Below are 127,572 nucleotides of genomic sequence, written 5' to 3'. Positions count from 1 at the left end.
TATAGCAGCTTTATTCATGATTGCCAAAACTTGGAAGCAACCAAGATGTCTGTCAGTAAGTGATTAGATTAATAAACTGTGGTACATCCAGATGAATATTATTCAGTGCTATCAAGAAATGAACTATTAAGCCATGAAAAGACATGGAGGAATTTTAAATGCATGTTACTAAGCAAAAGAAGCCAATCTGAAAAGCCTACATGCAATTATGATACCAACTACATGATATGTGAAAAAGGCAAAACTACAGAGACAGTAAAAAGATCAGTGGTTGCCAGGGGATTCGGAGGAGGGAGGAATGAATAGGCAGAGCACAGAGGATTTTTAGGGCAGAGAAACAATTCTGTATGATACTATAATGCTGGATACATCTCATTATACATTTGTCAAAACCCACAGAAAGTACACCACCAAAAGTGAACTCTAATGTAAACTATGGACTTCAGCAATTAATGATGTATTTATATAGGTTAATCAATTTTAACAAATATATCACTCTGGTGGGGTATGTTGAGGCTGGGGGAGGTTGTGCATGTGTGGGGGAAGGGAGCAAAAAATCTCTGTACCTTCCACTCAATTTTGCTGTGAACCTAAAACTGCTCTAAAAAATAAAGTCTATGTGTAAAAAAATTAAGGCCAGCACTTAGCCTTTAATTTAGGAAAATTTCTTCCAGTTAAATATCTAGACTTTCTAGACATAAAGCACAGATTTTTAAAAAATATATGTGCATGCATATCAGGTTGTGTGTGTATGTGTGAAAGTAGACAGGCATTATATCCTTGACTTCTCGAAATACAAAAATGAAATGTTTCAGAAATCTTCAAAAGATGCTTTAAGAAAAAAATTTTTTCTATTAAATATTTCTTAGAAGACCTCATGAATGTGGCACTAATAGCAATGAAAGCAAATTCCGTGTGAGAAGCTTTGGCAGGACAGTCATTACAAACCGTGGGACAAGTATGACTGATACTCCCCTGTGGGATAAACTGCTAAAGAATTAATTTCCAGAGAGTCAAAGTTTAGGCTTGATTCATTTGGAATTCTTTACAAAGTGAAAAATCTGAAACTGGGAAAACCCAGAAAACTATTATTCTTATTAGTTGACTGAAATTACTAAGCAAACAAGCATAAGGATCAAGGGGATTGACCGTGGTTACTAAATAGGACACTTGTCAAGCAGAAATAGGTGCTGTAATTTTTCCAGCAGGTGGTAGCAGAGAGCTATATAACATTAAATATGTTTTGTGTCTTGGGGTGTGGAAACCCTTAACGGTAGAGAGAACTGGAAAGCACTTTAGCTGTCACAGAACACCCTCAGTTTACAGATGAAGATACTGTAAATCCAAAGAGATTACCTGAACTTCCTAAGGCAAAACTCTTCACTGAAATAAATTCTTTGAAACATGTCTGGTTATGCAAATTTCACCTACAATCACACTCAAGGCAAACAAATTTAATTACATATGAAAATATAATATTTCATATAAAATACTGTTATGATAGAAAGCCTTTGAAATATTTCCAGAACTCCCCCCTCTTTTTTTTTTTTTCACTAAAAGCTTTATTTTAAAAAGGCCATCTGAAAGCTTTCTGATGGGGATGTGCACTGCTGCGGAAAAAGTACAAATTTGAGAAGCAAGCCTGAATTTGGTTCTGCATCTCTGCCGTCTCACCTTGAATAAATTACTCAAGCTTTGTGTTCACTGTCAAGTGCAGTGATAATATATACCCCATAGGTTTGTTGCAAGGTTTAGATGATATCACACTTGTCATGCTCCTTGTCTCAAACATAGCAGACACTCCATAAGTGTTATTTCCTTTTTCCACTCACTCTGGGGGAACACAGAGGTGGACAAGCTGGGTATTTCCATTAATAGGACTACCAAATAAAATAGAGGACACCCATTTCAATTTTAATTTCAGGTAAACAACCAACACTTTTTCTTGTCCAAAATTTTTAAGTGCTAGCATGTCCAAATTTTTTCAGGGACATACACTAAAAAAATTACTTGTTTATTTGAAATTAAAATTTAAATGGATGCCCAGCATTTTTTTTCTTTGCTAAATCTGGCAACTCTAATTTTTAAAAGTTCCTGATTCATTACAGAAAGAAGAAATATCAAAGCAGTGTTACAAAATTAGTGATAAAATTTTAAATATTTGCACTTAATATGTTAGAATGCCAAACTAAGAATTACATTGCAATGTAACTGCTGGTCACAAATAATGACAGGACTTATAACAACTATTAATTCACAGTGCAAAATAGAAAGAGTGGTGTGGTATTGGGGCATATGCTTAAAGCTGCATAACAAATGTCTTCATTGAGTAATTTATGTGCCTTTGTTACGGTTACTTCATTTGGAGTTGAGGCCAAGAATCTAAATTTGAGGTCCTTTGATACTGAGAGCTCAGCCAAATGACCCTCTGATCCCCCATGATAAGCTCTATTCACTTTTCTGCTGCAACAGTGGAGATACTCAGCACTTCATCCTAGAAAAATGTTCCCTTTGTCAAATGTGACAGGATCATTTATTTGGCTGTATTTTGTGTATTATTCCTTTATCGATGTTGGGAAAAGGCAACGGAAGCTAATGGGCTGAATGCAACCAAGGGACATAGTGGCCCAATTTCTACCCTGTAAGGAACTGGAGGAACTGCAGCAAAACTTTAATATACCCCAAAGGAGGGCACGTTCTCCTTTTATTCACTTGCATAAAGTTGTCTGTTCATCACACCACTTGTGCTTTTTCAGACCACTATGGCACCACAAATATTAGGAAAGGAGCAGCCTAAGCAACTCTAATTTAAAGTAGCTGTCCTCAGTGTTTGACACTATGCCAGATTTACAAATAAAGGCAAAACCTTAAAAGTATATTGTTAGAGTTTTCTTTTAACTTACATTTACTAAATATTGAATAAATAAAAAGAATATTTGCAAAATATATATTAGAAATAAAGAATCGTGATGTAATGGACTCCTGTGTATATCCAGCACTCAACTGTAGAAGGAAAAAACCCATCGTCACAACCTCTGAAGTCCCCTGGGGTCCTCTCCCAGATCCTCGTCCTTCTCTCTTCCTTCAGGGGTATAATTATCCAGAATTTGTGTTCATAAATTCCCTTTCCCTTGTTTTTCATTATAGTTTTACCATGTATGTTTATAGTCCTAATAGTTATATGTATATATGTGCTTAAAATTTGAAGACAAATATAGCATGCACACAGCATCATCCATGAAAATAATTTGTATATGTGTTTAGTTTTTTAAAATAACAGTAAAATGAACACTTATGAATCTATTACCAGGCCAAGAAAGAACATTTTCAAGACCCATTTGGGCACCTCTTCAATTCCATTTCCTTTCTTCAGCCCAGAGATGAATATTATCTGAAATTTTGTATTAACTTTTTTTTGTCATTGCCAACTGTATGTAAAACACCATTTTGACCATTTTTAAAAAGATTTTATTTATTTATTTTAAGAGAGAGGGGAAGTAATAGGGAAAGAGAGAGAGAGAGATCAATTGTCTCTTGCATGCCCCCAACTGGGGATCTAACCTACAACCCAGGCATGTGCCCTGACCAGGACTCAAACCAGTGACCTTTTGGTTAGCAGGCCAGTGCTCAATCCACTGAGCCACACCAGCCAGGGAAACCATTTTAACTACTTAAAAAAATTTTTTTTTAAATTTATTGATTTTAGAGAGAGTGGAAGGGAGAGAGAGAAACATTGATTTGCTGTTCTACTTATTCATGAATTCATTGGTTAATTCTTGTATGTTCCCTGACCAGAGATAGAACCCATAACCTTTGTGTATTGGGAAAATGCTTTAACCAGCTGAGCTACCCAATCAGGTTCTAACCACTTTTAAGTGTACAGTTCAGTGACATTGAGTACATTTACAGTGTTGTGCAAATAACATCACCATCCATCTCAAGAGCTTTTTCATCCTCCCAAATGAAACTCTGTACTTGGTAATGCTAATTAATTTCCCCCCAGATCCTGGCAACCACAACTCTACTTTCTTTCTCTATGAATTTAGTTGCTCTAGATACCCCATGTAAGTGGAATCATACATTTGTCTTTTTGTGATTGGCTTATTTAATTTAACATGAAGTCTTCGAGGTTCGTTTATGTTGCAACATGTGTCAAATTTCTTTCCTTTTAAAGTCTTCATAATCTGTTGAATGGGATTGTATTGAACTTCTAGATCAATCTGAGGACATGACATTTTTATGAATGCAAGTCTTGCAGTCTATGAATGAAGTATAGTCCTCTATTAATTTTAGTGTTCTTTAATATCAGTTAATAAAGTTTTATAATTTTTCTCCATAGAGGTCTGACATATCTTTTGTTAGATTTATTCCTAGGTACTTTGTAATTTTGACTTTATTATAACTGAGGTCTCTTTTAAAAGTACAATTTCTATTAGTAGATGTGTATAGAAATACACTTGATTTTCATTTATTGCTTGTTTCTAATACACTTGCTTGCTAAATTCTCTTATTAAATCAATGTACACAGTTATATCAGCTATGAACAATGACAGTTTTGCTTCTTTCAATCTAATTTTCATGCTTGATTTTATTCTGATGGACTCCAGTACAATATTGAAAATCATCCATCCTTGTCTATTTTCCAGTCTTAAAGGAAATGATTTTTATATACCACCATTATGTTTGCTAGTAGTTTTTCTTTTTTGAGATCATGAATGTAATATGTTCAACTTTTTTCAACTTTTTCCCTTACTCAGTTAAGGTGATAAATTTAACTACTCAGTTTTCTTTGTTCATAACTTTTCATTATGAATAATTTCCAATGTACATAACAGTTGAAATAATAGTATAATGAAAACACATATACCTATGACTTAAGTAAAAAATTATTAACATTTTACTATTTTTGCTTTACTATGTATCATATATATGTTATATATATATATTTTCTTAACCATTTGCAGATATGACACACCACCCATAAAGTACTTCTGCATGCAACTTCTAAATATAAAGACATTTCCCTACAAAGACACATATATTATCATGGTTAAGAAAATGAGTAATTGATTTCTTAATATTAAATCTAGAAGGCATTCCTGGAGTAAATCCAACTTGGTAATAATGTATTATCCTTTTAAACATTGATGAAATCAGTTTGCTAGTAGTTGTCTTATGACATTTGCATTGATGTGCATGAGTGAACTTGGTATAGGGTTTTCCTTCTCATGCTGTCCTTGTAAAGCTTTGAAACGTTGACTTTGGCATTGTCCTATATGTGTCCATTAAATTAAGCTTAGCAACTGTGCTATTCACATTTCATAAATCATTTTTTTGTGCCCGACTGGTTTATCAATCACTTGAGGGTATTGTTATCTACCATTATGATGATGGATTTTAAGTTCCTCTTTCAGTCCGTCAGTTTTTGCAGTACATTTTTTTTTTTACCATATATGGTGGTGTCTTCATATCTAATAATATATTTTTGCTTTCAAGTACATTTTTTCTGATACTTACATAATTATACTTGCTTTCTTTTACTTAGTATTTGCTTAATGTGCCTTTTCCATTCTTCTGAGTTCACCTTTCTGCATCCTTAGGTTGTAACTGGGTTTTTTGTAAACTGCATAGAACTGAATTTTTTTCTATTCTGACAATCTTTTAATGGTAGCATTTATTTCATTACACTTAATGCAGTTACTTATATATTATTATTATTTTTTTAGTTGTCTATTTGGTTTTCCCTTTTTATGCTTATTTTTCCTCTTCTCTCTCAACTTCTTTTAGATTGATTACTTTTATCACGTCATTGTTTCCCCTCTATTAGTTTGGAAGCTAAATATTTCTATTTCTAGGCTTTTAGTGTTCCATCTAAAAATTTATCATGCACACTTAATTTGTCAAAGTCACAAGTAAATCATTATCCTTTTGCCTTCTCCCAAACACGGTAAGGACCTTAAAACGCTTTTGTTCCAAACAGCCACCTTCTGAATTATATGTTCCTGGGTTGCTCAGTTCTCTTGCTTCCTCTTGGCGCAGATATGTGTCCTCACCACTTTCTGGAACTTGAGGGCCTCCTGTCCTTGGAGACCTGGAGCAGCTCCATGGCATGCCGCTCATTTCAGACAGGGCTCCACACCTCTTAGATCATGTCCTGCAGGAACTTGAAGTGCTCCAGGAGGCTTCTGGAGCTGCAGCTTGCCTTGGCTTTCTCATGTTTTTGGTTACCTTGTGGCCCTTGTTGAAGTTTGTGGCCACAGGGTAGCACAGAGCGTGGACCTGCACTGCGGAGCAGGGGGCCAGATGGCAGCAGATACCCTCTTGTTAATTTTAATGCCTTGGAGCGTTATTGTAGCTTAATGTTGTCAACAGCAGAGAGATAAAATAGTCCATATTCAGTGAATTATTTTACCACTTTTATCACTCTTCACTTCTCCCTTATTTCATTCCTTCTGTCTGGGATTGCTTTCCTTCTGCCTACAGTACATACTTTGGAATCCCATTTGGAAAGAGTCTTTGGTAGCAAATGCTTTTAGTTTCTATTTGTTTGAAGTTCCTTCTTTTTTACCTTTGTTCTTTACAGATATTTTGAGGGGATATAAATTTCTACATTGATGGCAATTTTCTCTTAGCATATTGAAGGTATTATTCCATCATCTTCCTACTTCGGCTGTTGCTCTTGAGAAATCAACTATCTGTTTAATTGTTGCAGCTTTGAAGTTATCTGACTTTTCTCTTTGCTTTCATAACCTGGTCTCTGTCTTTGGTGTTCTGCAGTTTTATTATATGTTGGAATGTGATTTTCTATTAAGAGTTCATTGAGCCCTTGCTGGTGTGGCTTGGTTGGTTGGAGCGTAGTCCTATATGCCAAAATGTCAGGGGTTCAATTCCTGGTCAGGGCACATACCTAGGTTGTGGGTTCGATCCCTGGCCCAGGCACACATGCGAGGCAACCAATCTTTCACATTGGTCTTTCTCTCTTTCTCAAATCAATAAACATATTTTTTAAAATAAAAAAAATTCATTGGGATTCTTGAATGTCCTTTCATTTTCCATTTCTTTGTCTCATTGTGCTGTAAACTGAATAATTTCTTCAGGTGTCTTCTTGTTCACTAATTCTTCAGTGTTTCTCATCTACTATTAAATTAGACCACTGAGTTTTAAATTTTAATTATTATATTTTCATTTTCAGATTGTATTGCTTTTTAAAAAACTGCTTGATCATTTTTGTAGTCTTATTATTTACTCATATTACTTACTCCTTTGTATTTATTTCTAAAAGCCCTAAAATAGTAATTTTATATCATTCTTCTGATAATTCCTATATCTGAAGTCTTTGTAAACCTGATTCTGCTCTTCGTGTTTCTGCTTCTCTTGCTTTTGGTGTCTCATTTCATTAAGTTTTGTGATTCTTTGACTGTGAACTTGTATTTCTTAAAACTTTATCTGTAGGAATTTTCGAAGTCCTGACATAAAAGTAGGTTCATCTAGAGAAAATTGTATTTGTTTCTTCCAGCACTTTAGGCACTTAGGATCATTTTAAATTAAGTTCTCTGCAAGCCCTGACTGGCATGGCTCAGTTGGTTGGGCGTTGTCCCACAAAGTGAAAGGTGCTGGTTCAATTGCTAGTCAGGGCACATGGCTGGGTTGCTGGTTCGGTCCCAGTTGGGGTGAGTACACAAGGCAACCCACTGATGTTTCTCTCCCTCTCTTTCTCCTTCCCTTCCCCTCTCTCTAAAAATAAAAGAATAAAATAAATTCTCTGCTGGAGGCTTTTCAGATGGTGCAACTAATATGAACTGGGCTGCAAACTTGTGATAGGGCTGGTTTCTGGTTACACATTTTCAGGAGTTTGTTTTACTTTCATGTGGTACTAAGAATCAAAAAGCCAGTTTTGGTCACAGACCCTCCAGGTGGATGTATTAAATTATTTCTAGATAGCCTACCCAAAAAGATATAGCCCTTTGGGCCTTACCTGTCTGGGAGGGTATCCAACAGAAACTCCACCTCTGTCTCCTGTCCTTGGAGCTCTTTAAATTTTTTTTAAAGATTTTATTTATTTAGTTATTTTTAAAGATTGGGGGGAGAAAGAGAGGAAGAGAAACATTGATGTGGGAGAGAAACATCATTAGATTGTCTCTCACATGTGCCTCAACTGGGGACCCGCAACCCAGGCATATGTCCTGGCCAAGATTTGAACCAGTGACCTTTCACTTTGCAGGATGATGCCCAACCAGCTGAGCTGCACTGGTCAGGACTAGTTCTTGAAAAGAGTGCTAACTTGTTTGGCCATTGCTCCATTTATCTCTCTGTGTTCCTACTGTCATTTGGTTTGGGCTGAATATTTGCTACTTTCATTCACATACTTAGAAGAAAACATTTGTAGTGTTTTACCCAGAATTTTTAGTTGTTTTCAGCAGGGAGTCACGTTGCCTGGGTTTGTTATATCATCTAAAAAGCAAGTCTGTGTCACTTACTTTTCAATAATATTCTTACAGTTTCTCTAACAAATACTCAGGCCTTTATGCTCATTGCTTCACAATTTATGTGCATTGCTTCTCTGTATGTTATTCTTTCCTCTCAATACCCTATCCTTTAAGAATGACACATACTTGCTGAATTTTAATATGTGAAATTGATATCTTTGGCTGCTGAAGAGTTATGTCATGTTAGGCAGAGAAAAAGATTTTAAAGGGCAGCTGAGGTCTGCAATGTTCATGCAGTTTTGGATTAGTTTTGCTTCTTGTTTTCTCTTCTGGTTTCAACTTCAATTCTGAAATACTCCTAAATAACCCTATTGTTTATTTTCATCGTTAACATTTCTGGTAAACAGAACAGTTTAGTGTTTATCAAAGGAACATTTTTAAGGACAGCACGATCACCTTGGATGGCCTCCGTGTCCAGTGTGTCTGGTTCTGAAGCACATAATGGACACACTCTGAACATCTGAGTCTCCACATTTCGTCAAATAACATGCTTTATTTTCTATGAATGCACTGATTATTGCAGCAAGAGTCAAGAAAACACAGCAAAGAGGAGATGGACTCAACTTTCTCTCCATTTCTCATCTTGTAATGTCCTTTCTTTTTCTCACTTTCCTTCTATTTGCTAAAGCCTCCCCTGACCAGCCTGAAGGAAACCATCGGTCCTCCCCCGAAAGCAAATGGAAATAGTACCCTTCTTACCTGCACTAGCATCCTCCCAGGTGACCCTCTTCATTTCAGCTTCCTGCGACATCACTTCTCCTTTCTTCCTCCCTTTCTGGTCTCTCCTCGCCTCCTTCGCAGGCCTGTTTGATGGGGGAGCTCAAGGGTTAGAAATTTTTTTTAGCTTTACATTATAGTTAATAAGCTTAGTGACGAATGCATATAGAAAGCTGTTGTTCCAGGAACTGGAATGTATGACTGGACTTACCCTGGCTCCAGGAGGCCCTCAAGCAATTCAACCTTTGTGCCCCAGGAGGACAGCGAGCGATCAGGATGGCATACGAGCCATTGTGCTCCAGGGAGGAAACGTCTGGATGAAGATAAAGAATAGCTGGGATGCTAGGAAAATCTCTGCCGCTGTGGCTTTTATCTGATTAACCTTTTCCCCTGAATTCCAAACCCCTATCTACCCTTTTCTTCTTACAAAAAGGGCTGGCTTGAGATGAGATGTCAAGGCAGTTTTTTAGGGTACACAGCCTGCCACCTTTTCAAACTGCCAGCCATCAGAATAAAGTGCTCATAAAGATTCAATCCTTGTCTCTACTTATTGGTTCTGGTAGTAACAGGCAGCACGAACGCCGACTTTTCCGGTTTCATATTCTCCTGACTGACTTCTTAAATGCCAATGCTCCTTAAGGCTGTGTGAGAGACCATTTTCTTCTCCAAATATTCGCCTCCACCTCTGGCTCCAAGCACTACTGTATATATATCAGTCACAAAAATGTACCTGCAGGTCAGCTTCTGATCTCATATCTGGATGTCCTGTGGGCTTCTCAGCCCAATAATAGGTCCCGAACTTATTTCTGTCTACTCAATTTCTCACCTCCGCCAATATCTACTTCTCTCCCTGCCTCTGTTCAACCCAGAACGTGGGAATCATTCTAAACCCTTCTGTTTCCCTATTTCCTTATCTCCTTCTTCCTCTAAGGCTGTCCAGTTTTTATTCATACAGACAGACACACACATGGATATACATATTTACATACACATATAATATAAATGTAATATTACCTTGTTAAATGTTCATTCTCTATTCCATTATAAATGCTACTGCCCAGTCCAGGCTGGCCCTCATCTTTTCTTGTCTGAACCACAATATATGCTTCTTAACTGGTCTCCCTGCTTCCCACAAGAACTTCCTCTAACCCATCCCCTACATGGCCTCCAGGGATCCTCCAGAGTAATTGTTTTAGAATGCAAATCTGATGCTTTCTTTCCCTCAGTTAAAACTCTTCACTGGTGCGCTCACTTAAGGACACAATTAGAATTCCTCAGATTGGCTGGCGTTGCTCACCCCACCCCCATCTTGGCACACGCCTCCCCTGTACCTCGTCCCGCCTACCCTGTGTTAGGGGAGCCAGTGGCTCACAGTTCCCCAAGGCCCCTGGCTCTTGCACAGCAATCTCCTTTGCTGGGAAGGCCTTTTCTCTTGCTGTCCACTTCTCATCCAGCTCTTTCCTGTTTATCCTTCCAGACTCAACCCCACACCACTTCCTCTTGGAAGCTTCCCTTGGATCCAACTCATCTTCCTTCCTCAGTCTGGAATTAGAGCCACTTGCTGAGCACATTTATGTCCTGGAGTGTATCTGCTGGTACCATGGAGCTCATTCTACTGGGTTGTAAGCTTCTTGAGGGCAGGAGCTACTTCCTGCTTTTTGGGATCTTGGCACCTAACACTATGTAGACATAGCAGGCATTTAATCAATGAATATTTGTTGATTGACTTCTTGGTCCCTAGTTCTTCCATTTATTAGATGTGTGATATTGAGTGAGTCATTTAACCCCCTGTGTTTTCATAAAAATAATAATATATGCCCATCACAAAGATTAAATGAGGTAAAGCATATAAAAATGCTTTGTGGATTGCATTTCATTGTTTTTCAAGGGAAGGGCTCACTACTATCTCCACTTGTATACTGCTTTGATCTGTAAATTTTTAAAAAATGTACTTTCTTGGTTTTCCTCTCCTTCTTTGGGACCTTGCTCTGCTCTCCCCGTGTCCCCTGTCTCCTTCCTTTTCCACCTCACTGCTTCCTTCTCTTCTGCCTACAAATCTGCTCTCATCTCACTCATTCTGAAAGCCCATATGCATTCAGCCCTTCCTCCCCCACAAGCCATGGTCCTTCTTTTCTTCTTTCCATGGCTGCTGAAACCCTTCAAAGCACGTTTCAGCAGGCTGCCTGCTGCCTCACATCACCCACTCCTTTCTTACCCAGCACAGCCTGGATCCGGCTCTCAGTGCCTCCCAGTCCTTGCGCCCTGGGAGGGCGCTTGTGGCTACCTGTTGCTGATTCCGGCTGGGCTGTGTTTCAGACCTCCTCCCGCTGGGACTCTGAAGCATCTGGCCCTGCTGCTGCTCACCTCCCCCTGCTTGAAACCTCCTCCTCGCTATCCTGATCCTGCACTTTCTCAATTTTCCTTTTCTCTTGTTCCATTCCCATAAATGCTGGCGTTTCTCAAGGCTCTGCCCTCCAACCTCTTGTTTTCTCTCTTCTCTGCTGGCTTATCTCACAAACTCCCATGATTGCCACTAAGACCTCTTTGCAGGTGCGTGCCTTCTTCAGAATGTACCTCTAGCGCAAGTGCCACCCTGAGCTTCCTGAGCGCCCACGTCCTGCTGCTGGCTGGACAGCTACTATTGGTGGGCCTGCCAGGACTGGAACCTCAAAATGTCCAAAGTGAAAACTATCTGTTTCCCACTGACCTGCTTCTCCTCCTATTTTATTTCTATTAATGGCCCCATCCTTCCACCAACCATCCTAGGTTCTAGTCCAGAGCACACTAGAAAAGCCAGTCTGTTCTTGCTTTCCTCCCACGTCCAGTCAACTGCCAAGTCCCGTAGATGCCCTGATTAGCACATCTGTGGCTCCCGCACCTCACCATTTCTACCACCTCCACCGCTACAGAAATGTCTTCATTCCATCTCCCCAAACCATCTCCATGGCCCATCGTATTTGGCTTTTTTCCTTCCCTCCCTTCCTCCCTTCCTCCTTACCTCTCTTTTTTCTTTTTTCAACACATTTATTGAGCACCTACTGTATGTCAGGAACTAGGAAAACAAAAAATTAATGCAGGGCAGGCCCATTCCTCAGGATGTTGAGAGCCAGTCAAATGCTTATTTCAAGAAGCCCACAGTGAGGATGATGGATAGGTAGACAGCCAATTATTAAGGTGGATACCCTGGGCCCTCTGGCGGCCTCCTGGCTTCCATCTCCCCGCTCCACTCCGCTCCATATTACTTGCTGTGCCAGGTTAACACATTCCTAAACTATAGTGACAATTCTGCCAGGTCTTCCATTAGCCCATGGCCTGTGTTGGTCCTCAGTATGTTTTTATAGGTTTTTCACAAAATGCCTCAGCCTGCTTCTCCAGATGCGTCTCCGGGATTCTTCCTACCCCCTTGCCCTCCACTACCACCCAGCCTCCAGCTGGAGTTCTCTCCAAATGCTCTGTCCCCACTTCTCCTTTTTCCTTATAGTTCCCTCCCCCATCACCTCTGCCTATAAAAATCCTAACTACAAGTCTATTTTCAGTCCTGACCCCAGAAGGTAGAACTATTGCCTCCAACTGTGCTTCAAATCCACTGTCATCCTCACAGTGCACAGGTAACTGATGATCAGATGAGCAAGCCATCTGCTGGAGATGCAGAGAGCTGCAGCGTCGCCCGCCAGGGCGGGGTTCGCAGGCAAGCTCTGAGTGCTGTCCCGCCAGCAGGAAGGCTTCCGCAGGCAGGTACGGAGAGCACAGAGCACTTAGGGGGCGCCTTGGACTGATGAAAGAAGAAGGTAGACAGGACCAAAGCCAGCTACTCTTGGTAAGGGCCATCACCAGTGTCACGGTGAGATGGGACAGGAGAGTAGAATCCAGTGTATGGCCTCTATTGCCTATTGTGCATGACATGTAGAGCAAACTGCACAGAGTCCTGAGAAACAGGCTACGTTCCCAGCGCCACCTTCCCCACCAACACTTTCCTGGTTTCCCTCTTCACGCGTTAACTGTTATCTCTTTCAACTCCCATGACATGTTATTTTTACATCTGCTGTAGCAGTTGGCCTGTTTCGCCTTGTAAGTTTACTTATTTGTGTGCTTTGTTTTAACCACCCAACCAGAATTCGAGGCTCCTTAGGAAAAGACTGCAGACTCTGAGGCATGAGAGAAGGAGACTGCTATTTGCAGACTTGAATACAGAGAAATTTCTTCCACTGGAGTATAAGGCAGGAATTATATTCTATTCTTGGTACCCTCCAGGGTGACTTGCAGGGTGGCTTACTCTCTCTCTCTCTCTCAAGAAATGCTGCTCATTGATGGATTCAGGCCCTGCAGAGAATCTATGGAGTCCCTCCAATGACATTCCAGTTTAGGATGGAATTTCAAACCAGATGGAAATTCAAATCACAAAAATCAATCAAATTTTTAAACTTTTAAAAAAATCCTCACCCAGGGATATGTTTATTGATTTTAGAGAGAAAAGAAGGGGGTGCGCGGATGGGGAAAGAGAGAGAGAGACATCGATCAGTTGCCTCCCAGAGATCGAACCCATGACCTAGGTATGTGCACTGAATGGGAATCGAACCTGCACCCTTTTGGTATGTGGGACAATGCTCCAATCAACTGAGTCACCAGGCCAGGGCACAATAAAATTTTTTTAAAAATCAAGTGCTAGTTTTCTAGTACATACAGAAACCCTTAGCTCAGTGTCTGGCACATGGTAGGCATGTTAAGTAAATGTTAACATTATTCCATCCACACACAACAGCCAACAAGGAAATGAGTTCTAAGACAGCACAGTTGGAAAGGACTGGTTAGGTCACACTTCCTGTAGGTAGACATTACTCAGAGGTAACAGGCATGAAAGGAGTGTCCGTGCAGCCAGGTGGGCAGGTCCCCTTGAGGTTGGGCTGCCAGATGGCCATTCCTGGACTTAGCAGGTAATGACTATACTGTCCCCACTTTATGATGTAATGCCACAGGCAGTCAGGTCATACTTTCTTCTCCTCGGGGGTTGATGTAAACTTTTGCAGTTTTTCTGGACATTCTCTTGGTAATCTCTCACCAAAGGTCATTATTTTGAAGGATCTAAGAGCAGAGATTTTGAGCATCCTTATTTTTTAGGAATACAGGCTGAAGTATTTACAGATGAAATGACATGATGTGTAATGTTTGCTTCCAAATAATCTGATAAAGGAGAGAGGCGAGCTTACAGCTACAGAAAAACAGCCTTGTTGATGGTTATTATACCTTGCTGGTATATTGCAGTTCATGGTACTAGTTCATGGTGCTTTGTGTATGTTAGAAATTTCCCATACAAAATTTTTGTTTTGTTATTTTAAGGACAGATTTTAGAGCAGGACAGACCTGGGTTCAGATACCTTTTCTACTATTTTTTCTTTTTTCTTTTTTCTTTTTCTTTTCTTTCTTTCTTTCTTTCTTTCTTTCTTTCTTTCTTTCTTTCTTTTTTTTTTTTTTTGCTGGATGATCTTGTCATTTCATTCTTCTGAGACTAGTTTCCACATTTCTAAAATATTCACAAGTTTGTGACACATGATATAAAGCCCTTAGGGCAAAGCTGGGACATGGCTGGCAATCGAGACTGCTACCATGGGTTTACCTGAGCCTCGCCACGCTGGCTGGACTCACTCTTAGAAACAACCTGCGATCAGGGTTGCTAGCGGATGGCTGGCCTGCAGCCTGGACCTCACAGGACCCGCCACAGCTTCAGGAGATGAAATAGAAACTGGAGATCAAATTATGGACTCAGATCCATTACTAAAATTCCTAAAAAACATTTCTTTCATTATTTTTTTGATGGTGAAACTGGAGATGCCCCTTCTCTTGGCTGTAAATATTCCTGGGTTTACAGCTCTCTTGTCTCGGTGAGGGGCTGAAGATGTCAGTGGGCAGAGGGGAGGTTAGACCAGGAAGGCAGAACCCCAAAGTACAATATCAAAAGGTGTCCCGTTTGCAGATCCCCTCTCTTGTTTTTCTGTCTTGGACTTCCACCCGTCAGCAGGCAGCCGGCATCTCCCAGCCGTCCTCTGGGCTCTGTCTACCTGGGCGTATTCTCAGGCTCTGGCTGGCAGGGCAGCCCTGTGAACTTTTGCAAAGGAGCATGTGCTAGAAAAAGGGGAGTAAGATTCCAAGGAATTCAGTAGCATCCCAGATTGTTCCTCTTCTTCTCCACTCTGTGCCTCTCCTCCCTACCCCCCAACTCCTACCCCAGCAATTTCTCTTTTTCTCCTTAGAGTAGCTGAGGGAATCTGTCAGAGCCAGGCCAGAAGCTTGCTTTTTCTCAAGAGACAGTGTTCAGCCCTCACCAGATGGGAACCTGTCGGTGCAGCAGGCAGATAATTATCCTTTCGGCGGTGGGAGGCCTACCCATGAATGGAAATTCAGGCTTTTGCTGCGGCTGTGGCCTCGCAGCCACATCTGGAGGCAGTGCGCGCCAAGCAAGCAAGATTGAGCTGGGTCAGTCTGCAGGAAGTGCTGGGTGGTAGAGATGGGAGGAGCGGGGTGGCAGAACATTGGGGCTCCCTACCCCATGAAACAGTGAGGAACTTGCTCCTGAGGTTACTCCTTAGAGACCAGTGCAAGCCAGCCCAGCCTTTCTGCCCAGCTCAAGTGGGCCACCTCTTGTAGAAGGATCCAGAACTCCAGGACAAACTTATGATCGGCAGATCTCTCCTTATTTAATGGAGGAAAATCCTAATAACCAGATGGCCAAAAATGGAACTTGCTGCCTAGTAAGGCAATGAGCTTCTCATTACTAAAGGTATTCAAGCAGTTGCTAGCTGACTAGCTCCCACGGATGTTACAGGGTTAACATGGGTGGGAGTTAGTGCCTAGGCCCTGCAAAGCCTTTTTGTTTCTATGGGTTCTTATGGGGATAAAAGCATGAACTTGGAGTTGTCATAGGTCCAAGGTTTCGGTCTGTTCTGGCTCCACAGTTAGTTGGATGGCCACAGGCAAGTCACTTAATGTCTTTATTTAAAATGAATTATATTAACATTTTATTTTTCTGATAATCAATGATCACTATTGAAAAAAACCCAATTTATTACGGACACTTTCCATCACACTGCATATAGTTTTAACATACCCTTGTTAAAAGCTATATGCTCTAATCCTTTAAGTCATCGCTTCTTCATCGTAAAGTGGAATAATAATGAAATCATGAATATGATGTGAAGATTAAATAAGAAAATGCACATAAAGTGCTTAGCATTTAGGTAGGCATATAAAACAAGTTGACGACTAATCATTATTCCAAACCAACATTGTGCAATGTGAGTCACATATGTAATTTTAAATTTTCTAGTAGCTACGTTTAAAAAGTAACAATAAACAAATGAAATTAATTTTAATAATATATGTAATCCAACAGAGCCAAAACATGACAATTTCAACATGTAATCGATATAACAATTATTAATAAGATACATTTGTGATCTTATTTTTTACTGAGTTTTTGAAATCTGGAGTGTATGTTATGCTTACAGCATATCTCAGTTGGACCAGCTGCATTTTAAGTGCTCTGTAGTTACATGCAGCTAGTGGCTACCAAACTGAACAGTGCAACTATAAGTCTTCCACCTTAGTTCTTCTTTGAGCGACCACGGCTCTGAGAGTTTCATCTGTTTACCAGTTTAAGCCATAAATATTGTTCTCTGTTCTGCGTGATTTCATCTTGTCTTACTGCTTTGCTGGGCCCGGGGTAAATGCCCAAGAAGTGCATTTTGATTGACATCCTTGGGTATCCAACAGTGAGCCAAGGTCATCGGCTTCCTTTCTACCTTCTGGCTGAAACGCCTATGAGATGCTTTGCACTGCCTGGACCATAAACATGAGCTGTCTTTGTTATATTATTGTGGTGGGAGGCATTGAGGTTCTGATGCCATCTTCTGACCAGGGGAGGGGGGCCTGGAAAAATCACTCAGTGCTCTGAGCTTCACTTTCCTTATTCTTAAAATGGGATGCTAGTGTCCACCCTGCCAACCTCAAAGGAGAACTATAGTGCCCAGGTGAGATGTTGTATTGAGAAATTGTTTTGAAAATGAAGATCTAGCAATATCAAATATGGCCCTACTGGTACCGAACGCCGCAGCATGCTTGAGCTGGGCTTGGGGAGGGATGGCAGCAGGGTGTTTCCCTGGCCCCATGGTATGAGCTCGGCTTGCCCCACCGTTGAGACTTGAACTTATGAAAGTGTTTTGAAAGCTATAAAGCCCTATATAAGGATCCTTTTATTATAAATGAGAGCGGAGGTGGCAGAGGGAGCCCCGTGTATGCCAAACTGATGGGGAGCTTCGGTTTACTCGGCTGGAGGAAATACAAGTGGTGCGACAGACCTGCACTCACGCAGGCTTCTGTAATTGCTACTTGTCAAACCTGCACAGTTGCCTGAAAAGAAGGACCTCAAACGGAAATAACAGAGACCACAGCGATGGCTATTTCTTTAACCGTCTGATGCAAGCGAAATAACCAGGAGAAACCTTGGAGAAGGTCCTGTGGGAGTTCTTCTACTTCTCAAAGGGCCTTCTTGGTAAGTCTTCATGATGAGGGAAAGGCGTTCCTTTGCAGCCTTTAGGGGCTTGTTTCTAATCGTCCCCCACCACGCTTCCCCGCCTCCCACTCACCGCCCCCCGCCCGTGTTTCTGTCGCAGGAAGTGACTCTTCCTCCAGAAACGGAGAGTCTGGATTCTGAAGACTGGACCAGGAAGGAATTCATTCCAGAAATGCTCCTGGTGCCTCCAGCACTTTGCTTTTTATTTCTTCATTTTCTGTCCTTTGTGCAGAGGGCTGCCTATGAGTCATACATTTGGGTGTTGAGGATTGCGAGTTAATTTGCACATTTTTGCCTAATAACCAGAAACTGGCAGACCCAGCCCTGGGGCCTGGGTGACTGGGAAATGCTTCAAGGGTGAATGATCCATTGTCCCTCATCTGAGGGCTCTTGGGACATGGGCCTTTTCTCCTGAAGGAGAGGAAGCAGGCAAAGGGAGAAATGAGGAGCCTAAATTTGGGTTTTCTGGTTATTCCATGGGCCTGAGGCACAGAAGCTTAGCCTGCCCTCCTAGGGGCTTGTTAGCTCAATGCCCATCTGAACACAGAGCCACGCCCAGACTTGCATGGGCCTTACCTGCCTTTGAAAGAACAGAGAGGCTGCTTTTTTCCTTTCCATCAAAATGTCCATGAGAGGCCCTGGCCGAGTAGCTCAGCTGATTAGAGCATCGTCCTGATACACCAAGATTTCATGTTCAATCTCCGGTCAGGGTATATACAAGAATCAACTAATGAATGCATAAATAAATGGAATGACAAATTGATGTTTCTTTCTTTCTCTCTCTCTCAAATAAATAAATATAAAAATTTAAAAATATATATCTGGGATTTCTCAGTTGAGGAAAGGAAGTGTTTCTGTTTAGGTTAAGAGGCATACATCTTGTTCTAAATTCATCCTTTCTGCAAATATGCCAAGTGCCTATTACATACCAGATTGCATTGTAGGTGCTTTATTAGCTTAATCTGTTTTTTTTTTTAAAGGAATTGCAACAACTACTCTAATTTAGGCTTAAAGGAACTAGAAAAATAAAACCAGTGCTTCGTCTCATGTACTTACAGAACAGCCAGTGTTGGGTATTCAAAATTAATCACTGAGGAAGTTCCCAGGGTTTGATTTCTGCAATATTTTTTTCTCATGTTCCTTTCCTTTCCTTAAAGAACATGAAGAGGAGTTAGTGTTTTGAAGGTAAATATAGAAACCCGAGAATGAAGAGTGATGAGAGTGACGGTGCCTGTTTCCTTCAGTGTAATGACAGTCGTCTCCACTCCCCGCCCCTCATAGTCACACACAGGTATGTCGGTTGGTGACCGTCCCTGTTCTGGGGTGAGCAGGAGGCATTTTTATTTATTTATTTATTTATTTATTTATTTATTTATTTATTTATTTATTTATTATTTGAGTGGGCGGCTCTCTGAGAGGGAGACTCCAACTGCCTGCTGAGCAGAGCCGGACACCAAGCAGAGCACCTTCTGGTGGAAACAATGTCTAAACATAAAGGCAGCAGAAAGCGCCAGAAAATCCATTCAGTGTCCTGAATAGTAATGGGTCATGTTGCATTCAGTAATTAACAAGTAAAAAAGAAGCCAAGACTTCTGGAGCACTTACTGAGTGCATTGCTTGGCTCCACACACTAGAATGTTTAGTCTTCACAAAGACTGATGGGGGAGGTGGTATTATTTTCATCACTTCCATTTAACCAGTGCTGAAGGGGAGCAGGGACACCGAGTAACTTGTGTTAAGGTCACGGAGGTGGTGGGTGGCCACACCAGCATTCAATGCAGGCCTGGTGGCATCAGAGCCCACGTGATCACCTGCCACCCACACATGCTGGCTCTGAGAACCGGCCGCCTGGGCTCTCCCGCTCTCTGTGTGGTCATGGGCAAGTTGATCTTGGCTTTCACGGCCCTCGGTTTTCCCTTTGTAAAATTAAGGGGTTGTGAAATTGGACAAGAGAACCGTTCTTGTAGCCTGAGATCAATAGACAAGAAAGCATCAGGTAACAGCTTCTAAGGTGTGTGGCCCAAAGGACTTGGAGCTTAGTAAATGTGAACTGCCACCCCCCACCCCCCACCCCATCATCTTCACATCATGGGACAAAGGTAAATAGACCAGGGCCTTTGTCAGTAAGCTTTGCTAAGGCCCAGTTTTGTTAGTTTTGGTTCCACCTTCCCAGTGATGAGGCCTGAGTGCTGTCTCTGGAGGCAGAAGGAAGAGCAAAGGTAGTTGGGAAGGTTTTGCTCAGTCCATGGAGGGCTTGGGGGAGAAGAAGCCCAAGGAACAGCAGTCTGGAGAAAGAAGAGGGTGGGCCCTGGGGCAGGCTGCCCTTTGGCATTGAGGAGAGGCTCTTGGAAGTACTGTTCTTTGAGAGAGGGGAGTAAAGGCAGAGGGCACTTGACCCACTGCATCTGAGTTTACTGAGAGCAGCGTATCTGTAAATTCAAAATGGGATCTAAACTGTGGGCTGTAGGGTGTATCGATGGAGGAGAAACTGTATCTGTACTTTTTTTTTTTGAGGATTTTCAGACTTTTCTCAGCTGGACGTGGTGACATAGGGAGTCTCATATTACACATTTTAGACATTCCATCTGATCTCATAGTGGTAACAGTCAGTTTCTGGGGCGGGGGGACTCAAAAAACAAAACAACAACAACAACAACAAAAAAGCTTTGAAGAGGAAAGACTGACGTTGGAAAGGAAAATTCTAACCCAAGCAAGACTGGGACTGTATGATGAAATGTTATTGGCCTATATTCAGTTATTTCTTTTTTAGTGCTTTTAGCTTTGTGGGAAGCTGTGGGCATGATTGAGCTATCTCCAGGGACCAAATGTAAAAATGCTTTATGAACATCAGAAAAATCGTCCCCCAAAGAACTTCTCTTTGGTTTTTGCAATTCATGTAAGAATTCTCTCTTTCCTCCCCCACCTCCCTTCTCTCCAGCCTCCTCATGGCCAATGAAGTAATCAATTGTCCTCCATTCAAGAAGATAAACAGCACAGAGGCCTGGCCTTGGGGTTCTGTCAAGCTTTATGGAGAGGGCTCCCAAATCTTCACTGGAGTGGGGGAGTGGGGATGTGAAGGAGACAGCAACAATGAGGACATTTTCAATCTCCTAGGGTGTGTAAATAAATAGAAGATAAGCTCACAGTTTCAAGAGCCAAGAGTGTGTCTCTGAAGTCATCACTGTGCATATTTTTGAGGCTCTCAAGCCTGAGCCGCCTCTGTTTAAGCTACAGTCTCTGCCCATATTAAACTGTGGCCATGCGGTTCTGGCGCCACCCCATGGCACACAGAGAATAACAGCAGATGGGAATTCAAAGACCTGAGTCTGGGGGCTGTCTGGACTACTGTACTTCCTACTGTGTGACATTGGTTCATTTACCCAATGCTGCCTGGCACACACTAGGTGCTTAATGAGTATGGACCAAATGAATAAATGAACAAGCAAGCCACCTGCCTGTGCCTTGGTTTCCTCATCTGGGAAATGGGGACATAATACTTCCCCAACAGGCTGTGATCATGTAGATCAAACTGTTTCCTTGAAGAGCTTCTCACACTTGCTTTGATTTCACATGCATAACCCGGGGAGCCGCTCAAATACAGATTCCAATCCAGAGGCCTGGAGTGGGTGGGCCTGAGTTCTGCGTTTCCAAAGGGCCCCCAGGGATACCTATGTGGACCACATTTTGAATAGCTAGGTCCAAGACTCTAAAATGCTTGGAATTATTAACACTATCTCCAGCCAGTGGGGTCAGGATGAACTGCAAGGTCTAATTGTCCTAGTGTTCCATGGTTCAGGGGTTCAGTGTTAGAGCCAGGAAAGTGCTGGGCAAACCAGAACAAGTTGATCACCCCACGAGAATAGGGGAAAAGAAAGGAATACTTTGCTTTGGTCTGAGCTGCTGTGTGAACCAAAAATAAAATAACGCAAAAACAAACAGGTGAGGCTATTTGGTAAGGAGAAGAATATATTCCCACCTTAGATCAATTGGTTTTCTCACCCCCTTATGTCACAGAGGCCCAGAGATGGTGGGTGACTTGGCTCACAACACATAGCTCCTCAGGGGCAGGGCTGGGGCTATGGGTCCTGCTTCTGACTCCCTGCGTAGCCGGGCGCCTTCCCCACCAGTCCAGGTTGCCTTCTCCAACACATTCCTCTTTATTTGGCAAACATAGTGTGTTTATTTATAATTGGCTTGTTTGGAGACTGAAATTTGGCACAGCTGATTTTGGTTGTGAGAGTTCATATTTTTCCTCTGTTTTGGTTTGCTTAACTTTGTTTGAGAGGGAAAAAAAAAAAACCCCCGAAGTAATAAAAACACAATGAGGCTGCTAAAGTGGTTCAAATGCAAAGCTTCCAGACTTGTGGAAGGATCAACTTATATAGATTTATTTTGTAACTCAAGATAGTAGGTTAGAAGCCTGTGAGGTTTACTTCCAGGGATTTACAAACCTCAAATAAATAGCTGGGGCCTACCTCTTTCCCGGTTGCTTCTTCTGGAGGTGGGACTGAGAGGCACCCCGCTGAGTAGATTGCTGGAGGCTGTTCCTATGCTCCTTAGTGAAGGTCGTTAGAGAAGATATCTCTTCTCAGGACTAAGGTATGTATGGCAAGTGCAGAGTGTCACTCCAAAACCTTTGTAGTTTACCTTGCACAAAACAGGTATTAAAAGAATGTTGCCTTTTATTATTAACACTTGAGAACCCATGCATAGAATTCACACTAAGTAAGTGAGCACATTGCATTTAGGAGAGCCAGGGTGCCCTGAATCGCCAGATCCTTCTAATTGTACTGTAAATTCAGGTAGGTTTTTGTTGGGAGGAGGGGAACAGGGATGAACAGAGAGAAAGAGAGAGAGATTGGGTGCATTTTATTTGCGACTCTACCTGGTGTCGCTTCCCAAGGCCAGGGAGTCTGCAAGCAGTCCCAGTCAGTGCTCTGAGAAAATCTGTTACCTGTTCCAGGACCCGGGGAAGAGCAGAGTGTCAGCCCTGCACACAACCAGATGAGTGATTAGCTCAAGTGGCGGACACTCTGCTTTTCAGGTAGTGTGGTTGGCTGGCAGCTTTTGCCACCGTCTTAATTTAACTAACCAAGCTACAGGCTGAGCACACTACAGGTTCATCCAATGTTTTTAGCCATAATGTGCACATGTGTGTATACATATAGATGCCTAAATATATATATATATATACACACACACTGGGATACATTACACAGGGAAGCTATGGTAAAACACAACCATTTCAAAAATTGTTTCCATGGGCCCATCAGTAATCTCTCAGACAAAAGGACATTTAAACTTCAGGCTTCAGGTTGGGACCTGGAGAAGGGGCTTCCAGAGTCAGGGGTCTGCTGGGCTGAGTGGGAGATACCTGATTATGGAGGGAGGGGGTGGGCAGTCAAACAAGGAAACCCTGTCTGCTCCCTGGGGCATTCCTGGGCGCTAAGGCTGATGGCTGAGGTCGTAGGCACTCTTGTCCTAGAAGCAGAAACCCCTGGGACCTTACTAGACAAATCCACAAATCCAAGAGCAGCCGATTAAGCGAATGTGGCTGTGCTTACAGACTGATCCAGGGTCCCCTCTCACACTTAGCCGCTTCATTCCTCTTCTTATTCCTATGTCCTTGTTGGCTCTCTTAAGAGTAGGTAACACAGAGCCTTCCTGAGGCCTTCTGATTTGTGGGTATGACAGACAGCTCCTCAAAGCCCTGTCTCACAGGGTTAAAACTTCCGGTCACAGTGATGAATGTTCGTGGACCTTAACCTCCTACCTTCCAGGGGGATCTCTGTGAGTATGCCCAGAGATGCCACGTGGGGAAGGTACCTGCCAACCACCTGCTCTCCTGGAGGCTGTATATGCCTGTGGGGCAGAGGGACCTGGAGATCCACAAGCTCTCTGTGGTTGGTCATGCACAGTATGTGAAGTGCTACTTTGCCTTCCTGGACTGCCAGCCAAACTCGGAGAGTTGACCATGAGACCTTGATGTCCTCTCCCGGTCACTCTCCACAGCTACCCAGCTAACCTGCTCTAAGCCCAGGAATCAAACTCCAGGGTCTAAGAAACGCTGATCTCCTGAGAGAGACCCTGAGGATAGCCGGGACCCAGCCTTAACTCTGTGAGTGCCTAGCTCTCTTTCTTGGGAGCACTGGACTACACATTCTGGCTTGAGACATCCAGAGACTCTTAATGTCCGGAGGCCTCTCTTAATGACACATCTTTAGTTCTTTTTGTTGTAAACAAACCAGGCAACCTGCTGCCAGACACCTCCACTGCCCTCCCCGCTGTCGTCCCAGGGGTTAGCCAGGCTCCTCTACCCCAGCCACCATGGCACCTGGCACTTTTTCTTCACCTGTGGCCTCAGCGCGGCACCGCCCCTTTCTCTGATCTCCCTGTTCCTTCCGTTCAGGAATCCAGAACAGCTGGCAGAGCTCCCACTGGGAAGAGGTGTGCTGGGTTTGGGAGTGGGGCAAATGGTGCTGTGCATGGCATTTGGCCACAACAGAAACCGTCCCACTGGCCAATTAGACACGTAAAGTTCATAGATGCTTTGCTGGCCAGGCAAGAGCAAAAGTCACCCTCCTGCCGGCCAGGAGCGCTGGGAGCCCAGGTCACTTCGGGGCCTGGCTGTGCTTCTCTCAGTAAGACAGCCCTGTTACAGACCCTCTGTCCCTCAGAAATTTGAAAAGAACCCTATTCACTCTGTGGCACTATCTTTTTTCTTTCTCAAATTCCGACCCTCCCCTTAGCTCTCCCCATAGCTCTCTGGTTTTGAGGTCCAGCAAGTTTCCTACTTTGATTGTCATTAGCGTCCTTACCATGGATACACCATGGAGTGTCAAGAAGACCACCGTCAAGTGTGTGGCTGTGTCTGGTTATTTGTGGGCTCCTGAACCCTGCCCCCCTCAGGAGGCCAGGTATTTAACTTGTTCCTTTGCAGCATCTCCAGTGACATGCATGAAAGGCTGTGACTAAGTGAAGACTATGATTTACCATTTATTTACTGCTGATATTTTTTACTTTGGATGAGGGTGAGCTATAGATTTTCATTTTAATGGCTCTGCAGAAGCAGCTCCAACTCATCTCTGGGACAGAATTCCCTTAAAACCAGCTTACGTTTGGGAGCCTAAAAGCTCTGCTCCCAAAACTTCCAGCCGAGCTGGGAAGATGGAAGCAATTTTCCAGATCAAGATTTTACACAGAAGGTCCCTCCTTCCTGTGTAAGTGTCCTCTGTCCCAGCTGTTCTAGTGGCTTTGATTCTCAACACATGCCTACTGAAGTTCCCTGCTGGATATGTCTCCATAAACCACCCTGTTTCTCTCTAATGGTGATGAAAATACAGCTTGGAGGAGGAAAAATAGTAATCAGGAAAGCTCTGCCTTGGGTGGTCCTTACTGGCACTGACAGAGGAAAAAGGCCAGTGAACACAATGGACACCAAACGTGCCACTGGAATAAACAGCCCCTGATGGCTTGGCCAGCCGAGGCTGGACCACAGCTGAGGTAAACGGGCTGCACCCACGTCCGATGCAGAAGTGCTGGTTCTCAGCAGAAAGGGCAAGTTGAGAGAGCGAAGCCTAAAATTGCCATTTTCCCCACAAGTTCTTTCCTCTCCTTTGGTTTTCCTCCATTTGGCAGCTTGACAAAGGCTGTAGAGCAGCTGTACCTGTCTTTAGCAGATGGCCAGAACTCCTTCCCCAGATATCCAGAGTCACAGAAGCAGGGGCTGAATGCGCCGAATCCATAGCCGCGAGGACCAGCTCTTGAGTCTATGGACCCTGGAATGCGGCGGCCCCAACTGAGAGCTCAGTTCTCTTGTGTCATGCGCAGGGGTATTAGGTGACCAGAAGCAGAGCATCTGGTCATCTCTAGGTGGGAGGGGACCTCTGGGGCAGCTACTGAGTAGACCATTGAGAACCCCAGAAAAGGAGACCCCATGTATCAACAGAAGATGAAATTAGGTTATTGTTCATTAAAAAACTCAATGTGGTTGCTTTTTTGCCCTTGCTTCAATATTGGGGTGTGATGGCCACATTGTAGCTCTGGCACATCAAACCACCGTCCCATCTTCCCAGCCAGGGTGTGTTCAGAGGAGACCAGGACAAATCACTTCTCTGCTTTGTTTCGATTCGTCTTTTTTGGGGTCCCCGGGTCTTCCGTCTCAGCCTTCCAAGGGGCGACTTGGTGCTCTCAGAACTGTTCCGCCTCCACAAAGCCCTCCTTCTCGTGGCCTGAGGGTTCGACCTCCGTGTAGGTGGAGTGGTTGGGGTGGTTGCGGAATCTCATGGCCGGCCAGTGGTGAGATCTCCGCTGCGGGGGCACAGAGCACAGTCAACAGGCATGATCTCATCCACTGGGGACCATCCCCCAGGGACAGCACTGAGTACTGAGACTCTCTTTATAAGGGCACTGGGGGCCTACGGAGCGCTGGGTGAAGCTCAGGGCCCCTCTCTCCAGAGGACTCCCCGCTGTGACCCTGCCACCACTGGGGAACCTGTGGGGACATGAGGGCTGCAGGACCCAAGGCGAGAGCTTTAGCAACATATGGAGTAGAGCCCTGAGACAGTGGAAAGCGAGAGGCTGAATGACCTGGGAGGCTCAGGGAAGGCCAAGAAAACAACAGGTTTTCTACACCAAAGTCAGCTGGGGAGCTTATGAAAATGCAGACTCTCTGGCCTGCCTCAGGCTATCAGGTTGGGGATAGATAGGAGGGAGGCTAAGGTTTAACAATGACTGGTTAGCATTCACAAGAAACAGGGGCGTCTTAACAAAAAGGACGAACCACCTGGGCCTCTGGGTAATGAGGTCACTGGGCTCATGCACCCTGTGAAGGAGACTGTGGTCACAGAGGTGCCACCACTGTGCCATGAGGAGAGCCAGTGAGCAGCCGAGAGTGGGGCTGGGACAGGAGCTGCTGAGCTGTGTGGCCCACAGTGAAGGGGGCTGGGCCTTCCTGTCACGCTGCACCTTGGGCTGGCTCTTCCAACTTCCGAGATGTGCAAAACTGTGGCATCCTCAGTGAAAGCTCCCAGGGAAAGAAACTCATTACTATTATGGTTTGTTGATTCTAATCTAAAAAACCCACAGAGCAAAGAGGCAGAGACCTTTCAGTTCCATTATGGCTTTGAATAAATGCCAGGGCTGGAGTTGGGCCATGAGAGACCATAGATCCTTAGAGATTGGCCGCACAGCCACCAAATGGACATGCGTGGCATTTTTGGCCTTCTTGCTTTGCCCTGGGGCCTGATTTCACAATCGAGGGAGCAAGAGCAGATAGGACAGTAGGGCTGGAGGAGTTCTGAGGTGCAGAGCTCTGGGGGTTGGGGACTGAAAGAGCACTAGCCAGCGTGAGAGTGTCGGGGTGCAATTGACGAAGCTTCCTGGGTGGGAACAAGAGCCAGGCCTGTGGCGGCTGAGGGATGAGATGGGGAGAAGCAGGGACCGAACGGCCAGGGAAACACTAACGCAGGGCAGAGGTGGAGCTGACCTCGATGAAGAAGAGCGCAGCATTGGAAGTGGGGTGGCCGCTGATGTAGATCCCCACCAGGACGATGGCCGCAACGAGGAGGACTGCCAGCACGATGCCCACAATGGTGCCCAGGTGCACCGGGGGGCCTTTGGTCTTGGGGGACAGGTTGTTCTGAAGGCCTGTGGAGAGAGTGTTAGGGCAGGGCAGCTGCAGGGGAGCCAGGAAGGTGAGGCCATGGAGTCCTGGGTTCTGATAAAGTCCCAGAGATGAAAGCTGACAGAGCCTTTGGTCTACTTACAAATACACAACAAGAAGGGGCTGGAGTGGGTGGAATCATGAGCACGGCATTAACATTCTTGGTATGGCTCAGGTGGTCTCTCAAAATCATTTAAAGTTGCCCTGGCTGGGTGGCTCAGTGGCTTGGAGCATCATCCCATACTCCAGGGTTGTGGGTTCAGTCCTGGCTCAAGGTGCATACTGACCAGTGAATGCAGGGATGGAACAGCAAATCAGTGTTTCTCTCTCTCTCTCTCTCTCTCAAATCAATTTTTAAAAAATTACTTAAAGTTGCCCAAATGTCGATCAACTAAGGATTATAAAAGTTCTCCCCCTCACCCATGCCACGCAAGTGTTTTTAAGGAATTCGCAAAGGTTATGTGATGGTGAAGAGTTTGGGAGCTGGAATCTGGCCACCTGGATTCAAATCTAGACCCTTCCACTTACTAGTCGTGTGATCTGGGGCAAATTATTTAACCACTCTGCGTCTCAGTTACCACTTACGTAGAACACGGATAGTAGTAACTACCTGCAGGCATTATTGTGAAGGTTAAAACGAGATAATTCTTGTCAAGTACTGAGGATCATGGCTGGCATCTTGGACGATCTCAATAAGTGTCAGGCATTATGAGAGCAAAATGACTATTTTTACCTGTCACTGTCTATAACATCAGATTGTGACCTCCTGAAGGGCAGACAGTGTTTTATTCATCTCTATGTCCTCAGTGCTTAGAGACAAAAAGGCCAACCCATCGTAGGAGCTCAATAAAAGAAATGAGCTAGGTCCTCTGCAGGCTAATAAACCAGCAGGCACTCTCTGAGAACATCCCCAGCACTTGAAATATATCCCAAGGAGAAAACTGAGTATTTCCATAGACTGTTAAGCTGGAAGCTCGTGTAGTCCCACCCTTCCTGTGCAGCTGAGGTAATGGAAATACAGAGAGGTGAAGGGATCGGCCCAAGGACAGAGTCAGTGCCAGCCACTAAGAAGCCTCACTTCCTGATACCACCTGGGCTGGCTATTTGCTCCTTCTCCCAAGAAGAAGCAAATCAAATAGAGACAGATGAGCACATGAACAACAGGAATATCTAATCTTATTTACATGGCTAGTGGGTGGGATGGGAGTCAACAGGGGATGGGGATTTTTTTTTTTAAAGATTTTATTTTTAGAGAGAAGGGAAGGGAGGGAGAGAGAGAGGGAGAGAAACATCAATGTGTGGTTGCCTCTCAAGTGCCCCCTACTGGGGACCTGGCCCACAACCCAGGCATGTGCCTTGACTGGGAATTGAATCAGTGACCCTTTGGTTCACAGGCCGACGCTCAATCCACTGAGCCACACCAGCCAGGGTCTGGGTGGGGATTTTTAAAAGGGTGTTGCATATGCATCCAAAATCATTGCCCTCCCCAACCCCTGTCCTCTGCAAGTAGAAGACACCCAGGAGAGAAATTACCCTGGGGCACTCCAGCGCACAGTCTGTACCTCTACCTGCCAACAGGTGGGAAAATTGAAGTGACACGCCCCCAAGCTGGTTTCCCCTGCCGCCTGCAGTGACCCAATCTGATGGTCAGGGCTTGGGTTGGTGAACACATGGTACAGAGAAGTGAACGCGGCCCAGCTGCACCACCCCGCTTGTGCCCACGCTTCCCAGCACACATGCACAATCACACCTGCTGCCCACAGGGGACCGAGAGCTCTGCCTCTGGGCTGCATTCATAGCCTCTTCTGCCCTGCTGGCACCCCAGACCTCCCAGGCCCTGGATTTGGAAGCACTTCTACTGGCCCTTTGCAGTGTTTGCAGCAAGCGCCTGAGCTAACTCTGGGCAAAAAGCAGGAAGGGTGGGGCCCCCTCACCTTATCAGAGAGATTGGCCTCCTGGGGAATCCTGGGGCAGGGGATCCCACCTTCTGGCACCCAATAAAAATTGTGGTGAACAACTTTTGCATACTCTCTGCCAGCCCAGGTAGGGACTCAAAGGAAAGTGGATGTGAGAGAGGCTGCCTCCACCCATCACAGTAAGGCCCGAGGGGGCAAGAGGCCGAGGGCCCCAGGCCTCACACCGCACCTCCATGCCTGCCCTCCTTTCCCTCTTGCTTTAGGGTGGTGGATATTCCAGAGCAGAGAGGCCAGGAGAACCACAGGAGGTTCCTGACTGAGATGGGAAATGTCTAGATATAGACACATGTTCCTTCAGTCCCAGGGGCCTGTGCCCAGAAGGCCCTGCCTTTCCACCCAGCAGGAGGTCTAGGATGCTCAGGCTGCTGTTGTCGCCCCTCCTCCCACTCAGAACAAAGCAGAGAGGCCAGGTGACTGACTGCTGCACCCTCTTCTGGGAGGGGGACCAAGAGGCAGTGGATCTGAAAGGAGGGGCAGGCAGCTGTGTACTCACCGTCTCCTCCTGCATAGGGATTCAGCTTGGTGTCATCTTTGGAAAGAAAGGAAAGAAGGCGGAAAATTAGTGGAATCGTATGGCCTTTGTCACTTTCAGTCTGGATGAGACTATAGGGAGGTTCAGTCCAAACCTTCATGTCAGAGGCAAGGAAACTGAAGCACAGAGAAGGAAGGTGACTTGCTCGAAGGTCACACAGCAGTGTAATGGTAGAAGGCTGAGAACAAGCCAACTTTTCCTAGTCTCATGTTCATTCGTTCAACAGATACTTATTGAGTGTCAACTGAATTGAGCACTGGGAGTAGGCACTGGGACAGACATGGCCTTTGCCAGCAGGGAGTAAACAGGTGGGATGGATGGAGGGATAATTAAAATCCAGCCTCATGAAGCTCTGATTGGGGGCCTCACAGACAAAGGGAGACAAGAAGGAGGGGTGAGTTATGGGGCTGAGGAAAGGGGTCTAGATGGAGGGAAGAGCATGGGCAAAGGTCCAGAGTCAGAAAGGACTTGGCTGGTTGAGAAATAAAAAGCAGTTGAGCGAAGCTGGGGGCGGAGAGGATGGGAGCCGGGGATGTCAAGAGCGAGGCTGCGGGCCGGGGCACGGCTGTCTGGAAACCAAGGTGAGGACCTGCCACGTTCTCCTAAGGGGCAATGAGAAGCCGAGGAAGGCTATGAGGAAGGGGTGAGTAGGTCATGAGATCAGTTTTGCCTGGAAAGCGCCCCTAGGGCACAATGCAGAGGACAGGTTTCCACACCAACACACTCTCTCCACTTCAAGGTGCATGTCCTGTGGCTTCGTAAATAGGTTCCAATGGTTGACCTTCCTGTGGTTCTTCCCCACTGTCATATGGGGAAAGGAAGGCAAGAGACTCATGCCGGCAGAATGCTCTAGATGGCTGCAGGTGACTGCTTTCCACACTGAAACTCTGAACAAATGGAACCAGCGCACAGCGTAGGGCTGCTAACAGGCACCTTGTTCCTCTTCCCCCTGCAGCACTTCCACCGTCTAGGTTATTTTCAAGGCTTCGCTGGCTCTGCTCTGTTCACAGGTGTTCAGGGCCCTTGCAATCTGCCCCCAGTCTTCTTTCCTTATGTCACTCGCCCAAGCCTGCTGCGGTGGCTGTAACAAGCTGCCCAAGGCTCTCCGACACCCTCGGCTTGCCTGTCTCTGAGCCGCTGCATGTTCCATTCCTCCCGCAGGACATGCCCTTCCTCGCCTTCACTCTCCCTCGTTCGGCAGCCCCAGCCCCGAGCTGCGCTCTGCACGAGGGGTTAGGGCTGGGATGAGCGCGAGGAAAGTGAAGCAGCGTCTGATCCTGTCTTTACTTACAATTTTGATATGTTGTTCCTTACGGAATCTTTGGCACCAATTTTGGTTTTTACAACTATTTCATTAAAGTATTATTTATCTTGATTATTGCTTTTTTGGCGGGGGGCGGGGGGTGCCTCCTGAAGCTCTTTACCTGCGTTGAGTGCCTCACTGGACTCATCCTAGTCCTGGCCCTGTCACTTCCCAGAAGACACATGGGTGTGCCCTCCTCGGTGTCCCGTTGCATTTGGTACCTATTTCTGCTGCATCTCACGTCCCACAGTTCCCTAGACGGTGAGCTCCTCAACACCCCTCCAGAATGGACACTGCAACCTGCTCTGCTCTTCATTTCCAGTAAGTCTTGAAAGGTCAAAACATCACATTAGGTGATGGAAGGATAAACCGTAAGAACATTTAAAAACTGTTCCCTATAGGGGAAAGAGGAGAGAAAACGAAAAACTGAACTTTTAAAAATATATCTGCCTTTGTAGATTTGACTTTGGATCTATGTAAATTATCATTTAACTATTATATAATTATAAAGCAATAAAAAATTTAAAAGCACCCCTAAAAACTGAAAGCAAAGCAAAACAGCAAGTTATAGATATAACAGAAAGCTGTGTTTTCTTCAGGAATTTCAATAAACAAGGTATTTAAACACACTTCTGAGTCTATTTTGTTATTGCAAGTGGAAAATAATGAATTAGTAAATCAAAACTGACCAGAGTAATCCTAAACATCACTGGGAAAATGAACTTAATTTGGATCCACTTGTTTCAAATCTAGAGCATTGAAAATCCATTGTGGCCCTGTCCACATCTACCCCTGGCGGATGGAAGGACAAGGCACCACCTCCAGCCAGTCCCTCTTACAAAGTGACTACAGGTGGCCACGCTGAGCCCACGAGAGCCTTTCTCCCACTCACCCAGGGCTGGTTCCCAGCTTCCATCTTGTTGGGGTCCATGGGATACAAATTCGTTCCCTAATTAATGAGCTGTGGTAGAGTCCCATGAAAACTCACATAATGAAGAAATGTGTGTGTTTATTGAACAAGTGGTTGTTTTTCTGTAGTTAGTTGTCACCTCTTACTGCTCTCGACATGCCCTGTTCAGCTGCTCATCAGGTGAGCCCTTCTATGGCAGCTTTGCCGCGTGAGGGCCCGTCTCGCCTTGTAGTAAAATGCACGGGCTTTGCGGCAGCTGGTTGCCACTCAGAGGTCATTCTGGTTCACTTAAGTGGGTGACATTCCACCGCAAGTGAACAACTCCTAAAATCCAGCCACTCACCTTCCAGCAGCCTGCGCCCACTAACTTCCTTGCTGCCTGACTCAGTCCTACACAGGCAGTCCCTCCGGCGGGAATGCTGCGACCCCTGCATTCACAACATCTTCTTGTACCCTGAGACAGACAGTCCCTCACCTGCCTCCACAGGCCTCCGTGTGCAGGTTGTGATCACACCGACAGGAGGGTGACTGAAACCTGTCCTGCCGCGATGTCCTAAGAACTGGGTGTGCAGAAAGTGATCACCAAAATGTTTTCTCTTACAGATGTAATGTGATCACCTTTGCCACCTCCTCCAGGACTAGAATGACAGAAAGCCACAACTGTCCTCACTCCAATTAATGTCTTCTTTGGGGGACTGCGACACAGCACACAGAGGCGAGACACATTCCTGGCTGGCAGGAGATGCACACACAATCAAACTGGCCAACAGAACGCACTGCCCTGTGTGGGGAGAGCCCACCATGGCAGGAGCTGAATAACTCAAGTCGGATTAGAAGCCGGTCCCCAGATGCTGTGTGTGGGGCTCTCCACACCCACCACAGCCACTTTCTGGCCTCTAACACGCTGTGGCTCACCCGAAGGTCACCGCTAAGTGCTGAGCTCTGAGGAGGTTCTCAATAAACACAGAGTTAACTCAGGGGTGACTGGCCAGGGTGTTCTTCCTTTTAACTGGAATTTCCTTTAATTGGAAGGTCACCTGGACTTGATTATTAACTCCCTGAGGGCAAGGTCTCCTCCTGCTCCTTTTTCATTTAATTTATTTAGTCCCTCACAGCCCCAGCGGGAAACCTGCTCTCACTCCCCGGGGCCTTGACCCGCTCCTTGCTATTCTGGGCAACTTTGGACTAATGGGAACCATGTGAATCTGCCTTGCTTGTTTGGCCTTCGCAGTTTTTCCCTCTTCCCTGAGTCCATGAAGACCTTCTATTTCTTTCAGCACTCAGGAAAGCGGTGGGATCGAGGGGCAAAATGGCTGCTTGTGGAGCCGGATGAGACCTGAGACCACATCTTCTGGGCTGTGTGACCTTGGGCAAGTCATCAACCTCTCTGAGCCTTAGTGGCTTCTCTACAAAATGGGGATAAACTAGCATCAACACACAGGACCATGAGGAAGACTGAGTATTAATGCGCGCACAACATTAGCATCTTACCTGGCACGTGGTTAGTCCCCTCCAAGTGACAGCTCTTTCACTGGTTCGCTTTCCCCTGACTACCCTCTGGGTCGCTGCTCTAGTTCTAGAATTAGTTCCCCAGTTCTCTAGGCTGCATCAGAAAGGCAAGGGCTCCACCACTTACATCCCTCATGTAACCTTTGCTGCCCTCTGAGCCCATTTTTTTATCTACAAGATGGGACTGCAGTTAAATAACGTTTTACAACAGTAACTCCTTTCTTTGCTTGTTCCCTCCTTTCCATTTGCTCCTTTCAAGCAGGTGTCCAGTTCCGGGGAGGTGGTAAGAGCCCGCAAGTCTCTCCGTTGTAGCCTAAAGGCAAGGAGCTAACACCTGGATTCCATGTATGGCAAATGGATGAGAGGAAGTTCTTATTCATAGCCAGAGTCCCAGAGGGGCCTGCGCAGGCCTCTGGAGACAGTGCACATGCCTCCGGGTGCACGGACCTCCGGGAGACCCACCCCTCCAACCGGCTGGCCTCAGGATGGCAGAGAAGCCTCTGGGGACAGCCAGGCCTGAAGAGGCAGGGACGGATCAGCAGCAACCACGAAGCACACAGCTGTCCTACTCGGACCTCTGCCGCACGGGGTCGCAGGGGCAGGGCGCCTCGCCTCAGAAGCTCTGAGGTGGGATTCTCTGCACTCCAGCCAAATGAGGGTTGGGAGAAGAGAAGCTTTAGAAAAAAGAAGCAGCCTTTCTGCCACTTCTGAGTGTTTAGACCGAGCCTGTTCCTTCTACAGGGATGATACGAGCTCACAGGTTCTGTGGGGATTGCTAGTAAGATTAACTGAGATATTATATAAAACGCCTGGCCCTGGGCTGGACCTTCATTTTCCCCTCACCACAGTGAACCTCACCCCACAGCCCTGATGGGGGTTAGAGCCTGGGCGTGGAGTCCGCTCATTCTAAACTTGGTTCTGCGTCTCACTGGCAAGTGAGCCATGTTCTCTGAGCCTCAGGTCCCTCATCTGTGAAAGGACAGAGCCGATTCTTATCCCCTGAGGTGACCCCTGTCAGAGGTGGCCCCTGTCAGAGGTGGCGGTGCTCCAGGGCAACAGCCCTTCCCCGAGGCTTCTCTCCCCTCCTCCCTGACCGCTACCTTCTGTGGTGAGGCCGTCCAAGAAGAGGGGGGAGGAGGTGGTGCTGACGCCTCCCTCGGAGGGGCTGAAGCTGTCAGGGGAAGCTGAGTAGTGGTCCTCGTCCTGGAAGTCCTCGCACGTCCTGCCCTCTGCCTGTAAGAGAGACGCGGGGATGCCCTGGACAGAGGCCTCGCCGATGGCGTGCCACACAGATGAGGAAGCGGGGGCACTTTCATCCCTCAGCGGCCAGAAAATTTAAGATGCTGGTGCACGGTCCAAGCATGGTGATCTAACCAAAGCAGTGCCTTGAATACCTTCAAGCCTTCCACTTTATCCTGAAAGCATCTTATCTTCCAGGGCAATTTGTCTGTCTACTGCTTCGAATCCTTCCTCAAGGAAGGAGATGAGATGCCAATTTTAAATAAATCGAGCAAATCTGTATGTTCACCAGCAGCCAACATCAGAAGTGGGCGGCTGGACAAGATTCTTTTAAGGCCAGAAAAAGACAGCTCACCCAGCCTTACTAATAAAGCAGACAGGGATGAGAGTCTGGGAGTGCGGTCTGGGGGTTCACGTTTAAATGCTGGGGCCCGGCATCTTCACCACCGCACCAACTGTGAGATGCAGGCCAAGTCATTAAACCTCTCTGAGCCTCAGTTTCCCACTCTGATCAGTGGGGGCACCGGCCCCCAGCTCCTGAGCTATGTTAGGGTTCAATCGGAGCAAGTGGAGGGCAGCATGCAATGAAGTGTGCGGGAACTGCAGGAAGAGACGGAGAGAGGGAAGGAGAGCAAAAGGACACGCGGGTCACACAGGTGTTAACATAAGGCGCGATGATAGGATGCTGCCCACCCAGGATCACAGTGCGGGGCCTTCTGGAAAATGTCCGTAGTGAGAAGGAACCCCTTAGGGGTTCTAAATGGGAGGAGCCTGGAACCCCACTTCTTACTTCCAGAACGACTGCCACCCTCAAAAGCCCGAAGGCTGGACTTGCAATCGCTTCACAAATGTCACCAGGGACGCAACTTGCCAGGGGATCCAAGTCCCAGGGCAATTTCACCAAGAGCCAAAGACACCTTGCGAAGAGCTGCCAGGCAAGGGGCCTGCTGTTAGCCTTCCTGTTTCCCACAGCCTGGCTCACAGCCCTCTCACCTCCTTGGCACAGTTGTAGGAGAGCCACTCCTGGCGGTAGCGGTCAAAGCCGCTGGAGCACCTGCGGGGGGAACCGAGGTCAGAGGTGTTGGGGGGAAGAGAGATAGGGAAGCCCTCCCCTTCATTTTCCCCGTGCAGCAAGGGCTCCCCCAACCCCGCCCGCCGTGGTAGTGAGGGCGGGGCTAGCCTCCCAGGGCTCGGGTGGTCAAGCTTCCTAAGGCCACTGGGCAGGTGCCCTCAGCACCAGGAAGCTGTGGAATGAAGAGTCACACCCTCCTGCCCCGTCTAGTCCTTTTGCAGGAGGAAGGGGTGCTGTTCATGAAATCCCCACCTTCCTTCTGGCCCAGCTCCCAAGGATCAAGGTGACAGCTGCCAGGGTGTGTGTGTAGGGGGCCAGATAAACCGTATGACCTCTATGACCTCTCAGGCCCCCTTGATTTGGGGCTGCCCCGAAATTGCTAAAAATACAGGGAATTCACACATGCGTTCTCATCTGGGGAAGACCTGTTCATTCACCAAGACCCCTTTTTTATGGGAGGGCCTGGACTTGGCAAGGAGAGGCTGGGTGAGGGTGGGCACCAGCGGGTTCAGCCAATGCCCCTGCGTGATCATTAAAGGGCAGAAACGAGGGTCCTGCCATGGGCTGGGGGACACTAAAAACAGGCTGGCCAGAGCTCCCCGGGACCCTGTGCAGCTTGGCTGGGCTGGAAAACGCCAAGTACTTCCCCAGGGAAGGGGTGGGGGCACAAGGAGGAACCAGCCAGGGTTCAGCCTGGCATCATGCTCAAATTTCCAATCTTCAGCCTTTGGTGCCAGGGGAATCCATCAAGCCCTACTCAAGTGCAAGGACACCTGCATGGGAAAAACAATATCACGCGCCACCACTATGGAGAAAGAATTCGTGGCTAGTTAACTTTAGCTAGCTCTGTACCAGCCCCCCTGCCTGAGACCTGGAGGGCGAGGCTTTCCAGGCACCGGCAGCCTTTTGCTCCAAAGAGATCTCTGAGCTGCTCCTCCCAGCAGAGCCATCCACCCTGCTCTCTCTCGGGTCCTCTGTGCCCATCACTGTGGGGGATGCAGGATTAGGGGCACTGTCGGGGGAGGGGAATTAAAGTTGCTTTTAGCCCACGATGATTCTTTCAAGGACTGAAGCTTCAATAGAGGTCTAAGAGCATCACATTCCAAGCCCTGAGCCAACCCCCCCAGATTCAAAGAAGAGAGGCATGAGAAGTGTCCATTTGTTTGAGTGCCTCCTGAATGCCAGGTGCTGCCCCAGGCACAAGCTGCTCCTGAACCATTTTACGGGACACTCCCAATGGCGTGGAAAGGCAAGGATTGGGCCCCTCGTTTCCTGAGCCAAATCCTGGAGTTAAGATCACCCTTAGACTCGGGAGTGGGGGCGGGCAATGTGAGATGACAGGAAAACACAAGGTGAATGAAATTGCCTAAATCCGATCTGGCCCCAGGGCAGGGAGGGGAAGCCCTGGGATGCTGCAGAGGGCCCAGCGGGTGGAGGAGAAAGGGTTTGCCAAGAGCGCATGTGGTGACCGCAGCAGCCGTGGGTGGGAGAGGGCATGGCGGCTGGCCCCAACGCACCAGCCCTGCCCTCTGACATTTTAGAGACCTGGATTCAGCTCTGAGTTGGAGCTGCGGCTCCAGAGAGCTGCCAAGGAGGGGCCCCCACTGGGGTGAGCCCAGGCCCACAGGCATCTGAGGACCAGAGGTTTCCAGAACCACGTCAGCGTTGAGCACTCTGATGAAGCTTCTCTGTCCTGCAGCTGACATTACCGCAGCAAAGGCAGTGTCCATGCCTGAGGCCCTGCCCTCCCCTAAGCTGACCAACCCTCAGTAACTGGTGCGGTCTCCTGCGTTGGGTATATGCATTAAACGAGCCTGCGTCAGTGCGAGGGTTTGCTTTCATCTGTCCCATTTTGCAGTTTTCATGGCCCAGCTGTCATTAGATGCTGAGTCATGCAGTGACAGGCAGCCCCAGGATTCCAGGGCTTATCTGAGGTCATCTGGATTATCTCCCCACGCTGAGCTGGTGGCTCTCAAACCTGAAGGTGCACAAGATGGACCACCACGCAAACCTCCACTCCCAAAACAACCAACCTGGGGTCTAGCCTACGTATACCCTCCCTGAGGCTCTGTGCCTTTCCTGTGAAGGGCTCTGAACACTTTGCAAAAAAGGCCATTTGGTATTTGAGGAGTTAAAATAACAGCGTGTTCCTCACCCATGTTTCTCTGAACCACACAACCCCAGCCCATTTTACAGGGAAAGCAAACTGAGTGAGTAAGAGCTGTGGGAGGAACAACTGGGAGGCCTGATGAGGCTCCCTCTCCCCTCCCGGCCTGGAGCTGTGTCCTGTGTGCTAGGCAGGCCGCCTGTAAAGGCGAAAGCTTCTATTTCAACACCGGGATATTGGAAAGGAGTAAAGGAAACACTGACAGATGCGTGACAGCTGCAGGGAACTCAGGGACTCCATAATTTCCAATTCTTAAGATCGCCTGAAGGGCTCCTAGAGGTCACAGAGCATCCCACTCTCATGAGAGACCTAGCCCCCAAAGAAATTATTATTTTCTTCTTTCTGCCATTTACTGATCTTGGATAGGAGAACAGAGCTCAGCTTCTTAGTCTAATCTGTGAGGAAATGATTTCAGAACAAGGAGTGGGAAGATGAGCTGGGTTTAAGAACTTTATCCCTGAACCTGCATCTCATCCAGAATTTTCTCTGCTTCTAAAACCAAGTAAACATAGCTTCGTTGGCCCCAACTTTCCACAGATGCCTGACATTTCCACGCCCCTGGATTTCAGGAAACCGTGCTGCAGCCTGGGAAAGATCTTGAAGTGCAGTTTTGGGGTCACGAGGCTCTTACCCAACAGCAATGGGTCTTTGGGTCATCCCCAGTCTCTGAGCTGGCAGATGTCACGCTTGTGCACAGATGAGGCACAGTGTTGAAATGCAGGATTCTGGGCTTCTCTCCCAGAGATCCTGATGCAGGGGCCTGGGCACGTCCCAGGAATCTGTGAGCCTTAGCTGATTCTGGAAGCTTGCAAACGATGGACCTCTCTGAGAAGCCCTGCCCTAGGATGGACTAACGCTTTCCAGGTGTGAGGAGGGAGCTGCAGTGGCTGGAATCTCTAGGAGCCTTATGTCATAGGGATCCTGCCACGCAGTCACCTTGATTGGCCACAAGCCTCGGGGAGTAGCTCACTGTTGTGACCTTCTTGTCTTAGGGGTCAGAGCAGACTGGCCAGAGATATCTTCCTCTTGGCAATGAGGCCCGACGCAAGGCGTGGGGCCGCGTGCCACCCTCTGCCCCTCCTCCACGGTCTGCCTGCGGGAACCAGGGGGTCCGTCTGGGCACAAACCTCTGAAGGACATGGCACCAGCTGCAGTTGAAGGTCAGGTCCGAGGACACGCAGGCGTCGCAGCTCCGATGCTGCAGGCAGGCTGCAAGAGAGATGGCAGTGGCCCCTGAACACCAGGCCCCCACAGGACCCCAAAATGTGCAACTTCCTGAATGCTGAGTCCTTACTGAACTATGTAGCCTCTGACTAGCAGGGACCCTTGAAGTCACCACTACCACCTTCACTTGAGCCTGGCCCCGATTCCTCCGTCTCTCTCTTCCTCCCCCCACCCCACCTTCCTTCCTTCTTTCTGTCTCCTGAGGGGTCAGACCCTGAGCTGGTGCTGGGGATTCAGCAGTAAGGCCCCGTCCCTGCCTTCTCAGGCCTTGTGGTCATATGGGGAGACAGACACTAAACAGATAATCAAACAAAGACAAGCACATGATTATTATTTTTGATGAGGTCTGTGAAGGAGAATTATAGGTGCTGTAAGCATGTACAAAGGGATCTCACCTAGTCTGGGAAGTTATACTCCAGGCTGTTGCTTATAATTACAGGGTTGAAAGAGATTTTTTTTTTTTAATTGAACTACATTTAACACATACTGAGTAAGTTTAAGGTGTACAACATATTGATTCGATACATTTATATTGTGATATGATTGCCATTGCAGCTAACACCTCTAGTATGTCACAGAATTTCATTTTTTCATGTGGTGGGAACAATGAAAATCTAGTCTCTTAGCAAGTTTACTGTTTATAATACAGTTTTGTGTCTATAGCCACCGAAACGATTTTTTAAAGATGTCCTGGTTTGACCCCCACGCAGAGCTGGCCAGGAGCACTCGGTCCCGGTGAAGGGACTGTCTCAGGGTCCTGTTCCTGGCCTCTTTCCACCTCCTCACTGGCCTCCTCCCAGGGAAGTCTGAGTGTCCCGTTGTGAGGATAAACCAGACACATCATTCCATTCAGGCTTCGTCTGCTCCCCTTGGAAGTGGGCTACCCCAGAGGCCGTTCTGGCAACTCTGCGCACCCAGGCTTAAATCTTACTTGGGAAGTTACTTAACCTCTCGGTGCCTCGGTACCTCACTTACACAGGCGGGACCACGATGCTATCTGCCTGGCAGGTCGGCTGAGAGGGTGATATGAGATAATACCTAGAGAGGGTTTAGAATAATGCTGGCCATGTGGTGAGCCCAGTGAATGCTATTTGTTGTCACTGACTGTGGTTTTATTCATTCCTCTCAATATTCCTATCGGGTATTCATTCACTCATCCATCATCCATTCATTCTTTAAATGAATATTTACTGAGCACCTGACATGGGCCAGACACTGCCTCAGGTGCTGGTGATTCAGTGGTGAACAGGAAAAGACAGCAGCGCTGCCCGCACCGAGCCCGCAGTCTAATGGAGGAGACCACTAATGCACATGCAGGCAGACAAGTCTACGCTGGGCTGCTCGTGGTGAGAAGGGCTGTGGAAAAAATACAGCGGAACAGGGAGGCCCTAAGGCCATGGGGATGTGTTCTATTCAGGGAGGCTGGGGAAGGCCTCCAAGGAGAGGAGGCTGGGGCAGAGATGGAGGGAAGGGAGGGAGCAAGCCGGCAGAGCTCCCAGGGGAGAGGTGCGAGCAGAAGCGCAGAGGCCTGGCAGGAACATGCCCCAGGCGTGTTCTCAGCAGCAGCCAGAGCACACCAGCCGGGCAGAGTGGAGAGGCAGGCGCCCCCGGGCAGGGTAGAGTGGAGAGCAGAGAAGTTGGTGGCAGAGGCTGCTGGAGGCTGTGTGGACCCCGCTGGCCCCAGCCGGGCGGAGGCGCAGAGAGGGCCGGCGGAGCAGGAGGTGCAGAGGCTGGATTTTAGGAGTTGTTCACTTGCGGTGGAATGCCGCCCTCTTAAGTGAACCAGAATGTCCTCTGAGTGGCAACCAGCTGCCGCAAAGCCCGTGCATTTTACTACAAGGCGAGACGGGCCCTCACGCGGCAAAGCTGCCATAGAAGGGCTCACCTGATGAGCAGCTGAACAGGGCATGTCGAGAGCAGTAAGAGGTGACAACTAACTACAGAAAAACAACCACTTGTTCAATAAACACACACATTTCTTCATTATGTGAGTTTTCATGGGACTCTACCACAGCTCATTAATTAGGGAACGAATTTGTATCCCATGGACCCCAACAAGATGGAAGCTGGGAACCAGCCCTGGGTGAGTGGGAGAACAGCACAGAGTAGTCACCTTTGGACGCTTTGTTGGGGGGGGGGTGCTGGCTGCAGGTGGCACCATGCCCTTTTGTCTGCCAGGTCTCTGCAGGCCTGGAAGGGTGGATGGAGGGCCATGGGCAGAAATGGCCTGGCCGAGGATGAGAGCTCTGGCTGTTTCGTTCCCTTATGTATCCAGGGGGCCTAGAACAGTGCCCAGCATGTGGGAAGCGTTCACATGTTCACTGAATTGCTATAGAGATGTTTTTGTTATCCTCATGGTACAGAAGAGGGAACTCAGACAGTCACTGAGCTGGTCTGAGTGTGAACCAAGGTCTGAGCAGAGGGCCTGAGCCCTCAGCCTGCGTGGGGTCCCTCTACCCCAGCACCCACTCTCACCCCGCACTACGTTTTCATGAGTCTCTTCTAGAAGAGGGACCAGCCACGGAGTGCAATGGCTTGGGGATGGCCCACCCACACCTTCGGAAGAATCTTGGATAAAACCTCCCCCACCCAAAGGCAAGGGAGAGAGCCTGGGCTGGGCGATGCAGAGTTTTCAGAGGACAGAGCTGATTGGCCTCCCAGAGGCTCCAATCACAGCCTTGGTAGCACTGTCCCCTCCTGTATCAGCTGCACCCCCCTCCCCCCGGGAGCCCATGGCCTGGTCACTCCCAGTGACTCTGGAGGCCCCTAAATGGCTCTAGTTAAACCGAAATCAGACCCTGGGAGCCTCATGGGGTGTTCATAAAACCCACTGACCTTTATTTCTCATCTGCATTTCAGATGTTCTGCATGCTTTTAAATGCTCACAAAATTCACTGGAGGGGTGGGAAGTGGCTTGGATGTGCAAACGGTGTCCCAGAAACTCATTCCCAGGACAGTTCGCGTCTTCCGCCCGGGGAAGTGAGCCCTGTCCTTGGATGTCCTTGCTCCTACATGAAGTTTTACTCAAGCCCTAAGGATCTGAGGTTCGCTCTCACCAGTTCTTGAGAAACCACTGTTTCTCAGGCCCCAGGCCTCTCTTGCCCAGGGGGAGGGTGGTCGGGGAGGGGGCAGGGCTGAGACCTGCAAGTTGTCCTAACCCCCATGGCCCCCGTGGTGGCTGGGGCTCTCCTCTTTTCCAGAGGAGGACACCTGCTGAGGCCAGACTAAGACAGTGGCTTAACATCCGAGAAACCTCCTCTGCTTCTTTTCCCACCCCTGGCTCCCAGAACCTCCAGGGAAGAGGAAAAGGTGGGGGTGGGGGGGAGCAGGCGGGAACCATCCCAGAGGGCAGGGAAAAGGTCATGGTTTCAGAAGCTGGGAGCCACCGTGAGACAGAAGATGAAATCAAAACCCTCTTTAGAAAATAAAAGAATTGGAGTGTGGTCCTCCTTTCCGTCAGTCTCCCCAGCTGCCCTGGCCAGATTCTGAAGAGCATCCGACCCTGATCCGGTGGGGTCCACAGCAACAGCAAGGCCTTGGCCACCGTGTGCCTTCAACTGCAGGCACCGGGAAGGGAGAGCGCTCGGCCCGCGGTTCTTGGAGAGCTGCTGGCTCAGTCCTTCTACGGCCCTCTGCCTGTGGGCTCTAGCCTCCCCTCCCCCTAAGGCAAGTACAAGGGTAAACTATGGATCAATGAGTTCCATTCCTGGTTATTTTTCCTGGGGCTCGGTCTTCGTTCTCAGAGGTACCTCTTTCCGGAGTTTCAATTATGTGTTAGTAACAATAGCTGTCGTCTGTCAAGCACAACCATACCGCAGCTCTGAGAAGTGCCAGTTAGTGTCAGAGCTGACATTTATGTCCTCAGTGCTCCCACTGCAGTTCTAACCCTGATCAAAGCTCTGGGAGGGAGGTGGCGGAAGGCCCATGTGACAAATGAGACAGGGAGGCCCAGAGGCGTTAGGTGGCCACACCCACACAGGGGCCAGTGGTGGGCCTGGGAGTGGCACTCAGTCTTTTTGACTCCAAAGCTCTTTCTAGGACACGACTGTCCTAAGGCTCCTTCCCCTGTCGGTGGGAACCACCCCCACTTACTTGGCAATGGGGTGAACTCCACAGCCGACCTGCTGGTGACCTTGCTGGGGTCCAGCTCCACGCGGTGGTATTCAAAGATGGCCCTCCGCCGGGATTCTGAAACAGAGGCAGAGCCTGTGGTCAGGAAGCTCTCGTGGGCACAGGGCTCTGGGGCCTGTACCCAGAGCCTGGTGGTGGGCAAGAGATTGGAGTGACTGGAACTGAGGGCGAGAAACCCACTAACTGGGATAACGGTGCTGATGCCGCGGGGAGACGGGAGGACAGGAGTTGACCTTGGGAGAGCTTTGTGCTATGAGCAGGTTTAAGGACTCAATGCAGCGGCCTGGCTGCTCCCGGGGTCAGGACATAGGCGATCCCACGCTCCTGCACGTCTCTGTGTCTACACAGCTGCTGCTCCTTTGACCCATAATGCATTTCCATCCTTCTCTCCCTGTCAAGCTCACTCTTCTACCCCAGCTCAAGGGCCACTTCCCCTGACAACCCCCCTTGACGACGCCCCCCCGCCACTCAGGCCAGATGCCTTCCTCCCACTGCACCCACCATGCTGAGTGGCCACTAGACTTTACTTGGAGGGTGGGGGGCATTAGACTGTGAGCATCTGGTTCTGAACCTGACCCAGAGTGAGCGCTCTGCACACATCTGTGGATGGACAGGCTGACTCTGAAGAACCTCTTCCCTCCGGGATGGAGGCCAGAGTGAGGTTCGGGGCCTGGAGCCAGGCTCATGTCCTGCCTTAGCCCCTGCAGAAGCTTCCTCCAGGACCTCAGGGCCAGGAAAGCCAAGTTCTGATTTGAGTTCTATTCCCGACTCACTGGACAAACTTAGGGCCTCAGTTTATTGTCTGTAAAGTGGAAAGACAAAAACATCTGCTACAATACTCTTTGGAGAAGATAACTGGAATTGCAGATGAAAAGACTTTTTCTAAAATGGCAATCTGAGATGCTCTAATATTCCTTCCCACAGCCCCATTCTCACGCAAGAACCATGACTTTGGGGTTGGTTTTGCTTGCCTCTGAAAAGCAGGCAGCCAGCCACTGGGCTCTGTAAATGAGTTCCCTATGAGGGGAAAGGGCCACTTAGTGTTTGGTCGGCTGAGCACCCCTTCTTCTGGACTGCTTCCTCATTTCCCTTTGGGGAAACGGCCCCTGGCCCCTTCCTACATGTGGTCTGCAGGAGCTGCCATCTTCCTCATGACCCTGCCTCCCTGGCCACACAGTGATTGGTCCAGGGCTGAGAATCTGAGGGAAGCTGAACCAATCAGAGTCCTTCGCCGGGACTTTTCAACTGTAACCAAGAGGCCCTTTGCTCTCTAGTAGTGAAGCTAAGATGCAAGCTTGGAATCCCTGAATGGCCACTGTTCTGAGCTCCAAGCTCATGGGGAAGGCCTGAGAATGAGGAAGTACTGATGGCACCCCAGGCTCTGGAGACACAGGTCCTGCCCTGGCCCTTGCCTTACCAGTTGTCAGCTCTCTTTTGTCTCTAGGGTCTATTTCAGTATCCTCAGTTTAGTCCTTTTTTCACATAAGCTAGTTTGAGTTGGGTTTTTGTCACTAGAAGCTCAGAGTAGGCGAGGATATAATTTTCTCATTCAGCTGAAGGTGCTTTGGAAAAAAGTTCCCCAACGCAGCACTCAGTTGAGGAACCCACGAAAGAGAGGGTGTCCTGTGCAACTGCTGGGTGCCCCATCCCCTGCTCCCCTCTTTTATGAAGAATTTGGGTGGGGGGGCATCTGCTGCTTAAAAGAATATCTCATCTATGTTTCTTTCATTTATTTATTCCCCAGTCTTGGAATTGTTCCCACCTACTCAACTCAGGATTGGACCCTGGGTGGGGTGGGGCCAAAGCGAGCTCCCCCACCCCCACTACACTGCCCCGCTGCAGAGTAACGGCGGACACTTCAGCCCCTGAAACACTCGAGACCGCAGAACGTCCTTGAAGCACATTCCATGCAATGGAAAGGGAACTGCTCTGGCATTGAGGCCTGCAGAGCTCCCCTGGAACTAAACAGGAATCCGCAGCCCCCGCTCAGAGGCCTGTGCCTGACATGCCGGCACGACCCACTCACGTGTCACTAGGACAGTCTGTCTGTCAGCCATGGTCAGGGTCTGCTCTGGGCCAGGGCAAAGAAGGTGTAGAGACGGACAAGACCATGGAGGAGGAGAAGCCCTGCAGCAGGAGAGGGACCACACGGGCAGGGGAGGTGTAGGCTCTGCCCTTACCATCTGTGCAACCTTGGACAAGGGGCGAAGCTGAGTGAACCGCATCCAGAGATGGAACTAGTTATTCTATGCTTACAGGGTTGTTCTGAGAATTAGAGTAGGCACAGTACCTGGACCAGAGGAGCCACTTGGAGTATGAGAGTCCCTCTTTCTTCTCACCACTCACTCCCTTTGTGTGTTTGGTCTTCTTGTGACTAAAATTCTGGGGCATTTTCAGTCTCTCCCAATCCCTCAAACTCTACTCTGGCCAAAGAACATGAGGAAAAAGGATGGCACATTTCTTTCGCTCCCTCCCTCCCACAACGACCCCATAGCAGATTTCTTATCCGTGATTTTTGAGCGGGTCCCTCAGTACCTCAGCAGCTCCTGAGGATGCTGTGGATGGAGTGACCCCCTGAGAGGCAGCCTGACCACGGGGCTGTGCCGGCAACCGGGACATCCCGGTTGCCCCATCTTCTCCCTGCCTCCCTCCCTCCCTCAAGGGCCGTCCCTCCACTGCCCACCGCGGGCCTCTCCCTTCCCCGCTGTTGGTTCCCAAGGTCCAGCCTGCTTGCTTCTCCTCCTGTGGGGACCATCCCTCCACCCATGTCTTCCTGGTCCAGATTGGCTACTGTTTGCTTTCAGAGATCGAGGGGACAGGAGAAGTGGGGGAAGATCAATGCTCAGTGGCGACTAAGCCTTGGCCATCTCCCAGGCCACCTCCGAGAGGACTTACCTCAGAGTCGCTCTCCCCTCCCCCGCCTACTGGCTCCCGTGAGAGGGGCAGTGAGAGGACTTCGGCCTTAGCCTTCATTTCCTGCCAGGGATGATGACCCCAAGGAACCCTTCCACCTGGACCCCTGGATCGGAGCTGGACAGTTTATAATGAGATCCAGGCCTCCTCCTGCTTTTTTCTCTCCCTTCCTTTTCAGGCAGATCAGAGGGACTTGCTGCTTCTAAGGAACCCAGCTGGAAAGGGTGGGTGGGAGGAGGGGTCCGGGCACTCCTGGAGGGTGTCCAGAGGGCGCCCAGTGTGGGCTACCTGAGTGATGGGATGGGCCACTGCTTCAGAGACTCAGACATATCAAGTTGAGAGCTGCAGTGACAAGCTGTCTTGCCATTCATTTCACAGTAGGGAAACTGAGGCCCAGGGAGATTAACCCATGGACTGATAAAAGTTGGAATGACACATTACAATTTACCAAACCTACCCGCAGCCTTAAATGGAAAAAGAACTACTTAAACAGGAGAACGCACACAGAGGCGAAGCACCACCACGTCCCACGTTCATTCACTCGTTCTATACTCAGAGCGGACCTGCTCTGCCCCAGGGGGCGGTGCTAAGTCCTGAGCACTCCGCGATGTGCAGGAAAGACCTGGCCCTGCCCCCATGGGGCTCACATGGTCGGAGGGCACCTGGGTCTGACTCCTCGCACTTGCTCTCACAACTTTCTGAGATACACACACAGACATCACTGTTCTCCCCTTTTCACAAAGGAAGAAAGTGAGACCAAACAGGGGACTCATTTGCCCAAAGACACACAGTTGTTATTTGTTTGTGTTTGCAGAGCCCAGACTTAAAACTCAAGCCCCGATGCCAGGGCAGCTCCAGAAAGTCACCAAGGTGTGTGTAGAAAAATGTTGTCAACTCTTGGCTGCTGGAAGGGGTAGGGGGAGAGGTGGAGGCAGGGTAGGGGCCTCACTTGTAGCACTTGCCAATTTTTGTGGCAAAATGGTGGATTTCAAGTGACCAATCTGGAGTCACTGAGCACAGAACCGGGAACAGGTAAGATCCAGCTGTTCTTCTGCAAGCGTCTCCAGCACATCACTGTTTATAGCTGTGTTTTTAAAAGACTCCAAAGGAAATGTTTACAATTTTTTAAAAAATCATTAAGCCAGTGTCCCAAAGACTTAGTATTTGTGTATTTATTTTCTCCCAAACAACCCTAAGTCTGAGAAAAAAGAGGCCCAACAGACAAACCGCAAACCTACGAGGCAGTGACCAGCTGAGGTCCACAGGGTCAGCGAGGCACTGGCGGGGAGAGGGCGGCCCCTTATCAGAAGCTGAATGGGGCTCCCAGAGCCCTGAATCACGTGCACAGACACACACACAACAGGTTTTGTTGTTGTTTTTTTTTTATACAAGAAAGGCCCCTTGTCAAGAGTGAATGGGGTCTGAGGTCGGGGCAAGGAAGGGCACCTTGCCGTAATGCACCTGCCCAGGGGAGGCAGCGGTTTCCAGTGTGCACGAAGGTCCTTCCTGCGTGACACTAACTGCCATGAGAAGGTGGCCTGGGCTTTAAGTGACCCTGAGGGATGCAAGACAGGTAGGGGGAGGATGAGGAAGTTCCAGGCAGCCGTTCACAGCTCCGTCCCACCCTCTACCAGGAGCCACGTCTCCTAAAAAACCACCCCTTCCAGCATCGAAATATAATAGAAAAAATAAATGTGAAACCCCACATCTTCCATGGTGCCTGAGGCCATGGGGTCTAGAGTCTATGTAAACTTTTCTTCCTTTATCTGCCCCATCCTTCAGGGCTCAGCTCAAAGGACATGCTTTCCTTGAGAACGGTCCTCCACCCTCAGGAGCAGTTAGTGGCCCCTCCTCTGAGTTCGATGGTTCTCTGTGCAGTGCCCAGTGTCACCTGTTAAGTGTAACACCAATATTTACTTTGCTGGCCACCTGCCCCACCAGGCTACAAACTCCCCAAGGGCGGAGCCTGAAAGCTATTTGCCTCTGTGCCGCACCCGCAGGCACCAGGCCCTGCACATAACAGGGCCCCAAGAAATGACTGAATGAATGAATGGGTTACAAATAGTCATGAAAACCTCAGCAACATATTATAACTTCAGCCCACAGCCCAAGGGAAGAACGCCCTTCCTCCCCAGCCCACGACAGATTATGGCCTTTCTCAAAAGGGCCACTCCCCGTGGCCCAGAGGTAGCCAGACAAGTTAGAGCTCAAAGGAGAAGAGCTGGCTTGCAGGATTTCTGCACCTGCGGGGACAGCCACTCTTGGTCAGAAGGAAAGGGAAATGGGAGGGACAAAGGGAGTCAGGGTTGGGGCACCAGGGAACCAATTTCAGGGAAAGCGACACACAAGCAGCATCCAGAGAAAGCGGGGCTCCGAGCAGAATCCTGGGGTGGGTCTGTCCACCAGCCGGGCTCAGAGTGCAGCTGGGGCTGTGCCTCAAGCGAGGGGCAGCCAGAGGTGGTCAGATGCCCTCCAAAACCCACCTGAGCCCTTCCAGCAGGGCGGGGGCACCAGCGTGGTAGGACGGAAGGGGCGGGTGGGTGTGCAGAAACATATCCCTGATTTAAAATATTTGCTCACTTCAACTGCTAATTTGTACTTATTTGAGCATGTGGCTTTGGTAATATTTTTATATCTCTATAAACAGAACCCTTAATATCCCTGCCTGAGTTATTTGCTTTTGATTATCTTGCCAAGATCTGGGGCCTGCCCAAGGGCAGTGTCTGTCTAAATGACCAACAGATCCCTTCCGGAACCAAGAGGGAGGCTGCCCCAAAGCCACAAATTTGGCCGTTTGAGACGTTCTGTTTTATCTCTGCTTCCACTCATCAAAGGTTCAGAAATACTGAGGTCCAGACATGGAAAGTCCTGCCACCCAATTAAGAAATGTTCATGGTTCAAAAGAGAGGTTTACTTGGGCCATTTTGTTTTAATACAGGCACCAGTTGGAAAGAACTGAATCGTTCAGAAAAGTCAGACCGATAGGCCCCTCTATAAGATCCCTCCAAAATAGGTGGTGGTTATGATACAAAAAATATCAGACGGTGGTTTGGGAAAAGTGTTCATTCACTCATTCATGCATGCCTTTGCTCTTCTGGTGATTCCTTCAAAAATTAGGAATCAAGCCCCAGCAAGTGGCCCCAGAGATAAACACAGTGAGGGTCCTGTACAGGAGGAGGATTCCTCCTCACGCCCAAGCAAAGCAGGAAAGGGGCAGGGAGAGGAGAGGAAGCCAGGCGCCCTGGCTGAGTGGCTCAGCTGGCTGGACGAGCCTCGGCCCCTACCCTGAAAGGCTGAAGGCTGGGTCCCCAGGCAGGGCGCGTACCTAGGTTGCGGGTTTGATCCCTTGGTCAGGACATCTACAGGAGGCAACCAATGGATGCTCCTCTCTTTATACATATACATCTCTCCCTTCCTCTCTCTCTAAAAATCAATGAAAGGAAAAAAAAAATGGCAAGACTTGGGGAGCAAAATAGAGAAAAAAACGGAAAAGTGGAAAGAGGGGAGAAAGGGCCCCCAGGTGGATAAAGAGCTTCACTGGAGAGCATTATAAAGGACCCTTTATCCGGAGAGGCCAGAAACAGAACAGGCCAGATCTGGTGATGACACCTCCCCGCTCACCACGCCCTCACTTGTCTGGTTCTTCTCTCTTCTGCAGCCAGTTCCGGGGCCGCCCACCCAGCAGCCCGGCACCGAGGCACTGCACGGGCCTCTGACACATTTCTGGACTCACATCTGCCTTTGAAAGGAAGGGAAAGTTCTGATAAAGGAGAAACTCAAGTGTTAATGCCATCAAGGCCATTTCAGGGCCAGCCAAGCAAGGGGCAGTCTATAATTTGGAGCCTTTAATAATGAAATCTTCATTAATTGATTCCACTATCGCAGAATCTGTCCGTTTTGACGTTGGCTACAGTAAAGTTGCTTTTATACTGTCCATAAAAGAAAAGGTTTCTTAAACACATGAATATAGCCAAATTATGTTGACTTCTGGGGGCCTCTCCAGCCAAATAAAGAGTGTATGAGCTGCTCTGTGTGTTTTGTGGGCCTTTGCAGAAAGATGCTGCTGATTGCACGGGAATCTCTGCATCAAGGCACATTCTGCAGACTCTGCTCCAAAGCCTGTGCAGCAGTTCACATAAGGAAGTAATGGTAAGAAAAACTCTCCTTCCCTCAAGCCCAGGAGTGACTGTGAATTCCCTCCGCCCTCAGGCAAGAGTAGGAGAGAAGTGGAGGCAGGGAAACAGAAAGTCCCTACACACACAGGGTTCAGTTATGGGGGGGATTCCTGAATAGTAGGGAACCAAGCTCCATTCCTCACGGTGACCCAGGCAGGGAGAAGCCAATGGGACCATGGGTACACGGTCAGTGATGTCACCCAATTCTGTAGGACTAGGTGGGCTTGGACAATGGGAATATCCATGGTGATACTAGGGTCTGCAGACCACAGCACTCTCCCTGAACTTCTGTCTTGTCTGGGATTTACTGTTATTTGCAATTCAACCTAATCCCAACTAATTCCCTCCTTCCTGGGCTGAATATCAGACCCAGAGGAACCTGACCACTTAACCACCTAAAAACTTTTGTTCCCCAAAGCAGAGATTATGGCTCATTTCAAAACCCAACAGAGGCCATGGAGATTGCCCCAGACAAAAAGCACACAAGTGAGTATGCTCCCCCAACACCTCAATATTCTTCCTGAAGTCCAGGCCTGGATCCCTTGTCAAGCTGAAAACCTTGTCAAGAAAGATGCAATTACCAAAGCGCTCACTCCCAACGCAAGCGGCGTCAGGCAGGCCCTGCTCTCACTCGGGGTCGGCAGGGGGCAGAGGACAGGGTCTCTGTGCTCCCACTCTGCCCACTTCACTGGCACGGCACTCGCTCTAGAGCTGTTACTTATCATTGGAGCGCCTGCCAGCCACAGGCACTGAGCAAGGTGCTGGGGCCACAGTGAGCCCCTGGGGAGCTCAGAGCTGACTGAGGAGAGGGCAGAAGAGCAGGGCAGTGTGATGGGTTTAATATTAAAGGTATCCTCAGAGAGCCAGAGGTGGCGAAGAGGAAACTATGAATTCCGTTGCACGGAGGAGGCCACATCTGAGTTTTACCAATCGGTAAAGGGGGGTAGTTTATACAAGAAACTGCGTCACAGAAATTCAAATTGCCCTTGGCACGTTGGGGGGACAGAGGGCAGAGACACCTGTGCTCCTGGACAGGGTGGCAGGTGACGGGAGGGTTCGGAGATGAGTCTATAAAGTGGGGCCGTGCACAGCTGTGCAGGGCCTTGCAAGAGCTCTGAGGATTTTGACTTGATGCTGCAGACAACAAAGCGCCCGAGAATGACGTGGTCAGATCTGCCTGGCAGTGACAAGAAGGAATGGGGAACAGAGGGATGGGAGGATGGGGTCTGGGAGCCCTTGGGCAGTGACTGGGGGTCAGGAGCAGGCTTTGACCTTGTCAGTGGACACAATACCTCAGCCAGCAGCACCTGAAGTCACCAAAGCCGGCAGTTCCCACAGCAGAGCCCTTGCATCTCCTTCGGGTCTCTCAGAACAGGCACAGTCGCCCTCCTGTTTTTTCAGGTGCACTGTGCTTCCTCCCGCCACCCTTTACCCCGCCTCCCTGTATCTCCCTGGCTGGCTCTAAAACAGCCGTTCATTCCAGAATCACAGAGGAGCCTCAGATGCAGACACTCCCAGGGGATCTGACTTCCTCTAATTCACGCTCATTCAACAGCTGGATCCCACACACATTTCCTGAGACTCTGCTGTGCACAACGTGAGGGAGACACGGAAGAAAGAGGCCAGGCCCTGCCCCAGCAGCTCAGTGATGCCCAGGGAGGTGGGAGCGCGATCAGCTTGGGGGTGCGCACGCAAGGCTGTGGGTGTTTGGGGAACTGAAGAGGAAAGTGTTCACCTCTCCGGGTGGGATGGAAATGGCTCAGACTCAATCTCGATGGTGGACCCTGAGGGTTAAAAACCCCCAGAAGATCTGGTTTTCAGTTCTCCCTTTCCTAGCTGTGTGACCACAAGCAAATCACTCCACCTCTCTGAACCTCTGTCTTCATTTAGAGAGGGACAATACATAGTAGTCCTCCCTTTTCTGCGGGGTCTATGTTCCAAGACCCCTAGTGGGCACCTGAAACCGAAGATAGTACAAAACCCTGTATATACTGTTCTTCCCTACACATACATGCCTATGATAAAGTTTCACTTATACATTAGGCACAGTAAGAGAGTAACAGTAACTAATAATAAAATAGAACAATTATAATACTATACTATGATAAAAGTTAAGTGAATATGGCCTCTCTCTAAATATCTTATTGTGCTGTCCTCACCCTACTTCTTGTGGTGATGTGAGCTGATGCAATGCCCGCATAACGAGATGAGGGGAGGTGAAGGACGTAGGCGCTGTGGCGTAGCGTCAGGCTGCCGCTCATCCTCAGGTGGGACGGCTACTGACTGACGGGCAGGGAGCATGCACAGCGTGGATCTCTGGACAGAGGGAGGAGTCACGTTCCCAGGCGGAATGGAGCGGGACGGCAAGAGATTTCATCAAGCTACTCAGAATGGCATGTGATTTAAAACTGATGAGTTGGATATGTCTGGAATTTTCCATTTAATATTTTTGGACTGTGGTTGACTGTGAATAACTGAAACCACAAACAGTGAAACCGTGAATGGGGGAGGAGGGGCTGCTGTCCGTTCACTCATGAAGTTGGGAGGATGATCCAGTAAAATACGGTAAAGCTCAGTGCCTGGGGATGAGATTATGGTCAGATTGGGAACCAGCCTCTAAAATGGCATCCAAGGACCCTGCCTCTTGGTACTCTTGTTCTGTGTACTGTCCTGAGCATGGGCTGGACTTAGTGACTTGCTCCCAACCAGTGGGATATGGCAGAATAATAGGATGGCACTCTTAAGAAGAGGTGACAAAAAGCTTGGCTTCCATCTTACTCACCCTCCAGTGCCGTCCCTCCTTGCCTGCTCTGATGGAAGCCAGCTGCCAGGCTAGGAGCTGTCCTATGGGGAGGTCTACATGGCAGGACCTGAGTGGGACACTGCACTCTGCCTACAGTGTCGTGAAAGCTCTCGGAAGTGTATCTCCTCCCCATCAATTGTTGAGATGACTGTAACCCTGGCAAACATCTTGAGAGCAGCCTGTGGAAGACCCTGAACCAGAGGACCCAGCTAAGTTGTGCTTTGCTTCCTGATCCACAGAAACTCTGAGGTAATGTGTTTGTTGTTTTCAACCACTAAGTTTCAGGGTAATTTGTCATGCAGCAGTAGCTAACTAATACAATCAGGGTGTTACCGAGATTGTTCAGCCGCCAGCTCAGTACCAGCATTAAGCAGTTAGGGCAGATGCTGACGGTGGCAATGGAGCGGGTCTCTCCAGTCCTTGCTGAGCCCCTTGCTAGAGCACTGGGAGTTCAGGACGGGGGTCTTGGGGGGGCAGGTGAAGTGGTGGGAATTTATCTTATGGAAACACCCACATGTGGGGCACAAAAGTACCTACTTGCAAGAATATTCACTACAGCATTATTTGTTATAGCAAAATATTAGAAATAACTGAAAAGTCTATACCCAGGAGACTGGTTAAATTAAGGAGAGCCATGCCATGGGCTATCTCGCAGCCATGAAAAGTAATGAGAGATGTGCTGATATGGACTGGCAGGCAGGATATACTTTGTTCAGGGGAGCAGTGGCATCCTATACCACCATTTGTGTTAAATATACTGCATTTTGCATGTATAATGCACACCCACGTTTTTGGCCCAAACTTTCAGGAAAAAAAAAATCTTTCATTTTAATTCAATTATTTATGTATTTATATTTAGGTACTTGTTTTTTGTGTTATAAAGGAATTTCAGTGCTTATTTTTGAACATACAGATATCTTTATTGCTCCCTAGCGTTACGTTTTTAACACATAAGCATGAATAAAAGAATTTAAAAAATTTATATAGATATGGAATTAGTGCTATCCTTGTGTCATGTGCATCCTTATTTTTCCCTCAAAAATTTTGGCAGAAAGTGTACATTATACACGGCAAAATACGGTACGTACGTAAACTTATCTGAAGGCATGTAGCTGTAGAAATAGCCTGGCAGCCTTGGTTGCCTCTGAAAGGAGAACGGGGGCGAGGCGGGTTGGGGGTGGGAGAGAAGCCTAATTTTTCTGGAGCCCCCCGTGATGCTCCTTCTGTCACCTGGGGTGGGGAGGCTATTGTGACTGTGCTCTGGGAGGACTCGTACACCCTAATTTGGAGGCTGGAGATTTTCTACACTGGGGACTGCTGAGGGGATGGGCCCTGGCTCCCCTGCCCCTCAACCACCGGAGCAGTGCCTCCTGCTGGAGGTTTCATCGGATAAGATGGTTCCTCTGCTTTAAGGGAGAAAGTTGGACCTCCACAGGCCCCCTTCTTCCCTTGGTTCCCATTCAACTCCCCACTGGCCATTCACTCCCCATCACCACTGCCCCTCCCCCCCCACTAGCCTGGGTCAGCCTGAGCTGAGTCCACCCCAGCCCAGGGCTCTGCTGAGTCCCTGGGGACTCACCTGGCACGTCCGGGGATGTATTGACAGTCATGAAGGCGTCTGACAGGCCGGCTTTGACGGGGTGCTGGGAGGAGCTGATTTCCAGGACGGACATAGGGATCTGCAGCAGGAAGAAGAGGCTCCGTCTAGCCCTCAAACACCCTCGGGCCCGCCTAGACGTCCCCTCGGTGCTCCAGACCCATCTGCCTGCTTGGTGCCACCTCTTGGAGGATGTGAAGACCTCTCCCACCCAAGGGACCCCATTCAAATTTCATGTCTTCCCCGCATCCCCCCCAAGCACGTTTCCATGTTCTGTGCTCAATCTTTGTGAACAGCACCTCCACGCAGGCCAGCGACGTGAGATTCTCCCCAGCCCCTCCCTTTTCTCCACTTCCGCCTCCTCCACCTAAATCATCTCGAAATCCTGTTCACTAACCCGCTAACTGGTTCTCAAATCTGTCCAGTTCTTGCCATCGTCCCCCACTAGACTCCAAGCTGGTAACACCTCTCTCCTAACTCACCTCCCAGCAGTCCCTCTGAGCCACCAGCAATCTGTTCCCCACTCTGAAGCCAGAGTGACCTTTGTCAAAGGCAAAGCTGGTGTCCCCTGCCCCCTCTTGCCCCTCACTCCCTCCTCTCCAGCCATGCTGCCTTCTTTCAGTGCTTTGCACCTGCTGTGATCTATCCTGGCACAGGACCTTTGCATATGCTGTTCTTTCTCCTGGAACATACTTCATTCTCCTCTTTGCTACCTTAACTCCTAAGCTTCCAACAAATTTAACTTTTTTCCTTAGGGAAGCCTCTCCCAACCCCCTACTGGGGTAGAGAGCCCCATGACAGGCTCTGGTGACACAAGACACCTCTACTTAGGAGCACTGTTTACAGTGGCAATTCTACATTTGTCTCTACAATTACTGTCTGCTGTCTTGGTAAGACTTAAACTCTACAAGGGCAGGGCCATCTTATTAACTATTGTATCCCCAGCACCAAACCCGATGCCAGGCACACTGCAAGTCCTCTACAAATATTAGCTGAATGGAAATAAAGGCTCCACAAGCCCCAGCCATCTCCGAAGGTGGGCTCACTCACCTCTTTGTAGCCGAATACAATGCGGCCATCACGGTGCAGGGCTGCCTGGAAGGTGAAGCTGCCCCTGTCCTCCCGGCCTTGGAGGTAGACACGGTCCCACTGAACAACAAAGACTGTCCCTGTGGAGAACAGCAGAGACCTGGATGGACAGGGAGGGATCCAGGGGGCAGGGCGTTGCAGAAAGAGTGGCCAAAGTGGACTGGCCCTAGGTCGGGCCTCTTAGGGACAGTGGAGGCAGTTTGCAAATTTGACTAAAGGCAGGAGCTAGGTAAGCCACCACCAACAGCCTGGCTTCCAAGCCGGAGAGGAACCAGAAGACCCTACTTCAGCCCCCAGATACCATGCTTGAGCATCTCTTACTCCAAGCATGCCCCTTCCTTCTTGCCTATCCTGACACAAGATAAAAAGGAGGAGAAATAGGCCTTGGCTGGTGTGGCTCAGTGGACTGAGTGCCGGCCTGTGAACTGAAAGGCTGCCAGTTCAATTCCCAGTCAGGGCACATGCCTGGGTTGCAGGCCAGGTCGCTGGATGGGGGTCTTGTGAGAGGCAACTGATATCTCTTACACACTGATGTTTCTCTTCCTCTCTTTCTCCCTCCCTTCCCCTCCTTCTAAAAGTAAATAAATAAAATCTTAAAAAAAAAAAAAGAATCAACCAATAAGGCATAAATAGGTGGAACAACAAACTGATGTCTCTCACTCTCTACTACTTCATCTCTCTCTCTCAAATCAAGAAATAAAATTTTTTTTTAAAAAAGGAGGAGACGTGCCTGTTCTCTTGGGATGGGAGGTTGGGTTCAACCTGGGGAGAATAAGAAACAATAAAGGTCCCTGGTATGTATTTCACCTGTGCTAAGAGCCAAGCCCTTTATTCCCTTACCTCACCAGACCCTGCCGGGTGGCAGGCATCTCGTGCCATCTTACAGATAAGGAAACAATACAGAAAGATGGGGTGGCTGCCTTCCTGTGTGACCGCGTCAAGTCCCCTGCCCTCTCTGGCCCTTGCATTCTTCTAAAGGGGCTGGGCCAGGGGAGTCCTGGTCCTGGGTGACTTTAACTCTGAGATCTGGTCTCACCGTTGTCAAAGTAAGCAACTGTGGAATTTTCGGAGTAGCCAGGGTTGAAATTGGCCATCAGAGGGGCCACGTACTGAGTAGCTGTGAGCATCCTATGAGTCACGTCGCCAGTAAAGATGAAGCCTGGGGTGGGGAAAAGGGCAGAGGAATCACCAGAGGAAGCCCAGAGGGGTTGTTTCCTTATGTTCCCAAGCCCCAAGGGCAGGAAGGAGCCATGCAGATGTGGCTGGAAGCAAGCCTTGACCTCTGTCTTCTGTACCCAACTGGGAGGCCCAGGATCAGGAGCGTACGGAGCAAAAGCGACCCAGACTGGAAAAGGTTCTCCCTGCTCCTCCAGGTGGGCACAAATTCCCACCTCCCCTTCTCCCCGGGAACGTACACAGGAATCAAAGATGGGCTCCTGGTACCCACGGGGAGCCTGGACCCAGGAACCAAGCTCTTATTGCAGCTTCCCTTTCCCTCTCAGTCACAGGCTCAGATATACAGGGACCACAGGGCTGCCCACACTGGCCTGAGCTGGTCCAGAGGGAGACACATGCGCGTACACACACACAGGAGCAAATCAGCTGATGTGAGGGAGGCATCTGGACACAACCACTGACTTCCCTCCTGATAGTGGGCTCCCAAGACAGTCAAACATGGACCCCTCCCCGGTCCATCTCTATATCCCTATCTCCAGGGAACCTCCCCCGGTAGGTCCCCCAAGTTCTGGCTGAGAGCTCCAAATCCTCCCCCATCTCTACTGACCAGGACTTACCTCCAGTTGCTATGGTGATCTGCCGCAGAGGATGCCCGTAGAAAGGGAAATCAAAGGACAAGACCACTCTCTGGAGGGGATGGGAGAGAGTCGGCATGGGCCACGCTGCAGGCCAGGGGGCTGGACATCTACCCTGCTCCGTGCTCGTCTGGGTAGGGTGACGGGCAGGAATGGGCAGGGTAGGCTGACAGGACCTCAGGCGGGCATCCCAACTCTGGCCAAGCCACCCAGGATCCCCTGGAAGGCACCTCCCAGATCACACACCCTAGGCCATGAGCCGTGCCCAGGAACCAGGTGGGCAGAGGGGCTCCCAGCCTGCCAGCCCAGGGCAGCGCTGCCGGGAACTGGGGCACTCACCGAAGCCTGCCGGTGAGTGTTGGAGAGGATTCTGTGGACCTTCACTTGGCTCCGGTTGGCCTCAGCCACATCCACCCACAGCTCCCGGCTGCGGGGTTCGCTGGGGCCGTACAGACGGGACACATAGTAACTGTGGTTGTCCTCCTGCCGCGATCCAAGACAGAGCCCACAGGAGGCATGAGGTGTCGTCAGGCGTGCCAGGAAGCCCCCTCGGCACCTCCCCAACCCGGACTTCTGGATACAAAAAATCGTGGCCCTCCCAGGGAGTTGGACCTATGGCCCAGATGGCTGATTTAGTCTTGGTAGCCCCTGGGCTCCCCTTGGCCCCAAACAGCTCGGTACCCGGCCCCTAGCCATGTATATGCGGCTCTGGGCCCAGCCAAATGCAGATCTGCTATGTCCGTGCTCAGCCAGGCCATTCCCGGAGGGGCCAGGAGGCTTCTCCTGCAGCCCTTGGGTCCCCATGAAGCACACACACCAAGGCAGAGCTTGAGGCACCAAAGAGAAATAGGGCAGGCCCAAAAAGGGCTTTTGTCTTCAGGGAGCTCCCAGACTGAGGGGGAGAGCTCCCCTGCTCCAGGGAGTACTCTTTTTAAGGAAGAAGGGAAAAACTGGACCTTAGAAGCTGCCAGTCTAAAGATGGAAGCAAACCCTTGATCTTGGGGAGTTGCTGGTCTGATGGAGGAGGTGGGACTTATGCAAACAGAATGCACAGACACAGACCCTCAAGCAGAGAGATGATACAGAGCCCATACTACCTTCCCTAGAGGGTTTAGAAAGGGGAGAGAAGCAGCAAAGATTTCCTTAAGATGTATTTCTAACCTCTGCTATGTGTCCAATGGGGATAAAATAAAGAACAAGCCAGAACACAGCAGGCGGGCGTTAATTCTGTTAAGCCTTTCTTGCACAGAAGCATTTAGCACCAGAGTTGAAAAGAGGCCGGGAAATGGTTGGCAGAAAGGGTGGACGAGCCAGGACAGGAAGCGTTGTCACAGCACTTCAGCCGATGGCAGGGGTTGCGGGGAGGGGCAGTCGGGATGGAAGCAGCCACAGGAGAAATGGAGGCCCAGCGGGCAGGTTCCCTTGGCTGCAGCCGTGGAGACGGGGCCGCTGACCCGTGAGAATCCCTGGACGTCGTGGGCCATCAATCAGGCTGTCCAGAGGCAGTGGCTTCAGACACAGCAGAGCAGACCGTGCTCTCTGCCAGCCTGCCAGCTGCCCGGCCAGCCCTCGCCCTGGGCCCAGCACGGGCAGGGGCAGGACGCCTGCTCTGCCCACCCTCCAGGAGGAAGACTGCTCTTCTGACAAGGGGCGCACTCCAGGAATCCCGCGTCGGGGCAGAGCTGGGGGACAATGAGCAGAAGAAACGTGTAGACCGGGGGTAGATTTTGACTGCCGCTGCTGGTTTTATGCCCATCAGATAAAACTAAAACACATTTGAGGCCATGTCAGTCTGGTCACGAGCCATCTGGGGCACCCATTGTCCTTGTGACAAAATCCAACCCTCGGCCTGGCGCCCGAAGTCCCATCAGCAGCCAGTTCCACCTTCTCTCCAGCTTCACCTCTTTCCTACTCTCCTTCCCCTGTGCGTCCTCGTGCGCCCCTGCCACCAGACCAGGCACCTCTGGCGGCCTCACACTGCCACTGGTCACTTACGCCTTTGACATGCCGAGCCTCCTGCCGGGAATGACCTTCCTTGCCTTCTCCCCATGGCTGATACCTACTCCTTTAATGCTCAGCTTAAACCTCCTTTCTTGCTGACCTTCTCCTCCTACTTGCCCAGCGAGGTCCTCCATCCCTTGCAAATGGCCCCCACCATCCATGGGAGCCCTCAAGACGTGTGTGTACCATTTGTGAGAGTCATACGAGCTCACCTTTGCTTGATTTCTGGTTTTCCTCATGAAATCACCTGAAGGGACCAACTTGATGCCACAAACCCTGGGGTGAGGGCAAGTGCCCACGTCAAGGATGTTGCCTCTCACTGGTGCCAGAGTCACCCACCCTGGGGTCCCAGGCGGTGCCCAGGGAGGAGGCAGTGCTCCCCAGCTCTGCCTGCGGGCACCGTGTGCTTGTGGCCAGAGCTCTCAGCCTTTCACGGGGAAGCAGCCCCTTCCGTTTCCACCTCCCATCTGACTCCCCAGGGGACCAGATGTCGCATCCTTCCCTCCTGGTCTCCAGCCCTTCTATCTCCACCCATCTCTGCTGGGGATCTTCCCCTTGACCAAAAAACAAACACACACAAACCTCAAAACACACTTCCTCTCGAAAAATCGTCTGCCAAGAAACAGAGGTCCGGGCACACCAATTCAAGCAAAGAGATACGTACAAAGAAGATATGTCCCCAGCCTGCTTCCAGGGATTCACATGGTGAGCAGTTTTTATTCCACCGCAAAGCAAAAAATAGGGGGCCCTGAACAACACTGTATATCTGATGGTCCGCAGGACCCTAACTCTGACCCCAGCTCAGTTGCGACCACCTTCCAGAGCCACTGCTACAGCTCACCTCTTCTCTGGCCTGGTTCAAATATAAAAGTTGTTTACTGCCCCAGTTGGTGTGGTTCAGTGGATCCAGCACTGGCCTGCTGACCGAAAGGTCGCCCTTTCAATTCCCGCTCAGGGGGCACATGCCTGGGTTGCAGGCCAGGTCCTCAGCTGGGGGCGTGTGAGAGGCAACCGAACAATGTTTCTCTCTTACATCAATGTCTTCTCTCCTTCTCTTTCTCCCTCCTTTTCCCTCTCTCTAAAAATAAAAATAAATAAAATCTTTAAAAGTGGTTTATGAACTTACAAGGCTAGAAAAAAAGTGGTTTATTAAAGGGCATAGGTTAGCCTAAAATTTTGTCCAAAGAAAGGAAAACAAGTTAGATGCTACTCAGGTTGTTATTTAAATTCAGCTGCTCTCCCTTCCCCCGCCACCCACCCACCCACCCAAACTCTGATCCCCTGACAAGTGGGGACAGGCGAGGTCACCTCTGCACCCAGGGCTTGAGGGCCTTACATCCTCCGAGCTGGAGAAGCATCTGCCAAAGTGAATGAGGTGGGAACCCAGACCCTACTTTGTGCCCTTTTATAAGAGAAGGAGGATCGGTGCCTGGCATTGGGTTAGAACTCTGGAAATAAACCTGGGCTGTCTTATTATGACCTGCGGGTGAGGGGAAAATGAGTGGCCCAACAGAGCAAAGCAGCATCTAGGTAGCACTCCTTTTGTGTGCTTTGTGGGATGAATTGTGTCTTGCAAAAAAAATGCTTTCCAGCCCTAACCCCGGGTACCTATGAATATGACCTCATTTGAAAATCGCGTCTTGGCGGGCACTAATTCCAATGATGGATGTCCTTATGAAAGGAAGAAGAGACACATTTGAATACAGAGGCACACAGGCAACACGGGGAAGAAGGCCATGTGACAACAGAGGCAGAGACTGGAGGGGTGCAGCTTACAAGCCAAGGAACACCAAGGACTGCCAGGAGCCTCCAGGAGCTGGAAGGGGAGAGCAAGGACTGTCCCCTAGCACCTTCTGAGGGATCATGGCCTCGCTGATGACTCGATTCAGACTTCCGGCCTCCAGAACTGGAGGAGAGTACATTGCAGTTGCTGTAAGCCACTCAGATGGTGGCGATTTGTGGTGGAGCCCTAGGAAATGAATACACTTGCCACAGGTGTGTTGCTGTGGCTCAACTCAGGTAACCCTGAGCTGTCTCCCCCTTCCCTGTCACTGTCCTGCTTAGAACATTCTATGGCTTCCCAGCTGCTCTCAGAATGAAAGCCACGCTCCTTACCACAACTTACGAGGCTCCATGGGGGCAGACTCTGGACACTGCCTATCCAACACCCACTCACCCCTCCATGTTATTATCAGAACATTGACTTTGCAGCAAGCAGTAATGTAGCCAGCTAAAAAACCTCATTCCCCAGATGTCTTAAGGGTTACATGTGACATAGGCTGGCTAATGAGACAAACTGAAGGTTCTAGTGGAGACTTTTGAAAGAGGTTAAATTTAATTGCTCGCCCCTCTTGCCTTTGCCCTTCTTATTCCTGCCTGGAGTGTGGATATGATGCATGGCGCTCCAACAGCCGTCTTGTGAGTATAAGGACCAGAGCCACAACCTAGGAGGGCGGAGTGAGGAGCTGGATGGAACTTGGGTCCCTGACAAGTTGGAGGGATGCTCGTGGCGCCCTCTGTTACACACAAACACAAAGCCTTCCTGATGTGTGGTGGTCTGGCTCCGCACACACCCTTCCTCCCCGCCTCCACCCTTCCCCCCGCCCCACCGCCCCTGCTCTTTGCACTCCACCCAGGCTGGGCTCTTCTCAGTTCCTGAAATCACCAAGTGCTTGTCTGCCTCAGGACCCTGGTACTGCCTGTGCCTCGCAACCTCTTTCTTATTCCATTCAGAAGCCAACTCCTTCTTGTCCTTCAGGCCTCAGCTCTGCCATCATTTCCTTGGCAGCAGCCTGGTAACCACACCGCGGGCTGCGCCCCCTCATTGAGTTGCACGCTTGTGATGACTTATTTGCCTTTTACTCTTGTTATCTCCGCACCTGCCTTCCCTGTACGTTCCCCTTCCCTGTATGTTCCCCACGGGAAAGGTCAGCCTTTATCTCTGGTGTTTAACCACAAAGTATGTGCTCAGTTGGGGGATTTGTTAATGAATGAATGACCATTCAGAGTTTCAAAGCATGGCTTGTCCAAGGCTTGCCCACCCTTGGCCTGATCGCCACTGCTATGCATTCTGGTGACTGGAAAGGCATAGTGTTAGCACACGACGCAGGACGGCGGCTCACAGGGACAGGGGACGCTGTACTGCAGGAGTCAGTTGCACACGGCTCCCCACTAGGAACCTGAACAGGCATGTGTTTAAAATGGCCGTTTGCAGGCTCAGAGAAGGGTCCTGTTTCCAGCACCTGCTTCTGGGACTCGCCTGGTGATAGCGTTCGCTAAACCTCCACGCGTTGGAAATGAGGGCCCTGGATGGAATCCACGCTCCGCAGTGGTGAAGCCCAAACATGCTGACCTGTCTCTTGCTGCCTCACTAAGAGGCAAAGGGTGGCGTGACCGGGGACGCGTCTCACCAACCCATCGCTCCGACTCCTCTATTTCCCATGGAAAGAAACAGTCAACTGCCCCAGCAGGTGCTGCCTCACTGAGGAGCCAGCTGGCTGCTGTTGGGGGACCCTGGGACAGAAAGAATCACCTCACTCTTACAGTTCCCTAGGAGCCCTCCGGTGGCACCTCCTCAGTGACGAAAGATCTTTGTCTACGCTGACCCAGGAAGAGTCAGAGACTAAAGGAGCTGCCACCTCTCACTCCTGGGCAGAGATTCTGCCCAGTGAGTTAGCAGACCCCTGGGAGGGTGAGGCCCCCACACACTTGGGGCACGCTCAGGCCAGGCGGGCGAGGCCGAGGCTCTGCTGCAGGCCTTGGAAGTGCCAAATGCAGCCATCCTTCCAGGGAAGAAACGCCTCGGGGGCAGCGCCATGCAGAATCTGCCATTAGTCCCAAACGGGCCGCCACAGACAACCTCTCCTGGAGCAGGGGGACTTTGATTATCCCCAGGACAGTGAGGCTGGAAGCTGCATCTATTTAGAGCCCTGGCCTGGGGAGGCCCCATGGTGACGGCTGAGGCCAAACTGCAGCCTCAAGAGAAGGGGACGACTTGGACTGGGGCCATTCCTGGACAGAGCCAAGAACAAAGTCCGCAGGGGCAGGGAAGTGCCTGGGAGAACTGGAGGAAGGAGAAGGGCAGCTGGCATTGGCGCAGCTCTGACAGGTGCACGGGGCATTGCAGATGCATCCCCACAGAACAGCCCTGGCAGGTGAGTACTAGAATTAGTCCGTTTTACAAGTGGGGACACCGAGGCCCACATAGCTACCTGAGTCCGTGCCAGTCTCACAAACAATGCCTCTCCCTCTGTCTACTGTTTCTTGGGTCTTTAAGTAACTATCTCACTGGAAGGTGACTTGGACCACCTATCAGTCATTGGTTAAATTTCACATATCAGAAAAACCGGTGTGGGTCCTTTAGGGCAGCGGTCCCCAACTTTTTTAGCACCAGGGACTGATTTCATGGAAGGCAATTTTTAGCACCACGGACTGGGGGTGGAGGGGATGATTTCGGGATGATTTGAGCATATTCCATTCAAGCTCACCTCCTGCTGTGTGGCCAGTTCCCAGCAGGCCTGGAAGGGTACCGGTCCATGGCCTGGATATTGGGGACACCTGCTTTAGGGAACACAGAGCTCAGGGACTGTGTCGCGTTCATCTCCTCACCCCCAGCTCCTACCTAGCGCAGGGCATGGCACCTGGCATATGGTAGGTGCCAGGGATCTGCTTGCTGTATGAGTTCAATCAACAAGGATCCCACAGCTGATGGTGCCGCTGGCTATGCTGAGAATGTGCAGTGTGGCTCTGACAAGAACAGCCTCCTCTCCCACTACTGACATCGGGTGACACAAAACCACTTGTGTAGGAACCCCCCCCCCGCCCCGCCCTGCCCTCTGTCCTCCTCTGGGAATCCAAGTCCATAGACAGCATTCCCACAGCTGGGACATCCCACACACAGGAAGGCGTTTCCTGATTTCTCAGGCTCTTCTCTGAGGAAGCAAAACTAACAAGGGAGGTGCTTTCAGGGTGAGGATGGGAAACCTGGCTCCACCGGTTTAAATGCGGAAGAAAGGTATTGGATCAAGTGGCTGGCAGCCCCGCAGGCCAGCAAGCATGGAACGTGGGCGACTGTGGTATCACCAGGGCACTGCACTAAGTGTGACTGCCAGTCCGTAGAAAAGGAAAGGAAGACTTCAATAAATATACGCTGCGTGAGTGACCAAGAGACAAGAACTGAGGCAGAGAAAGCGGCGCGGGTTTCCGACAGCTTCTCAGGTCCCCGAGGTCGGAGGCCCTTCATCTCTGCACCCTCACTATAAACCTTCCCCGAGACAGAGCGACTGCTCCCTGGAACCGAAAGGGCCCTAACTAGAACTGTCTTATTCACGGCAGGATCAGAGGAAGGACTTCCAGGGATACCCTACACAGTCTGCCACCAGCACAGACTGTGCAGAGCCAAACGGGAAGACTGAAGTGAGAAGCCACACTTTGGAGGGAACTTTCCCCTGGCAACACTGGCCGCTGTGTATTTTTTTTCTTCTACAAAGTCAAGCACTGCTGGCTTCTTGACTGACCACGGGGAAAAGAGTCATGTGGTTGGGAATTCTCCAAACTTGGCGGTGCTTCCCGGCTACCCCTGCAGGTCCCTGGTCATGCTGCCGCGGGCACCAGCAGTTTTGATGGTGGAAGTCCACTCATGGCAGAGACTAATAAATGCCTCCTCATGACCATTCTCTCCTTCTTCCTTGAGTAGCGGAACCTCCCAATTTTAGTGAAGTACATCACCGCCCAGTTCGACTCTGCTTCCCAGCCCCCCTTACAGCTGGGTGTGGCTAAATGACTATGTCTGGCCCATGTTAGAGGGGCAGAATGATGGCCTTCAGTAGGAATGGGGGGCCCTCACCTTACTTGGTAACCATTGGCTGGGATGCAGATGTGATGCTGGGAGCTGAGACAGCCATCTTGGACCACAACACAGAAAGGCACTTACTGTAGAGGAAACCTGGGCCCCCAGCACCGTGGAGACCCTACATCAATCCCTGCTTACTTATGCTCACACATATGAGAGAACAAATTTCTGTCAGGTCCTAGTGCCTCGTCAGTTGGGCACTTGTAACAATAGCTGAATTTTTATCCTAATTAATACAAGGTCCTAAGTGGCCTCCTCAGGCCAGTCAACCCACTGACTTCTCTGTAATCCATACACGTCTCTTAAAGGGATTCAGAGGCCTTGCCTGGCAGTTAACTTGCCCGAGGAATTCGCCCAGTTCACGGCCTGGCACCGCATTTGACTTGCTGTCCGCGGGGCTGTCCCGCTGTCCCAGAGGGCAGCCCTCCAGCACTGTGGACTGGAGGCTAGGCGCTAGAGGGGGTGACACCACAGAAGGTCAGGGAGCGTAGCACAAGCCAGAGCACTTGGCAAGTCCACCAGAGGGAACTACGTTTCCTCGAAATGCATGCAAGAAGCCCTACTCAATAACCCCCATTCCTTTGGGGAAGCAACATGATGTGGATTTCAGACATTTTTGACCACGAAATCCTTTCTCCTAATTAATCTTCCATGGAAGTTTGATTCATGGATTACATCAAAGTAAGGCCACTCTGGGAGGTGGAAAGAGATCGAGCCACTTCCTTCTCCACACCCTCAAGCCACAGGAGCCCAGGCCTCTGTGGAGTGCAATTTGAAAGCCACCGCTCTAGGACCAAGTGCAGGGACTATGGCACCAGACAGGCTCAAGTTCAAAAACTGGCTCCACCACATAATGGCCGGTGCCAAGCACTACTGCCCACTGTGAGGGTCTGTTCCATCAATACCATCTCTCGCAGAGTCTGCGAAAGGATTACACAAAACATATCAACGGAAAGCTCTTAGCCCAGCGCCTGGTCCACAGCAGGTGTTTGATAAGTGGGAACTGTGATGCTGACGCTGACTTTGTCGGGCCTTTCTAGGAAAAGGTCTTGACGGTGGAGGCTGCCTCCTCAAAGCCATCCCCAGCTCCGTCCTAAACGTCCGCTGTTACGATGTCCCTTCTGTCTCAGTTATTCATGCCCAGAACCTGCCAGCGCTTCATTTGTGACAGCAGGGCAGCATTTACCTTGGCGGAGCTCAAAATGGTTCTGGGCAGGAATTCTGGCTAAGCTGTCACCATTGGCCCATCACCTGCCAGCCAACTGGCAGGTGGAAATGCCAGGGCAGGCAACCAAGGGTGTCCTGTGGGGCCTAGCGGAGAGGCCCGGCCAGCCAGGCATGTCGGGCTGGTGCTCCAGGCAGCTGGGTCCAATCCTGGAGGTGCTGATGGGATTAGTGGGGTGGGGGCACCCCAGCCCCTGCCTCCACCATTCCATGAGGCCCTACAAGACCAACAGGAAGGTTTTCTAGATCTCTGCAACTCAAAGTATGCTGCAGGGACCAGCAGCTTCCGTGCTACGTGGGAGCTCATTAGAAATGCAGAATCCTGGGCCTAACCCCAAACTTGCTGGATCAAAATTGCATTTGAACTAGTTCCCCAAGGGATTCCTTTGCACAATAAAATTGGTCCAGTGCTGGTCTAGAAGCACCCTTGCTCACGTCTGTTCCTGAGCAGACAGTGGTTAAATGCCCAGACTCTGAAGGCAGAAGGACCTAGGTTCTTGTCCTGGCTCTGCCACTCACTAGCTATGCTACCTTGGGTAAGCGCTTCCCCTCTCTGCTCCGGGATAGCATTAGAAAGACCTGCCTCCTGGAGTGGTTGGGTAGATTAAATGCAAGGCCACAGAATCAAGCTGGCATTCTGGAAGGGTCCCTTTACCCTTAGTTTCCCTTTGCTCATGTATCCACACAACAACCTCCATTTGCCTCCAGAAGTATTCGAGCACCCCACTGAAGCAAACCTGCGAGCCCACAGAGAACACTTGCTGTCACAGAAGTGCGGAACGCGGGTCTCACCCAGGAGGGGAAGGACCCCGGCCAGACAAAGGGGCCCTTACATCAGCGCTGAGGGCTGGCATCCAGGGGTGTCGGGGTGGGTGAGGCTGACCTAAGAAGGCCCTGGAAGTGGGGGGCCAGACCAGGCTTGGCAAGAGGGTGTGGGCTGGCTTTCCCAACAAAGCATTTCTTCCTTTCCCCAACACTTCACAGAAATGGAAGAATCGCCGTGTCCTGGCACTGATGCAGCTGTGGGCTTTTGGAGAAGTGTCAGCCGACCAGAGGTTTTTGTAACACAAATATATATCATATAACCACAGAGAATTAGGACGATAAGGAAGAACAAAAACAAGAGCAGACCTCCTCCATCCCTCCTCTGGTCCTGGCTGGTATCACGGCTTCTAGTCTTTTTCATATGTGTATAATTTCCATGGTTATCACTCTGCTAATCACCCAGTTCTGTGGATGCTCTAGTCACACCTCATGGCATTGAAAGCAGTTTCTGAGTTGAACATGGTCTCTTAACCACCATTTGTAAGTGTCGTGGCTCCCTACTCAGAAGAAAATGCACAGTTTTCTTAACTATTTCCCTATTGTTGGGCATTTAGGTAGATTCCAATTTGTATGCTCTCACAAATGCTGTGTGGTGAATTCACTGATGTATTTCCATACCCTGGACTATTTCCCCTCCTTTAAAGCCTTTGGTAGAAAGTGGTGCTTCTGACACTTGAACGTGCACAGGAATCACCTGGGAGTCAGATTCTCATTCGGCAGCACTGGGCGGGGCCTGGGCTTCCGCCTTTCCCACAAACTCCCAGGTGCTGCCGATGCTGCTGGTTACCCCCGAGATTCCGAGGAGCAGTGAACATATGCAGGGGAGCACCTAGGGCTTCCAGGCCAGGAAATCCTCTGTTGCTGGGATCCTGTTCTTGTACTTCCAGGTAAGATCTGGGCAGGTTGGGGGAGCATGACCCTTTTTTCTTAGACCTTTCTGGTTAACTTCTCAACCAATCAGCTCAATGGAGTTTTATAACAACTTGTAAGGCATTCTCAGTTCCACCTCACAGATGGGGAAACTGAGGTTTAGAGTGACAATGTGGCAAGGATATATACTGTCAACCATACCTGGGGCCACAGTATGGTGGCCAATTGTCCTGGGGTTTCCCAGGGTGCTGAACGTTCGGTGCTAACACCAGGACCATCCTGGGAAAACCAAGGTGGTTGGGTGATTGCGAACCACCCCCCTACCTGTGCCAGGCCCTTTCCATAGGTTCTTGTAGAACCTTTGCAGTTACACTTAGAAAATAGCAACCCCATTTGACAATAAACAAATGGGCTCAAGAGGGAATAAGAAATTTGCCCAAGACAAAAAGACAAACAACCTAATTTAAAAATGGGCAAAGGAAAGAGATGGAGAAAGGACTTAGACATTTCTCCAAAGAAGATATACAAGTGACCAACAAGCACAGGAAAAGATGTTCAACATTGTAAGTCATTAGGGAAACACAAAGCAAAACCACAATGACATACCACCTCACACCCACTAAGATGCTACAATTTAACAACAACACCACCACCACACACACACACACACACACACACACAGATGGAAAACACTAGGTGCTTGCAAGGAAGGAGGGAAATTGGAGCCCTCATATACTGCTGCTGGGAACGTAAAATGGTTCAGCTACTATAGAAAGCAGTTTGGCTGTTCCTCATAAAGTTAAACATAGAATAACCACATGACCCAGCAATTCCACTCCTGGGTGTGTGAACACCGAATAGTTGAAAACAGGTACTCGAACAAATACATGTGCTCATGTTCATAGCTGCTGTACTCACAGTAGCCAAAAGATGGGGACAGTCCAAATGTCCATCAACAAATGAACGGATACACTAATTACGGTATACGGTATCTGAACAATGGAATATTATTCAGCCATAAAATGGATGAGCCTCAAAAACATTATGGTGGTGAAAGAAACCAGATACGAAAGGTCATATATCCTAAGATTTCATTATGTTTGAAACATCTAAACTAGGTACATCCGTAGAAACAGAACCGGCTTGGTCGTTGCCATGGGCTTGAAGGGAGGAGAACATGGGGAGCAACTGCTTAAGGGGTACAGTATTTCAGTATTTCCTTTTAGGGTGATAAAAGAATTTTAATAAAGAGACATGAGATTCTTTGGAATCAGAGATCATTTTTTAAAAACTTTTAAAATCCTCACCCAAAGATATATTTTTATTGATCTTAGAGAAAAGGAGAAACATTGATGTGAAAGAGAAACATCAACTGGTTTCCTCTCATATGTGCCACGACTGGGGCTCGAACTCGCAACCTAGGCATCTGCCCTGACCAGGAATCAAACCTGCAGCCTTTTGGTGTACAGGATGACCCTCCAACCAACTGAGCCACCTGGTGGGGGCTGATGAAAGTGTTTTGAAACTAGACAAAGGTGATGGGTAAACAGCATTGTGAGTGTGTTAAATGCACTTCACTTTAAAATGATATTTTATGTGACCCACTCTTCAGGAAGGAAGGAAGGAAAAGACAAAGAAAGAAGAGACCGACCTGCCCCAGGGAAAGGGAAAGGGCCACCAAGAGGGGCCTACATGGGAGACAGACCTCCAGGGCTGTGCACCCAGCAGGGGCGCTGCCGTGGGAGGGGAGACAACAGGGACAGAGATCCCCTCAAGTGCCTCGAATTTTGCTGTTACATTTCAGCCCCGTGAGATCGCTATTTGCCACCGCATTTGGGAAGTCTGAAGCTAACGGCTGGCCGAAGCTCACCACGCCGGGTGCACTGACTGAGGGGCTAGGTGTGCAGCCCCAGCCGTGGAGCTGGTAGGTGCGGGGGCCCAGCTCCGGGACCAAGGCTGTCAGGCCCTTTCCGCAGCGCTGGGCCCCAGGCGTCTGCACTCCGCCTCCGCCTCCTGCCTGCCCGGACACCCTTTCTTCTTCTCACAAACTCTCTTATCTTCTCTCTCTTCAAAAGTCTACTCACAACTTTGCCGTCCCTCCACTCACCTCACAGCCTACTCCCGGATGTCTCCCCGTACTGGCCTCCTCACCGCATCCCTTCCCCGCATCCCTTCCCCCGCGCACTGGCCTGGTGGGGTTCTTCAACGAGCACTACTTCTTCTCTGTGTGTCTATGCTAGGAATCTGTCCACTTGTCCTGTCTCCCCTAGGCCCTTAGATCTGGGGAGGGGCCTTCTGAAGGTCCCCTTTTGGGAGCTGCCTGCTTTGGAAGGTTATAGAAACCCGGCAGTCGCTTGTCCATCTCGCTGCTCAGCCATCTTGGAGAACGTGGTACCTGCCCCGATGCAGGGTCCTCGGTATTTCCAGGCCTGTCCTGGTGGTGGAAGTGCTGGGAAGTTTTGCTTGGGCCAGAAAGGAGAGGAATTCATGGGAAGACTAGGGTGGCAGGAGGGACTCTTTTCTCTTATGGAGTGAATTACATCCTATCCTATTACAGGGGAACCTCCAAATCTCAACGTTCTTAAACTTGGTTCCTCTCAAACGCTGGCTCCAGACCTAAACCACAGAACCAAGATTGGAAAATCCTCAAGATGGAAGAGAACCTTTGTCCAAGGCCTCCCCCTCCAGCCGCTTGGAGGAGAAACTGGCACAGCTCAAGGTCTCTGACTTAGCACTATGGCTCTCCCAACCCCTTTCCCCTCCAAGGAAATTCCCAGTGTTCCAGGGCCCTGGGACTGGTCTTGGTGGAAAAAATCTCTGGAAAACGGGAATTCAGACAAGAGTCCTATTCCCACTGGGATGTGGTTTTTGAGTGGGCGTGAGAATAAAATCCAAGGAAATGGCTCTGACCAGGGGCCTTGGAGCCATCTGTTCACCCTGGGAGTGCAGGCTGGACCCCTCCAGGCCTCAGAACAAGAGGGTCTGAATGGGAAGAAGCATTGTGGTGAGGTGGCTGGGCAGGGGGGATGGGCAAGAGGAGGTAAGTAGGGAGTCTGGGGGGGGCGTACACAGGGAGGTACACAGGGAGGCTGGGAAGAAGGGGCTGGGCCAGGGAGGGTGAGGAGGAAAGATGGTCAGAGGAGGCAAAAGCCTGTGAGGGCCTGGGGGGGGGGGGGCGGGGGGGGGGAGACTGGGCAGGGGGCGGACCTGAGGGAGCTGGGCCAGAGGGACTAGCCAGGAGGGAAGCCACAGCCAGAGGACGTACTGAGGAACGACGAAGGAAGATAAGGGGCCGAAGGGAACGGCAGCTCACCTGCCAGGCCCCGGCCCTGTGACAGGGCCCCAGAGCGCGAGCACAGACCAGGGCGTGACATGGAGAAACAGTGGAAATGCTTTCCTGTTGAGGCCCAAGAAAACTTTCCTGAACAGGCCAAATCAAGCTTGCCGATGTGTCCCCTTCTCGCCACTCCCCTCTTGCCGGCCCTTTACCGCCAAGCTGTTGTCTAGACTGGGTGTCCTTCAGGCAAAGACACCCCAGCTTCTGAAATGCTTATGAGAGATGTGGGAGAAGCAGGCGTCTCTGGGCCCATTTGCTGGGCTCTTGCTGGACCCCTGCTGGGCGGAGGCGGCCCACTGTCCAGCGAGGGTGGGCTCGTAGCCTGGGGGGCTGTTGAGGTCTGGCTATGGTGACGGGGGATGATCATCAGTGTCCCCCAGGGACCACTGCTCAGTGCCAGGCCTAACAGGGTCAGTGGAAGGCAGAGCAGGGCACACAGGCCTCTCCGAGGACTGAGGCACGAGGCCACCCGGGTCACGGGTGTGCATGCATGTGTGTAAGCTCTGACGTTTCCTTCTGTGCGTGGAAACCCAAAAGTCAGTAGAGTTGGGGTCCCTGGATCTGAGAACCTGCTCCAGGCAAAACCTCTTCTCATCAATAACCTTTTGAGGTCTCTGGGGATGAGCAAATCCTTACTTCTCTGGTTCCCTCAAAGGAGGAGCTCCCCCCATGTGCCAGGCACTGGCGACAGAGTGATAAAACAGTCTCGGGTCTCATGGTGCCTCGGTCCCAGCGGGAGGACAGGCAACATAAAAAAATAAACAGGGAATTCAATGCAGGACAAGGTAAGTGCTACGGAGAAAAGTCACCTATTTTCCCTGCCCCGGCAGCAGCACTGCAGCTATTGGAAAACAGCATGTCTGAGCCTTCTCTCTGTGCTAGGCCAACTAGCCCAGCCGTTCTGGACCGCTCTGGTTTCTGGATAACCACCTAAAAGGACGGCACAAGCCCCTCAGCTGTGGTTGGACTGAGAAATGCCCTGCAGGATCCCCAGAACCCCCGCCCTGGTCCCAGGGTTTCTGTGGGTTTGTATTAACACGGCTGGCTTTGCCACCTCCCTCCTCGGTAGCCACTCCTCACTCCTGACTCATCCTCGGTCCACAGGCAGGAAGGAGCCCCCAAGTCTTTCCTCCTGAACTGCGGCTAAGCCACATCTCTCCCCCCTTATTCTAAATGTAAGTGCCAGGATTTATATTCACCCCAGCACTTTCGTCCGGCCCGAGTCCAACTTTCAGCCTGCTGAGGACGGCTTCCGGTTCTGATCTGACATCTGAACTTTCTTCCGCTAAGGCGGAGGTCTGACCCGGGAAATGCTGGGCACAGCCCCTCACCAGTCAGAGGGGCCTCCTGCCAGGCTGGCCCTGCTCTTCCACGTGGATTCCCGGCGTGTGGCTGCTGAGGGAGCCACGAAGCCCGGGGATACTGGAAGTCTTGTGGTCCAGTACAGAGCCACATGGTGCCTGAGAAAGCCTCATATTCTGGTGATCAGTCTGGTAACCAATTTTGAAATGGGTTTGAAATGTTACATGTCAGAAATCCCACACCCAGATCACCATGAGACTCAATGGAGGGGACTTTTAAAGAAAAAAATTCCCAGGCTCCAGCTGCAGAGCTTCTGAACCAGTCAGCCCAGGGTGGGACCCAAGAATGTGTGTTGTTTTTTTCAGCTCTGGGGTTATTGATTCCATGCTGGCTCTTAAAGATCCCGCTGTCCTTTCCGAACGCCTACAGACGATTGCTTCCAGAAGTCCCCGTCTCTGTTGCTCCCTGCCGCAAGGTCCTTTCAGCACAAACTGGGACATGGCCCTCTGGCCCAAAGCAAGTATCAGTTCTGAAACCGATGGCCCAACCCAGCTGGGGATAGGGAAGGCTGAGCCTCCAGGTGCCCCCTCTCTCAGGGGACTCTTCTGCCACGGCCTTCCGCCCCACCGCCCCGGCACGGCTCCTTGGTTCTGAAGGATGGAGGAGGAGGGCAGAATGGCAGTGAGTGGGCTGCATGGGAGTGCGGGGGACTCTGCCTCAGGGCCCGGATTAGGGCGAGGAGAGTGCGGCAGGGACCGCAGGTGCAACATTCATGACCAAAAACTCAGTCACCGAGACAGAGACTATTTCAATGCCGTATTTTTTACAAATCAAGATTAACGCAAACAAATCTATGATGAACAAAATATCAAAATCTGAAATAAAGACAGGATCGATGGTACCAAGTCATGTCAGAGCCTGAGGTAAAAAGGAGTAAGTCATAGAAATGATGCAGAGAGGAGGAGCGCTCTGAGCATTTATTACCCTGCTCCCTCCCTACCAGGCTGCAGGCTGGCAGCCTCTCTGTCCCACCTCTGTTGCTACTGCTCTTGTCCAGCAGCCCCTCGGGCGGGCAGAGGCAGTCACAGCTCTTGCTGGTTGGGGGAAGCACCTCAAGCCAAGCGCAGCAGCCTTCTCTCCTCCGCGCTGCTGCTATTCCTAAAGTGCCTCACCGTCCCTGTTGTCTTCCTTCCCCCTGCCCACCCCTGTGCACACTATCCCTGCAGGAAAGGGAGAAACGATGCCGAGGCAGGGCGGGGGTGGGGTGGGGGGAGGATGGATGCTGAGAGCAGGGAAAAAATACTTAAACGAATTTTAAGTATTGTTAGAAGGAGAAGATATTACATCTATGTTACGAGAGCAGGAGACTTTTTTTTTTTTAAGAAAAGAAATAATCAGAAAATAATAAAGAGCTCTTGAAAATTAAAAATATGATAGTAAGGAAGAACCAGTAGCATTAAGAAAAAAAGGTTGAGGAACAACCACTGAGTAGTCTTAAGCTGTTCTTCCACAAACTCTTACTTAAGCAGAATAGAAATAAGGATGACAGAAAATAAACAGTTTCTAAAAGTTGTTGGGTGGGTCGGGGGGAGTGGTGGAGCAAGAAAAGAAGACTGAGAAAATCTCCCAGAGAGCGGAACAACCATAACACGCAAACTAACAAATATGCAAAAGCATGGACAGACAACAAAAGAGGGGAGAAAGTTCAAGGATCATTCCCCAAGACAAAAGGACATCAAATCAAAGGGAATTGTAGAAAGAAGAACACATGGCAGGGAGAAGATTACCAAAGGAATAAAACAGGAAGACATTCCCGGAACTGGTGAACATAAGTCTCCGGGCTGAAGCAGCCCACCAAACATCCAGCCAAAGCAGGGCCCTCACTCACGGAGGTTACAGAGGGCACCCTGAACGCTTCTGGAGGTGGGGGGATGGGTATATGCAAAACCAGGGCATAAGAATGGCATCAAGCCTCTCAAGAGTGACACCAAAAGCCAGAGGACAATGGTGAGGTGCCTGCAAGTTTCGGAAGGAAAATTATTTTTAATCTTGAATTCTATATTCAGCCAAACCATCCATCAAGTGTGAGACAGAATAAAGTCATTTTGAGACATGCAAGCTCTCAAAAGAACTTTTTCTCCCATGTGACCTTTCTCAGGAGGCTAAACAAAGGGGGGAAGCAGGAAAGAGAAGACACAGGGTGAGAGAATAGGACACCTAACACGGGAGAGAGACCAGGGCCTCCATCTGACGGAGGAAGGGAGGTCCCAGGATAGCTGCGGGGCAGATGGGGAACAGCCAGTCTGGGCTGAGCAGGACTATGAGAGACAGGCGTCAGTGGAGGGGGTGGGGCAGGGGAGAACTGACAGGTTTGTCTACCCCAAAAATATATTTGAGGCTGTTAAACAACAAAATTCAACTAAGTAAATTTTAAAAAGCTTATTGGCTTTATTGAATGATTCATGAGCTGGGCAGCATCTCATCTCGCAGACAGAAGGAAGTTTCTAGCAAAGAATAGATTGTTTGTGTCAAGGTCACCCTCTTTCAGGGGATGGCAGAAGCCTATCAGGCCGATAACCTCACTAGAGCTGACCAGGTAATGCCACACTGACTGGTTAAGATTCTGCTCTGGAGAGAGGTTGACACTGTAATTAAGTTAGGTGTTAAGCGTTGGTTTTTGTGCCATGGGCTTAGCACAAGTGACTCCATTTTGGGCCTATGGTCTCTTTTTTAACACAGCCAAAGGGTGTGTAAAAATGTATAGCTGTAGTAAATACAGAAAACTAAGCAAGTAGAGGGGGCAGGGATCCAAGAAAAATAAAAATATATGAGAAAGTAAACAATCCTATCACCCTGCTTGGATTAGTGGTGAACAATATTTACATGATTATAATAATATAAAGCAGAGCATATGGATTTAACAAAAATATTGAGAAAGTAAAACGATGCTCGGGAGAGTATATAAAAGACGAATCTTCATCTACACAACAGGCAGTCAACAGATAATGTCTAAATGGATTAATCAAGAGACAGCAGAACAAGCAAATTACTTAGAAATATGGAAGTAACTAGCCACAGAAATGCTTGACGCTGTGCGGGGCGGGGGACGGGGCGGGGGGCCGCTAGTGTGTTTTGTTTTCCAATTTTAGTATTATTTGACCTTTCTGACTATCTGTAAAACAGTTCTTTGATTTTAAAAAAGTTAAGAAAACATAAAATAAAGAAATATGTACTGAGAAGCACATCCTCTCATTCCTTCTTGTTTCATAGCTTTTCAGCATCCTGAGAATCCATCCTCTTTACTCTTAGCCGTAGGCATATACGCACTCATAACAGATGCTCACAAACAGCCCAAGGTGACAGACACACAAGAATACATACATAATATACCAAAACCCTCAGGCTCACATGCAAACACACTCCTGCTCACATGCACACATGCTTATAGATTCACCCACACACATGCAGAAGCCCCGCCCCCACCCCTCTTCAGAAAGCCAGCTGGAGAGCAGGAGATGCTGTGAGGCTGGCCTTGATCCCCGACCTCCCTGCACGGCCCAGGCAGAGGAGGGTCTCTCCCGGGCTTCACCCTCATTGTTTCCTCTGCTCAGAGCTCCCCACCACGAGGCTGAGCAGCCTGAGCCTCTGCAGCCATGAACTCTTTGGGGACACACAGTCTGAAGATGGCACAGAAATGAGGTGGCGGAGGGGCCAGAGCTGGCAGCGGGATGTGACTAAGAATGCCACCCTCGTTCAGCTTTTAGTGGAGGCCCAAAGCAGCGGGAGTGTGCAGTGCAGTGTCAGAACGCTGTGGACACACTGTGCGTCCTTGAGCAAATCACTTTACCTCTCGGAGGCCACGAGGGGATAGGCAACCAATGACACTCTTGAGATGCCAAGATATTACAACCTAGGCTGGGCCCTGCTTCCATCCTCCTCCAAATCCCCTTCTTCACGCTGACCTCCAGGGCCAACACGAAAGGACATGCGATTGGTGGGTCTGACGAGGGTACCTGGGGCGCCTGGTGGGCCCCCCCCCACCACTCCCCCCGGCCCCCCGCCCCCGTTCCTCCAGCACTCACCACCACCCTGGTCTTGTTATCTGGCAGCGTGTCAATGGCCAGGGTGCCCCCGCCCAGGTCCTGGCTCAGCTGGGTCCTGTCTGGCTCCGACACTGGCCCAGGGCTCTCTCGGGCTCTCCGATGCCAGCCCAGCATGGTCCCCTTGGCGGCCCATCCAGAGCCTCGGCCTGCATCCTGACCTGGGAGAAGGGGACAGAAAGCTGAGTCCTGGGAGTCCAGAGTAGAGATCTTACTCTGCAGAGGCCCCGACCCCATGCCATCACTGCCTTTGGGGACACCGACTACCAGGGCAGGAGACACTCCACATGCACTGAGAGACATGTACCCAGCTCTGCTCCATGCGCTTCGCACACACATGACACTTTCAGTCCTCACCACAGCAGAGAGGACGCTCTCCATTTCAGACGGGAGTCAGTGGCTCACAGAGGTTAAAGGTCGCACAGCAGGTTAGGGATGGAGACAAGTTCCACACCCAGGGAGATCGGCCCCCAAAGCAGTGGTTATTCTTAACCTGCGTTACACACTGGAGTCACCCAAGGAGCTTTGAAAACTCCTGACGTCGGCATCCCGCCCCGGAGACGCTGATGTAGTCAGTCCGCGGGTAGCCCGAGCGTTAGGATTCTTAAATGATCCTCAGGGGAGCCACAAAGAAGCCCTGGACCTGATGCTGCAGACAAGGGTGAGAACCACTGCTCTGGAACCTTCCAAACCAGTTCCTTATTTCTCTGCCAGAAATGATACATACTCTCACCCTCCAGGGGACTCTGGGGACTGGAAGCCAGAGAGCAGAATTCTTTTAGTTCAGGGCTTCTGAACCTTGGTCCTACGGACATTTTGGACTGGATAATTCTTTGTTGGGGGGTGCAACTCCTGAGCGTTGTGACATGTCTACCAGCCTCCCTCGCCTCTCGCACTAGATACCACTTCTTCCCCGGCGGTGATAGTCAAAGACGTCTCCATAGTGGGGACCAGTGTGGAATCCTACCACTACCTTCCAACACCTTGAGCAAGTCATTTTCCCCACAAAATAAGGAGCCTGGACGCCATCAAGGATGGCAAATAACTTTCATCTCAAAACGCATCTCTAGTTAGTGACAGCCAGGAGCGCTCTATCAGAAGAGCTCTGAGGCTCCTGTTTGTGTTTAGCAGGAAAGATTATGATGATCCATTAGCAATGTCTGCCATGGCACAGGGTTGGAAAGTGGTGTCCCCCCGCCCCGGGCCATTTAGCAGCTACTCCCAGGCTCAATGTTCTCTCCAGCTCCCTCATTAAGTGTTTCCTAAATGACACAGAAACCATGCTTGTGCATTTCAGAAAGACGCGTGCCCTCAAAGACATGTTTTATATTGTCACTCCCATTTCCACACCTACTAGGGATGTGTGTATGGGACACGGACCACCAAACAGGTGGACCTGATAGTCCCCGCAATCTTCATCAGTTTCAGGCCCCCCCTGGGTCAGGTGCCCTTTGCGACCTCTGCCTGTGCCCACCGACTCCCCAGAGCTCCTGGATGTCGCCCCCTTTCCTAGAGCATCCACTGGTGCTGAAATTATGCCCCTGTCTCCCTGGCGCCCCCAGGACTCTCCCACCTTCTGTCAGTGTGCACCCTCAGCGCCTAGCAAACAGTAGGTGCTCCATCACTGCATAACTGAGTACACGATACCGGTGGTAACTTGGGAGCCAGCAAGCACAGAGGTTGAGACAAGGTTTGGCCAGGACCAGGCCTGGGGCTGCGGCCAGGGCTCTTTGCTATGAGGCTCCGGTTTGTCATTAGACATTTTATCCAATTAAGTCATTCTTGGCAGCTGGCACCTGCTGGACCCTTGCCGGCCCCTTCTCACTTCTCTGCCCCTAATCGCAACCAGATGCTCTGGAGAAGATAGGGAGAAGGGTGGTCTCCAGACCCCTCCCCGAGGATGCCCACTGGCTGAGATGGACTGGGGCCCAGTCCTGGGAAGACAGCCTGCCCCGGTCCCTACCTCAAGCCAGCGCTGCCTTGCCCTTCTCGGTGAGGCCCACGGCTGCCTTGAGAAATAGGACTATTTGTGCTGGGCTGGTCTGCTCAGCTCCCTGGGTCCTCCTGCAAGCAGCCTGAGGCCTGGGAAGGAGCCAGGACAGGAAAGGAGGATGTGCAGAGCGAGTGGAGGGGTTCGACTGGCCAGGACAGGGATGCTGGGGATCTGCAGGCATTGCAATGCTGCGACTGAGACCAGAGGGTGCCTGGAGGGCAGGGGCCCGAGGCCTGGGAAGCGGGCAGGGAGGGGGATGCCCAGCCAGAGGGAGGGCTGGAGTGAACACACTTGTACCCGCAAGCTGTTTGACGACCTTGGACCCATCCTTTTACTTCTCTAAGCCTCAGCTTCCTCATCCCTAAAATGGGGACAACAATCACGCCTATGGTACCAGCTGCTATAAGCCTCAAAGGAGAAACAAATTAGAAGGCTTTCTAAATAGAGGGCTCAGGGCCAGGATCAGAGGCAGGGTTCCTGAAGAAGGGGAGGGAAAGGATAGACCAGAGTCTGCCCTACCCTGGCCTAGCCCTAAATCTTGCCTTCCACACCGCCTCCCTGCCACCCTCCCTCTCCCTGCTGGCTAGGACAGGACATCACCCCCTCAGCCGTGGAGGGAGCCAACGCAGCTGGTTGCTCACGTGTGTGTGTGCAAGGGCCCACGTGCCTGTGCATACTCGCGCATGCACACACACACACAGACTTGCCTGAAGGCCCTTGCCTCCACCCTGTGTGCTCACGCATGTGTTACACACCTATTCAAACCTGAGCTACTGCCCGCTCTACCTTCTGCCTTGCATTGTAGAGCCTCTGCCTGTGAGCGAGGGCAAGAAGCTTCCAGAACAGGCTGTTCACTTATTCATCTACTCATTCACCCACAGCCCCAAGTAGCAGACGGTCCAGTGAGATGTCACAATAGTAATAGTAAAAATAGCCATGATCGCTGATTGTTAGAGAAATGCTTACTCTGTGCCGGCACTATTTCAAGTGCTTTAAATAAATTAACTCTTTTATTCCCCACAATAACCCCATGACATAGGTGCTAGTTTTAGTTGGATCTAGTTTACAAATTTGGAAATTGAGGCACAAAGATGTTAAGGACTGTCCCACAGTCACACAGGTGGTCGTGGCAGAATTTGCGCTCAGGTAGCCTGGCTCCAGGGTCTGCTCAGACCACAGAAAGTGCAGCAAGCTGTGACCAGCACCCCCAGGCTGTTTCCTAAGGTGCAGGGGCCGCCCCGGGGCGGGCCTGGAATGTGGCCTGGGCTCCTGGGTGCCCTGCTCTGAGAACTGTGGGATCTGAACCTGGGAGCTTCCCTGGGAGACTCTGTTCCCTGTCTCGCAGGGGGCAGCCCGGGGGTAGTGCCCTAGCCCCCTTCACGTGCCACCCCCTGCTCCAGGGCAAGAAGCAATGGGATGATTTCAAGAGGCCAAGTCATGCCATCCTAGTGTCTGGTCCAAGCCACCCTCTTCCCACCCATCCCCCAAGTTGCCACTCCAGACCCATGGCCACCACTCGGTCCAGTCGCTACCTCAGCCTCCACTTTAATGCGCTCAGCCGGTCTTTCACACGCCCGACAGAGCACCTAGACGAGAGGATGAACTTGATTTCAGCTCGTGCATGCGTCCCACTCGTCACCGCCCTTGGGCTGAAGGCTCAGCGACTCTCCCCAGCATTCCAGGCCGCTTGTGACAGGATTCCTGCTCTCTCCTCCAGCTTCCTGGCTCCCTAAAGCCCCTTCAGGACCCGGCCCGGCTCTCTCTGGCCACAAGGCTTCACACATGCAGCTTCTCAGCCAGGATCACTCTGCTCCGTAAATAAACCCTTCTCCCCATGAGCTCTTGCTCATCCTTCAAGTCTCACAAGATGTCACTTCTTCCCAGCACATCCTCTGACATCTCTCTCCCTCGTCCCAAATGTTCCATGGGCCACCCCAGCCCTGATCCCAACATATCGCTGCTGCCTGTGCATCTGCAGGCTCCACCAAGATCCACAGGGCTGAGAAGACCCTTCCCTTGGGGCACAGCCCCACTGGAAACTCTCACTGCAATGTCACAGCAATAAAAGAACACAGATGTGGAATCAGACAAGTTTGAGAACGAAGCCTGAATCTACTACTTACTATGATGCTGGACAAATCAGCTTCAGTTTCCTCCTCTGTAAAGTGGACATGATATAAAAACCTACACTTGGTAGATCGTTTTGAGTCCTTAACAAAATAATGTACACAAAGCACCGAGCAGGGTCCAGCCTTCCCTGGGTTTCCCATGAGGACCCACCTTTTGAGAGGCTGGGGAAAGGCTCCAGGCCCTGAGCTGAAATCCTGCCCCCTAGTTACAAAGCCCCCAAGTGTACCCTCTCCCCTCCTGCTGGCGGGCAGGTCCCACTGACGACCCCCACCTGGGAAGAGGGAAGGAGGCACAAGGAATTGGCAGGAAGGGACCACCGAGCAGCTCCGAAGGGAGAAGAGGAAAGAAGAGTCTGGCTCCCTGTGAGTTCCTCTCGAAGGAAGAGTCTGGTGTCTGTGACTCACTCAATAGACATTTATTGAGACTCTGCTGTGTGCTGGGTGCCATGTTGGCTGCTGAGGTGACAGCAGTGATCAGGGTGACACAACCCCTGTGCCTATGCAGATTCTAGGTGGATAAAACATACACGAAATCAATGATAGGGCAGATGAGACAATGGGAGGTGGGGATCCGTGCTATGAAGAAGGCAGGCAGACAAAGCGGGGAGGGGCTGCTACTCTGGCCAGAACCATCAAGGGAGGGCTCTCTGCGGGGGTGGCCCTTGAGCTGACTGAGACCTGGATGAGAAGCCAGTTACCTGAAGGTCCGAAGGGAGGCAGCCCAAGCGTGCTGAGGGACAGAATGGGGACAGCGAGGCAGGCGTGAGGGCAGGGAGAGGCTGTCTGACGGCCACGTTAAGAATTCGGATTTGAGTCTTGGTTTGTTTGGAAGCCCCTGGTGGCGAGGAGGAGGCTGGAAGCAGATTCATGGCTAAACGGACCCTAGACAATCTAGTCCAAATCCCATTTCATAGAAAGGGCGACCACAGCGCCGAGAAAGAAGGACGTCGCCACGGTCACCAGGGGGTTGGTACTGGGCCTGGTCCCCTGACTCCGAGGCCACAACACCACCTCCAGCTGCCTCTTCCTTCTGTGTCTGTTTTAGACACCTCTGGTTCTCCCTGGGCCAGACCCTCGTGTCCCCTGCTCCCACTAGGCACCCCAAGGCCATCTGCCTGTCTGTCCACCTGTCTGCCTGCCAGGTTCTCCTGGTCTCTTCCTCCCCTTGACTCTGTCTTCGAGCCGTGCTATATCTTCTTTCTCCTGCTCCCATTCGAATGATGGGTGAAATGCCAAGTCTCCACCAAACCCACCAATCCATCAAGAGGGAGAGGAGATATACACATGTAGATGTGAACAAAACCAACCCCATCTCTGTGTCCCAGATTTAAGTTTCATGCTTGACCTTTGACCAACTTCATTGTCCCTAGCAACCATTTCAAACTTTCTGGTGCATGATTATCTGTGTTCCTTAAAATGTAGCCATAAATATTTTTTTTTAGTAACAGCCCGAATCCCATGACGACTGAGACAAATATCAAACTGGTAAAAAAAATATTGATTATAAACAACTGTCTATCACAAGACCACCAGGAGGTATGGTCCCTGATGCTGCTGCATTCTTTGTCCCTCTGTCCTGTCAGCCATTAGTACCTGCGTTATACTATTTGAAAAGCACTACAACAGGGGTCTGTTAGCAGAGATTTGTGCAAAACTGCTGGACCGTTTGTCCACTCAGGCCTGATTTTCCCGTAAGTAAATTACCATATAATAAATCCTCTTATATTCTCGGCAGTTGCCAGTGTCGTCTTTCAGTCTAAAGACACCTTCTTCTTACGGTGGCCAGGATACCTCAGTCAGGAGAGCTCAGCTCCCCCCGAGCCATCCCCCTACCCTGCCCAGAGGGCTCCCTCCACACCCAATGGCAGCGCCCCTTCAGGTCTCGCTCCCAGCTGCCCTTTCACTAGTTGCAAAGGCTCCACCAGCCCTCAGAGTTAGGCCCCCCCTTAGTGGTCCCCCCAGAATGTCCCACCTCTACACCTGTCCTACCCCAAAACACCCGCTAACAGCTACCCACTCTGGCTTCCTGAAGCTCCTTCAGGTCTAACCAATCTCTCCTGCTGCAGAGAAAGTCCGTTTCTTCTGGCTGAATCTCTGTCAAAGCCAAGAAGACTGAACGTCTTCCACTTAGAGATGATTCAAGTCTCTGCCTGCCCTGCTCTTGCCGCCCGTTCCAGCTGTCTCCTTCCTCAGCCCAGTTCTGAAGGGGCGGCCTTCAGCCAGGCCTAGGTCTGGCCACCGCCCCCTTGCTACCCCCCAGCTCCCCTTCCCCAGCCCTCTTCCAGCTCTGCAGAGGTTCAGAGCCCTCCCTCATCAACCCAGTCACCTCCTGAGTTCAGGAGATTCCACCAGCTTTGTTGGGGCTACAAAGGACCTCAAAAATTGACCTGGCCAACCTCTTCTTTTATATATATATATTTTTTTAAGTTATCACCCATACATATCATAACAAATCAGAAAAAGAAAGACAATCACAAAAAGAAGCTCTCTCATAATTTCACCACCAAGAGACAAAGATTTTGCCCTTAGCTTCACTTTATTATGAGGCAATAGGCCCAGAGAAGGAAAATAACTTGCTCAAGGTCACACAGCACGTGAGAAGCCGGGAACAGAAGCCAAGTGTCTGGCCGTTCTCTGTGTGGTCTTCCTGAACGCTGGCGGGGTGGTTCCACCCCAGCAGCCTCTCACCACATCAGCTTCCACTGCTCTCTGCCCACATCTCCACCATCAGCACCCTTCCCTACCCTCCTTCTCAACAGGGCCCCAGGCCTCTGTCAGCAACACACAGGGACCATTAAAGTCAACAATGCTGTCACTGACACTGTACTTGATGCTAGCATACCCCTGAGAACTAGCAGCCCAACCACACACACACACACACACACACACACACACACACACACTGCTCTGTTCCATCTGGCACACACCTATGCCAGTAAGGCGCAGACCTCTCTCTTCCCAATTCTGTTAAGAGACTTGACTGGAAATTACCCACCTCCCCAACCCCAGAAAAGGTCTGGTTACAGGAGGAGAATGTAAAATTATCTGTTTGGAAAATGGTTCTTTTATAACATGAGAGATTCAAGATAGATCTCAGAAAGGACTTCCAGGTGGGAGAGATGGTTGCGGAAAACTGGTGTAAGAGGAAGAGGAGTGTGTAGACAGGTGCTCCCATCCCCACTGCCAGTCTACAGCCAGAACAACTGAAGGCCAAAGGGCACAGGGCAGAGCAGAGCAGTTATACTGAGCGGAGGACCCTGGAGGATGGGGGATGGAGGATGCAGGCGCAGTAAGTTGCTTCTTCCTGGGCCCAGAACCGCTCTCCAGGTACCATACAGGGAGAGAAAGGCTTCAGTCCAGGCCACCAATGCCCTTCCTCTGGGAGAGATGCTGGTCTCCACCATCCCCCTGTCTGCTCCCACCCAGCCCCTAAGTCCGACTCAGATCCAACCTGGGGTCAGCTCGGGGATGGGGCAGGAAGGGAAAGAGGAGGCAAAGCTGGGCAGACGCCCCGTCTCATCAGAATTCAGCTTTGCCCCATGTGGCCACGGGTCCCCATAACCTGCCCACTGTTCCCTTCGGGGCCGCAACCCACTGCCTCATGGAGCCCCTTTTTACAGGGGTACCTTCAGTGTCCTTCCAGGAGGACAATTTCTGGTGCCTGCACCCTCACTTACGCACACTATGTGTTTAGAAAAGTGGGGTCCCTGTCCACCTGCCACAGCCCACAGGGCTCCTGGCCTCCCGCCTACAATACCCTCACCCCACCCCCACCCATCCCCGACATCACCAGCCTCTCGGTACTTGCCCGTGCCCAAGCCTGTCGACCTGCCCCCTCCCTGCCCCCAGCCCACCCGGCAAAAACTCCGGCCAGTCCTACCTGCTCCGGGCTGGGGGCTCAACGCCCGGGCAGCCTCCCGGAGCACCAGCACCAGGAGCCACAGCTCTCCCCGCATGGTGGGCGCCAGGACCCGCCCCCGGCCCGCTGCAGCCGAGGGAGGGGGCCCGGGCTCGGCGGCGCGGTCCCCGAGGCTGGCGGGCGCAGGGGTGGGTGGCGAGGCGGCGGCGGAGCGCGGGGCTCGACGAGGCGGCGGGAGCGGCGAGCGCGCGAGCTGGAGGGGAGCGAGCAGAGCGGCGGACCGGGAGGGGGCGGGGCGGGGGGCGCGGCGCCTCGGAGCTCACCCCAGGCTTCCCCGGCGCTCTACGCCCTCCCCCGGCACTCTCCGAGGGCTCCCGCAGCGGCTCCCGCAGCCGCTCCCGCTCCTGAGGGAGGAGGGAGCGGGGGGAGGGGACGGAGTAGGCAGACGGACGGGGCGGGAGACCTTTGGGCAGAGAGAATCCCGAAGAGCATCAGCGCACCCCCACCCCAACACCGCACCTTAGTTCCTGCCTCTCCTCCCTTCCTCCACTCCCCTGGAGAAAGCAGCAAAGATCCAAGGGACCACACCTCAGGAAGGGACAGGCGCCCCTTCCTCGGGTCTTGGCTCCTGCCATGCCCCCCGCCCCCAGCTCCACCAGGTTTCCCAACTTCCTGAGCTCTTCCTCGGAGTTCTGTGGATACCCACCCCACCCCGGAATTTCCCCTGCAGCAAAGACTCCCCAGTTCCTCTCAGCAGCTGGTACCTGAATCCCACCCCCCTCCCAGGGTTCTCTCCACCTTACCACACAACCCCCCATTTCCAGCACCACGTTGCCCCCCAGCCCTGCAGACTTGGCGGTGGAGAGGGCCTGGCTCAGCCTTGTTTTGATATAGGCTGGGCCTTTCCCCACCCCGAGAAGGTAACCCACCCTTCTCTGGGGACCCCAGGCCTACTCAGGGACCTCCCCAGTCAATCTTCAAAGCCAGCCCCAGAACAAGAAGGCGGTTCACCCCCCTACCACCACCGTACACCAGCCTCTGGGGATAGATTTTTTTTTTTCTTCTTCCAGGACAGAATAAAAATACCAGCAATTTAGATTTAATAGACGGCAGGGAATCAGGTCAGGACTCGGAGGTACCTCTTTCCGCCCCTGACCTACTTCGTGCAACAGCAAGGAGCTGGAGCGCTGGAAGGTGGGAGAGTGAGGCATGGAGGGCACCCTGGGTTCTGCAGGCCTGGGGCCTAGGAAATGGAAAATCATTGAGAGGGGTATGGACGCTGAGGGCCACTGGGGGACTTTCCCAGGAGGAGGGACATGCGTGGGGACAGGAAAGGGAACAGAGTGGGCCGAAGTGAATACAGAACTAAAGGCTCTCTAATTTCTCAGAATCCCAGTTCCTTCTTCCTCAGGACCCAGGGTCCCAGAAACAGGCTCCTCCAGCCCTAAACCCTCTTATTCCCTTAGGCTGGGACAAGGCAAGGCCTGTCGGTAAATCCTTTTCTAATTTAAATCCCGATTCTGCAGACTCGAATAGGTTTGAATGGGTCCAGCAGAACTAAGGCCTACCTGAGTGAGTGTGGTTGGTAGGGTAATAACATGGATGCAAATAATCTATAGGTTCAATTTGAATATTTCACATAAAATGTCATATGGTGAGCTTGAGTGTGATATTGTTATGTTTCAGAATTACATGGTTATTATTTTATAGTTTAAAAATTGGTAATTAAAAAGGGGCGTTTTATCTGCGCCGGGCGCTGTAGACTGCTTCTTCCAACTACGGCTTCTTGCTGCCCTCTAGTGGCCATGTGGCAACCCGCAACGTGCGTGTTTTGGGGTTTCCCGCACTTACCCGGACCTGCCCAGACGCTGTACACCTGCTCCGGCTCTGGCCCAACTGGTCCACATCTCTTCGCCCCTATCTTCTGGGAGGTCAAAATGAGAGGTCCAGGACGATATTGCAGCTCCGGTCAGGCCTGTTTGTACATTCCCCAGTTCGGGGTGCCCTCGAAGTCTGTTTTATAAGGTTTTCTACAAGAGCTCAGGCTGAAACAGCAACTTGGAAATAACTAAAAGCCAACGACGTGTAAATGTTTTTAATGTAAGCCTCTAGAACTTGAGAGTACATCAGAACCACCTGGAGGACTTATTAAAAAATAGATTTCTCGGCAACACCCCCAAGTTTCTAATTCAGTAGTTCTGGAATGGGGCCGAGAGCTTGTATTACTAACACGTTCCCAGGTGGTGGTGCTGGTCTCCAGGACCGTATCTGAGAGCCACTGCGGTAGGATTCTTGTTTCTTGCACTCACCGCCTCTGTCTGCCCAAAAAACAGATAACGAAGGAAGGAGGTGTCGATAGAAAAAAATGTGGAAGAGAAGCTTTAAGGAAACCTTCTTTAGACACCGAATGTGGGGCTATAAAAAGACTTGGAAGGGGGCACCCGGATTTGAACCGGGGACCTCTTGATCTGCAGTCAAATGCTCTACCACTGAGCTATACCCCCACGTTGCAAGTGCTCCTGCGAAAAGACTCTTAGCACTGCTTATACTCAGACGCCGCGCGATGCTTCCCAAGAGCAGAGTCCAAGATTTTAAAAGATACAAATTTCAAGTGGTTCTATCTCTGAATTCAGGGGTTTTTTTGAGCTAAAGACTACTACTGATGGTGTGAAAAAATGCAATTTGGACATGTGGTAAGGTAAGTCCCTCGAGATCTCTAAGATCTCCTCATTTCCGGGGGTTCCTTTGGTCTGGGGACCCCTTTTGCCCTGCTAGAGCCCCCTTACTGCTGTTCGCGCCCCTCCCTCCTTCCTACACTGTCACGCGGGCTTCCCCGGGCCGTCCTTCCCCAGCCCCAGTGTCCCTAGAAACTCAGCTTCCTTCGCTGGGAACTACCATCGGGTCACTGATCACGCAGACCTGGGAGTGTGCCCGCCTCCCCCCTACCTAGCGTAGTGGGCTCTATGTATACAGTCCCCCTGGGTCAACCCGGTAGCCCTCGCTCACACTCGCCAACGCATTCCACTTCTAGACACAAAGCTGAGCGTGTGGATTGGTAGAATCTGGGCCTCTGTCCTCTGACTACAAAAGACGTTGGCTGGGCCCCGAGGCCGTATTTCCTGTCACTGGCAAGGGAACTTAAAGCTGGATTGCAGAACCAAGAAAACTTGAAAAGCCTAGGCACGCAGAGGGGGCACCCGGATTTGAACCGGGGACCTCTTGATCTGCAGTCAAATGCTCTACCACTGAGCTATACCCCCACGTGCACATGAGTCTTTCTCATGAGGATTAATTTCTGTGGAATAAGGAAATGGCATCGATTTATGTTTTTATCTTGGGGTTGTGCTAAAATAATCCAATAGGAAGAAAGAAAAACCAGAATCTGAGTAAGGACAGCTAGTTTGACTTCACTAAGTGGGAACTTTCATACACATGGTCAAGTACTACTCCAACATTCTTCCTCAATAAAAAAGAAGAAGAAGAAGAAGAAAAGAACAGCTAGAATTTCTGAGTTCTTCCTTCACAATCATGCCTCAGGAAAATCACAGATTTAAAGAATCCTGGGTCCTTCACATCTGTGTTTAGACTCTCGCCAAGATACCCACTGCCTAACTTGAGAAGGAGATAGACACCCTGACCCCAAGAATATCGGGGCCTGCTGGGGTAATAGCACCGCTCCCTGTGCACAGGGCAGCCTGGACTTCCATCCTGTCTCCAGCTGGACCTAGATAGGACTCCTGGATCTTTTCAGCTCCGAAGGGCCCCTTCTCCTGCAGGCGGAAGTAAGAGGTGAGTACTTTTCAATGGCATTTATTACACCTTTATAAAAACCCTAATACAATGTGAAAAACATGATTACAAAAAGACAGACAAGTGGGACATTTGGCAGGAGTGGGATTGACATTGGGAGGACACTGGAAGTGAAGGGCATAGATGGAGAGGCTCAAAGCTCAAAAGCTGTGGTCAGAGCTGGCATCTCAGAGGGAATGGGGAGGCGAGGGAGGAGTGGAACTCCCTGCGGCGCCAAGGACTGCTCCTTTCTGGGATGTCCTGTCCCACTCCTTCTCCCCTCCCAGCTTTTGGGTCTGCACTCCTTCCCCTGAGCCCACCCCCTTCACCTTTCTAGAATATCCTTTTGCCCAAAGGTGGCTGAGGAGCCAGAAAGCTGGGGTGGGAGTGAAGGGGTTAAGAATGAGTTTCTAGGAAATAAAGGAGTCTCTTACTTTGCCACCCACCCCCTGCCACCCTGCTTTTCCCATAGAGAGGTTGAGAGCTAAGGGGAGGAGGCTCCATTTCCTAATCCACCCTGCAAGAAGGACACCTGCTTCCGTGGAGTGAGGGGCAGCTTCTGCTGCTGTCCTGTCCGCCGCATTTCAGGGTATACAGTCTAGCTCCTCTGTGTGGAGTAGGGTGGGCAGCGGCAATCTTCACTGTCCATACCAGCCCCTGCTCCCACCTGAGAACCGTCGAAAGTAATAAACAGTCACTTGGGTTTTCCACCCATGTAGTCCATGCAAAACCTCAAAGTTTCCGGTTGGTCCCGGGCTGGGACATCAGTTGGCAGTGGCCTGAGATTGCATCCATTGCAGCCCAGCAAGCAGCCTGCAGGAAGGGAAGAACAGGGCAACGATCAGCCTATTTCATGAGGATGATGGCCTTCAAGCCCCCAGCCCCTGTCCCAAGTCGACTGAGGGGGCAACTGAAGTTACATCCAATCTTTCAGTCAACGAATGTGAACAGACTGAGTACACACTATGCATCAGCTACTGCGCTGGGCGCTGCCCTCTGCGCTTATCTCCAGCAGAGGAGATGAATATTAAACAAAAGGATTAAACCAATTCTTCCATAATTACAAACCTTAATAAAGGTTAGGAGGAAATGTGCAGAGGCCTCTGGATATCTGGGAGGCAGGGGGCCCTTCTCTAAGGAAGTAGCCTGGAGACCTACCTTAGCTATGTCTGTGGATAAATACCTTCCTACCCACTCCATTGCAGGAGGCTGCACCAGGGAGACTTCAAAGGCCTGGGAAAAGACCTCATAAGCAAGTTCTCCCATTAGACTGTAAGCAACGCCAGAGCAAGGGGTGTCTTGGTCATGTCTTTATTACCTGGGAGAGTGCATGGCACATGGGGGTACTTCGGAAATGCTGGTTGAATTGAACGGACTGTGGGTTGGGGGAGAAGGAGGTCCCCTTGACTCAGGGAGTAGCAAGACACTGTACCAGAAATGTGTGGTTCCTTGGGCTGACTTGCCTAAAGCCTCCCCTTCTTCAACCAGCCACCTAGGTCCTCAGCCTGCTGTGATTCCACTTGAGAAGGAAGAGGAAAGGGAACTCTTCAGACCTGATACAAGGTCTTTTCTATATGACCGTGACCTAGCTCCTTCATATGCTTCAGGAGTTTACTCAGCAGCTACCTTCTTAGCCATCCCTCACTAGAGAGCTTATCTAAAGCTGCAACATTCCCCATGTACTTCCAATCTCCTTTCCTAACTGAACTTTCCCCTGAACACTTTGCACTTTTTAACTTACTATACATATATATTTTTTCATTGTTTATTGTCCTTTTCCCCCGCTGCAACGTAGGCTCCATGAGGGCAGGTATTTTTGTCTGTTTCGTTCACTGCTCCTTCATATGCTTTTCCCCAGTGCCTAGAACAGCACCTGGCACTAGTAGGTGCTTAATACAATTTCCCTACAGAAGCTCTCAGGGGTAGTAGGTATAATCACCCTCCTCTTTACAGGTCAGAAAACTCAGGGTCAGAAAGAGTTGGTGATTTCTGTCTGGGAGATTTGTGCCTGGCCTTCCCATGGCAACCTCCTCTTCATTCAGGCCTAGCTCAAAAGACATCTCCCGGTGGAGGCCACCCCTGACCCCCAGAGCTAAACCAGACTTCCACTGAGATCCAACTTCACTTTCTTCCCAGCACTTATCAGTACCTAAAATGTTTGTGTTTGGGTGGACTGTCGCGTTTCTCCCCACTAGAACAAGCCCCTTGAAAGCAGGACTCTCGCTCACTGCCTACCCACAGCACCTCAACTGTGGGAAGGTGCTCAACTGACTCAACTGACTGTGAACCAGGTTCTGACAGGAGAGGCAGGAGAATGTTCTGATGGTCAGTTGTTCGCTGGTTTGGCCAGGCCTGAGGTCCAGGTGAGGCAGCCACTAACCCTTCCCCAGTGAGGGCACAGCAGCCCTGTATGTGCCACGGGTGGTCTTTGATGGCACTAAGGGTGAGGAACTGGGAGATCTCCACAGTGGTCATGGAGTCCTTCATATCCTGTTTGTTGGCAAAGATCAGCACGGAAGCCCCTTGCAGAGCCTGTGGACAGAGGAGTTCAGCTCCAGTCAGCCTGCCAGGGCCCAGCCTCTCTTCCCAGTGCCCCAAGTGTCCCCTGGCTCCCCTGCTATCCTGGCAAGAGAGACCTATGCCCAAGTGGGGTGGGGATGGGGGGCCCTGTCCCAACATAGCAACCCCTGCAAATGACACTGACAGCTCATAGAATGGCTCCAAACCAGCTCATATAATCTTATAACAGTTCCATAATGTAGGAATTCAATGGTTCCCCCCAATTTATAGTTGGGGAAACAGGATTGGAGAGGCAGACTGACTTGTTTGGGGTCCCACAGAGAATGGGGCATGGTGTTAGGACCCTGAACCAGCAACTTTGGCTTTTGTGGCCAACGATGCTGAGGGCATTATGATCCTTCATCTGAGATAAACTAGCCCCGCCCAAGCTGCTAGCTAGAGGCTCTCAGAGACTGCGTCATCAGGGATGAAGCTCAGAGAGGCTCCGTGAGTAAGCTGAGGTCACACAGCTCGTACACAGGGACCCCTCCCAACCACAGAGGGCTTACTTCATGGGCCAGCATCTTATACAGCTCCTCCCGAGTGGTCAGCAGCCGCTCCCGGTCTGTGCTGTCAATCACAAGGATGACGAACTGGGCAGCAGAGGGGAACCATGAGTGGCGGGCGTTCTCGTTGCTGAAAACGCCTCCGGCCCAGCTGCGCGCCCCACTGGCTTCTGCACCACCGCGATCCAAGCCCCGCAGGAAGTGCACTGTCCAGGCTCGAGATCTCACCTCCCAGTCCCATTTTTTGTTGTTTGTTTGTTTATTTTTGTCCTAGTCCCATTTCAATTCCTCTTTCCAACCAGACACAGGGAGTACTCCGCACAACTTCAGATTTCATGCCAGAGGCTATGCCAAGCCCTGGACATTCATGACTCCAGTTAGCCCTTTGGCACTGAAACTACAGCGGACCCTTGAGCAAGGCAACAGATAGGGGCACCAACTCCCGCAGAGCTGAAAATCCACATATAACTTTTAACTCCCCCAAAACTTCTCCAGGGCTCCCATGGAGATCAAAATATGTGGATGCTCGAGTCTGTTATATAAAATGGCCACAGAACAATGCATACAGTTGGCCTTCCATATTGGCAGACTCCCAACCGCGGATTGAAAATATTGTATTTGATCCATGGTTGGTTAAATCTGCAGGTGCAAACCCCAGGAATACAGAGGGCTGACTGTTTATATATTGAAAAAAATCCATATATAAGTGGACCCCAGCCGTTCAAACCCAGGTTGTTCAAAGGTCAACTGTATTATTATCCCCATTTACAAATGAGGAGACTGAGGCTCAGCAAGATGACATATCTTGCCCTCAGGCACATCATTGGTGAGTGCTAGTGCTAGAATTTGAACTCCGCTGTCTCATTCCAGGAATGAAACCACTGAATGCTACTGCTTCCAGAGTAAGTGAGGCCCCTGAAGACAAAGGGTCTACTCATCCAATGCATCAGACAGAAAGCTGCCAGCCAGCAGACAAAGCTGCTAGGAAATATTCAAAAATTTTAACAGGCACTGTGCTGTGTAAGTATTTGACACACATGCATTAGCTATTATTTTATTATTTAATTTTCACAACAACTCAGGGAGGTCATTATTACGGTCTCCATCTCACAAGTGGGGGAAGCAAGGCCCGGAGAGGTTAAGCAGCTGGCTAGTGTCACGCAGCCCCCCTGGCCCCAGTGCCCACCTCACCTCAGTGTTGAAGTAGTACGTGTGCCAGGCGGAGCGCAGAGCCTCCTGTCCCCCTATGTCCCACATGAGGAAGTGGGTCTTTTGCAGGACAATCTCCTCCACGTTGCTACCAATGGTGGGACACGTATGGACCACCTCATTCATCAGGCTGGGAAGGTGGAAGAGGGTAGCAAGAGCTCAGCCCAGCCCACTCCCAGCTCTGGCCTCCGACCCCTCTGCTCCCAAGTCAGGCTGACTCTAAGTCAGAACAAATCAGCCCAGGCTGAACAAGCCTCTACTGAGCACAGGGGAATGCAGACAGGAGTGAGACCAGGTCCTGCCGGGGCCTGGACTCCAGAGAGGAGAGGCTTTGTCGAGCAGTCTCCCCAAACTTTAATATGCAGTTGAATCACCTGGGAGTCTTGCTAGAAGTCAAATTCTGATCCAGGGGGTCTGGGCTGGGGCCCAGCATTTCGTACTTCTAACAAACTTCCAGATGATGCCAATGCTGCTGCTGGTCTGTGGACCACACTTTCAACAGCGAAGGATTTGAAAAAATGAGACAGACACGAGTGCGGGCCATCAGAAAGGTGCTCTGTTTATAGTGGCATAGCCAACACACACCCGTTTACACAGAAGGCATTCCTCTGGACGGAAGGCCTGGGAAGTAAAACTGGGAGTTAGAGGGCAAAGAGCCTTACTTTTCACTGTATGCTCTTGTACTGTTTGGATTTTCCTTTTCTTCTAATTTTTAAAAACCATTTACATATATCACTTTTTCAGGGGAAAATTTGTCCTAAGTAAATACTCTGGAGGCTCCAGAATGGGAGAGGTACCATCCAGGGAGTGAATTTAGGGGAAAAAACTGCGATGGGAAATTACTCAGCACATGTGCCAGGCTCCGCCAGGCTCTGCCAGACCGGGAGCCACGGAGCCCCGCGGACCCAAAACGGGCTGGCCCTGCCCTTTGGGCCTGTAGAAAGGAAGGTGCAAAGGTCTAGTGCCCGAGTTAAAAAAGAGGGACCTGCCGCTAGGGGGGGAGCAAAGAGCAGGGAGGCGGGAAGAACCTGCCTGCCCACCAGCGTCAAGCCCGCCACCGGTTTTGGCAGGGGCCGGGGGGTAGATGGCCAGGGGCCGTGGGGTTGCCCATAGCGATCACATTCGAATGCCAGGCCAGGGGCCACCGAAGTGAGGCGCATACCAGAAAGGTCCCGCTAGCGTTCCCCACAGCCCTGCTCCCGGGAACCGAGGAAAGGGCTCCGGTGATTGGTCCAAATGTTTGTCAGTCTGGTGGGAAAGCACAGCGCCCCTCTCCCCACCCCCGGAGTCACTTACAACTGGTAGAGAATGGTGGACTTTCCTGCATTGTCCAGTCCCACGATGATAACCTTGTGCTCTGGAGGCATCCGGGGGAAGGACAGGGTCAGGGCCAAACGCGATGACCAAGGAGCTGTGTGACCCACTAGGCCTCCCAATTGGAAACAAGTGTTCCCAGCAGGCCGGTACCGTTTCTGCTCCCCAGCCGCCTTCTCCCACCCCGCACCCCACCCCCACCCCCACCCCCAGAAAAAGAAAGAAAGAAAAGAGAAGCAACAGGACAGGTTTCTTTCCCACCGGCCCCCAGGACACCTGCACCACTCCCAGACAGTGGAAATGAGAGCGGGGCCCCATCTCCCTCGCTCCACATTTCCAGAAAAGTGATCGTCCGAAGGGGCCGAGGAGCTCTGGGCTTGCCCACAGGAAGGGTCCGGGGAAAGTGTAGAGAGCGCAGTCACGATTGCAGGAAATCGGCGGCGGCGTTTACCCGGAGGAAGGAGTCTCGCCCAGCCCTGCGCCCCGGTGCGCACCGACGCCCGCGACCCGAGAGGAGCGGGCAGGGAAGGGACAGGGATGACTGTGCAGCAGGCAAGGAGCGTCCACGCGGGACCCTCCCAGTCTTAGGTTCCCCATCGTATCCGCCCCGACAACTCCAATCCCGGGAGCCCCAGGTGGGAGCCGGATCAAAGCGGTCGTTTGGATGCCCTGTGCGCCCCTTACCCTGTTTCCCGAAGATGCCCATCATCTTGGTGATCAGTTGTCCCATGGCGCCACCCGAACCAGGCAGAAGCAGGACTAGGTAGCCTTCGGGGGCCGGGGTCGAGTCCCGAAGCATGGAGCCCCGCCCTCGGGGGAGGGCCGGGAGGGGTCTATGAGGTCACCGAAGCCTCACGAGTCTCCTCGGGGCCTGGGAATTCCCTGGGACACTGACCCCTCACGAATGCTATGGACGTCATGGGGACAAAAAAAATTCCTTGTCCAGAGCCCTGGAGGTGCAAGGAAAACTGGAGTCCAGACTCCACATCCTCCCCCTCATCCTGAGAGAACTCCAAAGTTCACTGGGTGGACTGCTCCCCCACTGCAAATCCAGGAGACTCAGTACAGTGTCCCACAACTAGATCCCAGCTCACCCTTCTCCAAGTGCCATGTCTAGAGGATGAGACTAAAGCAAAACCGTTGGCCATTCACCTTCTCCCCCTACCAGCTGTGTGGGGTAGATGGGGCTCCCTGTTCCTCTCTCTCTGAGCTGGGAGAATATTCTTGACTCTAAGCAGATCCCTACTTGTTCACTTGCGTGGGTTTTGTAGGCCCACTCAAGATGAGTTCCCCTGGGGCAGGGCAGGGTCTCCCTCCTTTCACAGGTCCCTTGGTGATAGGCAACTTCTACGAATAAACCAGGGCTACTTCTGTATTTCCTGACAAACCAGCTGTGCAGGCACAGCTCCCCGATCCCAGAGGGTAGGTAGGCATCTGAAGACAGTGATGGAGCAAAATGGGTATCTCTCAGCCAGAGACCCCGCAGAGGGATCCCAGATACTAAGACCCAGCAGAGAACCTGGACCCAGAGAGCCAGGCTGGAGCTGCTGCTTGCTCTTTGTGAATTTCCTTCTTTGCTTAAACTGGGAAAAACCAGAAAACAAAAAGAGAAGTGGGGAAGGCAAACCAATCTCAGGCTACAGGGGTGGTTGGGAGACACCAGCCCTCGCACAAGAGAATTGGCTCCTTCCACCCCACGCCACGGCTGGCCTCCCTGCCTCTGTCCCCTCTCACCGGGGCCTCTTCCCCACAGCCTTGTTAACCTTCGGAGTCTTACTCCTCCCCAGCTCATAAACTTTCAGTGGCTCCCTATTGACCACTGGATTCAGATCAGTCTCCTCACCTGAAATTAAAGAGCCTCTGCAAACAGCCCCATTTGCCTTTGCAGCTTCTCTGCCATTTCTACCCCCTGGTCCTTGCTCACACATGCACAGCTCTTTCCAACTGTGCTTTTTCTTCTGCACTTCATCTACCTGAATGCCTTTCCCTCAGAGGAGAGGATTCCTGAGACCCATTAGCTGCCTGCTGAGGGAGCCGTGAGAGCAGGGTCAAAGCTGAGGTAAGGGAGGAACTAATACCAAGAAAAACATATCAGGGTGCAGCCCCCATGCAGCTGGGCCAGAGTCGACAAGAATGAGGAGGAGGCATAGGGCAACGGTTGAGCCTTGCCTCAGATAAACATCCTGACCAGAGAAAGACAGAAGAGGGGGGTCCAGTAACAGCCTTGAACCCAATCAGCAGAAAAGAAGCTGCCTAAAGTAGCCTATCGCTAACTGCCACTTCTCGCCCTTGTACCCTGCTTGCTTGCTCCGCTTATGTATAAAAACCCTAGTGCCTTAGCAGCGGCGCGCCCTTCGTAGGTGGAGGGTCTGCCCCTGCGCAGGTAAAAATTTGGCCAAACAATAAAGTGTGTGTGATAAAACTCTGAATTCTGAGCTCTTACTTGCTGGGATCGTAACACCTGCCAAAAAAGCCACCTACTTCTCAAGCCCTGGCCTGGCTCTCCGGCCGAATGGGTCTTCTCTCCACACTGAGACTGCAGGCTGGCATGCTTTTCTCTTCCAATCACCTATGAGCCCTGGAGGAGGCGGTTCACGTCTTGCTCAGCTGTGTATTCCCCTTACCCTCCCCACCTGGTCCAGTGCCTGGCACACAGTAGGAATGTGTTGCTATTGGACTGAAATATAGTGAGTTAAGCTACAGCCTGAGAAGTGGTGTTTGGAATATTAAAAAAAGAAGAAAAAAAAGTGCGAGCACAAGTTGAAGAGAATTGAGAAAAGCTGGGAAGCTTGTGAAGAGAGAAAAACAGTTCTCTAAATACAGGATTTTCATCCCAGCCAGCCTGGTAGCAGAGTTAGAAGGAAGAAGAATTGGCTAGCAGAGCCCATCTGGCTAATTCCATGTCAGCCCTGGGAAAGAAGGAGCTGGGCCTTCGACTGGGCGCAGAAGGGTAGAGAGGCACCAAAGGGTTCCGGGAGGAGCAGCAATGTGTTAAGCACTTTCGCCATCTGTTTCCTGGGTGGGGGGCAGGAACCTCTAAGTGCATGCACCCTGCCCCCTTCACCACCCCCACCATTTAATTGCAGAATTGAAAGTGACATTCTGCTAGCAGGAGCATGCTCAGTAAACAAACAAGAGCTGCCTTCGTGGTGAGGCTGAGTCTGGATCTTGGGGGCATCTCGTTCATTTTTCATTCATTTGACAAATGTGAGTCAGGGGGTAGGAAATATGCCAAGGAGACAAAATCGACCCAGTCTGGGTCCTATAGAGCTTACTGTCTAGTGGGGAGACACATACAGGCACCAAAGCCAAAACCAAACAAACGCCCTGAGAGACAGTGGGTGGGAAGGCCTGATGTAGAAGGGGGCCAAGGCATACTTCTCTGAGGGTGTGATCACTGGAGCTGAGACGAGATTTTTTTTCTAGGGTGCCGGACTGGAACACCCCCTCGCTTCTGGGCTGTGGTGGTCCTAGCCTAGCTCATTTTATTTTCGATTGGTGGAAACCTTCAGCCATAGCTAGGACTGCTGCTCACTCAGGTACAGAACGTACTGCAAAGATAGAAGCAGCAAGTCAGGTAGGGGGTCCCCAGTGCCTCAGTTCCTGAGCCCCTGAGGGGGCTGTGGTAGTAGAACCAGCCCCTCTGGGCCTAGTCCCAGCGACTTTCATGGTTGTTGACATCCTCACATATGGACAACCGCCAATGTGCTGACCGTGTGACGGTTGAGGGCTGTGGTTACCAAGAACCTCTCTCTCCTCTCAATATTTTTAAGCCACCTAGAAATATCCCTGCCTATAAGCTATGGGCAAATGCAATTTCAGGCAGAAGGTACATGGGGAGGAGACAGAAACATATTTAAACACTCACTTCTTCCTCTCCAAGCCCCCTCCTCAGAGAAGCTGGGCCATCTTGGGGCAGGGGAATTAGCCCTAGACTTGGACATCATGGACAAACAAAACTTGAAATCCAAAAGAAGTTCTTGCTCCATGGCCGCGTAACTATGGATGAGTTACTTTTAATCTCCCTGAGCTTTACCTGTAAACTAGAGTTAATAATCCCTGTCCTTGATTCAAAAAGCAGACTCCACACAGGAGGGAGCCCTCTGCTGAGCTCCTGACCAAGCTCCTAGCTGCTTTCTGCTCTTCTCTTGGCTGTCCTCCCGCAGCGCCACAAACCCACCTTGTCCAAAGCTGGACATCGTTCCTGCCTCTAACCTGCTTGCTTTCTATGACCCACACTCACCCCGACACCTCCCTCTCTCTCACAGGCCACCTCCAACTGCTCTCCAAAGCTCCTGATTCTAACATCTAGATGTCTCTGGCAGCCACAGCCTCCCTTCCCATCCCACTGCCGAGGCCGAATGCAGGCCCTTCTCATCTCCCACCTGCTAGAGGGTTTCCGGGCTAGACCCTCCGATCAATGCTCCAAACTGCAACCAAAGCAATCTCGCCATCGCTGCTAACAATCCTTCTGCATACCAACTTCAGGACAAAGCCCAAGCTCCTTAACATGACTCAGGGCCCATGGTGACCTGCTCCTGCTCACTGCCCTCTGACCACCACCTTGGAGCATGTTTCACTAGTGAAGCCCAAGAACATGTTCTGCATGTTACCAAGTTTTCTCTGCTTTGAACGTTTTCCCCATTTCTCTGCTTCTAGTCTCCCCTCAAGCCTTATTTCCTCCGGGAAGCTTCTCCCGGCTTTCCTAGGTTCAGGGACCCAGTGTCCCCCACATCAGACAGTTCATTGTGCTGTCCCGAATTGCCTGTGGCTCCCGTTTAGACTCGTGTCTGGTACATAGTGGGCGCTCAGCAAATGTTGGCTCAGTGAGTACACAAGGGAATGATTGCATTGCAAGGCAGTGCAAAGAGCACTGCATAGGGAGGCAGAGACTGGGCTCCAGCCCCGGCAGTGCTAGCTTTGCCATCAACTCCCTGGGGACCTTGAGCCAGCCACTGGGCCCCTGGGCTGCCCCGTCCCTCTTTCCTTGGGTCTGCTAACCCCGCATCTGCGGGGAGGGGTGGGTCTGGATGTCTGTTGCCCTCTAGACACACACGGACACACCAGGCAGAGGAGCACTCAGGCTGAAGACCAAAGAGCTCTAGCTCTCCAGGCCCACCCCCACCCCCGAGCCAAAAACCAGCAAAGTGGAGAAATGGTTTGTGGGTGCTATGTGAGACAAGACACAGGTGGCAGCAATAACAACCTTCAGAAGTCTGCTTCCTGCCAGCTGACAGTGGCAGGAACTGGCAGTTACCTGCTGATTTTCTTGATCTTTCAGGCTGGGACTGGGGGACTCCCCATTCTCTGTCCCTCCCCCAAGTCAGGGCTGGGAAGGGGGTAGTTGTCCGGGGCTTCAGCGAAGAAAGCCAGAAACCCAGTCCCTCCCTCCCTTAGGTGTTGGGGAGCAGCTGAGGCCGCAGGAGCAGAAAAACAAGCACAAGCCCTTAAGGCACTGTGCCAGCGGGTCTGGATCTCACCCACTGCACAACTCCCATGACACCCCAGTTCCCCACCTCAGCTTCCCATTTTCCCTGACGCTCCTTTTGGGGAGATGGGTTAGGGGCTGAGTGGGGACTAAGATTGACCACACAACTCCTGTCAGGCTCACATGTAACGCATCAGAGAGCCACGAAACAAAGCCCCATCTCTCCCGTGGAGTAAACAACTCCACGCACAGCTTATTTCTGCACACACCCCTTCCAGCCCCCTGCATATCGGTAACTCCCACTTGCCTAGGCTGGCAAGTCTGTAGCGGGAGGGAACAAAGCAGGCTTGGGAGGCTGCTGCAAAGGACAGGATGGCGGTTTTATATGTGGCAAAATACTTCTCCTAGGGGAGTACAGAGGGACAGACAGATGGGGGCACAGGGTACCAGACAGGAGTGGTCTCTTCTAACCAGTAAGTGGAAGCTGCACCCCACCCCCAGGTGGGGGGGTGGGACAACATTGGCACAGGAGGTGGCGAGACAGGCGTGAGGTGCCCATCCCTGAGGCGGGCAGCCGGGCAGGGCCCAGTCCTCGTTGGCACAATCGGCTCTCTCTGGCCCAGCTGGGATGCTGGGGAGGGGCAGGGCTGCTGGGCGATGGGAATGCTAAGCAGAGGAACACTCCAGGTCAGGGGGGCATGAAGGCCTCTCCTGGGGGGAGTGGCATGGACATGGGTAAAGAACAGGATCACAAGAGGCAAATACAGAGCAGCAGCAGCAGCAGCCAAGCCCCCCCAGGGGAGATCTGTGGTCCCAAGGCAACCCCTGGGGTGGTGGTCATTTCTCAGCACCAACCCAAAGGGCCTCTCTCCTGGGATTTCAGGGTGAGAGTGAATGATCAGTTTTTGGTTTCAAAATGAGGCGGACCAGAGTGTTCCGTGGACTCCACACCCAGGTGACGCGGGAATGGAAGGCTCAGACAGAGCCCCTTTTCCGATGGCAGCAGACAAGGGATGTTGTAGGCAAAGCTCATTCCTGGGGCAGGTAAAGGCAGAGGCATGGGGGGGGGGGTAGCAGCATCGCGGGTTGCCCACCCCTCAGGGTTGTCCTGGGCAGGCAGATGGCACTACATCTGATGCCCGTCAGTTTCCACCCAGATCCCTCCCCAAGGGGCTTCCATCCTGGAGCTTCTACCAGGCAATGTTGCCAGAAAGCTGGGGAGAGGGGGCATGACAAGGACACTGGCTCTGGAGTTTGGGAAGATCCTCATAGGAAAGTCTGTGGTCTCCCTCTCCAGGAAAAGCCTCCTACCTTTCCTAAATACTCCAGGTTGGAAAAAGAAAGGGCCACCCCATTTAAATCCCCAAGTAGAAAGAGTTAAGGAAGTGCACCTTTTCTCTGGGAGAACGAGGGGAGACCCCTGAGGTGGGGAAAAGGGGACACTGCAGACAGGCGGCAATCCCCCCATCCATTCACCGCAGGTAGATGAAAACCTACAGCTGGGGTTAAAGGACTCCCAGGAGCTGGTCATCTATCACCAAAGAAACCCCAAACGTTGAGCAAAGGCATCTGAAAGGAGACAGCGCCCCCTGGAGGCCACATACCCCGGGTGGTGAGCCTGCTGTCCCTCCCCTCCTCTGGGCTCAGAGCCCTTCCTCCGACGGCGCGGCCCCTGCCTCTCAGCGGATGTAAACACCCCGCCCCCAGCCCTCCAGCTCATTCTTGTTGCGTCCCAGCACCGGACCCCCGCCCTCCGCGCAGTAGCGGGCCTTATTCCGGCCGCGATTCCGGTTGTCAGTCAGCTCCTCTTCATAGTCTTCCTCGTCCTCCCAGGATCCCTGACGAGCTGGTGGGGTGCCGCCCCCCGCAGGGTCTCCAAGCCCTGGCCCCTCTGAGGGGTCGGTCTCCATGTCCACACATGAGTCTCCCAGCTCCGTGTAGGCAGAGTTTCGGTTGCCAGAGGTGTCGGCATCAAACGTGTCTTGGCGGGACAGTGCCCGCACGGTGCCCACTCGGCCTGGAGGGTGGCTGCTGGGGTAAAGGCCTGGGGGCTGGCCCAGCTCCCCGGGGTACTCGTGCACACTGGCGTGCTCCCCGGTGGCCCGTTCCAGTGACTGGTCCCCGGATGCAAGGTAGGGTCCCTGGTTAGCAGACAGACGACACAAACCATGCAGATCAGGCAGGGGTGAGAGAAACACAACAAAGCAAGGCAGGTTAGTGATGGCACGAAGACACCAGCCTGGCTAAGGGAGCAGGGAGCTGGCTCTAGGGGGTGGAGCCCCACAAAGGGCTCTGGAGCCCAGGCCAGACAGACCTCAGGGCATTCGCTCCTCTGCTGGGACAGGGGCACCCAACCATCCTAAGGCTGAGGAAGTGTTAACTCCCCCAGTAGCCATGGTGCGGAGCCCAGGAAAAATTAGACATCGCTTCCTCAACTCACGTCATTAATGCTGCCTTCGGGTAAATCATCATTAACAGCTCATTAGTATGGCCACTCGTTAGTGGTTGGTTGGGTTAGTCAGTGCCCCAGCTTTCCAAATATACTAAAGGTATTTCAGCTCAAGCTCACTAACCCCAAGCTCTTTCAACCCAAACCGGACCCTATTCAGAGGCTTCTAGAACCCTGCACTTCCCTGCCCCCAAATGGTGGAATTCCTCCTCTGCCCCCAGCAAAACTCAAGAGCAGCAGGAGAGCATGGCTGATGGGTCTCCACTGCCCACAGGAAACGATGAGGTGACCCAACATTGTCAGCACCAAATGCCCCATGAAGGTGACCTGATGGCCACTTCCACCACAGAGGCTGCTGGGTGGGTGCAAAGAGACCTGGGCCCTAGCCCTGCCCCTTTAAGTTATGTAGCCCTAAGCAAATGACTCCCCTGTCTACCTCCTGTTGCCCTGTGGTGGTGTGATGGAGGCCGGAGCAGCAGGTTCCACACTGTTTCCCGGAGATCTGGGGTGCAGTGCGGAGGGCACGGAAGTGCTTCAGGGGCCCCCATGGAGGTGAAGTGGAGGTCAAGCCACTAGCTCCCTCTGAACAGAGCAAGGATGCCTTATTTGTCTACACACTGAGCTTCCACATAAGATTCAGTGAACAAATGGACTCTGTTGCTGAAAACAAATTTGAAAAGCAATGGTCTAGAATGGTTTTCTTCTGGCTCTAATTGAGAACCAAACACTTAATGATCTGTTCTCAGAGGCGGGCCAAGGCTCCTCTGGGGGGAAGGAGAGGCAGGGCAGGGCACCCATAGGAGGGCCCTTCCTGGAATCTGTTTAACTGGGAGAATGGAAGGTTTAGAATCAATCACAGAAGATGCTACATTCCAGGTCTCTTCTGAGGGGCCTCCTGGGGTGACAGTTCTAGGGGAGGGGACAATCTCTTTGGATTTAAAGGATCCTGCTCTATGCGATTCCCTCCTCTGCTGGGTTTACAGTGCTGTGATCACTGCTGGGTCTAGAATGGGGAGGGGTCCAGCGAATGACTCTATCAGTCTTCCCATGTTTTCTTTCTCCCTAGTCACCTGTCTTATAGGGCCCCCCATCAGGCCTCATACCCCCCAAATCACCCAAGCCAGTGGATGTAGTCCTATGGGACTAGGCCCAAGGAGCACCACCAGCCAGTCCCAATCCCATCAAAAACCACAGACACCAGAAGCTGCTGGTCGCCACATTTTTTTTACAAAATAGAGTTCTTTCCTTCCTTCCCCATGTTCCCTGCACTCCAGTTCCAGGCCCTGGGCAGGAGGGGAGATGGGCGGGGCACCTACATGGTGTGCTCCTGCTGCTGGGGCACTGCCCTGGCCTGCTGGGAGGCCTCCAGCCCACCCCAGAAGCTGAGATTTCTCCTGAGTGAGGTGAGCACCTGTACCTGGAGGTTGGAGACAGGGGCAGGGCTGGCAGCCAGGGCCGCAGTAGCCATGGTGCGGTTCAGCAGCGGGTTGGGCGGAGTGCTGCTGGGCGGGTGTGTGGCCTTCCAGTAGGCTTCCAAGTACTCGGCCAAGTGCTCGCAGGCATCCTCCAATTGGTTCTCGTCCAGGATGATGTCAAACATTTCCTGTGGAGGCGGGGTTAGGGGCAGGGCTAGGATGAGCCAGGCATGACCTAAGGGGTGAGGCTGTGGCCTGGGCACAGTGGGTGGAGAGTCAAGGGGTTGAAGGACAAAGTTAAAAAGGGACTTCTGGATGTCCAGAAACAGAGGAGGGCTCTCAGATATGGGCGCTGACAGGACCATAAAAGGTCTTGGCACCCACAGAGTCCAACTCCCTCATTCTAGATTTAAGGTACCCAAGGCTTAGATCCCACACAGAGAAGTGGTATTTCTGGGGCTTGAAGCCAGTCTTTGACGTCTGTCCAACACTCTTTCCTGGAAAACCAGTCTGCACGTATGGAGTCATCCCAAGTGTTCTGGTCACTCTGTCTTACATGCAGACCAGAGGAAACCAGAATCCAAATGTTCCCCCCTTCCCCTGGGTCTCAGCACTCACAGGGGGACACTGCGCCAGCTTCTCCGAGGCCGCTATTTGCACATTGAGGTGTTTGGACTGGGACTTCCCTCGAGACTTGATGAGCCTCTGAAGTACCTGGTTTAGGGGGAGAAGAGGAGCTAGAGGGACCCGTGTAACACACCAAGTCGGAAAGGCAGGTCCTGGTCGAAGCCGGTGTCAGGGCCGGAGGATGTTCGATGACTTCCATCTCTGGCCGCCTCTTCAGAAATCACCTCTCCAGCTCTGTATCCGTCCTATACAACGCTCCGGCTCTCTCCTGGGTCTTATACCAGCCTGTTCTGGAAAGTTCTCCTTGCAGTGGCCGTATGGAGGGCATTCAGCCCAGCCCCTCTAACCTCCTTCACAGGCTTCATTGTCCAGGCCAACTTCCTTTCCACGCTAACAACAGCCATGCTTCATGGGGCACTTGCTATATGCTGGCACTGTTTGGTACTTTGTAGATGGTCAATTCATTTAGTGCCAACAATAATCCCATTAGGTGAACACTATTATTATTCTCACTCAATAACAACAATAACAACATCCAAAACACGACCTTAATTAAGTAATCGAAGTTAACATCACCCACATTACATGCCTCCTGATGCATTTCACTCAGGACGACACATTGCTTCGGTGATGTTCCAACCCAAATTGCAAAACCTAAATCTAGCCATGAGGAAAACATCATACAAACGCACACTGAGGAACATTCTACAAAATCAGTGATCTCTACTCTTCAAAAATGTCAGTGTCATGAAATCCAAGAAAGGTTGAAGACTGTTCTAGCTTAAAGAATGCTAACGAGATATGAAAGCTAAATGCAACACATGATCCTGGCTTAAGGGAGGAATTGCCATAAAGGGCATTATTGGGACAATTGGTGAAAACTGAAGAAGGACTGTATTTTATTTTATGTTATTTTATTTTTTTAAAGATTTTATTTATGTTTTACATAGAAAGGAAGGGAGAAACATCGATGTGCAAAAGAAACATCGATTGGCTGCATCTTACACGCCCCCAGCTGGAGGCCTGGCCCGCAGCCCAGGCATGTGCCTGGCTGAGCCAGCAGAGGGTGGAATCAGAAGGGTTAGTTTTGGTTTGTGGGATGATGATCAGCCCACTGAGCCACATCAGTCAGACCAAGACGGACTGTATTTTAGATAACGCTTCTTGAATTTGACAATGTCTTTGACAATGTGTGAGTGATGTTTTTCTCACACATCAATGTTTCTCTCCCTTTCTCTCTCTCTTCCCTTCTCTCTAAAAATAAATAAAATCTTTTTTAAAAAATTAGTAAAACTGAGTAAAGGATATTCAAAGGATGAGAGTTCTTTCAACTATTCTTGCAACTCTTCTAAAATAACAATCTTAAAAAAAATAGATACAGCGCTTAGCAAGTACCAGCCACTTTACATGACTACTGCATTTACTTGATCTTTACAACTGCCATTTGAGTATCTGTTTTACAGATGAGGAAACTGAGGCACAGAGATGTTAGGTGCTTGCCAAAGGAGCACAGAGCTGGTAAGTGGCAGCACCGGGACATCAACCCAGGCAGTCTGGACTTTCAAAGAGTCCCCACCATTAACCTCAGTCAGTGCTCATCCATGGGGAAAACGGACCTACTGTTGCTTTCTAGCTCACCAACTGTTTTTGCATCTACTATCATGTGATTTTTTTTCAACCACCCCAGGAGGTACTTAGATCCTATCATCCCCTTTATGATCATTAGAAACTTAGGACTCAGAAGGATTAAGGTTAAGTAACTGAGTGCTCAGCTCACAGGGTGCTATCATGAGGTAGTAACAGTTACCACCCCTGGTTGCCATTATGAACTCTGGGCTCTTTTACATCATTACCTCAAACCCTCTCAACAATGATGCCGGGAGGGAGCATTATCTCCATTCTATAGGAGAAGCAATTGAGCTGTTAGCAACCAAAAAACCAACAAAATCTAATTAATAAGCCAACCGGAGCTAGGATTTGAACCCCGTGCTGTCTTCTAACTTCAAATCCTTTACCTACACTTGCGCTCCGTGTTTTCCAAACCCCAGCTTCTTCACCCACACCCGCCCTCTATGGTCCTCCCCCATTAATACCGAGGAAGGAAAACTAATGGAGCCGCAGTATGACAAAGAAGTCAGTCAGCCTTCCTACCGATTTCATCTCTATCAAGGTCCCCATGAGGACAATGCAGCAAAAAGGGCTGAAATCAAAAGACAGGAAAGATATCCCAATTGTCAGGTAGCTGGGTGACAACAAGCACAGAATTCTTTTAGTTTTCCGGACCAAGGATGGGAGGTCAACCAGAGTGGAGACAGGGGCCTGGCCTACATGACCCTAATATTAATACTTCTATTAATATTTATATAATATTAATAGCTAATACATGATGAGGTACATTATTCCAGACCCTCTGCTAAGTACAAGGTATTCAGATTGGGCTGAATCTTTGCAATGTCCATATGATGGAGTTTTACAGCAAAGGAAAGTAAAGCTGGGGTGATTGAGTCATATAATTAGTAAGCAGTAGCTGGGATGTAAATAGGCAGCCAGACTCCCGAGCGCCCCTGTCCCCGCCAGGGTCAGGCTCCTGCACCCACCTTGGGAGAGGTGATCTTGATGTAAACAATGATGGGGGCCAGTGAGGTCTTAGAGAGCTGGGCGGGGTGGTTGATGGTGTCGGCATCCAGAGCAACCAACTGAAGAGTCCGGGCCAGCTCGAAGATTCGCTCAATCTCGCTCTGAACCTCAGCTGAGGAAACATGGAGTGATGGAGAAGGGGGAATGCAAGGGAGCCCCCCATCAAGGCAGGGGGCGGACAGAACACTTCTGAGGGTGCCCCCTCACCTCCCACCCCTCCCAAGTCTGGCCCCAGAGAGGGCGATTGAGGGGTGGGCTCACCCAGGCTGGAGCGTGTGTTGGAGCGTTCAATGATGATGTGTTTGCTGGGGTTGTTGAGGACCGAGCGTTTGGCCAGGGAAATGTCCGCTGTCACACGGGTGATGGAGATCCTGGGGGTAAGGCAAACGGGGCCGGGGGTCAGGTGGGCTGGCGTGCCCTGCCCGTTCCCCTGGCTCCAGTCCTACCCTCTATCCTTCTGTCCGAGAGTCCCAAAATTATCATCCAAGCCGTCCCGCCCCTCAGCAGCAGCAGAGGACCGCAATGGGCGTGGGGAGCTGGCTCCCAGGCCTTACCTGCCATCAAACCGGTGCTTCAAGAAGTCAAATAAAGCTTTCTGCATCATGTCTGTAACCTGAGGGTGGGCAGCGGGGTAGGGGCAGAGGTCAGACTTTTGAAGCCACTCAGCAAGGGTGGGCTGCTGGGCATTTGCACCCTCCCATTCCATTCTCTTCATAAATCCCAGAGATGAATGGGATCTTGGGGCTGGGGGATCCTTCTGAGTCTAAGGAGCTTCCAATGAGCTCTCAGAATCCAAAAGTCCTTCTAGGTGGTACCTCTGGAAGACTCCTCTGGGGATTTTTGAGGGAGGAAATGGATCTTTTGAGTGGGTCTCCCTGTGGGTTGGGTCCCTCTGGGAAACTTCTGTAAAGGTGTGAAGCTCTCTGGCGAGGATACCCAGGAACGTGGGCCCTTCAAAGGACTCTCTCTGCTGTCTGAACCTTTGGAGTCTCAGTGGAGGCCGGGGCCCCTCTGGGTGCACTCTCCTCTATGGGCTCCTACCTCATAGCCCTTGAGCGACGGTCCCACCAGGATGATGGGCCTCATGGAAGGCACCACGTCATAGGGGGGCACATGCTCTGTCTGGAGGGGAAGCAGGGAGGGGAAACCCCAGAGTGGAGATGGCATTAGCCCCTCTCCCCCAGCCTCCAGGCTTCCCCATGCATCCTTTCCTCCCCCTGGCCCCAGAGCCCAGATGTGGGGATCAGGGTGAGGGTGGGGAGGAATGGCCAGGGAGAACCAGGAAGAGGTGGGGGAAATGGGGCAGATATGGGAATGGGTGTTAGAAGGTCTCCCTAGCTCATCCCAGGGGGTGGGGAGGGGGACACAGAAAGCTGTGATACTCACCGACTTCTGCTTCTGTTTGGCTGGGTCCAGAGATTGCCAAGAGGGGGGAGGGAGGGAGAGAAGGGAGGGCACCCAGGCAGGGGCAGAGGGCAAGGAAGGAACCAGGACAAGAGAGGGAGGGAGAGCGGGCAGACGAGGAGAGATAACAGGGCATGCGTGTTAGTGACAGACAGAGCCAGAGAGAGGGGACGGGACCCCATGCCGGGGGAACCAGAGATGGCCCTGGATCAGGGCTGGGAGTGGGACTGTCAGTCAGTCCAGCGGACTTGGGAATATTCAGACACACCAAGGCCCCCTTTCTGGGTCTTGGAAGAGAGCCGGGAAGGGTGACAGCACCTAATTTGGTCCCTACCTCTTGCCCCCAGTACCAGGCGCCAACCTGCCCATTTTAACAGTTCCCTTAACTGTCCTGCTCGGTAGCCAATAGACCCTCACACGCCCACCCTAGACCCATGGAGTTCGAAAAGGGCAAAGAATGGTCACCGTTCCACTCCCCCCTTCACATTCGGGAGTGGGGGGCAAACGTGGAATATCCCACTGTAATGAGGGGAAAAGTCAGGTTTCATCACCACCAGAGTCTACTTCCAGTGGGAGAGCAGGGGGGTGGGCTGAGGGGGGAGCGGGGAAGCCTTCCAAGAGAAGGGGTGCTTCCATTGCAAGAACCATCCCTTCCTGCGGAGCGGGCCAGGGTAGGGTTGTGTGGAGACAGATGTGCCTGCTCTCTGTGCCATCCCATCCCTCCCACCTCCTTGGCAGATGCCCACAGAACCAGGCTGCCACCGAATCTGAGTCTATTCCAGCCCCCTCCCCTGCCTAGACCTGGGTCCTGACCCCCTCCCCTCTTATAAGAGCCCAGCAAGAATTACCTTCTTAAAGAAGGGGATGCGCTTGCCATGGGGTGGCGGAGTGGTAACACTGCTAACACTAGTCTTGGCAGAGCCGCCATGCTCCCCGAGCTCTGCCTCCTCGTCCTCTAACTCTAGGGGGTCTAGTTCGAACGCTAAGTTAGTCATTTCATTACCTGGACCGGAGAGTCAGGAGAGAGGGAGGAGGGAGGCGAGGTGGGGAGGAGTGAGATGGACATGGAGACACAAATACAGACCGCAGGGGTGGGATGGGGAGAAAAGAAAGAAGAAGAGGTGAATGGAACAGGGCTGGGAGAAATGAACGGGGGGCGGGGGGAGGGGAGTCAGGCAGAGAGATGGAGCTACCACAGAAATGGGAGAGGAGAGACGTGAGAGGATGGGCGCTGATGGGCCCAGCTTGTGGGGTGTCCTGCTCTTCGTGGAGAGGGGGCCCCTGGATGTGTGTGGATGACTCAGGACTGGGGTGCCCACTACTGCAGGGGAAGGAGGGGAAAGGCAGTGGGGGGGCCACCCCGCCCAGGAGTTTCCCCTGACTCCCAGGGGAGGCAGCAGCTCTTACCACTGGCAGGGGGTGTGGGGCGGCGGGTGCCAGTCACCACATCTCCCAAACTGGAGCTGGAGTTGTCACCTGATTTGCTGTGTGGGCAGAGAAAAATGGAGCTGTGAGCAAAGGGGTGGGTGTGAGGGTGGGGGAACCTTGCTCTCTCACACGCTGCCCTGCCCCCATGATTCCCCAGCCACACTGGTGATGTCACAGGCAGCTCTGTGCCCTCGGGGCAATGGTAACCCTTGAGGCCTAGTCCCGGCTGGACGGCCTCTCCCTCTCCCCGGGTTGGCGGTGCCCCACCCCCAGCCAGACACCTGGAGCTGAGGCGGTTCTGGCGCAGCTTCTGTTCCTGCAGCAGACGCAGGCTGTCCAGTTTGACAGGGCTGGGGATGAAGCCAACCTCACAGCCCTCCTTCACCAGTCGCCCGATCCACCAGTCATTATTGTATTTCTGCAAACAGCGGCAGGTGGGGTGGGAGAGACCAAGAGGGAGATTGGAGGGGCGAGCCAGCAGCCATCCTGCAGGGGAGACCACCCCTGGTCTTGCCTACCCTGCCCAGGGGTGGCACCCTCAAAGAGTCCCATCCCCGGCTCCAGCCTCTGAGTACAGCCCCAATTTTCAGGACAACTCCAGGACCAGCATCCTCTGCAGCCACGATCACTGCCGCCCCCCCCCCCGCAGGACATCCCTGTTCTGAGAGTCCTTCCTCCCTACACGTGTGCGCCGCGCCCTGCCCTGGGAAGGAAGGGAGAGAAGTAACCGCTGACACCTACACGTGTCTGGCAAACTGCCACTCCACTCACAGGCCTGATCACAAACCCGCCCAACAACTTTGTGACCCAGGCATCGCCATCCCATTTTACCAATGAAAAACTAGAGGCTCAGAGAAGTGGAGAGACTTGTCTAAGGAAGCACAGCACGTTCAGCCCAGCTCGGCATGACTCAGAATTCTTTCTCCGCTGCAGTTCCAGAGGCTCCCTCTCCTGGCACCCACTACCCTGCCCTCCCTCCAGATGCCTAGTGCTCTCTCCACCTCTTTGATGTGCAGGAAGTCCTTGGGCTCGAAGGTGATGGCCATTCCCTGCACAGGCACCTCATCCCCCGGAGACGGGTTGTAGCCGACATTCGTCCGAACAGCAAACGCCACCGGCTTGGTCTAGAGGAGGCGCACAGGGAGGATGACAACCAGACGGTTAAACCATAATGTAATGTATGACTTCTTGACTACGGTGGTGATTATGTAGAATGTCCTCTATAAGCTGTTTATTAAAAGGCATACTGAATGGTTTATGTAATTTTTTAATATTTATGTTAAATTTACAATAAAAAAGCAAAAAAAAAAAGAGAACTCAGCCTTCTCAGGGTGGAGGGAGCAGTGGGGAATAATAGGTATTAGGAGGGGGTGAGCCCAGAATGACACCCAGAAAGAATCATCATTGTCGTCATCATCATCATCTACTATTTAGTGTGCCAGATACCGTGTGACATATTTCACATGCGTTTATTTATCTCAGAAATCCTAGGAAGTATTATTATCTTCATTGTAATCAATGAGGAGACTAAATTTCAGAAAGGTTAAGCGACTTGCCTAAGATCACACAGCTAGTAAGAGCAGCCCAGAAATTCTGACTCCAGAAAGAAGTATGAGTTTTCAGCGCTTCTCAAGCTCCTATTATGTGTGGAAATAGTATTTGCCACTTATTATACTGCATAAGGAGACAAGTGTTACAGCCCACATTTTACAGGTGAAAGACAAAGGCACGATCACACGGAGGCCCAGAGGTACACCAGCTGAAGTGACTGGGCCCAAACCGGACCCCAGGTCTGTCCCGGCTGTCTCTGAGGCCCTGGGGTGGCTGAAGTAGGACAGCACAGTCCCTCCCTTCTTCCTCACCTTGGCTTTCTCAAGCTGGGCTAATGCCTGGCGCTCTGCCTCCTTCCTTAAGGCTTCCCGGTCCTCTTCCAGAGACACGTCAGAGTCCGACGGGCGGCTGGTGTAGGACTCTGCTGAGCCCTGCAAACAGACAGGGCCGGCTCAGGGCCAGCTCAGGGCCGACACCGCCTCCCCAAGTTCCGGGGCCTCGGAAGGCATGGAGGTGCCGCCCATCACAGAGGCCTCAAGCCCCGGGCAGCCCAGCATGACGTCCCAAGGCCTAGGAGGAGATGGCATTAGATGGGAGGTTTGCAGGCCCACAGGAAGACATGGCCCTAGGAAGGGTGAGAGCAGCAAGCCAGGGGTTAAGGCAGGTCCAAGGACAGCTGCTTGGGGCCCAGGGAGGGAAGGGAATCTGATAGGGGCAAAGCACAGGAGAGGAGTGCCAGGGGACGAATCTCCCCTCCCTGCTCCTCATTCTCTCCCCTGCCCCCAGCACCAGCTGAGAAAGACTCAGCAGAAGCCAGTGGGTCCTTCCAGGGACTGTGGCCACCAGCGTAGGTCTGAGCTTTCTGCACTGTTGGCAGCAGGCAGCCTGCTTGGCACGATGGGGCCACCAAAAATTCTGCTATCTTGTGCTCAAGGGTGAGGGAAGACTGAATCCTACCACCCCTAGCAGAATCAAGGGAGCCCCAACCTTCAGAATTTCGTAAGATATAAGACAGTCCAATCCTCCTGAGGTGGTGCAGGCAGAAGAGGCAAGTTAAGAGTAGAGCACAGGGCGGGCCTTTCCCTAATGCTCGGGCTGCAGCTGCCAGGGTTAAGGCCGGCTCAGAGGTAAGGGTGTGCCAGGACGCTGGTTTTGACCACACTGACCGTCCCAGAGCACAACTTCCTCCGTGATGCAGGCATGTGTGTAAGGCACATGTAGCCTGTCCAGACCCGCAATGTGAATGACCGTGCTTACTCATGGGTGTGCTTGGATGTGCCACTTCAAGTCTGTCTAGGAGGGTGTGTTCTACACTATGTGCTGGATGTCGTGACTGAATGCAGACAGGTACACATGAGGCCACACAGGGGAGCGCCCTAGGTGTCGGTGTCCCTGCGGGCGCGCAGCACGTAAGGGCAGGAGCCAGGAAGTGCGGATTTTTGTGACTGTGCTGCAGTGCTGTTGCTTCAGGGGTGGGAGGTGATGTGGGGAAAGAACCGGACAGCAGAGATGTGGGAGTGTTTTCCTGAGGGCGAAAAAGGGTCACTTGGCCAGAAATGCCCATTAGCTTGGTATGGAGGGGACCTGAGAAAAAGAGAAGACAACCCGCCTCCCCCAGAGGGCCCTGGTCATTAGCTAGCGCAATCGTCCATCCTTTCTCCAGCCAAAGTGTGAAAATGGGAGACTCGGGAGGGGAAAGGTTGGTGGTGGGGGTGAAGTCACTAATAGGAACTGGAAACAGACAGAAAGGAAGGAGAGTGGAAATCTGCTCAACTACCACTCTCCACCCCTCCTGACGGAAGCACCCAGAGTCACGGAGACAGATGCACAGAGAGCCAGAGAAACAGACCCAGCGACAGAGAGACAGAGAGGCACTTACCGACCCAACATGCATGTGCACGCACACACGCACACGCACGCACAGACATAGCAGGAATGGCGGGAGACAGGGAAACTGGGAGGAGGCAAAGAGACAGGCTGGAGTGAAGCCCCCTCACAAGCTTTCTTGAGGGGCTGCTCCCACCTCCCCCCATCCCCAGCTCACCACCACGGGGGTCCGGCTGGGCACCTCCATCACAGCGCCCTCACAGCCTGGCCCTGCTGGCCTAGGAGGTGGCCCAAACTGCCCGTTCCCCCAGGGGGCTCAGGTTACAAGCAGAGTTGCTACATATGCAAACTGCGAGGGTATATTTAGCTCAGAGATGTAGCAAGGACTGCCCCCCCACTCCCCGCCACCTACTGGGGGTCAGAGCTAGGGAGCTGAGAAGTAAAAAGGGTAGAGGCTGGGGTCTGCCACCCTGGGTTGCCAAACACCAAGGCCTTTTTTCTGTCCAGAGGGGTTACAGTGAGAGCCCAGCATCATTTTTCCTAGGCCCGGCCATGGCCTAGTCCTGCAACAGGAGGAGTGAGGGAGAGGCTGGAGAAAGGACTTCCCCTTTGTGTACTTAGGAGATGCTGGGGTGAAGGGTCGCTTTGCTGGGCTCATATGTGCCAAGTGCTGTGGAAAGAGCAATCAAAGAGAGGGGCCTCACTCCCCTCTGGGGTGGATCTGCCTGGTGCCATCCCCTCTCCTCTGGCCCAAGGGGGGCTTGACCTCCATAGGACCCATCCTCCCTACTATCCTCTACCCTCATGTGCTTTGCCCATTTCTTCTTCAACGTACTCCTCTCCCTTGTCTGATCCCAAGCCCCTCTCGCCTTTTTTGGGTACCAGGCTTTGTTGAGATGCTCCGTAGTCATAGCAACCACATGCTTCTCCCTGAGCCTGAGATGGCCTGAGGTTGAGAATTAGAACAGAGATGAGAAAGGCATCTTCCTGGCTGAGCACAGATCACACCCAAAAGCTATTCAGTGACCCTGCCTTTGGTGAGGGGTGCTGGGCTAAAGTCCTTTCAAAAATCAATGTCCTCCTGCTAAACCCCCACCTCCCTTAATACCTTTTCTCTCTACATAAAGAACAGTCATATCTGAATGCAAGGAGGATATTTCCCTGACCCATACCTAACCAGGGCTCAGGGACTTAAGTGTCCCGGCTCCTCATTTCTTAGGACTTGGCTAGACCCCTTGCTGTCACAGATCCGGGGGAGGACATGGAAGCAGACAGCCGGCAGGGGGAGTGGGTGACAGCCCGAAGCAAGCTAGAAGGAGGCAGGCCAGGCTGTCCCTGAATGAGATGACGCAGGCCGGCAACAGGGGCTGGAGCCTGGTGCTGGGGGCGGGGCTGGGCGGGGGCTGAGGGAGTGGGTGCAGCTGACAGTATACGCAGGGGAGGTCATGGGGTGTCAGTGTAATGGGTGGTTCCAGGCAGGAGACAAATGACACGGGGGAGGGTGTCTGGAGAAAGCCTCAGACCCAGCTCACCAATGCTGGGCTCCACCAACCAGCCACCACCCTCCTCGCAGCCCAGCCTCCCTATTACCTGGCGGACAAAACTGTTGGATGTGGTGTCTGAGGACGTGCTTCCATCTGACCTTTTGAACCGGCCTTTCCTCTTGCTGTATTTGCCCTAGAGAAGCCAGAAAGGGACAAGAGTGGAATCAGAAAGGCCGCTTGCCAACCCTCACCCCATCCGGCCCAGAGCTACAACTAAGCCTTGGAAATATCATTCCCTGATCTGAACAGCACCCCCATCTTCTTCCTGAGATGGTACAGCCCGAGGGAGAGGAAGGGCCCAGACCACAGTCATGAGGTGCAGGACAGTGCAAGAGAGCCCTAGGAAGCACACATAGAAACCCCCAAACCAAGCCAGAGAGGCTGGAAGGGGGAAGGGCTGAGTAGCTGGAGGCTCATTAGGCAACAAAGCTAATTAAGATGCTGGGCAGGCTGCAGAAGCCTCGAGGGAAGGGAGAGGCTGCCTGCAGTGCTGGGGGGTGGGGGGGTTGGTTAAAGAGACCTGGGGAAAGTCCTCCTGCTTCTCCCCTTGAGCTGGAGCGGAGGGTGGCTGAGTGTGCCTGTGGCCCCTAGAGAGAAGAGGAATTGCCAACTGCCAAAGAGCCCAGCTTGGCTTTTCTTGTGCCCAACTCTTGCTTTTCCTTTTTCGCAGCGTGGGGAGGGGAGTGGCAGGTCTCAGCTCCTGGAGACCCAAAACTAGACTTCCCAGGAGAGGGTGAGGGGCGTGAAAAGGTGTTTGGAACGTAGACATCGAACCGCAGCCTGCTACCACCCTGGAGTAGATTTAGCTCAGCACCCCGCCCGCGCAGGACTCCTTCTCAGGCCTCTCCTCACAGGCACAGCGTCACACCTCCGCAAGGGGGCAAAAGGGATCAAGCCTCCACCCACTAACCCCCAGCTGCCACTGCCTACATCCTGTCCCCAAGGTACCCACCAGGCTGCATCAATCCAAATGCCCCCTGGCCCTGCCCCAAGAGGAGCCTAGGACACAGGCCCCACAAATCCCTGGGGTAGGCTGGCTCCGTCTCCCCCGCTAGGCTCCTGACTTGGCTGGAGTGGACACTGCCTGATCACTCAAGCAGCCACACATCAGGACTGCCAGGCCTCCTGCAACGGGGGCTGCTTCTTCACCCTCCTCAACTCACATACACACTTTGGCCCCAGGCCAGTCCAGAGCAGAGGGTGATGACCGGGGGGTTCAGGCCCTCCAGCCCCTGCCCCCAGCCTGCATCCTCTTCTTTACCGAAGAAGGCAGATAAGCCATGACCAGACTAGGATCTCTAGCTTCTTGGGCCTGAGTACAAAAAGGAGGATGGATAGATGGGAGAGAAGGGCACCTGGGAACCCCTGGATCCTCCCTCCCATCCCCCTCTTCAAACCAGGTATGTACCAACCTCTAGGACTGAGGATCTCTACAAACTTAAGAGGACCCCCCAGTAAACCCCACACTCTTTCACACCACCACTAACACCACCCCACGCTGGGAAAAGGGAGTGGCACCCAGAGGGACAAGGGACAGCTGAAAGAAAGGCCCCAGTCAGCTGCCTCCCAGACTCCAAGGGGCCTGGGATGGAGAAGGGAGGTATTTTTAGGTCTGACCTGACCCCCGCGCCACACACACACACACACACACACACACACCCATCAACCACTTATCATGGCTGTTACAGTTGCTCCAAGCTGGCCACAGCAAGAAAAGAGTTAATGCTATCCTAGCCTTGGGATACTGCCATATTAGAGAAGGCCATGTCCCAGAGAAATCCCCTGCACGATACAACCACGCCACCTTGTTGGTCACTCCAGGGGCAACCACCACACCCAAGAATGCCCCTTCCTCGGAGGAACCCGTGGGCACAGGAAAAGTGTGGCCGGGGGTGGGGCAGCGACCTCCTCCCCCAGGTAACTCAGCTTCTTCCCCTCCAGGACAGTGAGTTGGAATCCTTCCAACTTTCCAAACTTTGGAGGCATTTTTCCGGGGCTGAGGGTAGGGGGGAGGATTGGCAGGGAGAGATAACGTGGGTGTTGGGAGAGAAAAGCTGGTCCAATATAGGGGTGTAGCTGACGTGGCTGGAATGGGGGCCTGGCCCCTTCCCCACCCTCGAGGGCCACTGTCTGCGGCTCCGAAGGCCTGCTGGCGCCGCCCTCTGACTATCGCCTCGGCCATCTCTCAGAGCCACCCCCGCCCCACCCACCCCCGCCCAGCGCCCAAGAGCGTGTTCTGCGTCGCCCCCACTGCCTGAGCTTGCTCTCTAGCCTCCCTCAACCCCGGGATCCCCCCGCCAACACCTCCGCTTCTCAACCCTCTGGAGCCGGTACCCGAACAGCAGGGACCCTGATCGCGGGAGAGACAAGGCGAGGGTGACAGGCGGCCCAACCGTCCCCTCCGGCTCCGCAAAACCGCAGCCCAATTCCGGGCCAGGCGCCCATCAATCATTAACCCGCAGGGCCGGGGTCTTTCAGGCGCCCCTCTCCCCTCTGCGCCGAGCACATAACCCCTTCCTCCCCAGCGCCCCTCGAGCCGACCCCACAAGGTCCGCGGGAAGGGACCCCTTCCCTCCGCCCGGCCACCACGCCTCACCTGTGGGCTGGGGTCGAAGACCTCCATGGGAATTTCCTGGGAGGGTGGGTAAGGGCCCCGGGACATGCTGGTCTTCTGGACCATGGAGAGGAGTCTCCCCTTCGGCCGCCGGCCCGGCCCAGCCGGGCGCTCTCAGCGCATGAGACAGGCCGTCGGAACCGAGAACGGCGCAGCGCAGCCGGCACCCGATTCAGCCTCCCGGTCCGGCGAGCGGTTGCCTTCTCCCTGCCTTCCCTCCCTCCTCCCGCTCTCTCCTCTGCCTTCGCTGCCGCCGCCGCCTCCTACTCCGCCCCTGAAGGCTCAGCATCTCCCCCCGCCCGCTCCGCTTCCCCCCCGCCCCTCCTCCCTCGCTCTGCCCGCCCCGGCCCCGCCCCTCGCAGCCCCTCCGCGGGCTCGGCACAGACAGACAATGGAGGGGCGGCGGGAAGGAAGGGATCCTTTCCTGGCCCGGGAGGTGGGCGTGCGCTGGCCTCCGACTGGCTTGGGGTGAGGGCGGCCCACTCCGCGGCGATGAGGGGGTAAAAACTCTCCTGGGGGGGGGATGGGGGCGGTTTACCATGGGGTGCCAAACGCTGATGGTGGTGTAACGTGGATTAGCATGGCTGGCACCGCGCCCCACTTCCAAACCTCCCTTCCTAGCTGGTCTCCTCATTCACCTCCGGCTTGGGCCACCAGAACTTCCCAACCCGGTTACCCCGGGACCCGGCTTTAACTCCTTTCTAACCTGGGTAGGCTCAGGTCGCCTTGAACCAAACAGAAAGGGTTTAACTCCCTTCTAACATGGTACCGGCTGCGGGAAGGCTGAGGCTGGGGTGGGGAAGAGTGTCCACAGTGAGTCCCAACATAGAGAGCAACAAGAAATCTCAGGGACCCAGGAGTCCTTGTGTCCTAGTCGCTGTTATCCCCAGGCCCTTCCAAAAGGCCAGGATGGGGCTGGGTGAGGTCCATGTATCTTGGAAGACAGTAGAGAGAGGAGGAAGACGCGGAACTGAGATGAGAGACTGGCTAAAATCAGATCTAATGATCTTTAACCTAGAATTACTCCACTTCTATCCTTATTAGGTGGCAAATATCCAAGGCCTGGATCCCACTTACCATGATCTCTGGAGAGAAAGAAGTAGGAGATTCCGGCAAGAGACCTTAGTGCCAATTTGGCTCAGACTCTTTCTGGTTGTGTGGCCCCATATAAACCACCTTTTCTGTAAAATGGGGTTGCCAGTATTGTGTCTTTGGCACCTGGGATTATTGGGAGAATGAAATTAAATGATAGATTACTGGGGCTTTTGGAAATGTAAGGTGCTGTGCAGGAAGTCAGTCATGACGGGAGAATCTGTTACCTCTCTACCATTTATCTTGTTCCACAAAGCTTTGCCCAGGTTCAGTGACCCTAATATAAGGCCGGCCTGCTGTGTTCTGCTGGAGAGGAGGCTGAAGTACATTGACTCCTCCTCCCCACCCTGGGCTCTGCAACAAGTGGATGGCCAGCCTCAACTGTTTCTCTGAAGCCCATTCACATTATTCCATGAGCAGAGCCAATCATGAGCAGGGTTCCCATGGGCCGCTTGGGCACAAGAGAGCCTGGCATGACAAAGAAGGCATGGGTTTTGCAGTCTGAAAGACCTGGATTTTCACTTTCTGTTACCTCATTTAGCTGTAAAAATGACAATGGCACTACTTGTATTGTGAGGAAGTGGCATACATTCTGCTCCCCCCTCTCTCTTTTTGACCTTCTGAGCTCTGTTTAATACCTCAGAAAAATGGGAGATGGTGTGACAACCCGGAGCCAAGCAAGTTGGAGCCAGAACTCATGTCTAGGTTTCCTGGACCCCAGAATATGCTCCTTGGGTTTCCGCATCAGGTACTCCAGACCAGGAGGGGAGAACTACCGGTTGTGCCGTCAAAAAAATTTTAACTTTCACAACTATGCGTTCACTAAGCCAAACACTATTTCTCAAGTGCTACTTACTATGTTTTGAGCCAGCAATTTTCACCCGGTGTGCCCAAGAATCTTTAAAACATGCAATACCTGACTATTTATTTAGGGGCACTTGACCTCTTCTCCCTTAGGTTGTCAAAAAAATGACAGCAGCCAACACAGCAATAGCCATTGGTGTGAACGAATCAAAATTATACCTATTTTTTTTGTCAGACGAGCAAAAGATATATTTTTTGGTGTGCTGCAGAATTTTAGTAATTAGTTTACGTGCCATGAAATGAAAAAGGTTGACAATCGATGCTCTAAGCTCTAAGCCTGCTGTAGTACAGTGTGAGCCAAACAAAAAACGGTTTCCACCATTAAGGAGCTTGTTGTCTTAATGCCTTCCTTTTGCAAGTTGCAAACATTAACTCGTGTGATTTTCACAACTGGACTACGGAAATACTAGGATTAGATAAATTTTACAGAAGGGAAAATTGAGGCACTAAGAGATAAAGAACTGCAGTGTTGCAAAAACAAGCTAATGTCTTTGGCGACCTACTCTGCACTCCAGGAGCTCCCAATCAACTGAATAAAGGTGGCTATTGTCTGGTATCCGTCCTATTATTCTTTCGCTTCATTCACTAATTTTTTTTACCCACTAATGAAACACCCTTCCAGAAAATACATGACGTCCGCAACGACTGGGCCACTCTAGCAAACCGGTCCCAGACCCCGGCCGTATCTCGCCTGCGCAATCCAGTTGACTTCCGGCTCCCAGTACCCACGTGATCAGGCACCCTTGCTGCGCTTGCCTAGTAGGAAGTCGGACTATACCACTGTGCTTTACCAAAGGGGTGTATTTTCTATGTTTTTAAGTTTAAAACGGCTCCCGATACTAGGTTTCTACTATCTCGAGTCTTTACACAGGATGTAAGTAAATTTAGGGTGGTGGAAGATGAAAGGACAAGAGGGGAATACGGATGAAGGCGGAGCGGGGCATGGGCTCTCCCCTTTACAGATAATGGGAGGAGCCTGACCAAAGGGAGTTCTTTCCTTTCGCCGCTGCGGCAGCAGCCATGAGGTGAGGACTGGCGAGTCTCTGGCCTGGGTTAATCGGGACTGTGGGTGGGCGGCGAGGCTCGATGCCGTGGCCCCGGGTGGGAGTGATGAGGAGGAAGCAGCCCTGAAGCGGCCGGTCCCAGAACTTGGGGTAGGCCGAAGCGGCCTAGGTTCCGGCCTCAGCCTCAAGAGGATAGGGTACGGGGAACGTTCCGAGAGCTCTAGGCCGCGGGAAGTTCGCGCACCGCGCCGCACACGTGTCCGGGGCGACCCACGCAGGCAGAGGGAAGGCAGCGGTGCTGACTAGGCCCTGGACTCCTTACAGGGCGCCCTTGGGTCCAAGCCGATCTCTGTCGAGGGTGAGGCGATCCCCAGAACCCACGTAGACCAAGCATAAGGAAACTCTAAGGCCAGCCCTGGTCGGGTGGCACAGTTGGTTGAAGCATCATCATCCCTTGCGATTTTGGCCCGCCGGGCGTAGGGAGGCAACTGGGCAATGTTGCTCTCGCACATCGACGTTTTTCTTCCTCTCCCTTTTTCGCTCTCCAAAATCAATACAAACATCCTCGGGTGAGGGTTTAAAAAAGAGAAAACTCTAAGGCCAGCTGAAATTACCTTATTACTGTGATAAGACGAAGAAAACGAGCCCAGGAAGCAAAGGACTAGACTAAATCAAGTCTACTGGCCTCGGATTCTTTGCCGAAACACTTGTTTTTAGACTGAACACCAGAATCGGCATAAGCCCCCACATTTTCCAGAGGAGAAAGACCTTGATATAGAAAAGATTGTTAATCGGGAGTTGTGGTGGTGTGGATGGCAAAAGTCTTAGCGCAGAGGGACATGTTGGCCCTTAACACTAAGTGCACATTCACATCTACTATCCCCATGTGTTATATTTCACAACATTAGAAGACTTGGAAGGGCAGGTCTTGCTGGGGATGCTCATTCTAAACCAGGAATGGCTTCTAGGGCCTGACAGTGTTTTCTGTTGGTCTCAGTATGCTCAGGCTTCAGAAGAGGCTTGCCTCCAGTGTCCTCCGCTGCGGCAAAAAGAAGGTCTGGTTGGACCCCAATGAGACCAATGAAATCGCCAATGCCAACTCCCGTAAGTTCCTGGGTTCTTCCTAAGATGAAAGATGAGAGTTGTGTTGACTCTTAACGAACCTAGGAAAGCTCATGGGAGTGGGGGGTTTTATAAAATGGAGGAGTTACAGAAATAATGTGGATGCCAAAGGTTTTATTCCTGCCATTTGCCAAAATGACAGGATAGGAGTTAAGGGAACCACCCGGTGTTACATTAAGGAGCACTCCTAGAGTGGAGATTGTGTCTTGTGGCTGTGGGGAGGATTTATGAAGAGACAGTACAGGGACTGGGGAGGAGAGATGGCCAAGGAAATTGTGAAGTGGGGAGACCTGGGGCCTCAGACCTTAGAAGAGCCTGTTGGCATATTCAAGGCAAAGGGAGGTCAGTCCACGGAAAGCTTCGGCACACTCAAAATACGTCCACATAATTAAAGATGGTAAGGCAGATTTTGTTCGGGATCATGGTGATAGGTTCAGGGACCACTGCAAATGGGATTTTACAGTGTCAGAGATTGGGCTCAAATCTGATTATAGTGTGGGCAAATCGGAATTTCTAGCCAGGGCATATGGTGTAGGGGATCAGCAGATGGAAAGTTAGAAGAAACGGAGGTGAGGGGGATTCTGGCTCAACGAACCCAACAGGGTTCTTGCTGAAGACAGGCCAGGGTGATCAGACACCATGTGGGGAATGGTGATGGGTGTGGAGCCCAGTCCGACATTGGGGTCGGGGCTACTGCTTAAACTGACCGAGTTCTTACTAAAACTGGATTATACAAGGAAGTGCACAGGTGGGCCTAGGAGAAGGTTCAAGAACGTGATGAAAGGTTGGTTAAGCGAAGACTCTGTCAATATCAGGGAAGTTTTTAACCAGTTTGGGTTTTGGCATTGTAACGTGAGCCCCCCAAAAAATCTTGTTTTAGACCAGTAGCTAATAGGTGAAACAAGATCTGAAGGACTAGGCTGCATCTGTACACTAGGTTGATTATACACCCTAAGTATATATTTTGAGTATACTATAAAACTAAAAGTAGAGGGAAATTTTCTTGTCATGAAAAACAAATGAGTTTGTTATTTCCAACCGTTTCTGATACTACTGGGTGGGGGATGTGAGCAATGTCTGTGGCCTATTCTATTTAAATTCTAGGTTGTGACTGGTATTTTGGGGGATAGTCCCTACCCGACTGACTGGCATCGCGTTTTTCCAGGTCAGCAGATTCGGAAGCTGATCAAAGATGGGCTGATCATCCGGAAGCCTGTGACAGTCCATTCCCGGGCTCGATGCCGGAAGAACACCTTGGCCCGCAGGAAGGGCAGGCATATGGGCATAGGTAAGTGTGTTCTTCTTCCTCTAAGATTTAAGAAATAATAGATGCTTACGTCTAGACTGAAATATATTCAGGATCTTTTTCTTCCCATTCTTTCTAATTTTGAGCCTTTTTCTTACTCTGATGTTTGATGTGTTTTTTTTTTCTGTGTGCAATTCACAAAGTTGGCACTACTGTCGACATTGAAAGTATTGGTAGATAGAAGTCACACTGAGCACCAACACTATGCCTAGGATTCTACTGGATACTTAAAAATGCTGTACACTAAATCCTAAAACCACTTTCTAAGATCAGGATGATTTAGGGAGATGAAGCCCCTTCCAGCTTACCATAGTGCCTTGGTGCACGCCTTCTCATATCCACATTTCTGTGTGAAGCAAAGGAGGAGGAATGGCCTTGTTTGCGCTTCCTTAGATGAGTTAATGAAAAAATTAAATATTTGGCGGCGTCATCTATAAAATGGCAATAATGAGATAAAGCACTTGGGACATGACCTAGTGAATTATAAAGTGTTTCAGAAGTTGGTAGCTGTCATGACCAATCAACTATCTTTAATAACTCACTTGAGAACTGAATGCACTAAAGTGGACCTAACTCATCTTCCCTGTAGGTAAGCGAAAGGGTACCGCCAATGCTCGAATGCCCGAGAAAGTCACCTGGATGAGGCGGATGAGAATTCTTCGCCGGCTACTCAGGAGATACCGTGAATCCAAGAAGATTGACCGTCACATGTAAGCATACCCTCTTGAGCCCACCAGGACCCATTTGCCGCTTTGACAGCTTGCTCTTGGTGTGGACACAGCTGTCTCACTGGCCTTGGTGAAGGAGCCATGTGTGTTAAGTAGGCTTAGAAAATTCTTCCATTCTGTCCTGTTTTTCTCCCCCCCTTCTATATCATAAGGATAGTTAAAGAACTGGATTCATCTGCCAGACAAGCTCTTCTGTTTAGAAACTGCACAGAAAGCCTTAGTTTGTGGGAAAGTAGCTCATGTAGCACTAGAAGAGAGGAAAGGAGCCCTACATGCTTTAGGAACCTTGTGTGGAGAGGCCAGCCTCTGACCCCATCCCCAACTAGAACCTCTGCCCCTTATACCCTGCAGGTACCACAGCCTGTACCTAAAAGTGAAGGGCAACGTGTTCAAAAACAAGCGGATTCTCATGGAACACATCCATAAGCTGAAGGCGGACAAGGCTCGCAAGAAGCTTCTGGCGTAAGTTTCTTCAGGAATTGGCTCTTATGTCATGTGGGCAGGTTCTTTTAACTTTATTTTAAGGATTCTTTTGAGACAGTTAAAATGTATTAATGCCTAGTCTTGACTCAGATGCAGTCTGTTAGAGGTATATGTTCCTCTGGCCTGTACACGCCTCCCCCCCCCCACCCCCCCATCACCGTCGGGGTAGGGGCTTCAGATTAGTTGGAGTAGGAGCTCTTGGTGGCTGAGGCAACTCCTATTTCACGCTGACTGCGCCCAGAGACAGAGGTCTGGGCACGAGCTTGCATCTCCCAGCAGCTCATCTGTTCTCACACTGACCCATCTTTTCTCTTCCTTTACTCAGTGACCAGGCTGAGGCCCGCAGGTCTAAGACCAAGGAAGCTCGCAAGCGCCGTGAAGAGCGGCTCCAGGCCAAGAAGGAGGAAATCATTAAAACTCTCTCCAAGGAGGAAGAGACAAAGAAATAAAGCTCCACCTCTCTTACCTGTACATAGTGGCCTTGGCAGTTACACGGATCAGTCATTGAATAAAATAGCCTCGTCTACCTACTTCTCTGCTGCTTCCAAAGTTTCTGGCTGTTTGTGGGTCTTTGCTGTTTAGAGGGCCAGAACTGACCACACTGAGCACTGGGATGCAGGCCTGGTCCAAGGCTGCCTGTTTCCTTTCCTCCTCCTTCCCTCACCTCCAGTCAGGCTCATGACCCCTCCATCCCTGAAAGAGAGGGTTGGGTTTTTTTTTAAACTTGTTTCAGTGGTGTGTGGTATTGACTTTGAAGGGAGGGAAGGAATAGCTTCTACTCAAGCCTCCAAAATACTGTGCGTCAGAACTGCCTTTACATGAGTGGTACCTTGGAAGTGATCTCAAATGTTGGTTGGGAATTAGTAGCTGTGATATCAGTTGTCACATTGTATTAAAAACAACAGAAAATAGAATGTTTATACTTTATCAACTGGGCACTGAGGTCCAAGGTTGAAATCTGCCCTAGAACTTCTAGACAGTGGGTTTCAACTACCACTAGTCCAGAAAGTACAACACCTGAACTTAAAGTGCTGACTACTGCCTAAGCTATCCCTGAACAGTTTATTGACATGTAACTGATGCTGTCATTCCGAATATCCCAATTTCTAAATCTTCCTGTCCTATCAGTTTTGGTTGATTGGTTCGTTGGTTGGTTGATACCTGTCACATATAAAGGAAGAAATTTCTCAGAAATTGGAAAAAAGGCACCTAACAAACCTCGTCAGCCTTTGTGGGTGGCTTAATGAAGTACTGACTTTTACAAATAGGAAGTAGGTTTTTATTACGCAGCTGTTACTGGTAGTAATGACCAGTTTTACAGTAAAGTATCTGAGCTGAGTACTTTGATTCTAGTCTTAAAACCAGTTTTGTAGAAGAGGAAATACGGATTTGCATAACTTCAACTAACACAGCATTGGGGTGGGAAAAACATAATTGAAGATACTTCGGAAATAAAATAGGATTTTGTAGACATTATGGGGCTAAGGAAGAAGTCTGGCCCGGTCCCCAGGCCTTGATCTGCAGAGGACTGGGCAGGCGATGCCTTTAGTGATGAGAAGGAATCAATTGGGAAGGGCAAAAAGCGGAGTTTCAGATAAACATTCAGTGGGTAGGAGATTGAGAGCCAGATGTCCAGGTGAATGGGGACAGTCAGCCAGTTGGGTACAGAAATGTCAACTCCAGGGAGCTCTGGGTTGAAAGTGCGTAGAAGGGGCCACCTCTATGTGGGGCACAGCTAGGACTTAGCTGCCCATCCTACTTGACTCCTGCCTTCCTACCACTTTCCTGAGGAATTCTCATTTAGAGGGGAGCAATACAAAGCCAATCAGCCTTCGGGGGTTGTACCTGGCAGATGTTCTCTGCATTTGTGTGGGGAAAACAGCTGAAGTCGTCTTGAGGGCAGCAGCCTCCTCTCCAACTCTGCTTCGATTGTCCTTGTCCAGTCTGGACATGGTGGGGAAGGTGGGTGGCCCAAGGCAAGGAAGTCTGGACTCAGAAATGCCCAGAAGACCAACCATGTGCATCAGACTCTGACACAAGAGCACTGTTTGTGGGTTCCCTGTTGCCACTGTAGCAGCATGTAATGCACTTAATTCTGCGGCTCTTGCTGTAATCCTTTGCCATCCCAAGTGGAGGTCTAGCAGGGGAAGGGCCTTGGCCAAGCTCCCAGCTTGGAGCGTGGGATACCTACTTCCCAGCCATGGGCCAGAGGAGGAAGGGGATTGGAGGCAGTGAAGGGACGACTGAAAGGAGAATAAGGTGCAGCTGGGAGCTGCACCTGGGCTCCTGCCTGCGGCACAGAAACTGGTTTCTGCCCTGCACCAGGAGATGGTGCTGTTCTCTCACACGTTGCTGCAGAAAACTGACTTTTTGTTTTTGGGGGGATATTGAGGGTGGGGGGAAGGAAGGGTTATGGGTTGTGGGACTTTACCTCTTGGGAAGCTTTGAGTTTAGTGACTTCTTTCTGAAGCTCACCCCAGACCTTGAAGTTACCTCTTTCCGCCATGGGCCTCCAAGTCCTTCCCAGAGCAGTGCCTGGGAAGGGAGCCCCCCCACCCCTCGCACACAGAAAACAGATTGCCTAAGCCAGATCTCTTCCAGGTCCTGGAAACTTGTGAAATCCTTTTTCTTCTAATTATTTTATTTTATTTTTAGAGACAGGAGAAAGGAGGGGTAAAGAGAGGGAAAGAAGCATTGATGTGGAAGAAAACATCTATCAGTTGCCTCTCGCAGGTGTTCCAACCTGCAACCTAGTCGTGTGCCCTGGAATCAAACCAACAAGCTTTCACTTTGCGGGACAATGCCCAACCAACTGAGCCACGTCAGTCAGGGCAAAACTTGTGAAATTATGATGAAAACATATGTCCATTTTCTCAAGAATTTACAACTGGTCCTATTACATAATTTTGCATACCCTTTAAAGGGATTCATGGCCCCCAGGAAAAGGCTCCCTGAGCAAGTCCAGCTTCATTTCTGGAGGAGGACGCTGAGGCCCAGAGAGGCCAACGACTCCTCAGAATGTCAGCACTGCGTGAACACATGAACTCGAGCCCCCACCTTTGACTCCTCCAGACATGGGAGGGCGGGATTGGGGCGCACAGCAGCTGGGGCAGGGCCATGTGCAGGGTCCCTGGCCTGCTTCCCTGTGCTCTCTGTGATGCTAAGAAAGGGCCCACATAGGCTGGCTGCCTGCAAGCACCAGGAGGGCTGAGGCTGTGACTCCCCTCACCCCCACCTCTGGTGTCCCTCTCTGCCCTTTCAGGCCTCTTCTCTCTGGCTCCCAGATTCCCCCTCTTTTTG

At 51.0% G+C, this 127,572-nt stretch overlaps 4 protein-coding genes and 2 non-coding genes across 6 annotated transcripts; 1 reads left to right on the top strand and 5 right to left on the bottom strand.

Moving 5' to 3' along the window:
* Positions 1-22,135: 22,135 nt before the first annotated feature.
* PLXDC1 (plexin domain containing 1) lies at positions 22,136-85,596 on the bottom strand. The gene is made up of 14 exons (XM_054593633.1): positions 85,394-85,596; positions 77,374-77,552; positions 58,221-58,364; positions 57,864-57,933; positions 57,107-57,229; positions 56,032-56,150; positions 54,964-55,063; positions 43,455-43,550; positions 39,266-39,347; positions 35,893-35,953; positions 34,761-34,893; positions 29,900-29,935; positions 27,254-27,414; positions 22,136-26,076 (listed from the first exon to the last, which is right to left on the bottom strand). Exons 1-14 carry the CDS (start codon positions 85,467-85,469, stop codon positions 25,957-25,959), a joined length of 1,500 nt encoding a protein of 499 aa, XP_054449608.1. The 5' UTR covers positions 85,470-85,596; the 3' UTR covers positions 22,136-25,956.
* A 2,208-nt stretch (positions 85,597-87,804) lies between these two features.
* Positions 87,805-87,876, bottom strand: TRNAC-GCA (transfer RNA cysteine (anticodon GCA)). Its single transcript has one exon. It is a non-coding gene; the product is annotated as a tRNA-Cys (tRNA).
* A 684-nt stretch (positions 87,877-88,560) lies between these two features.
* Positions 88,561-88,632, bottom strand: TRNAC-GCA (transfer RNA cysteine (anticodon GCA)). Its single transcript has one exon. It is a non-coding gene; the product is annotated as a tRNA-Cys (tRNA).
* Positions 88,633-89,804: 1,172 nt separating this feature from the next.
* Positions 89,805-95,479, bottom strand: ARL5C (ADP ribosylation factor like GTPase 5C). The gene is made up of 6 exons (XM_054593646.1): positions 95,434-95,479; positions 94,732-94,792; positions 93,418-93,565; positions 92,230-92,313; positions 91,542-91,693; positions 89,805-89,974 (listed from the first exon to the last, which is right to left on the bottom strand). Exons 1-6 carry the CDS (start codon positions 95,477-95,479, stop codon positions 89,926-89,928), a joined length of 540 nt encoding a protein of 179 aa, XP_054449621.1. The 3' UTR covers positions 89,805-89,925.
* Positions 95,480-101,856: 6,377 nt separating this feature from the next.
* CACNB1 (calcium voltage-gated channel auxiliary subunit beta 1) lies at positions 101,857-117,920 on the bottom strand. Its single transcript, XM_054593608.1, is given in 14 exon segments — positions 101,857-102,318; positions 103,939-104,229; positions 104,660-104,755; positions 107,266-107,417; positions 107,567-107,676; positions 107,860-107,918; positions 108,347-108,427; positions 109,558-109,712; positions 110,117-110,193; positions 110,419-110,555; positions 111,139-111,261; positions 112,000-112,119; positions 115,106-115,192; positions 117,656-117,920. Coding segments are annotated over 14 exon segments (2,034 nt in total). The 5' UTR covers positions 117,740-117,920.
* Positions 117,921-120,560: 2,640 nt separating this feature from the next.
* On the top strand, positions 120,561-124,805 carry RPL19 (ribosomal protein L19). The gene is made up of 6 exons (XM_054593791.1): positions 120,561-120,654; positions 121,631-121,737; positions 122,921-123,043; positions 123,651-123,771; positions 124,141-124,251; positions 124,598-124,805. Exons 1-6 carry the CDS (start codon positions 120,650-120,652, stop codon positions 124,719-124,721), a joined length of 591 nt encoding a protein of 196 aa, XP_054449766.1. The 5' UTR covers positions 120,561-120,649; the 3' UTR covers positions 124,722-124,805.
* Positions 124,806-127,572: the final 2,767 nt, after the last annotated feature.

The sequence above is a fragment of the Pteronotus mesoamericanus genome, unplaced genomic scaffold, assembly GCF_021234165.1.
Source record: "Pteronotus mesoamericanus isolate MK-2021 breed Mesoamerican mustached bat unplaced genomic scaffold, CSHL_Meso_final scaffold_476, whole genome shotgun sequence".
NCBI lineage: Eukaryota > Metazoa > Chordata > Mammalia > Chiroptera > Mormoopidae > Pteronotus > Pteronotus mesoamericanus.
This window is presented reverse-complemented; position numbering and strand designations above follow the sequence as displayed.

Coding starts and splice junctions, on each gene's coding strand:
- PLXDC1 (XM_054593633.1), bottom strand. CDS start 85,469: ATGCGGGGAGAGCTGTGGCTCCTGGTGCTGGTGCTCCGGGAGGCTGCC. Junction 56,151..57,106: donor AGTTGCTTACTTTGACAACG/GTGAGACCAGAT, acceptor TGTTCTCCACAG/GGACAGTCTTTGTTGTTCAG. Junction 43,551..54,963: donor TACATCCCCGGACGTGCCAG/GTGAGTCCCCAG, acceptor CCTCTGTTTCAG/AATCCCGGCGGAGGGCCATC.
- ARL5C (XM_054593646.1), bottom strand. CDS start 95,479: ATGGGACAACTGATCACCAAGATGATGGGCATCTTCGGGAAACAGG. Junction 92,314..93,417: donor CGTACTACTTCAACACTGAG/GTGAGGTGGGCA, acceptor TCTGCTGCCCAG/TTCGTCATCCTTGTGATTGA. Junction 91,694..92,229: donor ATAAGATGCTGGCCCATGAA/GTAAGCCCTCTG, acceptor CTCTGTCCACAG/GCTCTGCAAGGGGCTTCCGT.
- RPL19 (XM_054593791.1), top strand. Junction 121,738..122,920: donor AATCGCCAATGCCAACTCCC/GTAAGTTCCTGG, acceptor GCGTTTTTCCAG/GTCAGCAGATTCGGAAGCTG. Junction 123,044..123,650: donor GGGCAGGCATATGGGCATAG/GTAAGTGTGTTC, acceptor TCTTCCCTGTAG/GTAAGCGAAAGGGTACCGCC.